Source organism: Corella eumyota, chromosome 3 (assembly GCF_963082875.1).
Source record: "Corella eumyota chromosome 3, kaCorEumy4.1, whole genome shotgun sequence".
Lineage (NCBI taxonomy): Eukaryota > Metazoa > Chordata > Ascidiacea > Phlebobranchia > Corellidae > Corella > Corella eumyota.
Window position 1 is genome coordinate 5,363,554 of NC_137492.1, and position 134,945 is coordinate 5,498,498.

General features: G+C 28.6%; 20 protein-coding genes across 23 annotated transcripts; 12 read left to right on the forward strand and 8 right to left on the reverse strand.

The window, feature by feature from the left end:
• Positions 1-757: 757 nt before the first annotated feature.
• LOC145744801 (ephrin type-B receptor 1-B-like) lies at positions 758-12,318 on the reverse strand. The gene is made up of 21 exons (XM_082562750.1): positions 12,078-12,318; positions 11,573-11,670; positions 10,769-10,895; positions 10,337-10,512; positions 9,603-9,845; positions 8,843-9,033; positions 8,135-8,331; positions 7,749-7,847; positions 7,021-7,298; positions 6,774-6,938; positions 6,425-6,566; positions 5,950-6,068; positions 5,215-5,338; positions 4,407-4,556; positions 4,059-4,135; positions 3,731-3,860; positions 3,365-3,485; positions 2,882-3,071; positions 2,210-2,341; positions 1,928-2,079; positions 758-1,503 (listed from the first exon to the last, which is right to left on the reverse strand). Exons 1-21 carry the CDS (start codon positions 12,223-12,225, stop codon positions 1,176-1,178), a joined length of 3,387 nt encoding a protein of 1,128 aa, XP_082418876.1. The 5' UTR covers positions 12,226-12,318; the 3' UTR covers positions 758-1,175.
• Positions 12,319-12,993: 675 nt separating this feature from the next.
• On the reverse strand, positions 12,994-17,425 carry LOC145744771 (spliceosome-associated protein CWC27 homolog). Its single transcript, XM_082562712.1, has 14 exons — positions 17,261-17,425; positions 16,857-16,969; positions 16,392-16,535; positions 16,014-16,112; positions 15,547-15,650; positions 15,336-15,405; positions 14,969-15,079; positions 14,718-14,792; positions 14,601-14,638; positions 14,386-14,492; positions 14,095-14,198; positions 13,875-14,002; positions 13,645-13,800; positions 12,994-13,219 (listed from the first exon to the last, which is right to left on the reverse strand). Exons 1-14 carry the CDS (start codon positions 17,397-17,399, stop codon positions 13,177-13,179), a joined length of 1,431 nt encoding a protein of 476 aa, XP_082418838.1. The 5' UTR covers positions 17,400-17,425; the 3' UTR covers positions 12,994-13,176.
• Positions 17,426-17,713: 288 nt separating this feature from the next.
• LOC145745390 (isopentenyl-diphosphate Delta-isomerase 1-like) lies at positions 17,714-20,107 on the forward strand. Its single transcript, XM_082563450.1, has 5 exons — positions 17,714-17,867; positions 18,051-18,240; positions 18,706-18,836; positions 19,237-19,380; positions 19,752-20,107. The coding sequence occupies exons 1-5, from the start codon at positions 17,760-17,762 to the stop codon at positions 19,923-19,925; spliced, it is 747 nt and encodes a 248-aa protein (XP_082419576.1). The 5' UTR covers positions 17,714-17,759; the 3' UTR covers positions 19,926-20,107.
• Positions 20,108-21,178: 1,071 nt separating this feature from the next.
• LOC145745783 (caspase-7-like) lies at positions 21,179-23,360 on the forward strand. Its single transcript, XM_082563944.1, has 6 exons — positions 21,179-21,344; positions 21,576-21,753; positions 21,819-21,991; positions 22,071-22,227; positions 22,457-22,554; positions 22,759-23,360. The coding sequence occupies exons 1-6, from the start codon at positions 21,276-21,278 to the stop codon at positions 22,987-22,989; spliced, it is 906 nt and encodes a 301-aa protein (XP_082420070.1). The 5' UTR covers positions 21,179-21,275; the 3' UTR covers positions 22,990-23,360.
• Positions 23,361-24,753: 1,393 nt separating this feature from the next.
• LOC145745807 (caspase-3-like) lies at positions 24,754-26,938 on the forward strand. The gene is made up of 6 exons (XM_082563965.1): positions 24,754-24,911; positions 25,101-25,281; positions 25,346-25,518; positions 25,614-25,773; positions 25,994-26,091; positions 26,230-26,938. The coding sequence occupies exons 1-6, from the start codon at positions 24,846-24,848 to the stop codon at positions 26,476-26,478; spliced, it is 927 nt and encodes a 308-aa protein (XP_082420091.1). The 5' UTR covers positions 24,754-24,845; the 3' UTR covers positions 26,479-26,938.
• Positions 26,939-28,180: 1,242 nt separating this feature from the next.
• LOC145745253 (caspase-7-like) lies at positions 28,181-32,214 on the forward strand. The gene is made up of 6 exons (XM_082563268.1): positions 28,181-29,758; positions 29,905-30,082; positions 30,148-30,320; positions 30,776-30,932; positions 31,098-31,195; positions 31,614-32,214. The coding sequence occupies exons 1-6, from the start codon at positions 29,693-29,695 to the stop codon at positions 31,863-31,865; spliced, it is 924 nt and encodes a 307-aa protein (XP_082419394.1). The 5' UTR covers positions 28,181-29,692; the 3' UTR covers positions 31,866-32,214.
• A 1,693-nt stretch (positions 32,215-33,907) lies between these two features.
• Positions 33,908-36,574, forward strand: LOC145745810 (transmembrane protein 45B-like). Its single transcript, XM_082563970.1, has 8 exons — positions 33,908-33,999; positions 34,380-34,551; positions 34,770-34,893; positions 35,086-35,262; positions 35,349-35,480; positions 35,601-35,777; positions 36,193-36,299; positions 36,475-36,574. The coding sequence occupies exons 2-8, from the start codon at positions 34,397-34,399 to the stop codon at positions 36,536-36,538; spliced, it is 936 nt and encodes a 311-aa protein (XP_082420096.1). The 5' UTR covers positions 33,908-33,999; positions 34,380-34,396; the 3' UTR covers positions 36,539-36,574.
• A 1,179-nt stretch (positions 36,575-37,753) lies between these two features.
• LOC145745215 (transmembrane protein 45B-like) lies at positions 37,754-40,250 on the forward strand. The gene is made up of 7 exons (XM_082563220.1): positions 37,754-37,908; positions 38,375-38,498; positions 38,769-38,945; positions 39,236-39,367; positions 39,593-39,769; positions 39,956-40,062; positions 40,193-40,250. Exons 1-7 carry the CDS (start codon positions 37,754-37,756, stop codon positions 40,248-40,250), a joined length of 930 nt encoding a protein of 309 aa, XP_082419346.1.
• A 4,970-nt stretch (positions 40,251-45,220) lies between these two features.
• LOC145746359 (ubiquitin carboxyl-terminal hydrolase 39-like) lies at positions 45,221-50,202 on the forward strand. Its single transcript, XM_082564627.1, has 12 exons — positions 45,221-45,568; positions 46,208-46,301; positions 46,646-46,783; positions 47,093-47,245; positions 47,568-47,671; positions 47,766-47,811; positions 47,916-48,069; positions 48,348-48,415; positions 48,532-48,720; positions 48,989-49,131; positions 49,371-49,506; positions 49,999-50,202. The coding sequence occupies exons 1-12, from the start codon at positions 45,402-45,404 to the stop codon at positions 50,119-50,121; spliced, it is 1,515 nt and encodes a 504-aa protein (XP_082420753.1). The 5' UTR covers positions 45,221-45,401; the 3' UTR covers positions 50,122-50,202.
• LOC145746358 (putative helicase mov-10-B.1) lies at positions 49,844-59,109 on the reverse strand. Its single transcript, XM_082564626.1, has 20 exons — positions 58,810-59,109; positions 58,511-58,594; positions 58,152-58,251; positions 57,624-57,783; positions 57,166-57,415; positions 56,631-56,768; positions 56,123-56,276; positions 55,450-55,607; positions 55,128-55,304; positions 54,648-54,834; positions 54,339-54,506; positions 53,718-53,821; positions 53,412-53,517; positions 53,222-53,309; positions 52,992-53,105; positions 52,403-52,611; positions 52,246-52,335; positions 51,909-52,118; positions 51,424-51,586; positions 49,844-51,215 (listed from the first exon to the last, which is right to left on the reverse strand). The coding sequence occupies exons 1-20, from the start codon at positions 59,079-59,081 to the stop codon at positions 51,088-51,090; spliced, it is 3,060 nt and encodes a 1,019-aa protein (XP_082420752.1). The 5' UTR covers positions 59,082-59,109; the 3' UTR covers positions 49,844-51,087.
• An 8,040-nt stretch (positions 59,110-67,149) lies between these two features.
• LOC145745053 (uncharacterized) lies at positions 67,150-72,684 on the reverse strand. 4 transcript variants are annotated; one of them, XM_082563038.1, is made up of 15 exons: positions 72,321-72,684; positions 72,087-72,167; positions 71,593-71,664; positions 71,243-71,395; positions 70,972-71,157; positions 70,666-70,878; positions 70,494-70,598; positions 70,281-70,394; positions 70,106-70,189; positions 69,505-69,588; positions 69,344-69,427; positions 69,184-69,267; positions 69,061-69,123; positions 68,824-69,005; positions 67,150-68,722 (listed from the first exon to the last, which is right to left on the reverse strand). In XM_082563038.1, the coding sequence occupies exons 1-15, from the start codon at positions 72,363-72,365 to the stop codon at positions 67,864-67,866; spliced, it is 2,409 nt and encodes an 802-aa protein (XP_082419164.1). In that variant the 5' UTR covers positions 72,366-72,684; the 3' UTR covers positions 67,150-67,863. The 4 variants fall into 4 exon arrangements, with proteins under 4 accessions (XP_082419164.1, XP_082419168.1, XP_082419166.1 ...); XM_082563039.1 differs by having other exon boundaries at positions 67,151-68,722; positions 71,243-71,380; XM_082563042.1 differs by lacking the exon at positions 69,344-69,427.
• A 1,202-nt stretch (positions 72,685-73,886) lies between these two features.
• Positions 73,887-75,932, forward strand: LOC145745418 (UPF0669 protein v1g209471-like). The gene has a single exon (XM_082563491.1). It carries the CDS (start codon positions 74,892-74,894, stop codon positions 75,438-75,440), a length of 549 nt encoding a protein of 182 aa, XP_082419617.1. The 5' UTR covers positions 73,887-74,891; the 3' UTR covers positions 75,441-75,932.
• A 381-nt stretch (positions 75,933-76,313) lies between these two features.
• Positions 76,314-85,060, forward strand: LOC145745342 (FAS-associated factor 1-like). The gene is made up of 14 exons (XM_082563391.1): positions 76,314-76,574; positions 76,996-77,123; positions 77,736-77,833; positions 78,233-78,461; positions 78,666-78,849; positions 79,623-79,845; positions 80,130-80,285; positions 81,401-81,542; positions 82,152-82,288; positions 82,769-82,857; positions 83,360-83,440; positions 83,589-83,729; positions 84,005-84,157; positions 84,491-85,060. The coding sequence occupies exons 1-14, from the start codon at positions 76,542-76,544 to the stop codon at positions 84,584-84,586; spliced, it is 1,890 nt and encodes a 629-aa protein (XP_082419517.1). The 5' UTR covers positions 76,314-76,541; the 3' UTR covers positions 84,587-85,060.
• Positions 85,061-85,916: 856 nt separating this feature from the next.
• LOC145744622 (TBC1 domain family member 15-like) lies at positions 85,917-88,625 on the forward strand. Its single transcript, XM_082562517.1, has one exon. The coding sequence runs from the start codon at positions 85,976-85,978 to the stop codon at positions 87,929-87,931; it is 1,956 nt and encodes a 651-aa protein (XP_082418643.1). The 5' UTR covers positions 85,917-85,975; the 3' UTR covers positions 87,932-88,625.
• Positions 88,626-91,672: 3,047 nt separating this feature from the next.
• LOC145745635 (sonic hedgehog protein-like) lies at positions 91,673-97,227 on the reverse strand. The gene is made up of 4 exons (XM_082563766.1): positions 96,727-97,227; positions 93,520-93,649; positions 93,292-93,426; positions 91,673-92,514 (listed from the first exon to the last, which is right to left on the reverse strand). Exons 1-4 carry the CDS (start codon positions 97,018-97,020, stop codon positions 91,841-91,843), a joined length of 1,233 nt encoding a protein of 410 aa, XP_082419892.1. The 5' UTR covers positions 97,021-97,227; the 3' UTR covers positions 91,673-91,840.
• A 462-nt stretch (positions 97,228-97,689) lies between these two features.
• Positions 97,690-99,580, forward strand: LOC145744624 (small ribosomal subunit protein eS17-like). Its single transcript, XM_082562521.1, has 5 exons — positions 97,690-97,745; positions 97,877-98,028; positions 98,907-99,078; positions 99,335-99,424; positions 99,496-99,580. Exons 1-4 carry the CDS (start codon positions 97,743-97,745, stop codon positions 99,422-99,424), a joined length of 417 nt encoding a protein of 138 aa, XP_082418647.1. The 5' UTR covers positions 97,690-97,742; the 3' UTR covers positions 99,496-99,580.
• A 183-nt stretch (positions 99,581-99,763) lies between these two features.
• On the reverse strand, positions 99,764-104,102 carry LOC145745218 (uncharacterized). Its single transcript, XM_082563224.1, has 6 exons — positions 103,879-104,102; positions 103,543-103,708; positions 102,381-103,379; positions 101,383-101,861; positions 101,168-101,330; positions 99,764-101,074 (listed from the first exon to the last, which is right to left on the reverse strand). Exons 1-6 carry the CDS (start codon positions 104,100-104,102, stop codon positions 100,079-100,081), a joined length of 3,027 nt encoding a protein of 1,008 aa, XP_082419350.1. The 3' UTR covers positions 99,764-100,078.
• A 1,033-nt stretch (positions 104,103-105,135) lies between these two features.
• Positions 105,136-107,039, reverse strand: LOC145746067 (uncharacterized). The gene is made up of 4 exons (XM_082564251.1): positions 106,805-107,039; positions 106,283-106,416; positions 105,997-106,194; positions 105,136-105,580 (listed from the first exon to the last, which is right to left on the reverse strand). Exons 1-4 carry the CDS (start codon positions 106,930-106,932, stop codon positions 105,348-105,350), a joined length of 693 nt encoding a protein of 230 aa, XP_082420377.1. The 5' UTR covers positions 106,933-107,039; the 3' UTR covers positions 105,136-105,347.
• Positions 107,040-107,916: 877 nt separating this feature from the next.
• Positions 107,917-108,937, reverse strand: LOC145745219 (uncharacterized). Its single transcript, XM_082563225.1, has 4 exons — positions 108,806-108,937; positions 108,521-108,654; positions 108,198-108,395; positions 107,917-108,134 (listed from the first exon to the last, which is right to left on the reverse strand). The coding sequence occupies exons 1-4, from the start codon at positions 108,931-108,933 to the stop codon at positions 107,917-107,919; spliced, it is 678 nt and encodes a 225-aa protein (XP_082419351.1). The 5' UTR covers positions 108,934-108,937.
• Positions 108,938-110,490: 1,553 nt separating this feature from the next.
• On the forward strand, positions 110,491-119,058 carry LOC145745233 (uncharacterized). The gene is made up of 14 exons (XM_082563243.1): positions 110,491-110,581; positions 110,973-111,060; positions 111,290-111,400; positions 111,660-112,043; positions 112,289-112,482; positions 112,770-112,962; positions 113,950-114,103; positions 114,379-114,583; positions 115,898-116,029; positions 116,369-116,497; positions 116,740-116,931; positions 117,293-117,433; positions 117,799-117,963; positions 118,244-119,058. The coding sequence occupies exons 1-14, from the start codon at positions 110,507-110,509 to the stop codon at positions 118,463-118,465; spliced, it is 2,385 nt and encodes a 794-aa protein (XP_082419369.1). The 5' UTR covers positions 110,491-110,506; the 3' UTR covers positions 118,466-119,058.
• The last annotated feature ends 15,887 nt before the right edge of the window (positions 119,059-134,945 follow it).

The following is a 134,945-nucleotide window of genomic DNA, read 5'->3' on the forward strand; positions in this document are numbered from 1 at the left end:
ATTATTTCAAGTAGGAATTTTAACTGATTTACAAATCTTTTTTTTAAACAAAGTTAAGTTTATTTAGGTTAATAGGAAGATGAGTTATAGCATCTTTAATTACAAAAAAGTAAAGTGCGTTCGGAAGAGTAGTTCATATAAAAAAAGTAGAAGTATATTGTGCAAGAAACGACCTGAGTTTTAATAATGTGGGAATCGACTCTTAATAAAAAGACATTTGTTTTGTAAGGGTAATACACTATAGCAAAATATAAAATTGGTTATAGGCTAATATTATATGAATTAAAATAGGTTATCGGGATATTTTAAGTGTTTTAAAATAATATAAGTACCATTAAGTACAACAGCACCTGTTTGAATAATTATTAAATGCAATTTGATAAAAAATTAAGAATAAACATTAACAAAGACATTTAACTGTTATCAATAAACAAAATTATAAGAAGACCAAATACACACTAAAATTAGGACAAAAAAATAAAAGTAATATAACTGAACAAAATAGCACCAAATTTTGTGTTACTATGTATTTAGAATTATATTTTAAGCACTATTATGAATGACAAAAGTTAAGTTAAACAATTCTACTTGCAAAAAATACAAAAATTTGCTAACTAAATCGATATAAAATGTGTTTATGCTGTTTTAGAGATGCCTAAAAATGAAAAAAAAAATGGAAAACACCTTTTGAAGTAATTGTAGGAAGTAGAAATAAAAATATGAAAGTAAAAAAAACATTGAGGAATAGTTACCAGGTACTATTTGGTGAAATAGTTTACTAAAAACTAATAAAAAGTTAAAAAAATGATTTATGTTAAGAAAATTTAACAAAAAAAAATGTCTGATTTTAAAATTTTTAAAAACTATAAATTTAAGTGAATAAAAAAACATACAACATATTTAAAATTAATTAGCTTTAAAAATAACATGCTAATCAGATGTGAGAATGATTTTAAGGGCAAGAGTACAACAGAAAATTAATATAATATGTTTGAAAATTTGTCTTACCATTAATATTAGTGGGGTAACAACATTAAAATAATGTAAAATAAAAAATTCGATTTTTGATATCTAAAAATTCATAAAATTAACCGTTATTTATAAGTTATTACTTTGTCTAAGTGCAAAAAAAGGTTCAAAAAAAGACTGACAATTTATAATCAATCTACCCACATTTAAACCTTTTTAACTTTGAGTTGACTTTTCGAAATTGAACCATTCTGACATGAATTATTATTATTGGATATAGTTGAAGAATTTGGCTCAGATTCAGTTAATAAAAAACTGCTGGATAAATCATTAGAACTATCACTTAAGGAAGTCTCTTTTATTAGGGAGTCAGCTAATAAAGTAGTACATTCATGAATATCAGTATCTTGGTTTAATGATTGATCTTGTACGATACGACATGTTGCGTAGTCGTGATGAGATTGGCCCTCGGTTACAGTGGGAATGGGTAACGGGGTGTGAGGGGGTGACTCGGTAAAAAACATGTGATCGGCGCTGAAAATATTAGAAAAAATATATGTTAAAGTAAATCAAGTTAATCTACATTGCAGATTCAGTTTATTGCAATAGATATCTAAATTATATAGCAATAACATATATTGAATCACATGTATTTGAAGATTTAGAAAAATTTAGGCCGTGCAGTATAAGAGAGAATAAGCTAGAATACTAGAAAAATTTAGCTAGGACCATAAATGACAAAAGAGAATCAGCTAGGGCTGCAAGGTTTAAGAAAAAAAAAGCTAGGAGCATCAATTTTGAGGGAGAATTAGGTAAAAATATATAATCTGCAAAAGAGAGTTAGCGACCGTGATGTACCAGAGTTTTTCTGATAACCATAAGTATAAGTGAACCGATATTTCAATCTTTTAAAGCTATGATTAAAATTAAGCCACTTTAACAAAAAATTTATATTTACCCAGTACTTGCAGGACTAGCTAAAATCTCCAAACTTTCCGAATTGTTTAACATTTGATTAAGCTTGTTGACAATTTGTACAAAAGTAGGCCTTGACTGGCGATCTCTTAACCAACATTGAAGCATAAGTTGGTGGATAACTGAAGGACAATCCTTTAAAAATTTAACAATTTTTTTAAATTTAAGTGAGAATAAAAATTTAACAAATTTTTTAAAGGTTTTCTTGAGATACACTTAACATTTAATCAATCAAAAAACATTTAGATCTAAAATTTTTTTTTACCTCTGGGGCAGGTAACCTAAACCCTTCATTAACAGCTTGTAATACTTGCTGGTTAGTTAAATTCCAATATGGTTTCTCACCATATGTGACAACCTCCCATGCAAATACACCAAAACTCCAGATATCAGATGCCTAAAAAAATAACATTCAAATATTGGGGGGGGGGGGGGAAATTTTCTAAAATTTTGAGTGCGATATTATCATAATTTTTGTTTTAATTTTTTGTTTCTAAAAACAGGTAGAATACATTTGATCACTGACTAATTATCAAAAAACATTCTATTAAATAGACTTTTAATAGAATACCACATGCCAAAAAAAAAAGTTTTTTACAATGCAACATTTCGCATTATAACCTTCTACCTATAAATTTCCCCTTTGGAAAATCTTTAGTTCTTAAGTTAAATTTCCCCTTTGGAAAAATTTCCCCTTTTGGAAAAATTTAGTTAAATTTCCCCTTTTGAAAATCCCTTTGAAAATCTTTACTTTGGAAAAAAATCTTTATAATTCATCAACCTTTTAGGTTTTTAAAAATATGTTTATTTCTAAAAATGTAAACATTACACTTAATACTTAATCAAAATGCTAGAGACTGGATTAGAAAAATATAAATTTTCCAAAACCATTATTTAAAAAAACACGAAAAATCAGACCAAATTACAAAACAGTTACCTGTGAATAGAATTGGTAAGCTACAGACTCAGGTGCTGTCCATCTTATTGCTATTTTTCCACCCTGAGTGGTATAGGAGGGACATAATTCTTTCTCCTTGTTTGTTTTACTTAAATTTCTTGTCAAACCAAAGTCAGAAACTTTACATACCAACGAACTGTTGATGAGCACATTTCTAGCGGCCAAATCTCTATTGAAAAAGTTTAATTTGGTAATGTTTAAGTTTAAACGCAAGGAATATGTGTTTACACATTTGGGGGGTTTTAAAATATTAAAAACTCCAAAAAAAAACTTTAAAAGCTAAAACTTTAACCCTTATAATTGCTGTAATTTAATTAAGCATTAATCTTATTAGTGTAAAATTGCTAATATTACTATATGGTATATAAGATATAAAGAAACAATAATTGTATAAATGTAGTATCTTCTAAGTTAGTATTGCTACCATAATAAACTATAACAACATTTTTATTTTATTTTTACCTGTGCACGTAATTAAGTCGACTTAGATAAGCCATTCCATTTGCAACACCCAACATCATACCAACTAGAACATTTGCATCAAAAATCATTTCTTTCTCTCTGTGCTGTCGGAGAAATGCACCTAAATCAAAATTAATTGCTGATAAAAATCTGTAAAACCATTTTAAAATCTGTTATTAAAAAAGTATAAGTATTGTTTAAAAAATACTGAAAAAAATGCATAACAAATACTCTACAAAAAGCTTATAGAATAAGTTACAAAACAGCACACTAAATAAAGTACAAAAAAAGTATATTAAAAAAATAAAATTATAAACTTAAAATAGTCAGTTTTACAATTTTTGACATAAATTTAAAAAGTTTTACCTAGACAGCCATGATCCATAAGCTCAGTACAAATCATAAAAGGACGAGTCGAGGTCACAACAGCTTCAAGTTTAACAATGTTTGGATGTTTAAACCTTTCTAATGCCATTGCCTCTCTTAGAAAATCAATCTAAAATATTAATAAAAAAAACTTTACTATAACCTTTTTGGTAATTTTTTGGTAGTAGGTGTTTCATTTTTAAATGCTTTTTTAAAAATATGTGATTTAATATATATTTGTCTTGGATATATTTTTTTGACCAAATAAGATTTGATAATTTTTGGCACACTTTTTTAAATTGCATATTTTTCCAAGTTTTAAACCTACTTGTTCATTGGGTGTACACTGAGCATGAAGTCTTTTAACTGCAACATCGACAACTATTTCTGGTCCTTCTTCACAATCTATAATAAATTACATAAAATACTATCATTTTAATAAGGGCAGTCTTTCATTATATAAAAAAACCTTACAAAACTAATGATATATATACTATATAAAAAATATATTGTATAGCTTATACAAGTTAACTACCTGTCCTATGGTTGGCATTTTAGTTGTTAAATATAATCGGAAATCTTAGCTAGTATTTGCCTGAGATAATTTACCCACGCACCACAATTAGCAGTTTTATTTATTTGGAAGCCTTTAAATTAAACATACAAAAGTTGTTACCTTGTTGTGTTAAGGTTCCTTGATATACTTCCCCAAATTCACCACATCCAATCACATTAAGAACTGAGATAAGATTTGGGCTTGTCTCACAAATAAAATTATGGTGGTTCACTGCACCAAGTAGAAACGGGTCAACATACGTTCGCTGTTCTATAAAATAAATCATAAAATTCACAAAGTAGTACAATTTTGATGGTAATTTTTTGAAAAACTGTTTTGTAAAATATAATCTTATTACATAATATAGGATTTTAAATGCTATATTATATATTTTGAAAAAAAATGGTCTATCGGTTTCAAAATTGGTTACCATACTATCTATTATGGTAATTATTTTAAAACGACAACATGAAAAGGGTTTAAATGCAGACCATAGAGCTTAAGTTAACAAATATTGGACAAATTTTAAATAGTTTTTATTTCAAAAAAATAAAAAGCATATGCCAAAATATTCTTTAAATATATTTTTAAACCAATATTATGAATATTTAATATTCATATAATCAAAAATAAAATTTATTATTATATCTCTTTTTAATTTTGTAAAAGTGCTTAGCTTAAATAATCCTATTTTCCACTGCCAGTTGCTTTATGTAGCAAAGGATTAGGGGGAAAATAGGAAATCTGAGATTGATTTCAAAAACTAATCCTCTTACCATAAAATATTTAAATGAAAATACAAAAGAACATACATAAAAAATAAAATTTGTTTGGTACAAAAAAGTCAAAAATTTTTTTTTATTCGGTTACTAAAAAAAGGTTAAGATCTTAAAATTATTTTAAAAAATTAAAATTTAATTTTTTTTACCTGTTAGATCAGTCAGAGATGAAAAATGTGTCCCCTCAGTATAATGAGCAATGTTGTTTCCATTTTCATTTGCTGCATGTTTATTGGGATTACATTTAAACCAAGCAATACTGAAGATTAAAACCTAAAAATCATATTAATAAAAAAATATCAATTTACATTTTGATAATAAAATTTTAAAATAAAAGCTATTTTTAAAATCAATGTATATATTTTTTTTATATATCTTTATCGTCAATGCGGGACTGTTAACTTTACAAACTAATCATGGAGTAACAACGGTAACCCGGACCTAGTCTCGAGTTACCTTTGGCAGTTAATTAAACTGCTGATTAAGTGCTGGCTGCAGGTTTTGTACCGTTAATAGCGCCTTACTCAAGAGCGTTACAGCATGAGAGCAATGGGGATCGAACCTACGATCTCATGTAGTGGAGCAAGTGTTCCGACTATAACACCACGGTGCTAGTCAATATATATAAGGGAGTTTAATAGACAATATTTATAAATGTCTAGTTTATAGACCTACAAAATAAATAAAACTGCTGTTTGTAGTAAGCCGGTAAACTATCATAGGCAAATTTAAGTTAAGAGTTGTGACCACTTTAAGACAATTAAAGTCCCAACCGTAGGATGGGATGTTACTGAGTGTAGAGTAAATTATTTGTAATTGTATATTTTTTATGATTTTTATTAATTTTAATTTTTCTATGAAGTTAAATTAATGATTTCACTTACTAGTACACAAATTAAGGATATAGCAGCGATAAGATAAATATAATTTGAGTTTTGGTCAACTGGATTTATAGGAGCTGGTGATGTTCTGATCATTAACATTTCACTGTATTGTCCATTACCTAACATGGCACAAAAAAATTGAATTTTTCAAAAAAAAAAAAATATTTAGATTTTAAAAAACTAAATGGAAAAAAATGATATTTATAACTTGATTTATACAACGTTTAACTTGAATTTTTACGTATATATAACAATGTTTCAAAATCTAAAAAAAAAATTTATACTAGTATTAATGTACAAAATAAATTCTGTTTATTATAGATAAATGATGTAGAATTACTAATAAGGCGTAAAACCTTAATTTTGCTTAAACCAAGTTTTGCGTGCATTAATTTAAGTAAATTTACTTTATGTTTTAGATAAATATATAAATACCACACAATCGAAAAATGTATTTAAAAATAGTTACGCCTACCAATAATGTTTTTAGCTCTAACAAGTACTTTATAAGTGACACCAGCTCTTAAACCACTTAGCACAGCAGATGTTGAGTTGACCAACATTCGAGATAAATCTCCCGTCGACCTTCCTGATCTATCAACAGACATCCATTTAACCTTCAAAAAATAAAAAATTTTATTTTTTAAAAGTAATTAAAATAAATTTTAAAATATTTTTACAGGGAATTTAGTAAAGTACATTTTTTAAATTGTTAATTTAATTTTTATTTGTGTCTAAATCTATTAGGTATCATAATACCAAACTTTTTTTTATATTTTACCTAAATCATAAACAGTACTAAAAAAATAATTTAACAATCTTACCTGGTAAGTGATTTCATTTTTTCCAGTGTATTTTGGTTTGGACCATTTTATAAAACAAGAACTTTCGTTTTGGTTTAAAACAATTAAACCAGTTACGATTGATGGGGTTGTTATATTCGTGTGAAATTCAATGACTGAACTGCTTGATTTTAAAATTTTTGAAATCTAAATAAAAAAAAAATTAAATTTTATTTATCTTAAATTTTTACCTTTTAAAATTTTTTTTTAGGTGAACACTTTAACATACCTGCAATGAATCCAAAGTTAATTCGTCGCTAAAATTCATCTGTTTATTACTTAAATAATTAAATTCTCTTGAGTACTGCTGCTTTGTTACACCAGTTATTGATAACACGACAAACTGATAACAAGATTCTGCCTTTAAGTTTTGAAAAACGACGGAGTTTTGCACGATTTGGCAATTTCTGTTGGCCAAACTTTTATTGTTTCTGTCGTATGGGTTACATTCAGTTTGTGTGAGTGAGTTATTCTTTGCGTGCTTGTTTAATGAGGTAGTAAAATCATCTAAAAAATAAGAAATAACAATTTTTTTTGTAATAAATTAACTAAACGTATGAAAAACAGTTATTTGTTTATCAAAGTAATTAATTAAATAAAAAAGTTTTTATTAATTTGCGTAACCATAACCAATTGTTACTTACTAAATAATCAAAAAATGACAAAATTTTTCATACTTACATTAGGATATGAATTTAATTTTAATGCATGCATGCAATGTCTAATAGTATTGCAAGAGCATTACATGCTATACTTAATTAACTACTTAATTGCTGGGAACAAAATAATACCACATACTTTAACCTAAGCAATTAATTTCAATCTTAAATTTTATGAGAAATGTTACTCAATGCAAAAAATAATTTCATAACGCTAAACTCATTTTTTGTGTTGGTATAAAATTACCAAAATATAAAAATTTTGATGGTTTATTTGCTAAAAAACATTGACCCTTACCCATATTAGGAGCCGAGCAAGACTGGCAGAATACGCAGTAATAAAGTTTATGACAGCCCCCAGTTGTTTGAGGGGGTTTCCATTTTAGTTCAACAACCCCTAAAAAATTGCTAAGTTTTAATACATAGTAACACTTAAAAAACAGCAAAAACTGATTTTAGTTATCACATAGTCTCCAAACATATTTATATATAGTTTTTTTTGTATTAATGGTTAAAAAAATTAGGTAAATGTTGTTTTTATTAGAATTTTAAAAGTACTTCTTTTACCAAATATCATACTATTTGTCAAAACCCATTACCTTTAGTAAGAGTAATTATTTTATAATTACGATTATCATAAAAACACCTAATTTCATAGTATTTTCATTTCTTTACAGAAGTCACCTGTGCTTTTCTTTGGTCCAGGAACCAATTTTAAACTAAGAGGAACCGAAGGCAATTTTGAACATGTATCACATTTCACGTTATTGGTCGAGTTAAATTGAATATGATCACTTGAACACATGCAATAAAAGGAGGCTTGTTTGTTTGTGTATGAGTTAGGTGGGCAAGGGGTACATAGGTTGTTGCTTGTGGAAGACCTGTAAAAAGTAAAAAAGTTAAAATATTGTTGAAAAAATGGCCTTTATTCAAGTGTCTTATTAGGTATACTATGATTAGTGCTTAAAGAATGTTAAATCAAGCAATTCAGATAACACAGTAGCATTGAAAATTGCTGCCAATGCCTTTAGTTTCGCATCAAATCACTTGACTCATTAAAAATACAGACAGACTAAAAACATAATGGCAATTGAAGCAGAAAAAAAATATTAGGATAAAAAAAAATGGATATGCAAAGTTTTTTATAAAAATACGCAAATTAACTTAAATTATAGTTATTCTACATTTTTTAGTTTATAACTTAAAAATAAAGTTTTAAAACAAATTAATTCTGAAAAAAAAAATGCTTATAAAATAAAAATAAAAGTGAGTTGACATTATTCAACATATTTATAACATGGTAATAATAATTCAACCCAAGTAACACAAATTTGAAAAAAAAATAATTCTATTTTATTATATTATGTTTAATTTAATATTTTATAATCTTACTTGTAGAAATTAGGCGAACATGGAATGCATTTAAACCGTAAAGAATCAGGTTCATATCCTTTCTTGCACTGACACGTCCCCTTTGTTACTTGCCATATACCAGAACTGGTACAATGGTATAAGGGGAGAGATGGCGCGTTTAGGTCGTCATTTAAAGCTGGCATTGAGTTTGGCACACATTTTCCTGTCACCTGTCAATTACAAGTGTCATGATAAGCAATGTTTAACAGCTGGTTTAAAGGCCTACATTAATTTGTGTACAGGTCCTAAAAATTAACAGACTCTTTAAATATAACATTGTTTAGATAGGAACTATATCTCCAACGAAATATTTTTTCCTTTTTTAAATACATTTTTCAAGTTTACACAAATGGTTAATTACTGTAGTACCAATATGTCAGTAAAAATATTTAATATGTATTCCAACCTAAATGCACTAAATAATTAAAGACAACAACATTTTTATACAAAATAATGCAAGATCGGAATTAAAATTTAATGTAGCATTGTCTAATAGCATTTTGTGAGTATTATGTGCCATAGTTCTACTGAATCATAATGTTCTTAACTTTTCAGAAGGTCCAAAACCAAAAATAAAAAAAACATTTTTAAGTTTTAGTAAAAAATATAAAATCTACTAATGCATGCTACATAGAAAAAACGAAGTATCCTGTATGCCATTGCATTTTGTTATAGCTTACAAGAAAGACAGAAGTAATTTTATAAGAACACCAAACTGGTACTTATACTTAATACTAACCTCAACTAATGAAGTATCAAACTGGCCAGTATGGGTTTTAGGAAATTCAGCCAACTTTGCTATTTTCTTTGGGCACATTTTGTAATAAACTCGCAGGGATTTAAGTGACATACATGCTCCCTCATCCACCACAGCAACATAAATCCCGTCATTTGATTTTTGGCCCTCCAACGAGATTTGAACACTGACAGTTTCTTTGTTTACCTCAAAACCGCTGTGATCGCTGTTTGGTAAAAAGCGCTCCTAAAATATAAAACAAATTGTTGTTTGTGTCAAGGTCTATCAAATAAGTCTTTTAGGTAAATACTGATTAAAAGACAACAACAATCTTACGAAATAAATTGTTCACAATCAAAACTTATGTACTTTAAAAGTTAGCATTAGTTTCACTCTAAAACAAAACTAACAGCACTTTTATAAACAAACAAATAAGAATAAAGACCACATGTTAAAATAACAAATTTAAGTTGAAATATGTGTTTGTATAATATAAATTTATATTTAAAAATTATTAAAAAAGTATTTATCTATATTTAACTAAGCTTAATGGACACAAAAAATGTAGCCCAAGTTGTAGACTTTTAATATAAAAAACTAAGGTTTGTGGTGCATGGGCAAATATTTGTTGCAACTATTATAATACTCTAGTAACTAGAAGTGTGCACTTAAATTTTCGTAAAAATTTCATTTTTTAACAAACAAAATCAGCACTTGTTGATAAAATGTTCTATTACCTCTGCAGCCACTGTATCTATAGTTGTGTAGTTGTCATCCAATAAATTGTCAGCGTTAGAATTACTTTCGTTGGCAAATTTGTAAGAAACCTTGAATGTTTCTCGACAAATTGTATCATCCAAATCAAAACATTCCCGCATCCAGAATTGAAGATCAATGTACAGTCGAGAGACATCTAAATCAGATTCAAAAAATCAATTAGTAAACAATGCAGTACTCTAAAAATATAAAGTTTAATTTAACAAAATCAAAAAAAGATGATAAAATTGCTAATATAGGTAAAAAATTGATTAGTTTAAAATAGTAAATACTTTTCGCTAAGAAAATCACCAATTATTAACAAGACGCTTAAGAATGTTTTTAATAGTGTAGTACAGATTTAACAAAAACATCATTATTATCCTAATAATAATATAAACCCTATCACTCACCTTTTACTTTCATTAATGGTGACCGAAGCCAGCTCTGAACCTTTTTAAGTTGAAAGTTGTTGTTGTGGGGAGGAGGACATATCTGGAATATTCTCCATCCAATTGCTGGGATACTAACTTGGGCCCACTGCAATATAATATAATTTAATTACAACATTGGTACAATAATATTAAAAATTATTTTCCTTTTTTAAATTTAAAAACTAGAAGCCAAAATGTTAGAAGGCCAACCTCTGGATTAACATAAGATAACATTTGTTAGCCAGACTCAGATATAAGGTGACTGAGGCAGTTTGAGATAACTTTTAATACAATTTTCAAATAAAGTAACCAGCTAATTATGTTTTGGCTTATTTTTTTCGGTGGAGTTCATACCATTATAACATATATAGATTGTAAAAAGTCAGTTCAAATTTGTCATGCATAAGCTATCTGAACAAACAAATGTATATTATGATGATTGACAAAAGAACAGCATTACCAATTAGCATTTTAAGTCATAAATCATAAAAATATCAACTTCTAATTAAATAAATTAACACCTTTTTTCCAAAATTTATTAAGCAATAAAATAAAAAATTCAATAGTTAGCAAATTTTATTTATATACATTTATAAATAAAGTTCTCTTTTTTTTAATTTTGGCTTTAGGCATATATATATTTTTAACCATAAATATTTAATAAAAAAAACTACTTTTCAAAACCATATAGCGACATATTGACATACAGACTGACCCAAATACACTTTAGGTTATTTAGTAATTAAAGTAAAATAATATTTAAGATAAAAAAACAAAACTTGCCCCCATGGTTGAATTAGGTTCCTCGAGACCGTCGACATATCTCTTTGTGAGCCAACCACGAATTTGTGAGGTTTGATTTGCAGTGTTCAAAACAGTTACTAAAAAAAAATTAAGTTTTGTTTTTTACCATTATATATATTATGTTTTATTCTAGATGTAAGAACACATACTTTACAACCTAAAAATAAAAATAAGGACACTACAGCACTACAACATAGGAGCTGTGGCGCTACAGCATGGGCGCCATGGGGATTAAACCCACAACCTCACGTAGTTAACATTTTTTACAAAAAAAATTATAAAATGATAGCAGTAGGGTTTAAACCTTAACTCCTGACATGGTGTTTGTACCTTACTGCACAATACCACTTCGCAATTTTTAAAAACTAAGTCGAAAAATTAACTAAGTCGAAAAATTAAATTTTTCTATATATATATATAAAGTAAAACGTAAATACATTTAACTTTGTTAAATAACAATTCAGAAAAAAAATTAAAAACTTACCTTCATATGATTGAACAGTGGTACAACAACAGAACAAAAAATAAACAATACAATATATCGCCAGGTAAAAATTACAAGGAAAAGCGTAATTTTGTTTTGAACGTACATGAAAAGACTGCCTTTGGGCAGCCCTACCCCACAACTTCATCACGTTATATTAACAAAAACATGTTAAGATTACGAATATAATTCATTTTATTAAAAATTGTATGTTTATTTATTCTAAAACATACTATTTCATTCATAAATAACTTTCTCCCAGTAAAAATGTCAACAATGGTATGCGAGTATTTTTAACGTGATTAATTTTTGTAATTCAGTGATGCGTTAAAATTTTGTATCGACACACCATTCATTTTATTTTACATACACTTATCCTCGATGTAAAAAGACTAACATCTCAGTTTTAACCTAAGGTATCGTTTTTAAGCTTTTCCGGTCTTATAATGCCTTTGGTGGTTTAAATCTTATTGATAACATTGCCTATTTATTACTTTGTCCACCTAACAATTGTAGCTTGGCTTGAGCAAAGCTCTATAAACGGTTTTGGGATAAGGTAAATCTCGTAGTCTGTAATACCCTTTCTAAGAGCACAAGAAATAAAAGCAAAGAAATTAGAACAAAGGTAGTTAAGTCAAATGTTCTAACTCCGTATTAAGCCCTTGTAATTTTAACTTTTTAACAAAAAAATAAAGTCAAAAGAAGGTTAGTAATTAATTGTCCCGAAAAATAACTATTAAAATTTTACGTATAACTATTAAAAAATCGTAGAATACAATAGAAAAAAACTTAACTTGGATGTTTTATTTTTATTGTGCAAAACCCGCACAAGCTTGCAAATTACAAAACAGTTTAATCACATAATTAATTATGGCACAAATTTTAAAAAAAATATTAAAATGTAACCTAAATTAGTTACCGTTTTTTCATATAAGTATACTTTTTTATAATTTATAATAAAAAATATATTTTTTTTAAATACAATTTTTTAACTACAATGTTGTATGTTTAAGTTTATTATGCATTTCGCCGCTTTACATTTGATGCTCTTGGTTTAAAACCAAAAAATTCATTTCGTTTTTTCTTGGCTTTTAAAATTTCATCTTCTTTGTTTTTGCCTTTTTCTGTCATTCTCTTCATGACTTAAATCAAAAAAAGAATTATAAGAAAAGCAACCAATGCATAATTGCTTTACTACAAAAATCGCGAGTTGTTGCAAAATAAACAAAGGACCACAAATGGCAGTTTTATTTTTAAAGTCATGACGTAAAAACGGACACTGGGGAAATTACCAAAGTCATACTATTCGCCAATTTTGTGAGACCATAATTACTTGGTCTTTATAGATTATATAACAAAGAATAATTTATTAATTAGCCTAAAAAAGGGTAAAAAGGAGAATTAAAAATGTTTTATTAGCAGAAAAAATGGGAGTTTTTAAGTAAATGATATCCAGATGAAAGTCTTTTCGATGGTTTATGACATAACCCATTTGCAATAAATGGCACTACGAAAACCTAGCTTTAATTTTTATACGAATTAACCTAATTTATACGCAGACAATCACCTAGATTTATCTTTTGATGATTTCGAGTCTTTGTCTCTTCTTCTTTTATTTAAAGGATTTCGAGGGTCGTTAATATCAAACCGATCTTCTGTTACCTCGCGATTCATATCTTTTGCATCCCGGAGTTCATTCCTATTACCCAGTTTGTGTAAAATCCTGCAATAAAAATATCAAAAATAGTATTATTAAATTTCTTGAAAAAATAAAAATTTTTTGGATATTTTTTCTACCATCCAGCATCATCATCTCCTTCTTCTTCTTCTTGCTCTTCTTCTGGATCCTCCTCATCACTTTTCCATCCTGCATCTTTACGAGCGTCAAACATCTTTGTCTTAAATCCTTCAAGAAGAGCTAAAGTCTAAGACGTCGCAAAAAAAAGTGAAATGTTTGATTAAAAAAAAACTCTGATGAAAATAATTAAAATACATTTTTTAACAAACTTAAACTTACCATTTTTTCTCGATCGCTTCCCTTGCTTTTGTTTTTGATTTTCTTGTATTTCTTTTGTTGATTTTTGTACTCATCAAACATTGGATTCGAACTTTTTTCTTCATCTAAATAAAATTATTATAAAACCAATCAATCTAAGCACAATAAAAAAAAATTCCAACTTCTTTGAGCATTTATTTACAATAATTTATATTTAACAAAATCTTAGATCTTTAGAAACCAAACAGTATTATTATACAAACATTAAGTTTAAATTAAAAAATATAAAAAAATTTATAAAGTTTAATTTACCAGAACTTTCTTTTTCATCATCCTTTTCTTTTGGTTCCTCATTTTTTCTTTTTCGTGCTTGAATAATTTCTCTCGCCAATCTTCTAGATTCACTTTTAAGTTCATCACTTGAAAAAAAATATCATAATTAAAAAACTACACAATTTTTTTTTATTAGAATTAAATTTGGCCTATTACAACAAGCTGTGAAAAAATAAATTTCGAATTTTAAATACCTCTTTGATTTAGATTCTTTTTTGCTTTCCGAATCCCCCTAAAGTAAAATAAAAATTTGTAATTTACAAATATTATTGCTTTCTTTCAAAATCAAAAATAGAAAAGTAAGTTTATACCTTATTTGAGTTGTCATTTACTTTTGATTTTTGAAGTTTATTTTTTATCATGTCCACTGTTTTGGGTTTAGGAACCTAAAATTAAAGAATAAAAAAATATTAAATTACACCTAACTTTGTTAACAATAAATTGTATTAATAACGAACAAGTATTAATCCAACAAAAATAAAAAACTAAATATTTCTAAAATAAAAACATAGCAGTTTTCAAATATTAAAAAGATAAAGAAATTAATGTTTATTTTTCAAACCTCTGTTTCATCTAAGTTTATTTCTTCCTCAATAATTTCCACAGCTGGCAAGGAACTTAATTTTGGATCATTTGTCAAATCGTGACTGCTTTTACTTTTTATAGTTCGATTCTGAACAAAGTTAAAATTAGATTTAATTAAGGGTCAATGAATTAAAAAAACAAATTTTATTTTTTAATATGTGAAATTAAATGCAATAATTCTTTTTCCTATTGATCTTACTAACAGTTAATTTTGATGGTAATAAAACTTTAATACAATTTCCAATTATAATTTTGCATTAGCTGTAAAAGTTTTGTAATATATATACTGCTTGATTGCCTTAGTACTGTATAGGCTTAGTTACAGGAATAAGAAAAAAACAAACTTGTTCAAATTGGGTGTTATCTTTTTCTTCTTCTTCTGCCTCTTCACCAAATGACAACAACTTAAAATCTCTAGAATACAAAAATATAATTGTTGCAGAAAACACAGATTACACTTAAAGTTTTAAAATACGAATGGGTTATGCACTTTAGTTTAATTAATCCAAAAAGGAAAAGTATTTTAATACATTTAAAGAAAAGCATTTATTTTACTTTGTTGCTTTCATTTTACTCTTCTTGGGTTTTTTCTGTTCAGCGTCTTTCTGTTTGTTCTTTGAAACTCGGGGTTCAATGTCATCAAAGGGGTTTGCAAGAACCTGGTTAAATAAACAAATCTGCAAATTATCAATAAAAAAAGCTTTCAACACTTTATTGACTTAAATGTTTTCATAACAATATTAACATTTCTTAAAATTTAATTTAAAGTTTACCAACTCCAGAACCCTAGTTCTAAGTTGCTTTGGTTTCACTACACAGGGTCCCAAGTTTAATTCCTACTGAATTTAGGCTACAGTACCTTTAAGTAATGCCCTTTTTTACAATATTTACAAATAACAAGCTAAAACCAACCAGCTATTTTGGTAAAATGGTCAATAATATCCAAAACAGCAAACTGATTTTCAAGATTGGGCCAGGAAAATAAATGTACGCAATGTTTGGTTTATGTTATATAAGCAAACCTTAGTCCACTTAATAAAAGGTGGGTTAATAGGTTGGTCATCATTTTCAACTTCAACTTCTCCTAATCTGACAAGGTTGTATACTGTATCTCCAGTAACCTAAAAATAATAAGTCGAAAATATTTGTTGGGTCAAATAATTTTCAGGTGAGCTACTTTATTTTTAAAATAAAATTAAGGTTTGTAGAATTGTAGTTATAGTTATAATTATATATTTAAAAAAAATTGAACTAAAATAAATTTAGAAAAAAAATTAAATTATAGCCTATGCATAACATTAATATAAGATGTAAAAATAAAACATAAATATACAACTTTAAAAATGTAATAAGCCTATTACATTTCAAATAAATAAGGCCTTAACAAAAAAATTAAATACTTTGCCGAAAATTGTATGTTTCTTATTTAAGTCATTACAGGGACCAAGGGTGAAAAAAAATTGACTTCCATTATCATCTGGACCTGCATTTGCCATAGCAACCAATCCCCTTCTTACAAATCTTAATCGCTGGTGAAATTCATCCTTAAACAATTATATTTATTTTTTAACCAGTTTAATTTAATTTTCACCAGTTTAATTAGTCATATATACAAAAGGGTTTAAAAAAAAACTAAAACTTATATATTTAAATTAGATGTATATATACATTGTTTTTTAAATAAATAAATAAGATTTAAAATTGAACTTAGTCTTAAGTTTTTTTTTAATATATTGCATTATAAAAATGGAATTTTTTTTACCGTGCATATAGCTTAAATAAAACAAGAAAAAAAAACTAATACATTAAGCAAAAGTATATATTTAACATAAGCTTCTAGTAGGCTATAGGAACAAAACACAAACTTTAAATGGTTTTCCGAAAATTGATTCTCCCCCCTCTCCAGTTCCAGTTGGATCCCCTCCTTGAACAATAAATTTTGGAACAATCCGATGGAAAACAACATTGTTGTAATATTCTATCAATAACAAACAGAAAAAAATTTACATTTTACCAATTTATAATCAGTGTTTTAATGCATAAAAATATAAACTTTTTTTTATTAAAATAATTGAAAGATTACACAATGTGCTAAATTTTACATGATCTTTCATAAAGTAATAAATAAATTTACTTACAGCTAATGCTACTACACATATAAGCTATTTGTTTTATGGTAGACTGCAAAATTTAAATTCAAATGCAGGAAATTATTTAAGGAATGTATGTGCCAGCTTAAAGCATAGAAAAAAAAACAAAATCTACCAACCTTCCATGCATAGTTGCACGAAGTTACGACAAGCCAATGGCGCTTCTTTGGAAAATAATTCCACGTCGATATCGCCCATAGACGTGTGTAGTAAAACTTTACCAAATGTGGATGGTTCTTTAATGTAAATGTTGCTCATTTTTGCCTTATTATATTCGTTTTCAATTGATGCTGTTTAAATTTTAGTTGTCATTAAGTTGTAGAGAACAATAATGCTTTAAAATTGGGAAATACCCTAACCAAGTACTAGTCAAAGTTTAGTATCTTTAGTTTAAAGCCTTATTAACTATACTAAAAGTTGAATTAATTATTAAATATACGAAATTAACTTTTTTAATGTTTCTTAGGTTGAAACAACTTAAACACTACATTAACAAAAACTTCCTAAACAACTACCACAACAATATGTCAACTCGATTTGGCTCAATAATTTAAGAAGGTTCGTTTTCGGAAATGTTGTTTACAAACAAAATTTTGTTTCACTCGTTTGTACATAAGCATGAATTTAGTTTATAATTTGAGTAGAACGTTTTGTACTCGTTCAATTTCTACAAAGATTCGCTATTTTTCTTCTCAGTTTAATTTGAATGATTACGATGATGAACAAGTAAGAAAAAAAAATAAAGATTTAACTTTGGACAAATTGTCTGTGTTAAATTCCGATGGTTGTTATTAGTTATTGGGAATAACTTCACATATTGATAGCATATGCGTCTAATAAAAATATGTTAATGGCATTTAAAACAAATGTCAAATATACTGAGTTAAAGAAAAAAAAAACAATTTTTAGGTTAAATTAATGAAAGAAGAATGTATTGAGGTTGATGAAAATGATAAAGTCATCGGACCAAGATCCAAGTTGGATTGTCATTTATTAAGCAAGGGTCCTCCTTTACACAGAGCTTTTAGCCTTTTTTTGTTTAACTCCAAAAATGAGCTTTTATTACAACAAAGGGCATCAACCAAAATTACATTTCCTGGTAATTGAATATTAATTATTGTTTCTGTAATTGATTTTTAACAGCGACAAATATTTTTCTACACTACATGAGGTCCTGGGTTTGATGCTAAAGGAACTCATGCTGTAGCGACCTTGAGTAAGGCACTTTAAACGGTATGTATTCCTGCTGAGGCAGCACCTAATCAGTAGCTTAATCATTGGGCAATTTTTATTTATAACATTCAAAACTGCTAAAGGCAACTCAAGACTGGGTCAGGGTTAATGTTGTTACACTATGTTTAGGTCGCGCATTTAACCTTCCCACAACGAGGATAAAGATATATACAAAAAATATATATATAACTTTAACAGTATTATTTTTTTTATACTAAAAAAACTTCTATGAATATTGTTTTGCTTTAATAGTTTTATATCTGCTGCCCATGTAATTAAAACATAAATGCTTATCTCTTCATTTTTAACCCATACAACATTATTTTATTAGACCACTTCACCAACACATGTTGTAGCCATCCTTTATTTTATGACAAAGAATTAAATGAAAATGAAGCATTGGGAGTCAAATATGCTGCACAGCGAAGAATGAAATGTGAACTTGGTGTTGATGCCGAACAGGTAAACATTTTTTTTAATCAAATTTGCTTAAACTTGCAATTTTTATTTGTTTATCATGAAATATTAAAGGGGCATGTTGTGTAATTTGTAAAATTAAATTTAACCAAAAAAAATCCAAATTTATTTAAAAATGTATTTATTTAAAAATGTTTTAGTAAATGTTTTAGTAAAAATGTTTTTTAAAAAATGTTTTAAACAAATACCTCATAAAAACTATTGAGTTTAAAAGTATTCATAACTGTAAAAAAAATGCAAATAATTAAAGTCACATACATTCAAATATTTTTTTTATTTAAGTATATCTGTCCTGTATACACTTTTTAACATAATGATTTAAAAAAAAACTTTTTAATAAATACATAATGTTATTTATATTTAATACCATAACTTTTATTTTTAGCTTCCAATTTCCAGTATAAAATATTTAACTCGCATATCATACCAAGCTTCATCAAGCGAACTGTGGGGTGAAAAAGAAATTGATTATGTGTTGTTTGCAAAACAGGATGTTGATTTGAACATTAACCCTAACGAAGTTTCAGAGGTAATCAAAATATCCAATTCAAATTTAAATAATATGTTATGGTGTATAAAGAAATTATATAAAGCAAAAGGTCTATAAAAAAAAAAAAACATTTACTTTTCCTTTTAACTCTTTTTTGATACATATTTAGGACATTTATATGGCATAAGATTTATTCATGTTGTGTTAAAACATTAATAAATAATTTTTGTTGATGATGCCAATATAGAAATGTTAAATAAAGCAAAGCTAAAAACAACTTGCATAGATAAGTGTTCAAAATAATTTTTTTTTAACACTTAACATTGCTTTGCTAAGCACAAATTTAATGTAAAATTTTTTTTCTATTTTTTTTGTAGTTTTCTATGTTTAAAAAAGTTTTTTATTTTTAGGTGAAGTATGTTAGTCAAGACCAACTTAAAGATTTCCTAAACTGGGTTCCAAACACAAATACTTTAATAACTCCATGGTTCAAACTTATTTGTAAATCTCACTTATTTAAATGGTGGGACAACATTGATAACTTAGACTCATTTTGTGATCATAAAACAATACATAAATATTAAACTGTTACCAGTTTTGGTACTAGTTGTTAATGTATTTTTCTTTATATAATGTTTTTTTTTATTTTCAAATAATTTTAGGTTTTGTTTCCATAGTGCTTTGCAAAACAATATTGCTATTATGTTTTAGATTATGATGTAAAAAAATATGTTTATTAAATGTCTTGTATTAAAAAAAAAGGTTTTAATACTCGTCAATTATTTTTTTACAATATATTGTAAATATAAACTTTGTTATTTTTATGAGAATTATATGAATAAAATTTTTGTTGATTAAGAATTAAATTTTTTTTAACTAAATTTGCATCACGCAGAAAAACTCTACTGGTAGGAAATATCTTTCGAACTAGGGACTTTTCAATGACGTACAAAAAGCAAGGAAAAAGGGGTTATTTATTTTAGGTATTGTATTGTTTCCTTACAACCTTTATTTTAACAGGCAACTTAAAAATTGTAGTCTGCCGCTCTGGTAAAAAAAATTGAAACTATACTTTCTTTAGACATTTGTTGTTTTACCTTGACAACACGCAGTTAAATAAACAGCAATATCAAAATGTTAATAATTAATAAACGAATATGAGAAAAGTTTTGGAGCTTACCTTGTACAACTTATTGTTTGCTTTGTATAGCAACACCATACTGTTTAGCCAATGGGGTTAATAAATTACAGACTTACACCGCGTAAAGATAAAAATTAGTATCTTTTTACTTTAATAATAAACAAGAAGTTTTAATAAACCCGGAATTGTTTTAGTTTAATGCGCTTAGAAGCAGTTTATAGTGTGTTTAATATACCTTTGAATTTCCATGATAGGTTAAATGCAACTTCCGTTTTAACCAAATGTTTAGCTTTACTCATAAGGAGGCAATTTAGTTATTTAATTTAATTTAATATACGTAGGATCAGGCAATATACATAAATAAATCCGAAAGAATAATGAGTCTATTATGTTACACCTAGGTTAATTATCTTATTATCATTGGCTTGTATTCATGTTGTTGCTAGTCCGTAGTTATGGATTTATACTTATCGAGGCATATAGCCAAAACTTTACCAAGAAAAGCAAACCGCAAAACAGTATGGATACCATATGTCAAACCTACTCTTTGCATTGATAATCTGCGTAGGTATAAGAACAAGAGGATAGCATATAAATAGAAAAGCTGTTTGATTTTACGCCCAGCAAATGCAATTAACAAGGGTAGTTTATTAATCTTCTGACATTAATAATTTCTATATAATTTGTTATAGCAAGGTGTAATAAAAATCACATTAGTTTAGGCAAAAAGTTAAATTAAAGCAATTACTAACAAATCGAAGCATTATAATTTGTTCTTAACATTGAAGTTAATATGTCGGACGAATTTAAATACTTCAATGACTACGAAAATATTGGAGAATTTTACATTTTTAATCACGAAGTAAGTAAACGTAAACTACTTAGTTTTTACAGTAAACATGCTCGTTTACCTTAATGACGTAGTATCGTTTCCTTAATAAAGTATTGTTAAATAGATTTCAAAAACGTATTACACTTTGTAGGTGAAAATTTTTTATTAAATATATAAAAAAATAAAAGCTGCTAGTAGTTAAATATCTAAAAAGTTGATTTATTGATTAACTCAATACATGTTATGTTTTTATTTACACAGGATTTTACAGAAAAAAACGAACTGTCTCTAAGCAAAGAAAAAGTAAAATCCAGAGAAGGATCAAAACATGATGTTGCCAGTCTTAAAAAAGCTGCACTTTTTCTGGGATTTAAATGCGATGAAAATACCATACACAAAAACTTCACGAGGAATCGAATACGACATAAACTCATAGAACGTGTGTTGTTAAATTCAAATAATTGTAAATTTTTGATGGTATAAAATTACTTTTTATTAATATAGTGTCAAAACACGATTTTTCGAATTCCTACTGCTTTGCTTGTGCCATTTTAACCCACGGAGGAACAAAGGGAAAGCTGGCAACTTCAGATGACGTCATGTATTTAGCAGATTTTGAAAAGGCAATCAAGAAAAATAAGTCACTAATTGGAAAACCAAAGTTGTTTTTTATCCAGGTAGACCAAACTACAAAAAAATGTGATTTCAATTTTTACAGCGTTTGATAAAATTTAAACAACAATTTTCACATAACAGGCTTGTCGCGGACCCTTGAAAGATGAAGGAGTAAACGTCAGTAGCGAAGATGGGCATACCGATGACAGCGTTGCAAGTCCGACTGGTGATCAGGATAACGAAGATATTTGTATACCAACTGGATCAGACTTTCTTATTTATCATAGCACAATGGATGGTAAATTCAAAAACTTATACTTTTTAAAGGCCTATACTTTACACAATGTACAAAATCGCTAGAATACAAAATTAAAGAACTAAGAAAAACGAAAAGTGTAACAACTCAACATTTGATATCACAATTCGGCCCTAAAGTATTAAACACTGTTATATTCTATTATTGAATGTTGACGGATAAGATTTTCGCACCATTAATAAAGTACATTTCAACTGTTGTGTTTTTATAGATTATAGCGCTTCGCTAAATTGCAATCAAGGTTCCATTTTCATTCAGAAGTTAAGTGAAAATCTCGAAAAGTATGGCCGCCAATGGGACCTGCTGAGGGTTTGTTATTATATTGTTATAGTACATTAATTCCAGGGGTAGTTAGATATAAGAGGAATATATTCAAAATCAACGATAAATTTTGTCATTTGGTTTGTACTTACTTTCTAGTTAGTCATTTACTGTTAGGCGTTAAACCAACTACACTTAAAACATTTTTATATTTGAAAAAAAATAAAGTATGTTGTGTTTATTTTTGATTAGATTTTAACCAAGGTAAATCACGACGTATCAGTTGACAGTAAAGAAGGCAGAAAGCAGACTCCGGTACTTAGTAGCAGGCTGCGAAAAGAAGTTTATTTCAGCATTCTTAAAGAATCGACCGAACTTTATCCACCCCGAATGATTCCTGAAAACTTAGTTCACGATACAGAGGCAGGGAGTAGCTGTACCGAGCCTTTGATCGAAACCCTAAGTTCAGAAAAAAATCCATAATTAAACTGTGCTAATATTTTGTTTAGTTAATTTTTAACCATTTGTTTAGTTGCATAATCGCTTTACTTAGACTGTTAATGCACTTTTACTATTACCGCACTTGCTTTTTAGAATATTTGTATGATTTAAAAAGTAATCTTCAAAAGTTTAAAGTTTTGTTAAAGTTTAAACACATTTTGTTATTTAAAATTTTAAATTTTAAAGTTTTAGTACGTTGTTTATCATCAGATTGTGTTCTAAACCTTATATTTGTTTTTAAATATTAATTAATAGGTGTTTGTTTATTCAAATTAAAAAGTCAGTATAAAGTTTTCAAACTTTGATTAATTGCATATCATTATATAAATAATTTAAAAAAATTTTTTTTTGTTTGTTCACCATAGTTAGAGGCTTGTTTGATTATTGAAAATTAAAGATCGATATCAAGCTTTTTAATTTTGACGAATTAGATATAATAATATCAATAACACAAAAACGGATTAAAAAAAATTTTGTTTGTTTTTTATATATATAATTGCTTGTTTGTTTATTAAAAATTTAACATTGATGAATGACATTTAAAATTTTATTTAATGTTTATCACAATATCAATGAATTGAAAGCAAGTTAAAAATAAATTTTTGTTTAATTATTATAATTAAATTCTTGTTTGTTTATACAAAAAATAATTTTAAGCATTAAAAGTTTCATGTAAAGTGTTGCCCCATTATGAGTCAGACGGTGTAAAGGGGGGCAAAGCCCACCGTTTAGTTTACAAATTTTATATTCATCTTATTAGTTAATCAACTGTTCTTAATTAAGTAATGTTTTGTGCATAACTTTCCTTATTTAGATTTTTGTTTTAAAATGATCAAACGAATTCAAAACATATTTTATTTATAAAATAAATTATTTTTTTATTAGTAATAATACAGAGTTAAAATGTTTAGGCTATATTTTATCATCACACTAATGTTAAGCCAAAAGTGACCCCAAATTAAATAAAACACTGTCGTTTGGTAGGCCTTTTAATTTAGTTACCTTAACGTAAAAAAAGGTAGGCTTATTAAAACTACGTTAAAAGCAAACAAAAAAATTATCTATCTTAAGTTTGTAATGTATAGTTACTTTTACCAAAGGAAAGTTTAATAAAGAAGCAGTTTTTTTTCCGAAGGGAAGATAACAACTAACAGAGAAAAACAAAAAGGTAGTTCTGAAACGGATTTCTACTGTGAAAACACACTTGTTTTATATTTATGTTTCACCTAGCCTCCACAAAACAAGCCCAATATATTACTGTAAACATTGGCATATACAATATAGCTGATGAATTACTAATAAAATAATATGACAAAGATAAGGTTGCTCACCTTGTTATTATTACTCTGCTTACGTTTATAATGTAATGTCTTATTTTTCTATTTAAATAAAAACAATGAGTAGTAATTCCACGCTATATTAGTTTGTTGTGTATGAGAGCACTTTATTTGCCAAATAAATTTAGCTGTTCTGGCTTTTACACACATAAATTTCTTGCGTGTTAAATTAGAAGGAAGGTTAAACTGTAATGAACGTTGTGGTGCTTTAAAAATTTCAAGTGTTAAAACTATCAGCCTAGCTCTAAAGATTTTTTAGATAGTTTTATTATAAAAATAGAAAAAAATATATATTATTCGTTAAGGTAGTTTATACAAATAAGGACTTATTTTGTCGCATACAGGCCTACACCTAAAACGTAAATCTTTAATATTAAGTTTTCCAATTGTGTAATGCAGATATATTTTTGTGGCAATTTTGCCCCTCAAAGTTTATTCTAAAAACTGATAATAAGAGAAAGGCAGCAATATTATATGTTATTATAGATATTAGAATATATAATGTCCGACGATTTTAAATACAAAGAGTACAAAAACATTGGAGAATTCCACATTTTTAACCAGGAGGTAAGTAAATTTAACTTATCATATTGGTTTATCTTTGTATCTTGACGTAATATCATTTCCTGTTAAAATTATTTTTATACTGTGTATCAATTAGTCTTATACTTGCGTGGTATCAAAAACCCACTTAAATATAAATAACAATATACAATGCAAAATACTTTAATATGGGTCATGTTTATATTTGCACAGGATTTTTCCAAAAAAAATCAACTTTCCCCCAAAGACTCCCCAGCAAGATTTCGAGAAGGCTCAAAACACGATGTTGCTAAACTTAAAAGTGCAGCACAACTTTTAGGATTTGAATGCAATGAAAAAACTACAATTCACACTAATTTTAATAAAGAAGAAATCCAGAGAAAACTTATTAAACGTTTGTACAATTAAATTATTTTTTTTATGACAAATAGTATTAAACATATTTTTTATTGTTATAGTATCTGAACAAGATTTTTCGGATTCCTATTGCTTTGCATGTGCTATTTTAACCCATGGTGGAACAAAAGGGAGGCTAGCAACTTCGGATGACGAAATTAATATATCAAAATTCGAGAAAGAAATTAGGGAAAATAAGTTTCTAATTGGGAAACCGAAGTTGTTTTTTATTCAGGTTAACATAAAAATATAGAAATTTTAACTTAAATATAATATAAAAAAAGTTTTTGTTAAGAAGTTAATAAATTAATAAAAGATTGACGTGTACAGGCCTGCCGGGGCATCAGAAAAGATCCAGGAATAAAGTTAAATGACGTTGAAGATGAACATACAGATGACTATATTGAAAGCCCAACTGGTGACCAGGATAACGAGGATATTTGCATACCAACTGGATCAGATTTTCTTTTTTATCACAGTACAATGGATGGTAAAAATGGCGTTTTACATGTAATAGTTTAATTTTAAAAAGAAGAACAACTTTATAGTGTAATAATCATGACCATGTGATATTGCCCTAAATTAACTTAAGCTATAAAGGCAACGCTACGACAGTCGTATTTTAGTTGTGTACAAATTCTGCTAATATAACATTATGAGATTTTAGAACACAACCAATATCTTATATGTTAAAACCTAATTACTTTTAGACTATAGCGCTTCTTTAAATCCCAAAAAAGGTTCCATTTTTATTCAAAAGCTGAGTAAAAATCTAGTAAAGTATGGACGCGAATGGGACCTGCTAAAGGTTTAATATGTTACTATTTGGTTTGTGCGTATATAGATTTTTTGATTTTTTACACTGATTTGATGTTTGATACCCAATGTTATATATAATATTATTACACTTTAATTTAATTGCCTTATGTTTGTATTTTGTTAATAGATTCTAACAAGAGTAAATCACGATGTAGCAGTTGAAAGTAAAGAAGGCAGAAAACAAATTCCTGTCATAAGTAGTAGGTTAAGAAAAGAGGTTTATTTTCGCACACGCATAGAGACGACCCCGGTTTGTCCAACCGAAGGCCCAGAGGTTTATCAGGATGTAAAAATTCACCCAGACAGTGGGACAGAATGTGCAAATGTTAGTAAATCTTTTGTTGAGAATCCGAATCAAGAAGAAAATCAAAAATAAACGATATTGAAATTTATTTTAGTAAATTTAGAATAAATAGATATGTTTGATATTTTTATTATTTCGATTTCAAATACTATACATTTTTGATTTTATTAAAAGTTTTACTTTTATTATAGATACAGTTTAAAGTTTTTTCAATATCAAAAAGAGTTCTTATACTTATCAAATAAAAACTTTGCAAGTTGCATTGCCTACCTGTCAATGCACTTCTTATTATTATCTCACTATTAGATTCATTAATGTATATATATGTTTTTGTGTAACACATTTATAGTTAAAAAAAATATATCACATTTGTATGCCTGTGTGCTGTTGTGTAAAATCCTACCCAGACAACTTTGCTCAATTAATCTTGTGATAAATACGTAAATTACAGAATTCGATTTCAATGTTACTTGTTTGCAAAAAGATTTAAATATTCCTTCCCTTTTCTTTTATTTACATATATTGGTTCTAATATAATAGATTGATCATACATAATGTTGTTTTTAATTAATATAGGTATTTAAACCCAATAAGGCATAATAAAGTAGAGAAATATATGACTGACAACGCGTGGTACAAGCTAGTCAGGATTAGCAAGCAATATCTATAGAAAAACGAATTTGCGCCTCATACCAATATAGCTACAAAATTTTAAAAAAAATTTACTTTTAAAGTATGTTTTAAAAGTATTGTTAAATATATTGCATTCTTAACAAATAATAACGGCAATGTTTTTGTTTAAGATGTAAATAATAATATATTTCTTTTTTATAGAAATCATGTAAATAGAATCTTTTTGTAATATAATTTTTAAACAGGGTTTGCATCACGTCTAAAATCCCCACCAGAAATATAAATGTTCTCATAAAGGGGCTTATTGAGTGACGCAATATTCAAACAAAACATTACCTATTTTAACTTTCGTTGCCTTAGGTTACTTTGGCTGTATAAAACCGCTATGAACAAATAAAAAAATCTCAACTAGTTAATATTTAATAAACAAACAGGACAAAAGTTTCACCTTGTAAAAACTTGGCATTTTTGTTTTTGTGAGGCTACCATCTACCGTTTGTTTGTTTAGTCTGGCACTTGAATAAAAAACACACAAAGAAAAATTTCGAAAAAAAATTTCGCACATAGAAAAATTTCGCACATAGAAAAATTTCGACAAAGAACACTGTAAACTAACCCCATATCAGTTAGTTGCACTTGGTATCAGTTGTGTTTAATTTAACTTCAAAATTACGTGGCGGTTACAATTTCGGTATTACCGAGATCGTTATAGCTTTGAAAGAAAAACGCGGTTAGCTAATTAAGTATTAAAAGGCTAAATAGGCAAACTCACTCGCATGTTGCTAAGCAAATACCATTTAATTTAAAATTAAGTATACCGAATAAAATTTATAAAGCGGAACTATTGTAAAAACTTAAATAAAAAGTTTTGTAACACTCATCAAACACTATTGCCTTAGTTTTTTTTACAATATATTGTAAATATGAACTTCGGTATTTTTTATGAGAATTATGTGAATAAAATTTTTGTTGTTCAAGATAGGATTTTTTGACTGAGTTTGCTTCACACAGGGAAACACGACTGGTAGGAAAAATTTTTCGAACTAAGGACTTTTCAATGACGTCAAAGTAAGAAAAGAGGGTTATTTATTTGTTTTTACCTTTAATAAAAGGGGCAACTTAAAAACTGTAGTCCAAAGCTTTGGTAAAAAAACAAAACTAGCGATCGTCGTTTTCATTTGTAACTATACTTTCTTTAGACATTTGTGGTTCTACCTTAACAATACGCAGTTAAATAAACAGAAATATCAAAATGTTAATAATTAATAAACGAACATGACAAAAGTTTTAAAGCTCACCTTGTAAAACTTGGTTATTGTTCGCTTTGTAAAGTTTTTTTGTTCGCTTTGTAAAGCTACACCACACTGTTTAGCCAAAAGAGTTAATTTACAGACTATTTTATTATCATTGGCTTGTATTCATGTTGTTGCTAGTCTGTAGTTAAGTGATTTAGACTTATTGAGACATACCCGAAACTTTACCGAGAAAAACGAACCGCAAAATAGTATGGTCACGGTTAGACAGTATGGTTAAACCTTTGCCAAACCCACTTTCGCAATGATAAATAGCATTGGTCTAAGACCCAACAAACTGCATAAAACTAAAAAGGATATTATTTATTAGGCTTAGGCCATACTTTTAACAAAGGTGCTTAATAAACCCTTTAGCATTAATAAAAACAGTTTATGGTGGGCCATATAGAAAGTCACATAAGCTCACACAAAAAGTTAAACTAAAAAAAGTACTAATAGATAACAGAAATATACTTTGTTTTCAGGATTGAAGGTAATACGTCCGACAAATTTAAATACTTTAATAACTATAAAAACATTGGAAAATTTTACATTTTTAATCACGAAGTAAGTGAATGTAGACCACTTAGTGTTTACAGTGGGCCTTCTCGTTTACCTTAGACTATTTTATAATAGTATATAATGGCGTATTATTGTTTCCTTAAAGTAAGTTGTAAAAGTATTGTTAAATGTATTGCATTCTTAACAAATAATAACGGCAATATTTTTGTTTAAGATATAAATAATAATATATTTATTTTTTATAGAAATCATGCAAAAAGAATCTTTTTGTAATATAATTTTTAAACAGGGTTTGCATCACGTCTAAAATCCCCACCAGAAATATAAATTTTCTCATAAAGGGGCTTATTTAAATGACGCAATATTTAAACAAAACATTACCTATTTTAACTTTCGTTGCCTTAGGTTACTTTGGCTGTATAAAACCGCTATGAACAAATAAAAAAATAACAACTAGTTAATATTTAATAAACAAACAGGACAAAAGTTTCACCTTGTAAAAACTTGGCATTTTTGTTTTTGTGAGGCTACCGTCTACCGTTTGTTTGTTTAGTCTGGCATTTGAATAAAACCCCCAACACACAAAGAACACTGTATGCTAACCCCATATCAGTTAGTTGCGTTTTTTTCAAAATTACGTGGCGGTTACAATTTCGGTATTACCGAGATCGTTATAGTTTTAAAGGGAAAACGTAGTTAGCTAATCTTTTGTAAACAGCTTTACAAAGAACTGGTAAATGCAAAATAATTTGTATTAGGAACAGATTTTGTGTTTATTTAACTAAAATAATATTCAAAGCAAAAACAAAAAAAGGCATCGTTTAGCTATACAAGTTATAATGTCCGACGAATATAGATACAATACCTACAAAGAAATTGGAGAATTTCATATTTTCAACCAGCAAGTAAGAAAAGTTTTATTTAACAAACAGTGTATTCGTTTACCTCGAAGGAACGTAGTAGTTCTTTTAACAAGTTATATAAAAATTTTAAAATTAACTACAGTTTGTTTTGACATTAATGTTAGTTAAAATTTTATTTAAACATGCAGGACTTTACAATAAAAAACGAACTTTCTCCAAAAGACCCTCCAGTTAAGTTTAGAGAGGGTTCAAAACATGATGTTGCTAGCCTTCAAAAAGCTGCACTTTTCCTAGGATTTAAATGCGATGAAGAAACAATTCACACTGACCTTAAAAGAGAAGAAATTCAGAGAAAACTTATTAAATGTTTGTATAATTTAATACTTTTATTATGACAAACAGTATTAAATATATTTTTTTTATTGTAATAGTTTCAAAACAAGATTTTTCGGATTCCTACTGCTTTGCTTGTGCTATTCTAACCCATGGTGGAACAAAGGGGAGGCTAGCAACTTCAGATGATGAAATTTATATTTCGAAATTCGAAAAAGAAATTAAAGAAAATGAGTTCCTATTTGGGAAACCTAAAATGATTTTTATACAGGTTGTTTAAAACTAACATATACTATACGCCAATCTTTTTAATTTTTTATGTAATAGATTTTTTTAACCGGTAAAATCAAATGAAAAAAAATAAAATAAAAAAATAAATAAAAATTTTTTTTTTTCTTTACCGGTAAAATCAAATGAAAATTTATTTTTATCCCTTAAGGTATCCGCTCATAATGCCAAAAACTTTTTAACCGAATGCACTTATCCTCAAAACTCCCATATTTAAAAACGTCATTTTAACAAACTTTGGGTCAAAATTTTTTTAGTAATAAAGGGCAATAATATATATATATATTTTTTTTTTCCAAAAAAGGGTTTGGGGTAGAATAAGTTTAACGAAAATATTTCATTTTTTTATTAATGGCGTTTTTGGCATATGGATTTTAGTCGAATGTTTTGTCCATAAAATTTTTTTTGTTGATATGACATAACATGTCCTTTATATAGGCGTGTCGCGGACCTATTCAAGATAAAGGAAAAAAGATTATCAGCAAAGATGGACATACAGATGACATCGTTGGAAGCCCAACTGGTGATCAGGATAACGAGGAAGTTTGTATACCAACCGGATCAGACTTTCTTATTTATCATAGTACAATGGATGGTAAAAATAACATTATAAATTTATATGTGATTTATATTTAAAATATGAAGACTAACGTTATTATCATTTAAATTTTAATCAAATTTTGTTTGTTCACAAATTTATTTTTTAAATAACCCAGTGATATTTAAGTTCGTATGTTAAGCCACCGCTGTTGTGTTTTAGACCATAGCGCTTCTTTACATCCTAAAACTGGTTCCATATTTATTCAAACGTTAAGTGCAAATCTAAAAAAGTATGGACGCGAAATGGACCTGCTAAAGGTTTGGTATAATATTATTGGGTTTGTGTAAGAAGTGTTTGTTTTATTTATACTAATCTATTAAAAAAAATAATTAAACGGATCTAAATAAAAAGAAAAGATAAATAAAACAGAAACAAACAAAACATATAAAAATACAGAAACAATTAAGACCTGAATCATAAAATATGTTTAACAAATATATTTTCAAAGCGGATTTTTTTACATATAAAAATAAATCAAATGGATTTCATAAAGCGGATTTTTAACAAATATATTTTTAAATATAAAAAAAAAACATATTATTCAAAGGTGGCTTTGTAACGGATTTGTTATTTCTTTTTTTCATTTTATCTCGTTTAACTAAAATACGTCTTTTTCGTCGTAAATCTAATAATTATAAGATTAATCAGCTTTGTATCTAATTTTTTTGTTTATAGATTCTAACTAGAGTAAATCACGACGTAGCGGTTGAAAGTAAAAAAGACAGAAAACAAACCCCTGTCATAAGTAGCAGGTTAAGGAAAGATGTTTATTTCTGCACACGCGAAGAGTCGACTGCAGAATACATACCCGAGAGTGAAGAGCCAAAACCTAAAGATGTATTAATAAATTCTGATCAAACAACAGGTCGCGTTAGCTTGACCAAGTCCTTTCTCGAATCCTCGACTAAAGAAAGTAAATTGAAATAAACTATAACAAATTTCGTCCAATTGTACAAAATGATTTGAAGGTTATAAATCTAAAATAAAATATGTGTAATTTATTAATATTGTAGTTAATTTTCTTGTAATCTTCCCATTAATCCTGTGTGTAAAATTGCTTTTGTGATTTTTTTTTTATATTATTCTTCATTGATACATCTTTTAACCTGGAGATGGAATAAATATTTTTTTGTTCCGCAAATTGCTGAAAAAATATATTTTTTAATTTTTAACTCAAATATAAATTACACTGAATTTCCTTTAAAAGTCACACAATTGGCGTTTTATTACAATCTTTTCCTCACTTGTTTTGGTTTTATTTCATTTAAAAAAATATATATAAACAAAGGTTTTAATAATTACTGTTTTATATACATGTTTCTTTCAGAAGTCACCATAGGGTTTTATGTTTAAATGTTAATAATAATATGTTTTTTTAAGATGTTAAAGGCTTTAAAGCAAACGAGTTCGAATGAAAAGAGTTTGGACGTATAGTGTATAAATATTAAGAATTTTTGATAAAGGGGTTTAATGTAAATTTTTAAAAACTGCTCTAAAAAAAATATCAAATTTAAAAAAAAACTTTGATAAATTACAAACTCTATGTTTTTTAACTACGCAAATTTAATTTAAAAAATTGTAAAGCCAAACAAAAAGTGACAAACACCGATAAAAATGTGATCATAATTACCGATATTACTAATCGGTTATTAATCAGGTCGTAGCGAAACAATAATAAAACTATAATGAAAAAAACTTATGTTCTAAAATGAGTAACAAAATTACAGGATGTTGTTATTTTAACGCAATAAAAAACAAGCAAAAGAAAAAACTCCTATAGCTTAGGATTAATCCAAAATAGCGGGTTGTTTAAAAATATTTCTAAGCTAAGCGAATAGGTTTACATAATGACTAAAAGGTAAACATTAGGTTCTTAAACTATTAATCGTTGTATCAAATCGATCTCAAAAAATCATAAGTAGGTGACAGTGTCTTTTTTGGGCGAAGATATTTATATTAGGAATGGAGAATGTAGCTTTATTGTTTAATTTTCCACTGACCTATGGGTTTGCCTTAGTTCGTTATTGTGAAGCTGTCAACGTTAGTCCAGTTGATGTCTTTTCAAAAAAAGTATCTATTATATGATCTGTTATGTAGTGACGCAGTGTTAAAATATCGTTTTTACTTTTAATTTAATATTTCAATGAAATCGTACTTTAAAAAGAAAATATCTATAGACTATATTTTTAGAAAGATAAAATTCGTTGGTACAACCACACTTAAGCCTAGTTTTATTCGTCGTTTTAATTTTTATGGTAATTAAAGCGCATTTAATTGTACTTTAACCCTGTAGTTGGACTAAATGAAATCATACCTGTAAGACAAGAACATTTTTAGTTAACATATGCAGGTATAATTATAACTAAAGCTAAAATTAGACTTTGTATTTGCGCTATTAATTTAGACTCGTCGGTTTTAGGCGCCAAGGTTTTAAACAAAAAAAAAGTAAAAAAGTATTTAAACAACTTTATCGCCATTAACGCGATTGTTTGTTGGTTTTAAAGCGGTAGTGTTAATAAAAAACTTTGTGTTTGTTAGTATACCCATTATTAATCAGGAAAATACCATTTCTGATGTATTGAATAGACCGGTATATAAATATAGATGTGTTTATCGTCCGCTTAAAGTTGCCAGCCGTTTAACCTGCCACATACTATAACCTAGACAGGCATTTTGGTGTATTTCAAATGGGGTTCTCTTTAACTTGTGCGTAGGTTACGTTTCATTTATAATGTACAGTGTAATATAGGGTTTAAATAAAATAAAAATTCATACAAGCTACGGCGCTTACCTTTCACCTAGTTTATCCGCGAATTGTCAAAAAATGAGCTCGCAGTCATTTGGAATTGCAAATATTTCAAATGGCTTTTAATAGATTGCAGTGGACTGTGAGTTAATGCTTCTTTGCAAAACAATAACAAAATAGTTCGGCCGTAAAAGAGGTTCGCTCAATTTTTAAGGCGTGTAAAGTTCGCTATTCCCCAGTGAGGTAAAAGGAAATGCATGTTACAGGTTTTATGTAAACAGCAACAAAACCGCAAAAAATGATAAATTTATTTGGGTAAATAACAAAAATTATGTCGTATAAAAAAATAAATAAAAAAGTTTGTGTAAAATTAATATAAATATTTTAACGCTGCATTTTATAAACTAATACGCATATAAAATTAATAGTTAAGTTATAAATAAACTTATAAACAAATTAATATGATCGAGCGAATACATGCAGATATTGATGATTAATTATTACATCCAGGATTTTGGTGAATGTATAAAATGCTGCGTCATTTGTATTCGTCGGCGCGATAAAATGTTATAATTTGCAGCGACAAGATGGAATGTAGCCTTTATATGTTAAAAAATTAAAAAAGAAATTAAATTATTTGTTTTTTACACACCCATATTTTTTAGTTTAAGTTGTCATTATATTATTTCGGTTAGATTAAAATTTTAAAAAAATGGGATCTTGGGAAGGCCACATTTCCCCCGGAGTTGCTTTTTACTTCTTTGCTGTAATGTATTGTACCCAGTATTCTATTGAGCATCTGATATTCAAAACTCACGAGATTTCAAAACAACAAAAAATTGTCCGGCTTGGAAAATATTTTGACAAGTAAGTTGTATAGTTTTAAAAAATTGGAAAAAGTATCTTCAAAAGTACCTAAACGATTTTCTTTTGTCATAATAATTAAACCAACAAACTAACAAAACATTTAAAAAAATTTAATAACAAAGATATTTACAATAAAAACAAAAAAAGTGGGGTTTTCTAACTTTAACCCCTATTCTATTTTTTAAAAATGAAAGATAATGTTCCACAAAAATATTTAGGATACAAAGGTTTCCGTTCCTTGCGTTCATGAAAATGTTATTTGGGTTTGGTGCCGCAATGGCCGAGTTGTTTTACCCACCTGGGGCAAATAATCTTATTTTGACTTATCCGAATGGGTCATGGGTAGGTTAAATCTATTAAGTTTTTTTTTGCTTTTATTCTAAATGATTTTATTTGTAAATTAAGACATTATTCAATTTCTTTATGGTTTACGTTTAATACACAAATTTCCAAATTAATTTATAATTGGAAATGGAATCATTTTTGGGATAAAAATTTTAAATTTTAAATTTTAATGGATTTTATATTTTTCAGGCCCATATGCCGAATTGGCAACACTTTACGATGTACATGTCGTTTTTTATCAGCGGAATAGTTGATGTTATAAGCGAAAAATGTTTGAAAAACAGGAATGTTCCTTTTGAAAGAGCTGCAGTTGCAGGCGCTATTTTTATAACGGGGTTGCTACTGTTTTACCACAAAGAAGGAAATGTAAGTGAAAACAGTTAGTTAAATTGTTTTTATATATTATCAAAATGACAATTGATTAATCTGCGTTTAATGTTATAATATAATAGGCCGAACTAATGAATGATGCTCATGGTTTACTGCTATATACAAACATGGGATTGTTTCTTATCGTTGCCATTGAAGTATGGAATCCTTGCGATCCACGTTTATTATGGAGTCATACTTTATTGTTATTTCAGGTAGATTTATCATTTGTCAAGTTTTATATACTACTTTAACCGTTTTTTCGTTCTTCAGTAAAAATGAAATTTTTAGGTTGTGTAAATGGTAAGTTTAGCCTTTTTATTAATTGGGTTTAGATGGGAAGCTGGCTGCTATGCATGGCGTTTATATTGTTTGATCACAACGACCATAAAAAGTGGGACCCAAAGGATAATTACAACAGCGAAGCATTGACTTTGTTTTTCTGTTGGAATATTTTCATGAATGCATTCGTGATGACGATTATTTTCACATCTGTCTACGTCTTTAGAAAGGTAAAGTTTCCAATTTGTATGTTAACCTTAATTTGGTTTATTTTTCGATTTTTCCTATTTATAAGGTTTAGCCCCACTCCCAGCCAAATCAATGTAAGTGCCGAACTCCAAACAGGTTAAAAATTTAAAATTTAAAAAATCTGTTTGTGCCAAAATTCGTTATTGACATTGAAAAGAATGTTTTCTTGTTAGTTCAACCACACCAGAAAAGATCGTTACACTGCTACGTGCTTTTTAATATTTCTCCTTGTTACGTAACAGCCACATGATAATGACCACATCGTGTTTACTTTTATTTTATCTAAATACATTGACTATATAGTTCGCTTAAAACTAAAACTGAAGTTTCTTTTTTAACATTATTTTATTAACATAAAACTAAGCATTTCAAGTTATTATCTGTTTTTTTATTTAGTGTTTTCTAAAAAAGGAATATCACAAATTTGGCGGTAACGATTTAGAATGCAGTAACTTCACTTCAAGCTCTCTACTACAACCTAACGGTTGTTGTAAAAGCCAAAGGTAATTAAATCGTATTTACCAATTAAAAATATTTAAAAATTATGTAAAATGTATATTAAACTACATAAATATTTGTGTATTTAATTACAAATATGTAAAATTATTAAATTATGAGGTATTGTTTTTTTTAGAAAACCTTTTCGCAAAAGGTTTAGTATTTGTATTTTACTTTTAGTTCTTCATTAGGGGATAGCGACGAAACGTCACCATTTCTATCTGACCAGGAAACTTACGCTTAAATTATTTAATTGCATTTACTTTAAATTTTTCGGCCCAATAAAAATTTATTTTAATAGAAAAAATAAACTAAATTTGGGTTACATTATTCAATAAATATTTCAATGGCTTAAAATATTAATTAGGTCATATTTTATTTCAAGTCTTAACAAAAATTTTAAATGTGCTTACAACAAACATATATAATAATTTTTCAAATGTAATATAATTTTTTTCTTCTGCACAGGGTAAATTATTCGTAACTGCACAACAAAATACAATTTGTGAATAATGATAACATGCCGTGTATATTTGTATGTAAATTGTAAATATTCGCCAATTTATTCCAAATTCTTGTTTTCTAATAAAAACTAATGTGCGTATAAATTACTGTGGGTGACCAGTTTGCCTTTGGTATTGCATTTTAGAAAAAAAAAATTGGGATGACTTCATTTCAAAGCATATCTAAGCAAAAGTGGGCACACGCCATCATTTAGTTAATAGTCATTTAACGATGTTTACTTTTAAGTTAAATTTAAACTTTAAAGTTAAATTTAAAATTAATTATTTAGCCTTTTAACTTTTGTTAACCGTGCTTTAAATAGTATAATTTCATAAAAGTTTATTGGGTTTAAACGTTGCCATTTTAACAGCGCATGCAACTGCCATTTAACCGTCGTCATCCGGCCACTATGCCAGCTTTTCAAACATCTTTAAATTAATTTCTGTTTAGTTAAAATACTAACTAAGATAAAAAAAAACATTGTTATTGTAAAAATAAAGTAAAGTTCCTTCGTTTGTTAAACAAAATTGTAAAGTTAACGGTTATCGATAACTTTTGTTATATTTATGTTGCCTTAACGAAACAACGTCAACCAGGCTACATTTATGGTTGTAATGGCGCCCCCTATTTCTAAATGTCATAATAAAGAAAAAACACATTTTATTGTTTAAAATAGATAAAATAGATCATTTTATTTTGTTTTTGTTTACACGTTTTGTTGGTTATATTAGGTTTATCCATTTCCTAAGTGTTTTGTTACTTTTTTCTAGCGGAAATATTTTGTTACTCTATTAACAATAATTTTAATATGATCATGTAAAATAATTATATAACAAAATGCTACTATAAAATATGAATCTATGAATTATTGCTAGTAAATATAAAAAGTATTTAACTTTAGACTTTTTTTAGATAAGTTAACATTATATTATTTAAATTAAAATTGTTGCACAAAATGGCAACTTGGAAAGGCCACTTTTATTCCGGAGTTGGTTTTTACTTTATTGCTGTAATGTATTGCACCCAGTATTCTATTGAACATCTGATATTCAAAACTCACAAAATTTCAAATGCACGAAAAAATATTCGATTTGGAAAATATTTGGAAAGGTTAGTGGTAATGTTTTCGTAAAATTGTAAAATCTCAAACAAAAAAAAAACAAGTATTTAATAATTTAGCTATAAATTAAGAACAAACTTATAACTGTAAATGAACCTAATAGCAAAGTTACTGCATGATTAGTAATGTAAAAAAAACTAACATATTTATATCATTAAATCCAATGCATAAAACGTTACTTTAGATTTAATTTTAAAATGCTGCTTTTTTATTTAATTTCTTTCGATATGGAGTTCAGTAAGCCTGTTTATTATTTTAAAGACAACTTTAATCAGATATTTTCCACATGGGCTTCCGTAATGGGCAAAAAATGCACATTTCAAACTTTTAGTATACTCCAACGTTTTTTGTTAATAAATATTAAAATACGAGATTTCAGTAAAAATGATTATCTTTTAACACTTTTTCCAATTCGTTTTTAATACAATTAAAATTAATTTTTCAAAAAATATTCAGAGTACAGAAATTTCCATTTCTTGCTGTTACAAAAATGTTTATTGGTTTTGGAGCTTCAATGAGTGAATTATTTTACCCTCCTGGAACAAATAATCTGAATTTGACCTATCCAAACGGATCTTGGGTAGAATATATTTACAATTTTTCTTTTTTTTCAAGTATTTTTAATTTTAATTTTGGTTTTGCATTTCTTTAAATAACTATCCCAACAGTTAAATTAAAACTTAGACCAAAGCAATATTTGTGAGCCTTTGTCACAAAGTTATCTTGTAATTTAATAAATGTTAATGAATTAAACTTTTAAACCTCTTGTATTAGATAAACCTCTTGTATTAACAATTTAATGAATTTTCATACTTTTAATTTCTTCGGGCAAACTCATATTATTTTTTAGGCCCACATGCCGAAATGGCAACACTTTACGATGTACATGTCGTTTTTTATCAGTGGAATAGTTAATGTTATTAGCGAAAAATGTTTAAAAAACAGAAATGTTTCTCTTGAAAAAGCTGTAATGGCGAGCGCTATTTTTATAACGGGGTTGCTACTGTTTTACCACAAAGTTTGCTATGTAAGTAAAAACAGTTAGTTAAATTATTCCTGTAGATGTCTTAATTCTTAATCGGAAAATTTTTACTATTTAAGATAGGTTCTGGATCCTGGTGACTAGTTCAGGTATATTGTAATATTCTCAAGTTTTAAACAAACTATATTTTGCTTAACCCAGAAAGTACCTGATTATTGTACTTAAAATAACAATACATCAATAACCTGACATTTTCAACGAAAATCTAACAATAATCACTAGAATATATATTGTCCAAGTGAAAAATAGTTATTTTACATTAAATGTTGTAATAGGCCGAACTAATGAATGAGGCACATGGTTTACTGCTATATACAAACATGGGATTGTTTCTTATCATTGCCATGGAGGTTTGGAATCCTTACAATCCAAGTTTATTATGGGGTCATACTTTATTGTTATTTCAGGTATGTTTTACTTTTTTAAGCGCATTTTCGGTATAAAATAAAAAAGTCATTTTAAGGCTATACTTTCATATTTAATTATTCTTCCAAGTAGGTTTATGATTAATCGAGTTTTTCACCTTCTTTAAGCGCATTACTTGTTAAGTGTAAAAAGCATTTTGAGGCTGATTGTTTTTGTTCAGCAAAATAATTAGGCTAGGTTTAATCCTTTTTACTAATTAGGTTTAGATGGGAAGCTGGCTGCTATGCATGGCGTTTATACTGTTTGATCACAACGGCCATAAAAAGTGGGACCCGAAGGATAATTACAACAGCGAAGCATTAACTTTGTTTTTCTGTTGGAATATTTTTTTAAATGCATTCGTGATGACGATTATTTTTACATTTGTTTACACTTTTGGAAGAGTAAATTTATGCTTCTCTAATAATTTAACTTCAATTTCTTTTTATTCACACCTAAAAAGTATTTAAATAATCACGTGTTTTATGTTTTTGCTGGTTTAAATTATTTATCGTCGGCTTCTTACAAAAAAATCAGACCCAAAATGTTATGCTCAAGATTTTAACGTTATCGATGTTTTCCTAATCTAGTTTTTCCTTAAAAAAGAATTTTACAAAGTACGCGACGGCAATTCAAAGTGCGGCATTTTTAATTCTTACTCTCATCTACAAACTAACGGTTGTGATAAAAGCAAAAAGTAAATCTAGATTTTATCTTACATTTCATTTTTCACAAACATAAAATTTTAGAAAATATATTTTAATCTAAAAAAGTGCATTTGGTTACTTTACATTTAAACTTGATTAATAACAAAATTTAATTTTTAGTTCTTTGTTAGAAGATAGCGCCGAAAAATTCTTATCTGATGAAGAAACTTACGCTTAAAATAGTTATTTGCATTTATGCTTTAAACTTCGTTTTTAAATATGTTTGGACACATTTAATATACTCTTTTCAATAGATTTCAGTAATACAAGTTTAAAAAAACAACAGTTGTAATGATAAAACCTATAATTACGTTATATTTTAACTAAGTCTTAACAAAAATGTTAAAGTCTGTTTATAAGATTTAAACAAAAATCATAAAAAAGGACTTTTGTTACTGCACAATTATACTTAAAATTTATATAGTCAAATTGTATATAGATTTACGTGTATAGCGTATATTTACCATCTATTTAGAACGTTTGTTTTAATATAAAAATATATTTGCCGCTACCAGTTGTTTAATTTTTTTTTTTAACAGCATTTATCATTTGTTTATAATTCAATAGGCTTTAGCCGGCAATGTTTAAAACATAATGACTAATTATTGTTTACTGTCAACAAAAAATGACAATTAAACCCAATTCATGGTCTGTTATTAAAACTATTTTTGTTTTAAATGTTTTGCGACAATGACTTAATCTAAAACAAAAAGTTTATTGACAAAACAATACGCTTCCGTTGCCTTTTCTATAAAAAGTCAAATCAAGGTAACTTTGTTTTAGTTTATTTAATTTAAAGCTAGTTCTAAACATGAAGATATTACTTTTAACGTTGTTAGCTGTCTGTAAACTCGGTAGGTATCAGTCATTATAAAGTGTTAAAAACCGAATGCTACACCAGTAAATAAAAATCAGCAATTTTTAACAAATGTTTATTTTGCAGGCTGTGTGGATGGCCAGGTGGATAGCCAGGTGGATGCACTATACCTTCCAATAGGTAAGAATCCATTTTATACTTTACGTTTTGCTCTGAAATTTATTGATTTATAAACAAAACGACTTTCGTTATTCGGCAGCTGAGAATGAGTTAAGTCTCAACAAAAGAGTTATCAGAAGAAACTTAGCGCAAAATATATTTTAATCTAAAAAAGTGCATTTGGTTACTTTACATTTAAACTTGATTAATAACAAAATTTAATTTTTAGTTCTTTGTTAGAAGATAGCGCCGAAAAATTCTTATCTGATGAAGAAACTTACGCTTAAAATAGTTATTTGCATTTATGCTTTAAACTTCGTTTTTAAATATGTTTGGACACATTTAATATACTCTTTTCAAAAGATTTCAGTAATACAAGTTTAAAAAAAACAACAGTTGTAATGATAAAACCTATAATTACGTTATATTTTAACTAAGTCTTAACAAAAATGTTAAAGTCTGTTTATAAGATTTAAACAAAAATCATAAAAAAGGACTTTTGTTACTGCACAATTATACTTAAAATTTATATAGTCAAATTGTATATAGATTTACGTGTATAGCGTATATTTACCATCTATTTAGAACGTTTGTTTTAATATAAAAATATATTTGCCGCTACCAGTTGTTTAATTTTTTTTTTTAACAGCATTTATCATTTGTTTATAATTCAATAGGCTTTAGCCGGCAATGTTTAAAACATAATGACTAATTATTGTTTACTGTCAACAAAAAATGACAATTAAACCCAATTCATGGTCTGTTATTAAAACTATTTTTGTTTTAAATGTTTTGCGACAATGACTTAATCTAAAACAAAAAGTTTATTGACAAAACAATACGCTTCCGTTGCCTTTTCTATAAAAAGTCAAATCAAGGTAACTTTGTTTTAGTTTATTTAATTTAAAGCTAGTTCTAAACATGAAGATATTACTTTTAACGTTGTTAGCTGTCTGTAAACTCGGTAGGTATCAGTCATTATAAAGTGTTAAAAACCGAATGCTACACCAGTAAATAAAAATCAGCAATTTCTAACAAATGTTTATTTTGCAGGCTGTGTGGATGGCCAGGTGGATAGCCAGGTGGATGCACTATACCTTCCAATAGGTAAGAATCCATTTTATACTTTACGTTTTGCTCTGAAATTTATTGATTTATAAACAAAACGACTTTCGTTATTCGGCAGCTGAGAATGAGTTAAGTCTCAACAAAAGAGTTATCAGAAGAAACTTAACGCAATCCATTTCCATGACGTGCCCCTCCCCAACAAAAATATTCGTTGAGGATTTGGATGATAATAGAGACACCACTACACTGAAGTAATTTTTTAACATTTCGTTATAATGTCACTGAAGTAATTTTTTAACAAGGCGCATTTTGCAGTAAGCATTGTGTTTAAAAGACTTTAGCCTAGGCGTCTTAAATAAGAAAATGTTTTAATTAAAATATCACATCAGTTGTACTCCACCACATCTTAAGACCCGGGTTGCAGCAAGTTGCAACAACGCAGCCTCTTGTAGCCCTACCGTCGCTATTATAAGTCCAGATCCACACGATACATGTGTTCAAAATGACCCAATGCAAGTCTACAGTTGGGTTTTGACTTATTTTTGTGTATCGAGAGGTATATTAGTTTATTTCTATTTAAACTTACCCTGTTTAAAGTACCCTTGTCTTGTCACATAGCCTAAAAAAAATTACCAATTTGCAGTAACTTTGACGCACATATGGCCTCTCCAAAATCTGTATGCTGGTGCAACAGCAGAAGTAAGTATTTACGACAACACTCGGAACAAACTTTGTATGGTTCGTTTCTCCAAAGCACCCACCTTCTTTTATGTAAGTAATTTTTCAGCAATCAAACATGGTTTTTATTCACCGGTTTCAATAGTTGCCTTTTCAGTTTAAAACAGTGCCTTCTTCAGTAACATTGTAAAATTAATGTGCTCATTTAGGGGGAAGATTTTGATGCACTTAAGAGGCGCAATGCTACAACTTATTTAATTGGTTTAAATCAGCCTTGGCAGCGTCAGAGCGTTTCACATTTTATTTTAAACTGGGCATCAAACACGGCGATTAGCACAGGCCCTTCAAGTTGGTTTTATTGTGTTAACACAGTTCTGACAAGTAAGATTTAAATAACGTTCAAAAAGGTCCGATCAAATACTAAAATTCATGTCTAAAAGTTATTAGTTTTTTATAGCTTTTATGCGTATGTTTCCGTTTCACGCTGAAGACACCAACGACATAACGATTAAAGTTACCAGCAGAGAACTTACAACTGAAAATTTTCTATATATTGTATTTCCTATGCCGGTTGCAGCGTTTTCTGTAAGATAGGATTGGTCTTTAAAGTACATATTACCAACCACTATTTTTATTAATTTTTTTTTAAATTCTATTATATAACAGATCGAATCCCAAAATCATCTCGAGGACGAAAACGGAATGACAGACTTTAAAATAGGAAGCTTTTATGGAGCTGAAACAGAGGTAAACATAAAGTAAAAATGTGTTATTTTGGATTTAGGTAGTGGCGTCCAAACCTAAAAACCACCCGGATCCTAGGTTATTCACGAGCTATTGATGTAAAAAAAATTTAAATAAGAAATTTCAGGTAATAATCTTTCTAATTTTTTTAAAGGTTACTTTCCATTTTACATATGATCCACAAAATTTGTTCACCGTTTGGGATGTTGAATTCGGTGTTGGGGCCTAAAGCTATAATATATTGAAATATTGTGGAGTCGTTTAAAATGTTTGTCGGATAACAATATCATATAATCATGTAATACTTTTGTTTTTGTGGTTTTAATACACCCCTTTAATACACCTTTAAACTTGAATAAAAGACTTTCAACTTTTATTGAGAGATAAATAGTAAAACCGGCAGCATGGTGTAGTGGTCAGGAACCACCCCCACCATAAACAAGGTCCTGGGTTCGATCCCCAGTGATCTCATGCTGTAGCGCCCTTGAGTAAGGCGTTATAAACGGAACAAAATCCTGCTGAGCCAGCCTTAATCAGCAGCTTAATTATCGGGCACTTATAATCTATAATCTCCCAAACTGCCACAGGCAACTCGAGATTGGGTCGGGGTAACTGATGTTACCCTATTTTTAGGTCGTGCATTTGACCTTCTCACATTGGGGATAAAAATATACACAAAAAAATAAAATAAAACTCCAAATAAATCGAAAATTTTGATATTCTATGCAAAAATGATTATGTTAGGAATATCACAGATAAAAAAAATATCATAAAGCTACACCATAGGTACATGTGTAATGTCATTATTAACTTTATAATAGTTTTAATATAAAAAATAATAAGGGTAGTGTTAACTTACCAGGTGTAACAAAAATTTAAAAAACAACAAAAAGGAATAACAGTAAACTAAAAAGTTATTAAGTTTTGACCCTTACCTTTAAGTTAGTTTTTTTTACCAGATTCCTTCTCCATCTTCTTTCCAATATGTTTTTTGTGGGGGCATTCTAAGAAACGTCTTTTGTGTCATGTTTTTACTAATAATTATTTTAAACCTAAAATGTAAAAAAAATTTCATATAAAGAAAAATATCAAATTCTACAAATTAAATAACATCAACAGCATACATTGGTAAGTATTTAGTGCTTAAAAACCTTATGGAACTAGGGTATCAAACACAAGACCTCATCTATTTGCATCTTAGAAATGATAACCACTTTACCATGCCACTAGTCATATGCCTAAACGAGAAATTTGCGGTCTAAAATAAAATTTACAATAAATTAAGCAACAGGTAAAATATAAGTCCTAAAATTAACAATTAAGAAAATTATATTTACGATTTCGCTTTCAAAAATTTATGATTTTGCTTTCAAAATGCTTGCGAGAAAATGCTCACGGTCAGACGGTATTATAGTCTTATTCAACGGGCCTGTCTACCCGTGAAATCAAAAACTCTTAAAAGGTTCAGGTTTAAAAAATGTTTATGCATTAAAATGTTTACCAAAAAATTGTAATTAATATATTTTACTTACATTTCTAAATCGAAAAATTTCAAATTCTTCCCAGCAACGTATAAAAATTAAACACGTGAAGAGCGGTAAGAAAGGCGCCATCCGCTGATTTATCTTACAATTTAAAATATTAAAAGCATTTAAAGTTATCCTCACCGGTTTTACAAAATAAAAAGCATCAAATTTTTGTGTAGTACAAAAAACCTTCAATTGCTTCGTCTTAATCAACAAAACCTTGTGTGAACCAAAAGTAAAGTTATTGTATGTTTACAGAATTCCAGTCGTGGGACATATAAAAACGACAAGAAAAAAAGTATAGCGTTGTTCAATTAATAATATTCCACTAGTTTAAATGGAGAAGCGTAAAAATCCTGCAGAAAATAATGTTGTTGAACATGCTAATAAAAGACTAGCAGTTGAATTGGTCGGGGATTATTCCTCTGAAGATGAATATGTTTACAACAATGAACCGAAAGTAGACAGAAGCAGAAGCTGTCCTTATTTGGATACAATTAATAGGCAATACACTTTGTTATTTATTTTTTTATCTTGGATGTTAAAAAGCTGACTTCACAGTCTAAACATGAAGTAGTATTTGTTACCTTGTCCCAGTTTTAAGTTGATTTTGCATTTTGGAATATTATCCCAGCAGTTAAACCGATGGTTGTTTTTGGCTTTCTAGCACTGTACTTAAAGGGCAACAGCTTGGACGCAGTGAGGATCAAACCAAAGACTTTATGTATTGAATTCTGGTGTTCTTTTATCACTACACCAGACAGCTGGGATTAGTTAAAAATTCCAATTTTGTTTGGTAAAGCTAAGACAAGAAAAAGTACTATGTATATAAACCGGCAGCGAGGTGTAGTGGTAAGAACACTTGCTCCACCACACATGAGGTCGTGGGTTCAATCCCCACTGATCTCATGCTGTAGCGCTCTTGGTCAATTATAATCCCTTGGGAAATTATAATCTATAATATCCCAAACTGCCACAGGCAACTCGAGACTGGGTCGGAGTAACTGATGTTACTCTATGTTAAAGTCGCGCATTCGACTTTCCTACATCGAGGATAAAGATATACAAAAAAAAAATCTAATTGCTATAAATTATATTTTATTTATAATCTTGAACCATGTCTTATCAATTTTTTTGTTGTAGGAGCTTGTTGGATTTCGATTTTGAAAAACTTTGTTCAGTTTCCCTTTCACATCTTAATGTTTATGCTTGCTTAATATGTGGAAAATACTTTCAGGTAAATTCTGTGACTTTTTAAAGTTTTTTTTTCTTATTACGAAAAGCAGATCGTTTACAGAAGCACATAATAATAAAAACAAAGCTGTTATAGAGGGAGCTAAAGTAGATTTAAATGTTAATTATTTCCTGATGCTTTTAAAAGTATTTTCCTTATACATTGGCCGTGTTTTGTTACAACTTAATTTTGTTTTTTTTATGTGAAATTCAAAATGCCTGTGATTTTTTAACATTTTTTTACAATTTTGGAAAATGAAAAATTATGCAAATGATTGTTGGTGTTAATATTGGTATTGCTCAAAAATTGGGTTACAATAAATTTTATTCTCATTGTGTTTTTTACAGGGCCGAGGAATTAAGTCATTTGCCCATACCCACAGTGTGGAAGTGAATCATCATGTATTTCTTAATCTCTACACTCTAAAATTTTACTGTTTGCCTGATAATTATGAAATTATCGACTCTTCTCTGGATGACATTACTGTAAGTTTTAACTCATCGACAGTGTGGTATAGTAGTAAGAACACTTGCTACACCATCATTAGGTCATGGGTTCAACCCCACTGCTCTCATGCTGTAAATGGTATGAACTCTTGCTGAGCCAGCACTTAATCAAACTTGGTCAGAGTAACTGATGTTACTCCATGTTTAGGTCACGCATTCGACCTTCCCACATCGAGGATAAATTTACGTACAAAAAAAACTTATCTGCTAAATAATAATAAAATTAGAATAAAAATGTTTAAGCAACTAAAAATTTTGGACTTTTGTTTATCTTTGTGTTTGTTGCAGTATGTTCTTAATCCAAAGTTTACACAAACTCTAATCAAACAATTGCAATCGGAATCCAAACTTTCCCGAGCTTATGATGGAACCACTTATCTACCTGGCATAGTAGGTTTAAACAACATTAAGGAAAATGATTACTGCAATGTATTTCTGCAGGTAAATTATTTGTTTTTAAAAACTAAAAAGGATCACTTGTAATTTACGATTCTTAAATAAACTTTACTTTTGTCGAAATAATTTTTATTTAACTGTCTTTGCTAAATTTTTTATTTTTTTCATGTTCCTTGCCAATTTTTTTATACTTTACAGTTCTTGCCAAATGTGTCTAAATATTATACAGACCTTTAAGGTACTAGATTTATAACTGGCCTTTGCCTACAAGTGATCCTTTAATTTTAACTCACCTGTTAAATATCGAATTAATCAAACATCTCCTTGAAATTTTACATCATTTTTTTAACTTTCTCTTATTATTTAGGCATTATCACATGTTCCACCACTGCGGAATTACTTTTTGAGAGAAGAAAATTATTTACATTTGAAACGTCCGCCTGGTGATATTATGATTTTGTTATCACAAAGGTATTTATATATCAGTAGGAAACACTTAAATTGTAAAAATCAAAAATTACTTGCATGTATATAGATACTAAGTATTCTGTATTAATTGTTGCAGATTTGGAGAGTTGATTCGAAAGTTGTGGAACCCACAGAATTTCAAGGTAAAAAAACTCAAGATATAAGATAGTTTTTGCAAAAAATAAATTCCAGATAGTTTGTGCAAATCAAAAAATTTAACTTTGAAAAGTTTTTTTCATTTTTCTAGGCTCATGTTTCTCCTCACGAAATGTTACAAAGCATCGTATTGTGCTCGAGAAAACGATTTCAGATCACAAAACAGGGGGATCCCCTCGATTTGATGGCTTGGTTTCTCAACTCACTCCACACTGCCCTTAATGGAACCAAAAAAAGAAATAGCAGTATGTATTACTAAGCTCGATCTTATATGGAAACATTTTTTTGTGTTGTGTTTTACTTAACAACTATTGTGTCCTAATCTGTAACTAATATACTAGTCGATGTCCCGCCCCACAGTCATTGCAATTAATATTTGCCTGTTATAATTTATTTGTGACCACAAATGTCAGTTTTCTTTATTTTGTATGCCTGTAAGTTTGTGTATGCTTTATTAGGTTTAGATTATAGCTAGTTAATTTAATTATTAATTATACCAGTTTAACAGAGATTAATTATTAAGGTATAATAGCGAAGACATTCCAAGGAGACATGAAGGTTTATTCTCGGAAAATTCCTAACCCAGAATTGGTATAGCCAATTTGATAATATTCATAATAATCGTTTTTTATAGAAGTTGTATATATATATTAAATTAAAAACAATTTATTTGGTTAATTCTTTTTTTAAAATTTATACCATTAAAGAGTGATGACCAAAAAAACAAACTCCTAAAACTGGAGGAATATCAGGAAAAGATGACGAAAACTCCCTTTCTCTTTCTATCCCTCGATCTTCCCTCTGCTCCTCTCTACAAGGATGAACTGGAACATAATATTATCCCTCAAGTTCCCTTGGCAACGCTGCTCGCTAAATTTAACGGAATCACTGAAAAAGTGGGAAAGTTATTAAAAAAAATTGGATCACTTGTACTTTACAATTCTCAGAAAAACTTTTGTACCTTGCGGTTCTACCTAATTCTTTCTCGTATTTTGTAAACCAAATTCTCTTTAGTACTTTATGGCCCTAAGTTTTTTCCTGAGAACTATAAAGTACAAGTAATCCAAATGTTTTTTCATGTACTTTACACTTGATTAAAAAAAATTTTATTATTCTTTAAGAGTATTCTATTGAATTCTGTTAACAAAAAATAAATTGTTTAAGGAATACAAAGGAAAGAGAGATTCGACAATGAAAAGATTTGAGATCACTCGCTTACCCCCCTACCTGATTTTCTCCATTAAACGATTTACGAAAAATCTTTTCTTCACCGAAAAGAATCCAACCATTGTTAACTTCCCTGTCAAGTAAGTCAAATATACATTATTGTGCAGAATAACCCCCCTAAATAAGTATAACCCACTGATTTTATTAAAACAACAGACTCTTTTTTTAAAAAGTTATTTATTGTGCTGATGTTTTCCCATGAAAATAAATAATATATTGTGGGGCTGATTTTGAAGTAAGTATATTTTTTTGACTTTTTTATTTATTTAAAAAAAATTTGTGATTTTTGGAGGGTAATCAAGTAAAAATATAAATTTAGGAACCTGGACCTGGAAGAGTTGATTGCAGCAGATGCAAACGTGCCAAACACATGTTACGATTTGATCGCCAATATTGTGCACGAAGGAGATCCAAATGAGGGAAAAGGGTCTTACAGAGTCCATATATTACATCAGGCAAGTAACTGTTACCAACTGGTTCCTTTAATTTTTTTTATATGGCAGTGTGTTAATTGGGCTATTGGTTATGTACATGGCAATTCTAGGTGCAATTATTTTTGGTAGAGTACAGATATTTTGAGTTCATCTTATTCTTAAAAACAAGTTAGTTGGTTTTTGACATAAACATGAAAAACCAGCATTTTAATATTTATCTTTCATAAATATTTATGTTATAAACTTCTGCTGAGTTGAAAACCATCAAAAAGTTAATTCGCAGACAATTATGATTAATAATATCCCAAACTGCTAAAATAACTTTAGCCTGGATCGAGATTACAAATGTTATCGTGTATGTTCGGGCTGTCAAGTCAGCCTTTTAACATTAAGGATAAATAAATACATATAACAAAATTAAAAAAAAATAGTAATTTTTTAATGTAATAGAAATCTAAAGTATACACTAGCACGTGTAAGTTACATTTTTGTTACAATATATTATGAATTTAGGGTTCTAACCAATGGTATGAAATGCAAGATCTGCACGTTATCGACATTCTGCCACAAATGATAACACTCTCAGAAGCATACATTCAAATATGGGCTTTAAGAAAAGACGACAAAAAAAATTAAATCATTGAAGTGAATTTTTAAGCACTCTACAAACATTAGCTGCTTAATAATCATAATGTTTTACAAATAAATAAATATAAAAACTGATTTTTTTTGATTTTTTGGTTGTATGATACTTATTTTAAAAATCTACAAACTAACTAGTACCATTTCATAACATACATTATAGGTTGGATTTGGTACTTCAAATTTGACCTAATAATGCCTTTTTTATTTTTAACAATAGTTGCATTTTTATGGGGCCTACAGTTTTATTTTATGAAGAAAATTTAGAAAATGCACACCTATAGTCAACATAAGCACACAGCTAAATATCAAAATAAACACCTCGGGAAAGATTAAATTATAGATGTAAGCAAACTTGTAAAATGTAAATTAAACTAAATCTGGGCATATATATTTGCTAGTTAACTGCGGAAAAGCATTTTGTTACAGGCATGATTGAACACTATTCAATGCATAATTGACAAATATTGAATTTTGGAGAAAGGCATTGTAACACATATACTAACATTACAAATCTCATTGAAAAGTAATCAACACTACACTAAAATAATAAGTATGTACAAATCAAGTTGTAAAAATATAGAAAAATAAAGGATATATTACAAAATATCGAATAATAGCTTACAGTTTACATTTAAATTGAGATCCCTTTACATATTAGTTTAACTTGTAGTTTAAGGTATTCCAAATAATTACGATGTTATAAGTAGCAAGTATAAAATGCATAAGTTATTATGGTTTATTATTAGATATTAAGTAATTAAGGATAAATATATATTTCAAATAACTGTGATTCCATAATTTTAGTTAATGAAAAATTCCATAAATATTCAAGTTGTATTTGTTTAAAATTCTTAAGGATTTTAGACAACCCAAAAAATAACAAACCTTTTACTTGGAACTCTATTTTTTGTTTTAAATGACAAAGTATTATCTGTAAGTTTTACCTTGGTAAAAAAATTAATGTTCATTTCTCCAAGGAGGGTCAATGGATTGTTGCACTTCACTAATTTCCAATTGTTCCATTGCCTCTTCTATACCCAAAGCATTAGCTCTTCGCGTACACTCTTCAACAGGATCATCTTCATCTTAAAAAAACACAAAAAACAATCAAATGATTTTTATACAATATTCATAGGAAAAATTCTACACAGGAAAATATAAACAAAAATACCAAAATTAAATGGTATCTAGCACAAGTATTTACTTGTAGCTCTGACCCATGGCATTTAAAAAATAACCATTCAAGTCAAATATTTAGTTGAAATTTAAGTTACAAATAAAAACAAAACTAACCATCACTTGATGTGTCTGGAATATCGATTGAAATACCGGTATAACCTCCATTATCCTTTATGTGTTTAATAAATTGTTTCCAGTGGTAATCATGGCACAGAATATGGGGGTTGCCAATCACAATTAAAAGAGCTTTGGCACGTGTAACAGCAACATTAAATCTCTGCCAAAAAAATAAAGTTTTAAAAAACTTTTTTTTAAAAGGTACCGTGGAGATGTATAAAACACTGGGTAAAGTAATTTTAATAAATTACTTCTGTGAACACACACTTAAATTAAATGCATTTAAAAATGAGAAACATTGTTTAAAAGTATGTTTGTTACAGAAGATGGATTTTTAAAAGTTGTGTTTTTTCCTCTTTATTCATTTACTACACTAGTTTGCAATACTTGGTTTTAACATGTTTTTAAACATATATTGGCTATTTTGTGTTTTATAAGACAATTTTTTTTTTCAACAAAGAGAAATTTATACATTTGCTTACCTTATGGTTTCTTAAAAATCCCAGTTTGAATTTTTCGTCCTGTGGCAAATGTTCAGCTCTGCTTCTTACAGTGCTTATGATGATCACTTTTCGTTCTTGTCCTTGAAATTCTTCTACGCTGCCGACTTTTATTTGACGTATGTCAACATTTTGCAAAGCAAATGCATTTTTCTTTTTCATTTCTAACAACAACTGGCGAATTTTTTGAACCTAAACAAGAATATTTGTAATATATTTTCAGACGATTAACAATTTATTTTTAAATAAATAAGAAATTATATATATAACAAAGAAATAATATATATACCAACTAAATAAACTTATAAAAGTTATTTACCTGTTTTCTGTATGGTGCTATTATCCCTATTTCACTTGGTAGAATTTTATTTCTTTTTGTGTTCAGAAGTTTCAACAAATAGTCATAAACCTAAATAACAAAGTTTGTTAAAATACCTTTCTCTAATATAATTAATTCTTTAAAATCCTATACATACAAGTGATGCCTCGGCTGGGTTGAAATACGAAGGACTGTTTGCTTCTCTTTTATCTTCGCCCTCCACCCCATGGAAAATTAAGGGGAACTCATTTTCTATTGCACCAAGTGGCAGATGTTCCCAATCGCAATAAGCTTTGCAGGATATTGGATCAGCACACTCAATTAATTCGTTCTCGTAGAATAATTCATTTGGAACATCAAGTATAGCTAAAATTTTGTGGTAATGCAGAATTTTGATTTATATTTGTGAATTTTCTTTTAAAAAAATCAAGAACCATGTAGGGTTTCATAGGGTAAACTTAAAACTAAATAATAAAATGAAACAAGACATATTTGCATTGAAACCGCAATTCAATATTGTAAAAATAGGTTTTAGCAAAAGTGGGCTACCATAATAATAGATGTAGCTAGGTACATTAAAAAATTTTAAAGCAAAGCCCTCAACACAGCAGGAAAAAATTTAATGACAAAGGCTTTATTTTTACAACTTGCTGTACTTAAGATTGCTTTTAAATATTACAGTATTTCCAATCTCAAAAAAACTTAGATTTTTTGCAATTAAGATACAAAAATATAATTTTACTAACCTTTGTGGGATCTGTAGTTGTTAATTAACTTTGTAATAACTGAACTGTTGTAATAAAGCCGATGATCAGGCTTATAAACATCCAAATCCATTAAACGTTCAAGGTAAGACACAACTAAACAAATATATAAACAATTTTACAAAAAAAATAAAAAATTTTTAAAGAATCTAAGTTATTAGGCTATCACATTTTAATTTTATATATTTATTTAGTGCAAGTAGTAAATTTACCAAGGCCACAAGTTTGAGAGATTTTAGATCTCAAGATCGGGCCAAGTTGTTTTGGATCTCCCGCTAACACAACATTGCCAGTTTGGCTCTAAAAATTGTGATTTAATTTAAATTTACTTCATTCAAATATTTTGTACATTTTAAATACTTAAGATTTCAATATATGAAAAGAAATTAATTGAATGCAAACCAATAATCCTTCGATTGCAATCAAACATTCAGGTTCAACAGCATGTCCTGCTTCATCAATAAAAATGTAATCAAAATGATTTCGATCGAATTCGGCAGAGGCCAATCTGAATAAGAAGTTACCATAAAAGTTGTTTAAAGTTGTACAAAACACATGCTTTACATATTCTTATTTTTTTTAGCTACCAATAAAAACAACGTTTTTTCTCAACTGTTCGTTTGCACTTTAAAGTTTATATATAATTTAGTTTTATGGTTGTAGTGTAATTTACTATAAAATATCAATAAGTAATTTTTTATCCCCTACCTGCCAGCTGTTATAAGGGTTGTAGCAATAATATTGTACCCACACAGTTTGGATTTTGAAGGGTAATAGTAATCGCCGGTAAGTCTGTTATAATTTGCCACATCCTGGTTAAAAAAACGTAACAAATGATGTTTGTGTATCATATAAGTGTATCATTCTGTCCAATAAATACTTTTAAAGCAAATACATTAAGCACCGTTAGGGTTTAAAAATGCAACCACTCATGACAGACACAATATTACCCAAACCCACATCTTATTTTGTACACAAATATTAAATTGGTACATATTTTTAAAAATCTTGGCAGGCTAAAAAAGTGAAACAGATCTTAGTTAACTTGTTGTAATTTATTTAAACCTCAAACAAGAAAAATGCATGGATAGCTTTTTTAATATCTATATTCTAAGTGTGGGAAGGGTGACTTTATGGGTTACCTGCTGTTTATTATAGACTACCTAACTTAAAGGCGCTACAACATTGAAGCAATGAGGAATAAACCAAAAACCTTTATGTAGTAAAGCCAAGTGTTCTTAATTTAACATGGTGCCAATAGTATAAACAAATTTAAAAAGTGGTTAAATATGCCAATTTTTGAAAGAAATAAAAATTTATGGTATCTACCTTGTCTCTTATTTTTTCTGGACAGTCTCTGTAGTTGTGTGACATGGCATACATTCTAAAAATCTTTTTAGCATCCACATGATTAAGTAAGCGTTCTACTAACAAGTCACAAGCGCTATTTGATGGGGCACAAACCAGTATGTGATAGCCAGGGTTCAACTTTAAAACCTGTAAAAATTTTTAATTAAAAGATATCTTATTTAATATAAAAGGCTATATCTAAACACAATAAGTCTTTATTTAAACGTAACTTAATGGATAATGTTGTCAATTTTGCATTTATTTTCTATGTAAGTGTGTTTAATTGACCTGTTTAATCGATTCCACCATTGTGATGGTTTTTCCTGTGCCGGGAGGTCCATAAATAATATAAGGTGATGTGTTGTTGGATTTAAATACAATCGATTTAACAGGTGATGTGTTGTTGGATTTAAATACAATCGATTTAACAGCTTGAAGTTGTTGTTCATTTTTCTCAACATGGCGATCATAAATTCTGTAAAATTGTTTTATATTTATTTATCCTCGGTGTGAGGGAAATTAATGCACGGCTAAAACATAGAGTAGCATTTGTTTTCCTAACTCAGTTTATATTAACTTTGACAGTTTATTAATTTTGGCCCAATAATTAACATGACATTTCGTTTTAGCTAAGGCAAACCTCATGTAGTAAAACTAAATGTTTAAATTGATACAACACACTGCCAGTAAAAAAACTACCACTGGAACAAGGTCATATTTGGTTCAAATTAGCATAAACAAATTTTGTGCTAATGTAATTTTAAATACCTCAAAATTTGCTGTGGTAGCGTTATACTATCATATCTATGTGCTGTTGGGAATAATTTATTTCCCAATATATTCATGTTTAACTCAGTAATAGCCCTGTATTGTAGTTTTAATGGCAACCGGTTAAATGTAAAGGAAACATTAAACTTTTTTCCTGGTAGGTAAATTGCATGAAAGCTGTAATAAAAAATAATCTAATTATTAATTTTACAAAATATGTTATTTTCTAAGCAAGCTATTTTAAGTACCGTATCTAATTAAAAATTAGAACTATTTAAAATGGGTTTGTTTGAAAAAAATATATTTTAAAACACAATCTTACCTTCTATGAAAACTTAACTTAACATGCTCTAGCTCTACACCAGTTACTCTTCCTTCATACTTCAAATTGCCCTGCGGAAGATCACCAGCAGCTAAGGGCCGTAAAAATATACTGTCCCCCCTTAAAACTGAAGGTCTTTTTTCTGCCAGCCCCGGAACCTAAAATAATAAAAATTTTTATTTTTTCTTACTGTAAAAAGATTGACTTTCCTCCATTAACATAAGGCAAGTTACATTATCTATACAGCCTTAAAATATAGTTAGTTTTTTGCCTCTATTACAGCCCAGCCACTAACTACATTTGCTAGTTTTCAAGACAAAATAAATTTGTATATTTCCTACTCTTTAATCTTTGGATTGGTTTTTGATTAGCAGGATAAAGTATTATTCATATTACTTTTACTCAAATATACAACAACAAAAAAATGGGAATCAAATAAAGGACCACATGCGGTGATACCCACTTTTAACCAGTGTGTACGATTTAAACCTTGTGGTGTAATAATCTGATTCACAACACGTTTATGTAAAAAAAACTAAAGCTAAAGCACCGGCTTTTGACTAAAACGGTATTTTTTTAAATTCTTCAAAAACTAATATTAATAATTAACAAATGCTATAAAAAAATAAATAGTAAATAAAATTTTAGACATGTTAAACATTTGCAAATATACTTGTAATAGATAGTGGTTTCCTTGTTTTATTACAGTAATTCCTAATAAGTCATAATGTTGAATATCAATTTTTGCTTGCAATTCTTCACATTGTAGCAAAAGCAAAAATTTTTTGATATAGTTTTCCTTTGTTAATTCAGCCTCAATTAGCTCTCTGTAATAAAAAAAGGTTTTACATTCATTATTTTACTTTGTCTTCACAACATGGGATCATTTGTTTGATTTTCACTAGTTCTATGCACTATTGTATTTAAGTGAGGCGCTATAAACTGTAAACTGTATAAGCTCTTACTAAGCCAAAAATTTTTTGGGATTAATAATCAAGCAGTTAAAATCAAAAAGCATCCCAAACTGCCAAAGTTAACTTGATACTGGGTTAGGGTAACTAATATTATTCCAAATTAGGCAGTAAAATTGGTCTTTTCACATTAAAAATAAATATAAACAAATCATGCATTTTATTAATCGAAAAAATCTATAAATTTTTGATTTTAAATTATTTTTTTACTTCATCTCGTAATCTCCAGACTTTACAATATGTGTAGTGCCCCCCAATAAAATCCCCCTGCTGACAACACTGCCAACGCCGGATGGTACATTTGCTTTTGGCAGTGGTCTGCTCATCACTAAATCATTACCCTCCTTTCTGTAATATAAAATATAATAAATTTTAAAATTAACAATTTTTGCAAAAATATTGTATTTGCAATAACAATGTTATCCAATTTTGATTATCTTCCATATGACCCTAAGAGATAGGTTCTATATTATTTGGTAAAAAATGAAGTGCTGTTGTAACCTATTTCGATCCATTCGTAAATGTCATGCTCAAGGGTGAATAGCATTGGTTGTATTGGTGCAACTTAAACCTTAACAGGTTGGCTCATAATCTAATGTCATGTCCGGTATACCCAGATTAACAAACTGATTTCTGTTGTTTTTTAATTTTAATACCTACGTTTTTTTTCACACATAAATTTAACGATGGTTAAATTAAGGTACTATCTCATAGTACTTAGGAAATATTTTAAATTCTAACTCACACATCAATTTTGTCGCTGAAGACCACTTCTAAATTTTCTGTGTAATCCCTCTTGACCCGCACTCTCTTAAATGGAGCCACAGGCTGCAACATTTTGACGATGTCGTTTGATCGCACACATCTTAAATGACGCAGCACAATGAAATGTTGATTCGGATAAATTGGGTTTTGAAATCGAAAAAACACGTCACCGAAATACGAGCCTACTTGGTTTAAAACTTTGCACATGACGGTAATAGAATAAGTCGCTTCTATAAAAATTAATTTTAAGTCATAGTTTTGTGAATATAACTTAGCTTTTATAGGCTTTTTTTCATAAGAAACCTTATAATAAAACAACAACTTTGTATAAAAAAAATACATATTTGATTAAAAAAATTATAACTAGATAAAAAATAATAAAAATCCTTTTTTAATTAATTTTTGAAGTCTTGTCTAAATTTACAACAAGCAACTTACTTGATTTAATAATCACGGGTGTCGGCTTATGTGTTAATGTACATCCAAACTCATCTGAAAGAGCCATAGCTGGACTGTTTCTTAAAAACAAGCATGACTCCAATGTAAGATCGTAGGGACCCTTATTTTGTACAGCCATCGTATAATCTTCTTCAGTATCCTTGTTTAAACATAGAAAATATATAAAAAAATAAAATTAAGGTAAAAAAGTTATATTATTTTTGATCTTTTAAGCATATTGTCATTTAATTTAAATAATTTTTGTTTAATTTTTGTAAGTATGTACTATAAGTGGCTATATATACATATTCTACATGTTTATAATTAATATTAGGAAAATGATGCTGATGCATGAATGACTGATAAACATATGGCCTATATAACAATGGTATTAAAGTAACCAATATTTCTATTTCAGAAAATAATTAAATATAACAATACAGCAATGTCATTTCCTCTAAATTTAATGATATATTCTCTACAAAAGTGGGGTTACTATAAGATCGTGTATTTTAAAATAATATGTACCTCCATTTCACAAACATAACAACCAAATCCATTTTCATGTTCTATCGGATAACATGTAATCTCCAAGCCGTAAATATCACCCTTTTTTAATAATGTCTCTCTACATTTGAAACGAACAAAATAATGTTTCGTTAAAGGGAAGTTATTTAAATTTAAAGTTCAAAGTTCTAACAAAAAAGAAAAACTGTAAAAAGGTTTTATTTGATCTATAAAACAGGATTCATAATATAAAGCTGATATTTACTTTCTTTTAATAAATAAACGGGCTTTCTTTCACTTTAAAATATATGTCATATTCAGACCAAACTAATATAGTTAATAATATTTAAAATTAAATAAAAATCAAAGTTTAAACATACTTTGATGGAGTCTGTAAAAGTTCTTCTCGAATTGCAGTTTTTATATTAAAAACTTCCTCCGATAAATTTTCAAAATCTGGTTTACTAAAATAAAAAAATTTAAAGTATTATTATTTTTTTAACAATCAAATACAAATTAAGTTTTTGTTATTTTTTGTTAAAAGTATGTCAGGACAAAGTTATTGAACTGGTGAATACCACAGTTGTACACAATCACAATAACATTTTGTGTCTAACAAAAATGTTACAACTTTTTTTAAATTTCAATTTTCCTATCTTACACAGTTCAAAAAACTTACAAGACGCTTTTCCGGTAATCAGGAGTGCCTTTAAAAATTATATGTCCTGCATGGACCCTTAGTTGTTTAGGTGGGAACCTCGCCAGTTGAAACAAAACAGTACTAAACCCCGCTTTCATTCCAATATATGTTACCATAAATTTGTCAAACTCGGTCTTAAGCTGAGGTCTGGACCAAGTTCTAAGCATTTTTCTCTCCTCGAGGTAGTCAACAAAATGGTCTCCAACTGTACGAGCATGTTGCACTTTCCTTGTACCTCTACCTCTTGGCATTTTATTAGCACCCTAGTCGTTTTTAAAATTAAACTTCTAAATAAATATAAAAAAAAAATTTTGTATGGATAATATTAATATATAATTTTTTTTTTTAGTTTTTTCTTTTTAGTTTAATTAGTACTATTTATTAACTTAATTGATTTCCTAAATGCCTTGAAATAAGAATACAGAGTGGGTGGACTTTTAGATTTTAAATAGCATCGCCCAGCTGTTGTTTGTGTTATACTTAATATATAAAGTTTTATTTATTTAAACATCACATAATACTGATAAATTTGTCCTATATATTTGTAAACTATGTAGGTGGTACAAGTAATAACTTCCCTGTGTTTGTATACAGAAAAATACAACAACAAAAAAATCATATACAAAAATCTAATGCATATAATTTCTGAGTAATATATTACTAAATCATTTGCCTTGTGGTTAGAAAATTAAAATTCCAATAAATATATGTTTATCTTTATATATCATTGCAACACAAAACATAAAATTAATTACTGTTTAGCTTAAAACTTTAAGAAGCAATTTTTGTGCAACCTTAAATATATTTCCCATTATAATTATGGTTATACAATAGTAATGTTCTCAGGTCAATTTAATCAAAGACTTAATCAAAACTCTACATTATACAATATATAGACACATTCTTAATAAGTTGATGGCAAACCATGGGTAAAGTTGTCTTTGAGTTATTTAGCCTGATTACCTAGGACCACGCCAAGTTTAACTAACATTGGATAAAAAACCTAACTTATTTTTGTATACTGTCAGACTGTTGGCTGTGTAAGTAGTTTACAAAATAAGTTTCGTTACAACAAACTTAAAAAAAACAGACCGAAAAAAAAACAGATTCACACTTACAAAAGTATCAATATTTCGTGTTAAAATATACAAAGTCAAGTCTGCAAGTAGGTACACACAATAAAACTTTTCCCTTACAACAACTAAACCAACAGCAACGGATACTTAAACTAAAGAAAAGTTGTCCTAACAAATAATACTTTTTGCGCACTTTAGGGAAAACACCTGATGGGATATTTTTTTTTAATTTTTCGTGGTCCGTATTTATATCACCACCTTTCTGCCAGAGAGCTGGCAGAGAGTAGCAGAGAATTTTGCTTGGGCGGATAATTATAAAAAATAGTGATTCCAAATATTTTATAATCGTACAATACAAAAAATAACGGGGTAAAATAGCCCCTTTAAAGGGAACAAACTAAAACCAAACCTAATATAGAATAAGTTGGCAAGGTTCTTTACACTTTAAAATTAAAATTAAATTAAACAAAACATTGAAAAATTGTTAAAAGCAGGAGTAAACTTTTGTACTGAACTGAAATACGTGTTATTACTGACGTCACAAATCGGGGGTTTTGACAACTTACCTATCATGTCGCTCCAATTTATTTTTGATATTTTGTGGAGGACAACGTACCCAACCACGATATATCTTCAAAAAAGTGAACAAAATATTAGAAAGTGGTCAAATGCAGGTGTAAACTTTGTATTTTTGTAATATACGCTATATAAGTGACGTCACAAATCGGGGGTTTTGACAACTTACCTATCATGTCGCTCCAATTTATTTTTGATATTTTGTGGAGGACAACGTACCCAACCACGATATATCTTCAAAAAAGTGAACAAAATATTAGAAAATGGTCAAATGCAGGTGTAAACTTTGTATTTTCGTAATATACGCTATATAAGTGACGTCACAAATCGGGGGTTTTGAAAACTTACCTATCATGTCGCTCCAATTTATTTTTGATATTTTGTGGAAGACAACGTACCCAACCACGATATATCTTCAAAAAAGTGAACAAAATATTAGAAAGTGGTCAAATGCAGGTGTAAACTTTGTATTTTTGTAATATACGCTATAGAAGTGACGTCACAAATCGGGGATTTTGACAACTTACCTATCATGTCGCTCCAATTTATTTTTGATATTTTGTGGAGGACAACGTACCCAACCACGATATATCTTCAAAAAAGTGAACAAAATATTAGAAAATGGTCAAATGCAGGTGTAAACTTTGTATTTTCGTAATATACGCTATATAAGTGACGTCACAAATCGGGGGTTTTGACAACTTACCTATCATGTCGCTCCAATTTATTTTTGATATTTTGTGGAGGACAACGTACCCAACCACGACATGTCTTCAAAAAAGTGAACAAAATATTAGAAAGTGGTTAAATGCAGGTGTAAACTTTGTATTTTTGTAATATACGCTATATAAGTGACGTCACAAATCGGGGGTTTTGACAACTTACCTATCATGTCGTTCCAATTTATTTTTGATATTTTGTGGAGGACAACGTACCCAACCACGACATATCTTCAAAAAAGTGAACAAAATATTAGAAAGTGGTCAAATGCAGGTGTAAACTTTGTATTTTTGTAATATACGCTATAGAAGTGACGTCACAAATCGGGGGTTTTGACAACTTACCTATCATGTCGCTCCAATTTATTTTTGATATTTTGTGGAGGACAACGTACCCAACCACGATATATCTTCAAAAAAGTGAACAAAATATTAGAAAGTGGTTAAATGCAGGTGTAAACTTTGTATTTTTGTAATATACGCTATAGAAGTGACGTCACAAATCGGGGGTTTTGACAACTTACCTATCATGTCGCTCCAATTTATTTTTGATATTTTGTAGAGGACAACGTACCCAACCACGACATATCTTCAAAAAAGTGAACAAAATATTAGAAAGTGGTTAAATGCAGGTGTAAACTTTGTATTTTTGTAATATACGCTATATAAGTGACGTCACAAATCGGGAGTTTTGACAACTTACCTATCATGTCGCTCCAATTTATTTTTGATATTTTGTGGAGGACAACGTACCCAACCACGACATATCTTCAAAAAAGTGAACAAAATATTAGAAAGTGGTCAAATACAGGTGTAAACTTTGTATTTTTGTAATATACGCTATAGAAGTGACGTCACAAATCGGGGGTTTTGACAACTTACCTATCATGTCGCTCCAATTTATTTTTGATATTTTGTGGAGGACAACGTACCCAACCACGATATATCTTCAAAAAAGTGAACAAAATATTAGAAAATGGTCAAATGCAGGTGTAAACTTTGTATTTTCGTAATATACGCTATATAAGTGACGTCACAAATCGGGGGTTTTGAAAACTTACCTATCATGTCGCTCCAATTTATTTTTGATATTTTGTGGAGGACAACGTACCCAACCACGACATATCTTCAAAAAAGTGAACAAAATATTAGAAAGTGGTCAAATACAGGTGTAAACTTTGTATTTTTGTAATATACGCTATAGAAGTGACGTCACAAATCGGGGGTTTTGACAACTTACCTATCATGTCGCTCCAATTTATTTTTGATATTTTGTGGAGGACAACGTACCCAACCACGATATATCTTCAAAAAAGTGAACAAAATATTAGAAAATGGTCAAATGCAGGTGTAAACTTTGTATTTTCGTAATATACGCTATATAAGTGACGTCACAAATCGGGGGTTTTGAAAACTTACCTATCATGTCGCTCCAATTTATTTTTGATATTTTGTGGAAGACAACGTACCCAACCACAATATATCTTCAAAAAAGTGAACAAAATATTAGAAAGTGGTCAAATGCAGGTGTAAACTTTGTATTTTCGTAATATACGCTATATAAGTGACGTCACAAATCGGGGGTTTTGACAACTTACCTAGCATGTCGCTCCAATTCTTTTTTTATATTTGGTGGAGGACAACGTACCTAACCACGACATATCTTCAAAAAAGTGAACAAAATATTAGAAAGTGGTCAAATACAGGCGTAAACTTTGTATTTTTGTAATATACGCTATATAAGTGACGTCACAAATCGGGGGTTTTAACAACTTACCTATCATGTCGCTCCAATTTATTTTTGATATTTTGTAAAGAACAACGCACTTAATTACGACATATCTTTAAAAAAGTGAACAAAATATTAAAAAGTGGTCAAATACAGGTGTAAACTTTGTATTTTCGTAATATACGCTATAGAGGTGACGCCACAAATCGGGGGTTTTAACAACTTACCTATCATGTCGCTCCAATTTATTTTTGATATTTTGTGGAGGACAACGTACCCAACCACGACATGTTTTCAAAAAAATGAACAAAATATTAGAAAGTGGTCAAATACAGGTGTAAGCTTTGTATTTTCGTAATATACGCTATAGAAGTGACGTCACAAATCGGGGGTTTTGACAAGTTTTTGACAAATCGTGAGTTTTGACAACTATCATATTAATTGTTTTATTTTTAATTGGTTTATGGAGTGTTTTTGTAATAAATTTTGTTAATCTACCGATGGTAAAGCGGTGAATTTGATGACGTATTTTCAAATTTTAGCCTTTTCGCTGATTCGTGTAAAATCCCTTAACCACCAACGGCGTCATTTTAAATGGCAACTTCTTTTTTGCTTTAAAGGTTGTGTTTTTGCTTGCGTTTTATCTTCCATAATAAGATTCCTACCCATTTTTAAATTATTGCATTCGCTTGAAAACTGTTTTCGGTTTCAATAATTTCTTTATGATATTGCTTTACGAAATGGTCCAAACCAGAGCTACGTTTACAATAAAGATATGTTTATTTAAGTTCCCTAAAATCTTGTTTTATTATACTTCGCGTAAGGTTGTTGGTTAAAACCGATTGTAAAAAACAGTCCAGCATACTTTAAACAAATGTAATTATCAAAATTGGAGAGACATATTAGGAAAGTTGTCAACACCCCCGATTTGTGACGTCACTTCTATAGCGTATATTACGAAAATACAAAGTTTACACCTGCATTTGACCACTTTCTAATATTTTGTTCACTTTTTTGAAAATATGTCGTAATTAAGTGCGTTGTTCTTTACAAAATATCAAAAATAAATTGGAGCGACATGATAGGTAAGTTGTCAAAACCCCCGATTTGTGACGTCACTTATATAGCGTATATTACAAAAATACAAAGTTTACACCTGCATTTAACCACTTTCTAATATTTTGTTCGCTTTTTTGAAGATATGTCGTGGTTAGGTACGTTGTCCTCCACAAAATATCAAAAATAAATTGGAGCGACATGATAGGTAAGTTGTCAAAACCCCCGATTGGTGACGTCACTTCTATAGCGTATATTACGAAAATACAAAGTTTACACCTGCATTTAACCACTTTCTAATATTTTGTTCACTTTTTTGAAGATATATCGTGGTTGGGTACGTTGTTCTTTACAAAATATCAAAAATAAATTGGAGCGACATGATAGGTAAGTTGTCAAAACCCCCGATTTGTGACGTCAGTAATAACACGTATTTCAGTTCAGTACAAAAGTTTACTCCTGCTTTTAACAATTTTTCAATGTTTTGTTTAATTTAATTTTAATTTTAAAGTGTTAAGAACCTTGCCAACTTATTCTATATTAGGTTTGGTTTTAATTTGTTCCCTTTAAAGGGGCTATTTTACCCCGTTATTTTTTGTATTGTACGATTATAAAATATTTGGAATCACTATTTTTTTTAAATTATCCGCCCAAGCAAAATTCTCTGCTACTCTCTGCCAGCTCTCTGGCAGAAAGGTGGTGGTGTATTTATGGTTCGAAATCTTAGATTTCGAAACATATTGTTATTGTCCGTATATTTATTTTTATTCTTACTAATCCGAATTTTGAAATCGAATAACTTTTGATTTTGTGTATATAAATCTCTAAAATTTTAGTATGTTGTTTATTATCATATTGTGTTTCAATCCTCCTATTTTGATGATTTAAATATCACTAATTACTAATTAATAGGTGTTTATTTATTAAAATTTAAAGTTCGTTATTGGGTTTTCAAAGTTTGGTCAGTTATATATCATAATATTAATAAGTCAAAAATGGATTAAAAATTAAAGTTTAATATTAAGCAATTAAAATTTAGTATAATGTATTTTATAATATTACTAATTAAAATAAATATTAAAAAAAATAATTTTTGTTTGTTTATTATATTTAAATGCTTGTTTATTAATTAAAAATCAATTTTAGGCATTTAAAACTTGTCTAATGTATATTCTGATATCAACAACTTAAAACTGGGTTAAAAAAATAATTTTTGTTTGTGGAGTATATTTAATTACTTTTGTTAATTAAAAAATTAAATATTGATATTTTAAAACTTAAAATAATTTTGTTCCGAAATTTTCTTATCCACGTTTTTAGTCTAATAATTGAATATGTAATATTAAATTTATTTATTTAGTTAATATTTATAATTAAGTAATGTTTATGCATAATTTTATTTATTAATAAAGATTAATTTTAAAAATAATCAAATGATTTCGAACCATATTTTATTTATCAAATAAATCTAGTTTTTATTAATATACTTTGTTTAAATTTTTAAACTATTAAATTTTATAAATAAAATATTGGGTTTTATTATCGTAGAAAGTGTTGGATAGGAAATGAATTGCTGGTAAAATGGTTTTGATCTTATGTAAGTAATCCAAGATAGTATATTATGGTGGCATTGTCACCAAACCCAGCATACACAAGGGTAAAATGTTATCGTAAAGGGGTTAAGTTTGTCATAAAGAAGATTAATTTACTCTATCAATTTATTATGGTTCGAAATCTTAGATTTTGAAACATATTGTTATTGTCAGTGTATTTATTATTGTTTTTATTCTCTCTAGTCAGAATTTTGAAAGACGATAACTTCTGTTCTTTAAAATTAAAAGTTCTAAATTTTCACTATGGATGTTGTCGCAAACCTTCTATTAACGTCATTTAATCAGTTAGTGTATGTTAAAATGTTTTAGAAGAGACGACGCTCCCGTATAACTGAACTTCACTAAGCCGAAAAATGTTTTGTTTAAATGTCGATTGGAAAAAAACAAAATTGTTCCGTTATAAAAACTACGCTAATTACGGACTTAAGTTTCAGACTTTTGTAAAATTGCTACAAATTAAAAAAAGTCTTTTTACAGGGAAAAATATAATGTTACTTAAACAGAGATCAACAATTGTTGAGCATGAGTTCGCTTAAAAATATTTGTCAAATTCGTGCGTTAGAACAAAATTTAAATGTTTTAAAATATCCTTTATGATTAAACTTAGTTTAGATTTCTAATAAAGGTTATAGAGGCAAAATGTACATAGAACGCGATAGGAAACGCGTGAATTTACAAATCTATATTAATCGCCACTGCCATCTAGCGGGAAGGAAAACTGATAAATTTTAGTGACTACCATCCATCAATTCGTTTTATTTGAACACATTAGCAGAACTTAGACTAAAAATAGTTGTATTAAATATATTTTAAAACAGCAAATAGTTGTATTAAATATATTTAAAGGGCAAATTTGAAATACAAAATGACAAAACATAGAATAAATCCTGTTTTTAGCACTATTAGTTTTAATTTGCTATTTGTTTGTTGAAAAAAACTTCTAAACCCCAACCATTTCTACAACTAAAAAGAAATAAAAAATACCTAAAATAAAGAAATCATAATATAAACAAATAAATAAATAAAATAGGGTGTTAATTTAAGTGGCTATGTTATGATACTTAGTAAATTTAAGTGTAAAAAATGTGTACATTTATTATTTTTAAATTTTAAAATAGATATCTACAGATTAAACAACTATATACCTTTAACAAATACATAAAAACAAAATTTGTTTATATAGCTTTATTATTGCATTTTTTTTATGTAAAACTTAGCTTGGCATGTTAAATAAATTTTAAACCCAATGATATAATTATATTTACACAGTTCATTAAGGAGTCTTTTTTAAATTTTTGACCACATTTTGTTAAACATATCACTACTTGTTCTTTTTTAAATTTTTTCACTACTTGTTCTTTTTTTAAGTTTTTAAATTTTTGGTCTAATAATTAATAAAGGTTCTAGTCTAAAAATTAAATACGAAGTATTCAACTAATTAGTTTTGTAATATTTTTAATTAAGTAATGTTTATGCATAAATTTATTACAATAAAAATTTATTTTAAAAATAATCAAATAATTTCGAACCATATTTTATTTATCAAACAAATCTAGTTTAATAGATTATTATACCTAAATAATTGATAGATTTGCCCAAATCATAAAGAAAAATTTTGCTAAAACTAAAAACAGTATTATTTGTAATCTTTAATTGCCTATTGTAATACGTTTAATAAGTAAAAATTTTGCAAAAAGAAAATTAAAAAAAAACTTTTTAAGATTTTTGTTTTAATTAAGGTACAAACAAATTGTAAATATAAAATTTATGTAAAAACACTTTTGAGGCACTTTTACAGAAACTTTTGGTACTATTTTAACAGAAAAACAATCAACATTTTTCATACAAAACCAATACAATAGGACAGCGTACTATTAGCATTCCTAAAATGTAATAGATTTGAAAGTGCAGTGCACGCCAAAACAAATAACAAAAAATGGATCCCTGTCAATTCAACTCGAGAAGACTTAACCCAATGACAATTATGCCTTAAACAAACTAACTCAATCACACCTTTTTATTTTAATAAAATAAATTTATGGATTGATTGTCACAGAGTAGCTTTTATCGGGTAAAATTGGCTGGTCACCGAAAAATTGCATATTAAAATAAAACAAAGATAAATATACTTGTAACTAGTTAAGCACCATGAAAAAGGAAAATTGTTATATGGAAATAAAGACATTAATAAAATCCTTACAAAACTGTATATTCTGATTCCAATCACACAATAAAATCAGAAAATGTTTTACTCAAAATTCAAACTATTCTGTAAATTGAAAGTGTGGTGGGGAAAATTTATCGATCTGATGACAGTTAAAATAATTCTGGCATGGATTCTTAAATTTAAGTTTTCTAACAATTTTACAAACATATTCTTGAATTGTACACAGATCTATTGTAAAAAGTTTTTTTTGAAGGCAATCTCTAATGTCAATGATTAATGGTCGTTCATTGGGACTATGTTCCCAACAATTTTCCATTACTGTTTGTAGAAGATTAATAATTTCAATGTCATCCTCATCATTTAGCGTATCTTTTAAATCTTTTATCGCCTCTACACTAGGCCTTTTACCTAATTTAATATACTCTAAATAAGTATTTATTTGGAAATTCTCATAAGGAGTTTTTCGAGTTAATATCATGTAAACTATCATCGAAAAACTATACACGTCCGTTGATTTACAAAACTTTAGATGGGGATTTTGTAATGCTTCTGGAGCTAAAAATACTTGTGTGTTAATTATTTTATGAGAACTTGGACTTGCAGAAGTTTCAGCAGTACATGTCCCAAAATGTGCCCCGCCAAAATCTGATATTTTACACGTTAAATCATCAGTAACAAGAATATTATGAACTTTCAAGTCACCATGGGTAACTCTTTGAGATGCGAATAAATTGTGCATAAATGCCAATCCACTGGAAATGTTGGATACAAATCGTAAACGAATGGCAGGAGGAATAATTTGAACTTCTGTTCGATGTAATAGAAGAGAGCTTAGATTTCCCCCTAACATATATTCCATAAGTATCCCTGCGGATTTTGGCCATGTTGTATAACCAATAACTCTTACAACATTGATGTGGTTTGATAGTTGTAACATCTGACATTCATTCCTTATTCTAATGGTATCACATAAACACAATCATATTTATAATAACGGCTGAGGTGTAAAAAATACATATTAAGTAGCTTAAAATGTTATTTATAAATATATACTAACTGTTTATGAATTTCATCTGTTTCCAATTTTGATCCAGTTGTTACAATACATTTAATGGCAACAGCGCCCCATGCTTTGGTAAAAGCAAGACGAACACAACCATATGCCCCACTACCTAATGAACCTTCAGTACCGGACGCACAAAAAATTGTTTTTGGGTTGTGATATGTTATAGGCTTTTCCTGTAAAATATTTTATTAAAAAAAATAAATAATTTTAAATAAATTAGGTTGATACCGCTATGCTATCATTTATCTTCTTTTGGAGCCTTTCATTCTCCTCTTTTAAATCTGCATTTTCCTTCAATAATAAAATCATTTTTAGGTAAGAAAACCATTACATAATGTTTAGGTAGTTTACCTTTTTTTTTATATCCATATCGTTTTTAAAAGTCTGATTTTTGGTTTCCAAAATCAAATTTTGTTTTAACAAATCCTTTTGTTTCTAAAAAGTAAAACAATAAATAAGACATATTGTTATTAAAAATAACAAATTTAAATATACACATGCTGGAGATTACTTTTTCTTTTATATTTAAACTTGATTCAAGCATTATTTTTTTTGTGTGTAAATTTGCATTCTTAGTTAAAACTTCCTCCAATTCCTTAAAAAATTAAGTAAACAATTAGCATTTTATACTGAAAATGTTTTTTTAACTATTATGCAAAGTTTGATAGTTACTCTTTTCTTGATACCCATATTCTTTTTAAAACTTTCGTTCGTACAAGTTAGAACCCAATTTTGGTTTATCAAATCCAATCGTTTCTAAAAAGTAATACAATAAATATTGTTAATAAAAGGCTAAATATAAATAACTAATAATAATATACACAAATTGTCATTTACCTTTTTTTCTAAATTCAAACTAGATTTAAGCATTACATTTTTTGTGTGTAAATATTGATTTTGAGTTAAAAATTCCTTTATATGAAAAGTGTTTTTTTAGAAACAATTATGCAAGGTTAGGTAGTTGAATGTTTAAAAAAATTAGCCAGAAAAAAGTTAGCTAGAACGGGCAGCAGAGTCATGTGGTAAGAACACTTGCTACATCACATGAAGTCATGAGTTCGATACCCAACGTTTTCATGCTGTAGCGCCCTAGTAAGGACAACTATAATATCCCAAACTGCCACAGGCAACTCGAGAATGGGTTAAAGTAACTGATGTTATTCTTTGTTTAGGTTGCGCATTCGACCTTCCTACATTGAGAACTTAAATATTATTACCATTTTTCAAAATTTAGTTTTAAGCGCATTATTAAAAGTATACAGTTATAGTTCACCTTTTTCATTGAACCCATAAGATTTTCACTATTATTAAGTTTGGTTTGTAGAATAGAATTTTGTTTAGATATCTCCCAACATTCCTAAAAATATTTGGACAAGTCAAACATATTGTATGCAAATACATTTTTACATTTATTTAAAAACCCATTTGGTAAAATATTATACTAGTACCTGAATATCACATGGTGGAAAAGCATTTTCCCCTTTTTCTTTCTCAAAATCTTCATGTATTTTAGCAATGGTCTTAGGTCTTTGAAATTTTATTTCCTTTAGAACCCATTTATTCTTAAAAGACAAAAGTAGAAAGTAGATACAAATAAAAATGTTTATATTTACAAAGAGTCTATAACACATAACATGCACAAAAAGTCTTAAAATACTCACAGCTCGTAAATCAATAACATCTTGAATCAAAAATCGAACTCTAGATGAAGTATTTTTTTCTTTGACTATTTTATCCAAGTCGAAAAAATATTGTTCCATTTGAATCTATATTATTTAAAAAATTTATTAAAATTTAAGATAAAACAAAATTAATTGGGTATAATTTGTTCACATTTTCTTGTTGGTGGTCCAAATCCTTTCCAATTCCAGTCAATAGGTAGCACAAACCCCTTAATGAATTTTCATCATTGCATCCAAACAGTGACACAATACATTCATGCATAACTTTTTCATTCAGCATTTTTAACTTAAAAAGCTCACCGATAAACCGAATATTGCCTAAAATACGCTGCAGTGCACTTGGCCTTTCTTTCTCCTCCAAATGCTAAAAAAGTTGCTTTACAGTAAATTTATAGCTCATTTGGAGATTTAAAGCCAACAATAATATCAATTTACAAAAAGTTTACAAATACAATACCATTTTAGGTTGTTTTGATTGAAGTTGTAAATCTTTATTTTTTGTTATTTCCTTTTTGAACCCAATCTCACATTTAAAAATCAAAACTTTGTAAAGTTTTAAACCCAACGGACTATTACCCCACAATTGAAACATACCTCTGCACAAATTCGCATAAGCTTCACTATAAAGAGGCTCTCTAACTGCCTTTATTATTTAAAAATATTGTTTTAAAATAACAAAGTGCAAATGTTGACTTATTTATATTATTTCTTACTTAAAATTTATTTACCTTTTTATATATAAGGTCAACAACACCATGTATTCTTTCTTCAGTATTAATTTCCAAATTTTTCACTTTTTGCATTAAGGGAATAAATTTTTCAGGAGTCAACTTGTTTAATATTGATCGCATATTTTGAAATGTTTCCTTTAAAAAAACTTGCTTTACAAATGAAGTATGCAATGTAAAAAAAAGGTTGTATTAATATATTAAAACCTAACAACAAACCAGAAAAAAATTATTTTTGCATATTTTAAAGTTAATAAAAAGAATTTATTTTTAATTGGTAAAGATGTTTTGTTGTTTTTAACACTACAACGAAGAGTCAGTTTATGCCCATAAAAAGAAAAATTTCTTACAACAGTGTTTTTTTCTTCAAGAACCCATGACCGGGTTTGGTTAAAACGACTTGGTTTCCAAATTTTAATCGACTTTAAAACAAAAAAAGTTTTAAGAATTTAAAAGGTTTTAAGCTAAATTAAGTATTTCAAGATTTTTTTGTACATATCTTCATCCTTGATGTGGAAGGTCGAATGTGTGACCCAAACATAGAGTAACAACTGTTACCCTGACCCAATCTCGAGTTGCCTGTGGCAGTTTGGAATATAATAAATTATAATTTGACGATAATTATGCTGCTGATTAAATGCTGGCTCAGCACAAGCTCATACCGGTTATAGCGCCTCATCAAGGGCACTACAGCATGAGAGCAGTTGGGATTGAACCAACGACCTTATGTGGTGTAGCAAGTGTTTCTACCACAACACCACGCTGCTGGTCAAAACAAAATTTTAATTAATATATAAACTAAAGTTATTTTTAACACACCAATTTATTCGTTTTACAACATTACCTCAAGTTCATCACAGTCTGAAAAATCAGAACATTCATAAGATGTTGCAGATGATAATGAACTTGAACATGAATTCTCATCCTGAAAAGAAATGTGGTTTTAACAAATTTTTCCTAGTTGTGGAATGAAATAAAATACCATTTTTAGTTTATATCTAAAGCTTAAGTAGGCCTTAAAATATTTTGTCAATAAAAAAGCAAAAAAATACAAAAGCTGTACAAAAACAGGTTTTACTTGAAATTGAAAATCAGTGATGTCAGAATCTGAACTGGAATACATCGATACCAAATCAGTTGAAGATCTTTAATTTGGATTTAATATACTTAGCTTACTTAAACTTTGTGCATTGTTCAATTTTTGTTGTAAAATTTACTCTACAATATATTGTTTAAGGTCAAGTTGGTTTCCCACGTAAAAAAGTAATTGCATATAAGGAAGGATACCACTACCCCTGTTGTCCACCCCGATAGAATAACCCGTAGGTTTAGCCAAAAATATCAGGCATAAATTACTCCAAAATTGCCGCACGATTTTGTAAAGTTTACTTTAGTTGGAAAGTTATGGGAAATTAAGATCTTTAAATTGACACACATTTCTATAAATTTTACTGGCGTCCCTTTTGCGCACTTAAGGGGAAAGTACCCTATGGGATATTTTGGGCATAGAGATACTAATATATACACTATTATTAGTATCTCTATGATTTTAGTATCTCTATGAGTTATTAGGGGGAAGCGGAATTTGAGGGAATGGAAAATGAAGGAACGGAAATTGAAGGAACGGAAAATGAAGGAACCGAAAAATGAAGGAACGGAAAATGAAGGAACCGGAAAATGAAGGAACGGAAAAAGAAGGAACCGGAAAATGAAGGAACGGAAAATGAAGGAATCGGAAAATGAAGGAACGGAAATTGAAGGAAAGTGAAAAAAGGAGAGGCGGAATTATAAAAAAATAAAACGCGGAAATTCCGTTGACTGTTTATTTGTATTTAAGTCAATATTATTTAAGAAATAAATGGGAATTTTACATAAGAGGGTTTGGGTATGCTGGGGTAATAAAAATTAACTCATTATTGCTTATCAGTTCTCGAATAAATGACAGTAATCCTAAATAAACAGTCAACGGTATTTCCGCGTTTTAGTATTTAAGATTCCGCCCTCTCCTTTTTTGCTTTCCTTCATTTTCCGGTTCCTTCAATTTCCGTTCCTTCATTTTCCGGTTCCTTCATTTTCCGTTCCTTCATTTTCCGGTTCCTTCATTTTCCGTTCCTTCATTTTCCGGTTCCTTCATTTTCCGTTCCTTCATTTTCCGTTCCTTCAATTTCCATTCCCTCATTTTCAGTCGACCCGTTATTAGTATCTCTATGATTTTGGGGTTGTAAGATATACACTGTATATATTAGTATCTCTTTAATTTTGGGGTTGTAAGAAGTAATTTTAAATCAAAACACATAAATAAAATTTTTAATATAAATATTATAAAAAACGTTTTAACAACATTTTAATACAGAATTTAATGTTAAAAGATTTTATTTATTTAGAAAGCCGAAGTCATAAATCTTCACTGAATATTTTTTGACTTAATTTTAATCATCATGGTAAAATTTTATATTTTAACATAAAAGTACATTTTTTTTTAAAAAAAGCATTTTTTTTTGTTTTAAATAGAAAAAATTTCTAAAGCCACCGCAGTTTGATTTGAGGGTAAAATTTCTATCACGAGTGGGAGCAAGAGAATTCGTTTGTGAAACAAGTCGAAAAACATAAGTCTCAGAAAGTTATTAGTGACAGCAAACAAATAACCAAAATGAAAACTAGCAAATATAAGCATACCGCGCAAAACAAATTGACGGTGGTAGGTGGTATCTTAATTTTGAATATAAACAAAATATTTATTTAAGGGATTACTTATTGCTTACACGAGATTTTGTTAATTAAACATTCTGAATGTCACTTAGTTAAAAGCGTAGTACTAAAGTACGGGATGTGGAAAGTTGCGGGGCACTGGAAATACCGAGGCCGTATGTAAACGTTAACAAAAAATTGCTGAATGCGAAAAGGACGTAATTTTTATACCCGCCCCAAACTTTCCTTGTGCTTTATATTCGATTTTGCATCATTTCTTGGCCCTTAAAGTCAATCCCGCATCACCCCTTAGCCCTTTAAATAAATACAGCAATCATCCTGCAAAAAAGTACAAAAATTTCGTTCCGTCCTGCATTCTACGAATTTAGTATTGTCCCGTTTACATACGGTCTCACACTATCCCGCATTCCGTATTTTAGTATTGTTCGTTAAATAAAATACTGTAACAGTCTAATTATGTTTAAATAGTAAATAGCAACTTTTAAATAGTTAAACTGTGTTTTATGTTTCTATCGATCTAAGATACTTCATGGTCATAATTAGGGTAATAATACTAAAGTAAGGGATGCGGAAAGGGGAGGCCATACAGCCTGTAGTACAGCCATATGTAATTGTTTACCAAAAGTTGCAGAATGCAGTTAGGGGCAAAATGTTTATACTTCTTACAAAAATTTTAGATCACTCAACATTCTGGGACATTTTTGTTAAGGTTATCATATAGTTCTGCATTGGGTACTTCAGTATTATTTCTTTGTTTACACTTTGATATGAGCATCTGGCTAAATTTGATAGTTTTACATTATCCAGAACAATTTTTAATACTACAACATTAATAAAACCAAGTAACTCTAATAACCACGCCAGGTGAATATTTAATACAGTATTTTCAACTCAAACTTTTTTGTAACAAAGTTTTAATTGTTAATTCGTTGATGGAATTATGGTTTCGGTGAAACAATTTATAGATTACACATTATTGGGATTGTTGTTTTATGCATTAAAAATAGTCAGTGGAACAGAGGATTCTGACTTTTCTTCTTATCTAAGACTTTTTCAAACATTTAATGGCAGAGTTGGTGCCGAGAATTTTACATACTACCAGTTGAAATTGAAAGGTCATGTGATCATAAAATTGGAGTCAGTAGAAGGCGATGCTGACCTATACGCATCCTCAAGCACTTTGCTTCCAACGTGGGAAAACTACAGTATGAAATCTGACACTTGTTCCATTGACTACATTGTTGTTGAAAAAGTTGAAAAACGACCAATCGGTATTGGTGTTTACGGCCATATACATTGGCCAATGAGCACATTTCGTCTCTCGATTTATGTTGACGATCATGCAGTTGATTATTCATCAGAGAAAGAAAGTAATGATCATAAAGAAGAGTCAACTTTTTCTAATGTCAATGAAGAAAAAGAAGAGGGATCCATATTGTGGGACATTTTTTGGACAATTTTAAGAGTTATTTTGGATGGTTTACTTTAGTCAAAAATTACCCTCTCACATGCAGTAGAGTTAAACATTAAATTATTTCAAAGTATTACTTGGTTACAAATCTTGATTATTTTTTATATTAATTTCGAGCGTTTTCTGTGCAATGTTAAATTTGGTAAATAAATATTGTTTTAATTTTTTGTTTCGATTAAATTATGCTAGGTTTTACTATTTTAATTAAACATAGTCTATGCAAGTATTTCAAGCCTAATTTCAATATTTGTTTGACACTTAAACAGATACTTAAAAGCATGTGGTAACCTTTGTTCTGCTTTAGTCTTCCTGTGGTTTATTTTATGTTAGGCCTATATTTATATGTGTATACATGTTTCAAATTTATTTTTTTCATTAAAAATGGTATAATTTTTTTCTGTTTTGTGTAAATTAAAAAATGTTAAATTTTTGGTTTGTATTTTAAAAATACATAGTTATTAATGTTACATAATGTATAATTTTTAAATTATGTTTAATAAATTAACGCTAAATATAGTGTTTAGTTTAGGCAGAAATAAAATATATTAATTGCCTGAAATAAAATATATTAATTGCCTGAAATACTCTTGTTTAACCAAAAGTGTTTGTTAGTTTTTAGGGTCAGCAAAGTACTTTATTAAATTATTTTAAATATCCAAGTTAAAAAGTTTTAATATTAAACAAAATATCTTTCACTTACTGAGCTGTATACAATTACAGTATCGTTAAGTGAAAAAATTTTAACATAAAAAAAAGTTTTATTTTTTAGTATGTCGATTTCACTATTTTATGTTAAAATTGATTTTTGTATGGTCGAAGTAATAAATTCGGTAATCTCTTTTATTCAGGCGAGAGTTTTTCGAGAAAATTTTATAACGTATAATGGCGATGACTTCGTATTATTGAACATTTTAAAAGAGAAGTATTTACGTCATTTACTTTTTTAAAAGTGTTTTGTTTGTAGTCGTATTATTGTTCCTATAAAAGCTTGTGTGACAAACCCTTGAAACTATAGGATAGAACCAAGTTAAAATAGAAACAGAATTTTTCGAATTTTTAAAGTCGGTCCGGAAGTAAAAAAGTAAACAAGCGAAGTCTGAAAGTAAAGACAAAGAAAATATGGAAAGAGAGGAAATTCTTGCCAATTTTCAGGTATTTTTATGATAACAAAATTAGGTTCATGTAATAACACTAATTATTCACAATAAGTGATAAGAGAATAAAACTATTTAATAACCGTTAAATGATATATTTTGGTTTTACGTTTGTAAGTTTTGTATTTTATTTTAATAATTTTGTTTGGAAATGGAAAATATATATATATACCCACTTTATATAAAACATATATATACCTCACTTATATATATACCCCACACTAAAAAAACAACATATATATACCCCACACTAAAAAAAGATAAAGCTGATATTATATAAACCTTTGCAATTTTTCTGACTTAGTTGGAGAAGATTTAATTTATGACTTATAGTAACACCAACATTAAATTTAATTACTCACAATTAATCTACTTAAATTTTTGTTTTTTGTTTAAAAAGTTTTTGTTTAATTTTTTAGGCTTGTTCTGGCACTGAGGATATAGCAGAAGCAATGGCAATTTTAGAACAATTTGATTGGAATTTACAAGGTGCTCTTAATGCTTTTTTAGGAGAACCTCACTTTCAACCAACTACAAATGGCTCAAAGTAAGTTTCTTTTCATTGTTTTACATAACAAGAAAACACTTTTTTAACAGTCAGTGTGTTTGACCATTGCAAATTAAAAGTTAACACCTATTTGAGATATCTAGTAGAAACATCTGGTCACAACAAAAACAGCTTTTTTTATAATAGTTTACATGGAGTTTACAATTATACCTTCTTTATTCTTGTTATTTAAAAATAAGGTGTAAAGATTTAATAATACAAAATTTTGCCGAAGTAAATAAGTTTTGTTATGATGTTGTTGTTATTTACTTATGTCTCTACGAGAGACTTGTTTGTGTAAATAAATACTATTTGTTTATTCACTCACATTTAAACGTTATTTTACTAAGACTAAGTCTTTTTTTAATGGTTTATCATGTATTTATGTAATATAATATTATAAAAGTGTTTTTTTATTTTGTGTCTTAGTTTTTTCCTGTTATTTTTAAGTTTTTATTTATGTTTTAATGGTATTTAGTTTGTTAAGTTTAAATAATGTTTTTTTTACATTCTCTGGTTTACAGAATACAACCCAATTTGTTTTGTTTATACAAAGTTTTTAAATTCAAAATGTTGAGGTAATAGTAATTTTTTTTATTTATTTGTATTTAGTTTTGTAGCTCATAACAGACAACCCAGGATGCTTACTTTCTCTTGTAAACTTGGTGAAACTGTAAAAGACATTACCTTAGATGATGCAAGTTCAGTTGGTAAGCACAGCTTATATAATACCCATTTTTACAGTTTAAAGATAATTTGCATTCTCGGAATATAACCTAGTTCCTAATTGTTTTAGTAATTTTATAGCCTTGCCTTGTTATTATTGTTGATTTAGAAAATGTTATTTAAACTTAAAAATGATGCCTTAGTTTTTACCTTAACACTCTGCAAAAGGTGAGTGGCAGATATAGCTTTATTAGTAATACTTGTAGATAGCCCAGTCTTCAGACAGGATTTTAATTGTTGTAATAAGGTCGAAACTCTCACCTAATATTTGCTTGCGATAATTAACTTACACCTTACTAGATTATTTATAGATGTAGCTGTGTAAAGTTTCCCCTTTTTATTTGGTACTTTATTTAACACTATGATTGAACATTTTTGTACAGCTGATTTAAAAGAAATGGCTTCCATAGAGTTAGGCATAACTCCCTCCGAAACACAATTTGAGAAGTGGCCAACTGGTAGCGGTCAACCCTCTGACAATACCATATTATCTAGTCTTAATTTACCACACTTGGTGTCGCTAACAGTCAGGCAACAAAGTCAAGTGCCAGCCGGAGTTTTATTTGGTATTGATGATCCGGATTCCTTCACAATGCCATGCACTGCTTTAAAGTAATTTAAAAATTATTTTTATTAGAGTATAAAAAATTTGTTAAAATAAATTTTAAAATTTTCAGTTAGCTTACTTTTAATAGTTGAAAAAAATAAAATAGGCCTATAGTACTAAATTAAAATAAACGTTTAGTTACTTTTGATCAGATCCATTTAAGATTAAGATTACTGCTTTTATAATTTTATTTTATGTTTTTTTTTCAGCATTTTAACGAAAACTTACAAACTTAAAATTTACAATGAAGACACAGATGACATTTTTATACAATCCTGCCAAGGTTCAATGACATTTGGAGAACTTAAAATGGATGTTGCAAACAGAACTAATATTCAACCGAAAAATCAAAAATGGAAGGGATTTGCTGTAAAAAATCCACCAGATGAAGATGTGAGTATTTAAGTTTTTGTATTAAGGCAAAGGGGGCTTTTTTTTTTGAGTTTTTATTTGGGTTCAGTTAATAGATATATTACAATGATACAAATGCATATATAAGGTAATATTGACTTTTGGCATTTATACTTTAGAATCAAACAAGTGTATTGTACTGGTAGCAGTGGGAATTAAATTTATAACCGTTAAGATCTGTAAAAGTATTAATTGTAATTTAATAATGGTTCCAAGCCAATTTTGTGCAAAAAAAAATTTCTTGATTAATACAAATATTAGGTACAAATTTGTAACACTATGACATCATAATCATTCTAAATAATTACTGTGATAAACATAAAAGGCCAATTTCACATTGCATAAATAATTTAAAAATCAAAAAAATTTTGCCATGGATAAGAAAAATTTAAAGCGTTTAAGCTGCCAATCAATTGTTAACCAGCCTAAAAAAGTTAAAAAGGGAAAATTTTTAAATGCAAATGAATCAAAAAAGCTGTTGGATTATGAAATATCTGGGCGTAGATTTAGTAAAAGGGTTGAGTTAAAGAACCGTACAGGATTTTGTAAGTCTACACTTAAAAAAAAATAGCTTAAAGTTTTGGGGTTTGGTGGATTTGGTATATAAAATTTATACGAAAAACAAGATTTTGGGAACTTATAAAACTTCACAACTTATGAAATTTGGCCTAAAATATACAAAAATTCAACAACCCCAACTTTAAGCACTTTTTCTTTATTTTTAATCTAATTATTTAAATTTTATCTAAAAATAGCAAACCATTGCAAGTCTCCAACTTACTGAGCCGTTGCATGATGTAACTGTAAGCTCTTTAAATAAACCAATGAGACCTCGTGCCAATGGGCCTGTTACAAGCTCTGTTGCGGCACAAGCTATTTTATTGAGCAGTGATGAGAGTGAAAATGGTGAAACTGCGGATAATTTTGAAGAATTTTTTGCGTCTGGTTCTACTTATAATTCCTCACATTCTCCTTTGAGTGAGTTGTGTTGTGTCATGAATATTTTCAATTTTTTATGTGTTCAATTGTAATTTTATGAACAATGTTCGTGAATGATAATTATATCTGCATTTTTTCTAAATTGTTTGTAACAAATCGTTTCAAGAACATTTTTTTTAAATCTACAACTTTAAGTTCGTTACATTTATTGTGAGAAAAGTGTGTTTGGGAAATATTACCAAAAATAATGTACATTTTGCTAGGTCGTAACCACCATTAGTCATTTTAGTTTTTACCAAATTAATTATTTATTATTTTTGTAGTGCCACCACAAGCTGATGATGTAAAAGCAGCCCAAGCCCAGTTTTGTGAAAAGTTTTTTAACCGATATGGTATGGGTCCCATATTCAATGGTGATACACTTCAAGGTGCTATACAAGAAGCCTTTGGCAAAGAAGCTAGACAAAGAAAATTAGTCGGTATGTAGTATATTCTAACTCGGAATATTTTTAAACTTTGATATTGAAATTATTATAGTGTTAGGCCAATTTTTTTACAATAACATTGTTAAGTTTCACTAATGTGTAAGGTTTGCACTTGAATTGTTATTAAAGACAATAGGCTATAATGTAGTGGTTAAAACACTTGGTGCAGCATGAGATCAATGGTTCGATTTCCTTTGCTTCCATGTTGTTGCACCCCTTGGGCTTAAAAAATGGTATAAATTTCAAGCACAAAACAAATTAGTGGGTTATTTATTCGTCTATATGTTAAAAATTAAGATTAAAAACTGCAAAAAAACAACTTAAGACTTACACAGGGTAACAAAAGTTACCATATTATTATGTCCCTAGACCAACCCTCCTACAACGAGAATATAAATATAAAAAAATTTATATGTATTTAAAGCTTTAAAATAGTTTTATTATTTAAATTTCATATTTTAGGCAAAGTTTATGTGATTTATTTGTTAAATATACTTTAAATGTTGCAACACTTCAGTAAACAAATAAATTATAAAAATCCCCTAAAAGTAAATTATTCTTTGCCATATTGTTAAGCTTTGTATTGAACCTGGGTGTATTTTCTGGTGCTTACCCTGTTATTCTACAAAGCGTTTAGTTTTGTATTGTTAAATTAAAAATGAGGAACTAATAAAGTTTGTAAATATTCTTTTTTTAAAAACGCTTTCCTGATTTTTTTTTTGAACTTTAATTCTTTTTGTGGGGAATTTTAAAACATAAAACTTAGCTTATATTTCTGTTATTAAGTTTTTGAATAACCCTAAATTGGGTATTCAAAATGCTAATATGTAAAGTTATTTTACCAAAAAAAAAATATATAAAACCAAATGATTGATCCAGTTATAAAAAGTTTAATCACAAAAAAGGTTTATTTTTTTATGTGGGACAAAGTCAATACCTAAACACAAAAAATAAAAAGTAATTTTATAGCAAAGAAATAGAACTATAAAACCAACCAGTTAAACCCTTTTTAAAACATCTAACCACGAAAAACATTTACTTTTTTCAAGCCATGGTCTATCTTTAACACAAAAGTTGCTATATTAAATCTAAAATTTACATTTTTTTAGCGGTGTATGTTCATCATGACAGAAGCATTCAAAGTAATGTTTTCTGTAGTCAAATGTTGTGTGATGAAAGTATCTTAACTTTTCTGAACCAACATTTTATTTGCTGGGGTTGGGACGTTACTTCGGGTTACAATAAAGAAAAGTAAGTTCCTGTTTCATTTTTAGTATCTTAATTATGTTTAAAAAAGAAAAATTATATTTTTTTGCTTAAGTTTATGTGATTTCTTAATAAAAAATATATTATTTAGCCGAAAATTTAGTATTATTTGGTACATAAATATGTTTAATTTTTGAATATTTGTATTTATAAAATAAAAATGTTGGTGCTGTTTAAATGGTTATGCAACGTTAGACATTGTATGTTTGGTATTACTTAATACCTGTAATAGACATATACGTATAAACATACTTATAAATTACATAATTTAATTTGTAAATATATTTCTTAAAATTATGTAACTCTGTAAAATGTTTCCCTGAAAATTTACATGCTTACAGCTTACAGTATTTTAGTAAATTTGTTGTATAAAGTTTAACACCATTTTTACATGTCCAATACGTAATGTTGTTATGTAACTATGGTTTATTATGTTTATTTTGTGAGTATGATATAACATGTTTATTTTTAATACTAGTATAGAGCGAACTATTTTTTATATTTTGTATAGAGACATATAAATTATAAATACAATTTGCCACTTAAATAAAAGTTTCTGTCTGCTTTGGTATTTAAAATAAACCTATTTTTTAGATTTTTAGAAGAATGCAGGCAACACATGGGATCAGCGTTCGCCGACACAATAAAAAGGATAAAAACCGATGATTATCCAATTTTAATACTTGCACAGGGTAAAGGGAGAGCTTGTGATGTCACTGCAATTATTCAAGGTTTGTAATAAACAGTCTTAGTTGAATTTATTTTACAATGCAATTAAATATTAACGTTTTTTTCTACCTTAACAAAATTCTTTATTTGAATTAATAATAGATTTAAAAAATATTTTCGATATTTTAAAGGCCTGTTGGTTTTTTTTAGATCCATGTTATCTATAAAATATAAATAAATATTGATTTAAAAGCACTTAGCGGACAATCTATTTAGTGTTTTAAAACCCGTAAATCAGTGCCTCTTTTCACTTTATTAAAATTAGACCTAAGTTTTAAGTTAATAAATACATAGTGCCAAAAATTAAAACTTTTTTGTTAAATTAATAAATACAAAATGTAAAAAAAATTTAGTTTTTATGCTATGTGTAAAATTATTACCTTAAATATTTTTAGAACTTTTTTTAGGCACCATTTAGGCATTTATTAAAAGTTGGGTTATTAATTATTATTAAAATTTGGATTATTAATTTTTTGTTTTAGCTAATATAGATGTCAATGAATTAATGGTAAAGTTAATGAAAGCAGTTGATGATGGTGAAGTACAAAGAGATTTAGATATTAAAGATGAGGTAACTTTTTCAAGTTTTTTATTTTATTTCTAGATTTTCATATACCCCTGTTCATTATAATAAATGGAAAATTTAACCATATTGTGTCATGATATTTTGCTTCACTTTTATTACACAACAATTCAAAAAACTAAATAGTCTATTGAAGTTTAGTTTCGTAATACAGTTAAATAGAAATTCTGTTATGTAATAAAACCAAATACGTAACTCTTTTAACCATATTGTGTCATGATATTTTGCTTTACTTCTATTACACAACAATTCAAAAAACTAAATAGTCTATTGAAGTTTAGTTTCGTAATACAGTTAAATAGAAATTCTATTATGTAATAAAACCAAATACGTAACTCTTTTAAGAAAATTATTAAGATTTCCTGTTATGTAATACAGATACCCACAGACTTAATAGCTTTTGTAATTTTCTGCATTATCGCAATGTTTTTGTTATTGTATTTTAATTTTTGTTTTTGAAGCATTTTTATATGTTTTTTTCATATAACAGGATTATAGAAATGCGCGAGAACGAATTAAATTTGAACAAGAAGAAGCATATAGACAATCACTTGAGGCCGATAGAGCAAAGGTAAAAGTTACACAAAAAAAACACTTATTTGTAAATATCCCATTAAATAATAAATAGTTTTATAACGTATCAAAATATCAAAAATATATTCAAAAAAATATAGTTTTTTTAATAATTAAAAAATTTGGTGTAAAAAAATTTTTTATAGCTCCTGGCCGAACAAGAGTCTGTTCGTCTTCAAGAAGAGGAAGAAGCGCAAAAAAGAGAACAGGAGAAGAAAGAGATCGAAGATATTGATCGGTTGAAATTGTTAGTTCCTGATGAACCAAGTCCTGACTGTAAAGAACCAGTAAGTTTAACATTAAAAAAAATAAAAAATTTTAAGTTATAGTAAAAATTTGTCATTTGTTATTCTTTCTGTATCTACAATCATAATCTGGTTTAGTCAAATAAAAGACAACTCAGCACTTGAAGTTTTTTTTTATTAAAATATTTGAACTAGAAGATGATATTACATTGGGTGTCCAGGGCTGAGCTGGTTTGAGTTTAATGAATATCAAACCATAAATGTTATTTTTTTGTATTTCATATAATTTCTACATTAATTTAGCTTGTTTGTTGTAGGTAAGTAAAGTAAGGTTTCGAGCACCCGATGGAAGTACTTTTATGAGATCCTTCTTGGCTTCTGCTACGCTTCAAACCTTGGCAAACTATGTTGGCTCAATGGGTTATAGATCAAATCAGTACAGAATTCTTAAACCATGGCCTAAAACTAATGTAAGTATTACAAATTAGTGTTATTTTTTTACTAGACATGTGCCGAAACACAATTTTGTTAAAACTTAGTCATTTTCTATCACCTTTCTACCCTAACCTTTCTTAATTTTTTAAAATTTTAACTTAAATTAAGGCTTTTATTTCTTGAAATCTTGACTTAAATTTTCGAAAATATCTTTAAAATTCTTGTTTTAAGAAATTTGTCTATTAGGTATAATAGTTTTTGAGAATACAGGAGAATACCAAGTATTTATTCTTGGTAATGGTAATGGCTGTATAGATGAATGAAAAATATCAACTATAGATCAAAAAATATTATTTTTATGTTTTTAGCTTCTTGATCTTGATCAAAATTCTTCGTTGCAATCTAATAAAATTTACCCACAAGAAAGTCTAATAATAGAAGAGTTACCAGACTACGAAGAGTAGCAAATTACTTTGTTTATTTATATTTCTTTTTGTCAGTTTTCATTTTAAAATAAACAGGAACATATATTCCAAATTCTTCATTAGCAATTTAAATAAAAGTTTTGGTTGTTTAACTGTAAAGTTTTAACTATAAATTTTTTTCCAAATTTGGTCAAAGTTATGCTATTGTATCGTTTGAGTAATGGTGTTACATTTTTCTTTGTCATTTCGTCTTTTTTGTTTTTTGATTCTATTTTTAGGCAATTTTCCTATCTTGGCTGCACTAAAAGTTCAGGAATTTACTGTATATTTGAAATAGTTCACTTAGAAAATACAATATAATAATTTTTAATTGTTTACAGCTTTAAAATTTACAATGTTTTTATACACCTAATAATAAACATTGTTTTCTAACAAATACCTACAATTTTATTATTATCCCCAAATATTTAATTTTATTACATAAAAACTTCTGGTGACATTTGTAGCTACTATGTTTTTTTAGTATAAAATGAATTTGTTTTCTAGTTGTACATTTACCTTGGTCACTGTGTGATAAATTTGTCACAAAATGTAATTATAAAATTTTGTTACTTGGTTGATTAGATAAGTATTATTTTTTTTCCATGTGTTTATCCCCGACATGGAAAGGTCCACTTTACAACCTAAACAGGGTAACAAGTAACAACCGTTACCCCGACCCAGTCTTCGAGTTACCTTTTGCGGTTAGGGATATTATAGATTATAATACCCCCGATAAATAAGCTGCTAATAGGTGCTGGCTCAGCAGGAGTTCATTCCGTTTTTGGTGCTTTATTTAGGGGCGCTACAACATAAGACCAGCGGTGATCGAAACCACGACCTCATGTAGTGTAGCAAGTTTCCTGACCACTACACCACGTTGCCAGTTTTTTTATATTATTGTCTATATTAGTTAAAAAAATTTAAGAAAAAACAAACAATTGAAATAAAAAACGGAATCGAAAGTCTTAACAAACGAATGGAAAATAATTTACAAAACAAAGTCACGTGACAAATTGTCACAACCATTGTTTGACGCATGACGTGACATCAATTGATTGTCACGTGACTTTGTTTTGTTATTCATCGCTAGCAAGTCAGGTGATCGAACGTCACTTTTCTTAACTATTGCAAGTTTTACTGCCATAAACCCATATAACCAGTCAGTTTTATGTTGTTACAGTTATATATATTTATCTGACATTGTACTGGAATAAAATAATTTTTTTTTGTGTTTAACGTAGTTAGCTGACTTAAAAGTAAGACTTAGTTTTATTATAAAAAAGGAACCATAAAATTCTAAATTTGCCTAATTTTGTTTTGCAGTTTTTTAAAAATTATGGTCAAGACCATATACTGATAACAGTTAATAAAACGATCTGATTTAAAATGGATGTGGATGTGTTGGATAAGGATTGGGATGCCAACCCACAGGACCAACTTAACACAGTTTTTGAGAAGAAAGGAGTGTTTGTACATGCTTTATTACCGAGTGAAGGAACAGATGAGATTATTGCTGGCACACTTCGCATCGTCGAGACAAATCGCACAAGGTTTGTAAGGTGGAATCCAAATCAAGACGAAGTGCTCGTAAAAAATAATTCTGTAAGTCCTGCAGATGCTCAAGTTTTGGATAAAGAAACCAGCTCGGTTGTGGGTGGTAATGCTTCTGTCACTGGACAAGAAATGTCGATAGAAATAAGAAACAGCGGTGTACCATACACAAGAAATACAAGCGATCCTGAGTGGACACTTGTTGATGAAAGTAACAGAGTTAACAGTGAAACTGAAGAATCTGACTCTGTTATGGAAGAACTTGCAGCTACTCCTTTAAAGTTTGACTTTATTGTTGCAATGCAGGAGTTAAAGAGAATTAGAAAATCTAGTAAAGGGGGGTCATGGCAATATCTTAGTATTGAATTGGTTGATGGTACACAACTTCCTGCCTTACATTTCCACCAAGGAGGATCCAAGAAATTTCTTAAAGTTCTCGAGCAGTATGTGTTTCTCACAAATGTGCCAAAGGATCCTCGAACCTATGATGTTTCATTTCATGATCACGAAGCTTTGACTCAATCTTTTGACGAGCTAAACCTTTTCGGGGACAACCAAAAGCAAGAAAATCCTGCTGCTAAATTCTTAGAAAACCCAGTCACTTCAGCATTTAGTGGCTTCTCCAAAGTCACAAACTTCTTGCAAGATATGTTAAATCCAGCAGAAGTAGCAGCGACCACATCACGTCCACAGAGTAAGCGTGTAACAATGGACTTTACACCTGAATCAGTTAACGCTAAGCGAATACAGACTAAGACTGTTGAAGAAACTGCTGGTGGATTTGAAGTGATAACTTGTGCGCAGCTAGGACCCCGATTAAACCCACCAAGAAGCCTACCAATCACAATAGAAATCTGGAATAGTTTTCAGAACGACAAGGGTTGCTTTACGGAGGTTGACAAACTGAAATCGGCAATCTTTAAAAGTGGAATTGAAAGTAACCTTAGAAAAGAGGCATGGAAATATTTACTTGATTACTATAAGTGGGATATGCCAACATCTGATTTGGTGGAATACCGTCGTGTAAAAGAAGAGGATTACTACAAGATGAAATTACAGTGGAAGTCAGTAAGTGCTGATCAGGAAACAAGATTTACAGTGTTGCGAGAAAACAAAAGTTTGATCGACAAAGATGTTAACAGAACAGATCGAACACGAATCTTCTATGAAGGCCAAGAAAATCTCAGCCTTAAGCTTTTAAATGATGTCTTAATGACATATTGTATGTATAACTTTGATCTTGGTTATGTTCAAGGAATGAGTGACCTACTCTCTCCTATCCTAGAAATAATGGGCAACGAGGTTGATGCGTTTTGGTGCTTCGTTGGCTACATGAACTCGGTAAAGAACAACTTTAGCGTCAGTCAGCATGGCATGAAACAACAACTTCAACAGCTGCGCCAACTTATTCAGTATCTTGATCCTGAGCTTTTTGAGCATCTGGAAGCAAAGGAATCCTCCAATTTGTATTTCTGCTTCCGCTGGCTATTGGTTAGGTTTAAGAGAGAATTCAATTTTGAGGATATCCAAACACTCTGGGAAGTAACCTGGACCGAGCTGCCATGCAAAAATTTCCATCTTGTCATTTGCCTTGCTTTGTTGGACACAGAAAAAGCAAGTCTGTTGAGCCCCGAATGTGGTTTTACTGAGATTCTGAAGCATATCAACGAACTGTCTCTGAAAATCAACCTCGAATCGACTCTAAGGAAGGCAGAAGGCATTTACCTGCAGCTGAATGACTGCAAAAATGATTTGCCTGGACATGTACGAGAAATACTTGGACTATTTTAAATGTTTGTACATTCCCTGAAAAGCCTTGTTAAAGGAGGAACTAACTACATTCTGCAGAATTGAATTACAACTAAATATATTCAATAAAGATGTTAGTTAATGTAAAAATGACGAAAATAAAATTGTCTTTTTAAATAAAAGTGTTATATTTTTTCAAGTTCTATCATGTTAATAAAGAAATGTTATTTATGTTAAAAGGGTCTGAAACTTAAAAAGACATTAATAAATTTTGTTTATGAATATTACTTGTTATTATTTTAATGTATGTTACCTTTTGTTTTCGATGTATTATACCATTTGTACATAAACCTTAATTGCACTTTTTGCTGTAACTTTTCTTGCTTTTTGGTTACACCCAATTTAAAAAAAAGCAAAGCCACTGTTATCTTTATAATAAAAATGTTTACATTTAAATTAATTTTGCTGGGTTCGTGGGTTAATTTATTACTAATGATATTGGAATGTTATATTTAATATTTCTTTTTAATTATAGCTTAAATGAATTAAAAAAATAATATTTTGTTAAATAATTACTAATCTAGTTTTCAAGCTTTCAAAAATGCTATAGCTCTTTGTAAATAACACTTTTGTTGTTATTTTTGCGGAAATCTACATTCTAAGTTTCATTTTCTGTCAGTGTCCTTTACTTAATAATTTACATTTGTTAAAATTGTAAATTGCAATAAAACATGACGTAATTGGTGGAAGAGTATAGTTTTGTAGTAGAACGCAATTTTTGTTGAGTAGAAAACGGAAAATGCAACGTAACTTTGGTTCGATTACACGCAATAGTAAAAAGACTGTTTTTTTTTTTGTATATATCTTTATCCTCGATGTGGGAAAGTCGAATGCGCGACTTAAACATAGAGTAACATAAGTTACTTCGACCCAGTCTCGAGTTGCCTGTGGCAGTTTGGGATATTATAGAGACTATAATTGCCCGGTAATTATGCTGCTGATTAAGTGCTGGCTCAGCAGGAGTTCATACCGTTTATAGCGCCTTACTCAAGAGCACTACAGCATGAGATCAGTGGGTATTGACCCACGACCTCATGTGTGGTGTAGCAAGAGTTCTTACCACTACACCACTCTGCCGGTCCATTTTTAAAATTTATAAATGTTTTTTTACCTGTTAGTTAGTGTGAACAAAAAATTATAAATTGTATTTAAACCTTTATGCAAGTTGCTTTTAAATGTTATACGCAAATAACAAAATTAATAAGGTTTTTGACAAATTAATAAGGTTCTTAGGATGGTTTAAAGCTTCGATTACGTTGTTATATAGGCATTTAAATGGTGGGTTACTCTTACTGTCTTGGCATTCATGTTAAATTAATAGTATTCCGTTAGTTCTTGAATGAATATGGCAATATTTATTGAATTTTAGCTGTGTTTATTATGTTCAAATGCGCTAGCTTGAGTTTCTATTTTAGACAATTGCATCATTCAAAAGATAATAGTGCAAGCAAAGAAAATATGTCTATTATATCATTTTTTATTATTATTTGTTTAAGCAAATTTAGCCATTTAAGAGTGATTAATTAACTTCTATATTTTTTAAAAATTTTACGTCGTTTAGAGACCTTGAGTAATTGCTCGTTTGACCAATAATGCGTAAAAATAATCCATACCTATTGATTTTACAGCATGTTGTACAATAGCTAGCTGCAGAATCATAAATGTTAGAGTAGCATTAACGTCTAAATGCCAACATTAAGGCAAAAATATTAAAGGCAAAGTTCTCATCCCTTTTAAATTCTAGTAAGCCTATGCCAATGTAAGTTAGAAAAGTGTTTTTTGAAAATTACAATGATTGCAAGAAATATTGTTGAAAAACATGGATCCGATGCATCGAAATGTAAAACTCACGTAATGTTTTCAAACCAACACGTACTTGAAACTAATACAGCCGTATATCAAAGTAATAGAAGAACAGTTTTACTTCAGGTAAAAATAAACATTTTAAGCGAAAAAAAAATAAAAAACAAAAGCCAAACGTAACCATAAAATAAAAAAACAAGCAATTAAGTTTGAATTACAAACTGGCAATTTTTAAACATAAATTTGTTAACTAAATACTTATATATACTACAAAATATCACAAAGTTTTTTATTAATTAGAAATGACATCTATTTAGATTCAAAATTTTAAGCTGTAAATCGATTAATATTGACATTCAGCTAAGATCAGTTACTCAAGCTAAGGATATAATGATTTAGATCGAATTTTCGCCCGTAAAATGTTTTTAATTTAGTCAGTGTTTTCTTATTAAAAAAAAGCGTTACTTAATATTAAGCCGCTAGATGCTGCAACAGATACAAGTCATGCGTGTTAATAAGTCATAATTTATAATTATTTCGAATATTTTTGTTAATTTTCAAAATTTAAGCCCCTTAATTGGTTTTAAAGTAAAAGAGATTGTATAAGTTTATTAACTTTTATTAACAGTTTAATTTAGATGAATTTACAATGTTTTAGCCCGTGGCAATACCCATGTGGGTTAAAATAAAACATTTGCTAACTGATTATTTTTATTAACGACGTATTGATCCAAAGACTTAAGGCAAACCCAGGTCATTTTAGTACGTTTACTCTGAACGTATAATATATTTATCGTATATATTAATATACATTTAGTATTTTTATAATATTATATACAATTTAGTTTTATAAAATAACTAAAAAAAATTTGTATATTTGAAAAAGGCAACTTTTTATGTTTACAATAGTTAAATTAATTCTTCTAACAAAACTCTTTTTACAGACAAACATATTTGAGGAAAACCCACAACTTCGACCTACAATTTGCAGCCTTATAATTTCCATTATCATCCTAATACTTGGGTTTGGGATGATCTTGTCATACATGCACGAACTCAGTTCTCCCATATTTATTACTGGAGCTGTGCTTTTATGTGGCGCGTGGTTTTCACTGGTCATTACAATCGTGTGTTGCATAAAAAAACATAATTTTCGAAGCTCTAAAACACAGTCTAACGTCCCGTCTATTATACTCACAACAATGCCCCTCTATAAACATATTCTTGAGCCTGATCCCATATTATGGCGTGCTATAGTACATGTCAATTACAAGGCCTGTGAAGATACATGTTTTAGAGACGGCCGACCGATCAGTAAGCCTGGTTCGAGGCTAGTAACGCCCGTGAAACGATGTGAATATATGGTTGTTACTTCAAGCGATGGAAAGCTTACAAGATGATATACGTTGGTTTGAATATTTGTTAATAATTATATTGTTTATGTTGGTATAAAATTGCTGTTAAACTGCTAGCTTAAACAACTAATATGTCATAGGCCTAATATTTCTTTAATCACGCCTACCTTTTATTCGATATACTCCCCTTTTATTGCTATTAATATATATTAATAAAAAACAAAAACTATATTTATAAAGTTTTATCAAGTCGTGTTTGTTAAAATTAAACTGCAAATATTATGATGCGGCATAATAGCTTGCGTAATATGCTACTTTGTACTTTACCATGTCTTAATAATAGATGTCTAATTTTGAATAGCAAATATATTGTACAGTCTTGTGCAATAATATATTGTGTCGTCACACAACCACAATAGGCATCTAACTTTTTGACCTAGTTTATATCAAACCGAGTACACAAAGGTAAAATAATATTTACTTTTTAATAAACAAATCATATATTTTCTGTTTATACAAAAAACAAACATTAAAAAAGTATGTATAACAAAATTGAAGACAAAAATATTCATAAAAATAAATCTACTCGGATACATAATTTATAGTAGACGATTTAAAACTATTGCATGATAAAAAGGTGAAGAAGAAAGGTTGGGTTTGAACCGAAAATAAACAACGTTAAAGATAAAAGCTCTGATGTCTTGACAACTGTGCAAATATCAGCTTATTTTGTTCATAGAATTCGGAACATTGATTGGGGAAGAATATAAAATGCAAAAGAAGCTAAGGCCTTTGCGTACCAGTGAATGCCGGTTGTTAAGGTGTGCGCTCTTGGCATTAAAAAACTAAAATATCTTACAGGCCCAAATACAACGTGGGCCAGCGGTTCATTGTTTAGTACCCCGTAGCAGGACGCTACAACGCCATCGACCTGTAGTGTGCCGTGTGACGTCAGCGGAGCCACGACGCCGCGCCTACGGACCGAGTGCGATGACGTCACGCGAACCGGCAACAAAGTTTCGTTGTGATTTGACAGTGCGTAAACATAGTCTCCGACGCCCACGTCGCTTGCAAATACAGCGCGCGAACGCCAGTGTAAATTGTTTGCCGACTCCGAGGATTTATAAAAGTTTTGCGGGCTTTCGGCAACAAATATTAGGTGGTTTGGCGTTAAGGTTATCGTTCTGTGATTTATTGTTGAAATTTCGATAAAAGTTTCGTAAACGTCGATGCTTCTGTCCATCAACATTATGACCTCACTGTACGTCGGGCGGCCCGTCTGTCTGTCGACGGACAATACCTGCTGTCCGACTGTTAAGTCTTCCATTTGAACCTGTCCGACTCCTTCGACGGTCACCAAGGCGTCGTTAGGAAAACACCCTCCGTAGGTTGTGGCTGGGGAGTTTTCTGCGAAATAAATACAAATTATTAAAAATGCGGCCCTTGAAACGATGATTTCATTTTGTGAATTGTTTTGTAAAAATCACAACTTTTCCATACGTGTTTTCGGAGTCATACCCTAAGCACCCAATTTATAAAGTTTGTACGTATGACATTACTTCTTACAAAATGATCAAAGCTCTAAAATTTTGAAAGTTTTTTTGTAGTGGATTGTGAAGTTTTTTCAGCTCTTTGTAATTGAATTTTAATCCTATTAAAAAAGGTGCCCGGCTGAAAATGTTCGTCTCAGTACCCCTAATCCCATATTTGTTGTACATGTAAAGTGTTTTGTTGCGACGGTAAATATGCAACGTGTTGTACCGCTACTCAAAAAAAAATAAAACCTAAAAGAGTTTTTATTCATCAAAAAGGAGAAATAAAAACAAAAATGGGAAAGCTAAATCCGAAGTGATTTTTTGTAGAGGATCTCCTAACCGAAAAATATCTCACGCGTCGGTTTTTGAATTTTATGTCGTTTAGGCTATGACTGGATTTAATAAAAATCACGCAGATACTAATTCCACAGACAAACAACTTGTTTAGCGAAATTTGTAGCCGCTGAAATATTCGAATCAAACAACTGTTTTTATAGTGCTTATAAGTCGCCATTTTAAATTTGATAAAACGACATAAATGTTAGAAGTTATAAAGTAAAGCATTGGGAGCTGTTATAATTAGTAACCTTGTATTCTACAGCTACTGTTTTAAATTGCATGTAATTGTACATAACTGAGGATAACCTACCTGAACGAACGCTAGCATGGATATGAGTTGGTGAATCATAGAATACCCAGTCGAAACCGGCCTCGACTGCCAATCTTGCTAACCTTCCTAACTTCTTATGGTCAAGATCACTAGTCGTAAAATCAACTGCTCGACCTTAAAAAATACAATATACTCTTTGTTAATTTAAATACCTATTTAAAAATGCTGCCTTAATGACGTTGTGTGAGCTTAAATTTAAATTTTTACCTTCATAATGTAGATTTCCTTCTGAAAAAATTGAATTTAAGGCCTCCCAACCTTTTGTTACCCGTAATCGAACGTCCGGCCACGTGTGTATAACATAAAGAGCCAGTGTATCTAGTTTATCTTTACATCTCTAAAAACAAAGGTTTACAATTTAAAATAGAAAATAACTTCCACAAAGTGATGCAAAAGAGCTTGTTTATATTTAGGTAACCTATACTGATTTTTTTTCATTTGATTTCGAGTTTTTTGTAGTTTTAAGTTGGGCATAAAATAAAAAAGGTAAGAAATATAAAAAAAATGTGTTTGTTTAATAATTTTAATTATACAAAAAGCGATTAACAAAATTTATTTAACAGAAGTTTAAAAAAATTTTAGATAATAAAAGAAAAATACAAAAACAAAATATTTTAAAATCGCATGTAATTTTCGGGAATTAAAAATAATAAATCAACCGTTATTTTTTTTTGTTTCGGTAAAAGCAAAGCGACGTCAGGACTATAAAACCAACCCAAAAACATTTATTTACGGCGCAAATATTGAATGACGGAATTCGAGCAATAACAAATATTGCAAAAACATTCTCCACTTCTAAGGAAATCAGGTATGCTGATTTTGTTTAAATTTCATGGAAATCACTTTTTATTTATATTTATTTTTAGGATAGGCGTTAATGGGTTATTATGTAGCAAGTCTATAACACATTAAGAAAGTGACAATCAAAATTTTAAAAGCCTGTCACGCGTGAGTGCCCGTCAAATAATAACAAACAAACGAAAAAAAACATTAAAATGGCGGTTTCGCTCAAAATCACAGTTAATACTTAAATAGGTATTTCATTAACGAAAACACATAATTTTAAGTGGAATTTGGTGGTTTATATATTAGTAAATTTTGGGCTATTTTTAAACGTTTAGCAACAAGGTAAACTTATTTTAAATAAACGTTTTTAAAGTCTCACTTTAGCCTGTATAGCCTAACACGTCCGACGGCATTTGGCAGAAATTTTCGAGCACTCTTTGTCACTTTTCAGGCATTGTCCAAAACACTCTCTAAGTACTATGGTTGGATAGAGGCTTTGAAAATCACAATATTGTGATTTCTTTGGTTCAACAAAACCACGCCTAAAGAGAAGTAAAAAGAACCTAAACTTAAAGTCTCAGGTCAAGAGTTTCAGCAATATAACAATTAGCATTTTAAACTGAATCAATTCTGTGTTGTTATTTTTAAAAACAAGCCCGACAAAGGCAACCGAGAAAATGTCGAGCCATGCTGTCCTCAACCTCGCGAGGAATAACAAAGTAAATCTGGCCTTGTTTTCGCTTAGCCTAAAACCAGTTAACGAATATTTTTGGCATATTTTCGGTAAGTGATTTAGAGTGTCTAGCTTTCGGACGTAAAACGACAAATGTATCGCTTTGTTTTGTTTAAACGCGGGCAGGTATTTTTTTCGTTGTGATTTTTGAGACTACACCCAAATCCGGATCGTTCATGTTCAAGCCTATTTTTATTATTTTTCCATTTAAATCCCTTATTACGTCATCGGAAGTGGGCGTTAAGTACCGTTAATGACGCTTATTACGTCACAAATCAAAGAAACCAATTCTCTTCAGATGTTTAAAAAAATCACACAGTCATTTCGAACTCGAAAAGAAAACTTGAAACGTTAAAAGTGTGATTTCAGCTTTCAATAAAAACTTCGCGTCTGTAATATCAATATTTAAACACTCTAGTGATAATTATAACTTGTGCTAAAATGTCGGTACACATTAAGCTCAAGAGTCTGGCGGTTATTTGGCATCCTGTGTGTGCTACTTTGGGCATAGTAAAGCAAGCAAACTTTGTTTGCAAACCTGATAACTGCATCTTAAGAACAAAGGCCCGTAATTGTGATATCATAACTGTCCTAACGCAGCGTTTGCGTCTAATAAAACACTGCTGTGTTTATTGGAGGGCGTGATGTTTTGGATTGTGTAAGAACGCCTTATCTTGATTATAATGACCGTTTTGTGTGGAAAAACAAAGATCAGAACAGTTCAACAGCGGTTGAATAAATACATTTTTTCACTGTTTTTAATCTTTGTCATGTTTTTAATCAAGCCTAAGTTTTACTGTTAACTAATTTACTTGCGTATGCATAATTACTTGAAATCACACAAGACTTAAATGCTTACGCGAAAATTCTTGCTTCGAAGTTTAAGGCAGTTGATAATCCTAATTGTAAGTGAATCACTATATTTGAGGGCAATGTGTGCACAACGACATTGTAAAGTCTGATAAACAAACCACAAATTCGACGACTCGACATAATATACGAGATAGTATTTTGAACTACATTACCACATCAACGATTAAACGTTATGCACACCGGCAACATAAAGGTCCCGTTTTTAACAATGTATATAATCAAATAAATCAAGTCTCATAAAGGTCTATTTTGTGTGCCAATGTTGACATGTTTGGCGAGCAATATACATAATAAGGATTGCCCAATATGGCATTGTAAATTTGTCAAAGCTGGTTTATAATATAGTATCGCTAGACCTAGATTCATTTAAGAAAAGGCTTAGTGGAAACGACCTGCTATATATAGGTGAATGACTTGTTAAATGCCATGTTAAAGATTAACCAACCATCGATGAAATAAAACTAAGTCAAAAAAATCGCTGGAGTGACGCAAGTTTAATCCAAATTAAACACATTTCAGTTGGGACATGTCAATATGCCATTAGGCAGGCCCAAATAAAAGCCTATTAGTGGATTAAAACCGCATATATTGCACGTTAGGTATATAGAAGCTAAGTGGTAATGCGTGCTAGACCAGGGCGGGGATAGAGAATCGTTAAAGTTTTAATGAGGGCCGACCCCACGGTTTGTTAGCTAATATTGTCAATTTTGGAGTGGCTACACTTTAAATCAACACGCGCCATGTTCAAAGGAAAATTGATTGCACACAGCCCTTTGAATGTTAAAGAAATACAGAATTACCTTGCGCAACTCGAATTTTCCCTCTCAAAAACTGACTTTTAGGTGAATTTTGAGTGTACACTGTATTTACCTGTTACCTGTGTAACCACTACACATGTAACACCGTTTTGGTGACAGTTGTAACAGTTTTAACTTACCTTGTCACATAATGCTATACGTAGTTGCAAAACTTCCAACGTTTATTTTACTTTTACGAATTAAATATATTTTTAAAAAACTCACCGGAGTCATTAGGCGATCATTTCCATTTTCTTCTCTGTCAATAAAAATGATCTTGTCACTGTAATTTGGAACAAGGGTGTCAAATCTTGGGCTATCCCTTGTTATTCGTCCCGTTGCGGGGCCGCTGGCTCCGATCATGTTTTCCGAGACGTTCGGTACATGCTGTTTCCTGAGAAACGGTACCTGTTTTTTTGGGAGCGGTCGGTGCCCATACCCAGTACCGGGGCCACAGGCTTCAGAAATCTCGTACCAAAGCAAGAAAAGAACTACAACTTGTACTTTACGAGCTTTCATTGACTATCGCTTAAACTACCATGACTTAAAAACTGGTGTAACAGGTAAGCAGATTTTTTGTCCGACGTATTTAAAATGATTCTTTATGTAAATTCTGAAGAAAAATCAGTCTTTTCCAATTAAATATCAAGCTTGAGCCTTTCCCGACTAAGTAGATTGAATGACAAAGGTTCGTACACGTTCTATAAATCGGCGAGCAAACAAACTAGCAACTATAATATTGGCACACTTCAGTGTTTGGCATTCGTTTAACAAAGTAAAAAAAGTTTTCTGTATCGACTCGAAAACACATCGTCGGCTCACTATCACTATCTTACGGCCCACTATCACTATCTTACGATCTGGCGTAAAACTTTATGGTTTGGCAAATTTAAAAAAAATTGCTGTTTATTAAAGTCCTTTTTTATGTTAAAGTTGTTGCTGCGTTTACATTTTTTACGCAATTAATTTCCAAACATTGCACTTATCTAACCAATTCTTTGATGATCGAAAACATAGAATTATCTGTTATGAGATTATTATAAAATTACTATGTTAAATAATTGTTAAATTATCAAAATGAAACAAATTTAAATTACAAATTTTGTCAACCTATTGCTATTTGTGAGCGCAGAATCTGTCATACATTTTTTTATAAATTAAACGTGCGCCATCTAGTGTAAGAAAAAATACGTATTCATTGTTTTGCTGGGAAAAATCTCTCTTTTTAGTTGCATTTCATCATGGTTAGTTGTTTTTGTATCTGTTTTAATCAATGTTTTTTAATAAAAACCCATAATTTTGAGATTTTTTAATGATTGTAAAATTAAATGGGTATACAAGGAAGAAAAAGAAATAACTTATAGTGTAATTTCAGGGTCGCGTCAGAACGAAAACTGTCAAGAAGGCAGCTCGAGTGATTATTGAGAAGTATTACATGAAACTTACTCTTGATTTTCACACAAACAAACGAGTATGTGAGGAAATCGCAATTATTCCCAGCAAGAAACTCCGCAACCAAATTGCTGGGTAAGTTTTGTTTGATTTTTTTTAAAGTAAGATAACAGTCTGACGGCAGAACGGTAAGAGAGACTTCGGCAAAAACATAGAACGTAAACAATTTTGAAATTTTATTATTTTTCTTTTTATAAAACTTAACACAACTGACTGCAGAAACCGTGTGAACAAATTACTAAAAGTTAATGCAATTTTTACTAAAATTGGAAGTGGATATCTACAGTCACAGATCAATATATTAATTTGAGTTGGTTCAAATTTAACAGAATTTCTGACTGTCATAAATTACTGTAGGTTATTTAGGGTTGCAGTTTGCTTGCAAATATTGCATTCGTAAATCACCTATGTAAACATTTGCATTGTTGCTATATACATGCAGTCAGGCACTTTCAGACTTTTGCAATTAGTTACATTTAGGTCTGAGCATTAGGTCAATTACAAATATATAAAATCCGGCAGAAGATTACAATGGTTATAGAAACTTTTCTAATAATGTACTGTTCAATAGACTAGTTTATGGCTGTTATTTTAGGATTTTTTTGGATTATAACAGCACAATTTTTTGTTTAACCCATACACTCTTATGGTGGGACAAGTTAAACCACTAGATTAAAATATGATTAATAGTCTTTGTTATATTACAACTAGGCTTACTTACTCTTACACACAGTATTAAAATATAGTCATTTTTCATATATACACTATTAATGAAATAGAAACTATTTAAAAAAATTTCAGTTTTTAACTTCATAATTTTTAACATAAATTTGTCTGTGGACAAATCAAAATTTTGTTGTAATTTTAATTGGTTAGACTATAATAACATCAAACTTAAAAATTTTGTTTTAAAAAAATTCTTTAAAAACTGTTTCAAAAATGTTTTTAATCAGATTCGTTACGCATTTAATGAAGAGGATTCGAGTTGGACCAGTAAGAGGAATCTCGATCAAACTCCAGGAGGAAGAGCGAGAGAGAAGGGACAACTATGTTCCAGACATGTCGGCTCTGGATCAGGACATCATCGAAGTTGATCCCACCACAAAGGAGATGCTTAAAGTTCTTGTAAGTTTTCATTTTTTGTAAATCATTTTTATTAAGTTTATGTTAAAAAATGTCAAATTTATTATAACATTTGGCAATAAAAAAGGAAAATGTTACTGTTTTGGTGTTTATTATTGTTTTAAGTAAAAAGCTTATATTATATTTTATATTTTTGCAAGAACAAATTATGTTTGTTAAACACATTTTTTGAATTATATAGATTTTTGCGTAACTGCTTTGTTAGTTTTTTTGTTGAACATTTTGTATTTTTTTAAAGGATTTTGGAAATATTCCTGGTCTTCAATTAATGCAATCTGGTAACAACTTTAATCAAGGCAGAAATACCCAAGGTTACGGCAATCGATAGGTAAGCACTTTTTTAATATATTTGTTAGCAAATGTATGTATATAATTTCTAAATAATAATTTTAAATTTAGATTTTTTCGATTTTGAAGAAGAAAATTTGTGCTTAACATCTTGCAAATAAAATAAAAATGGCAGAGTTATAACCTGCAGCTTACATTAATGTGTTTATTTGATTATTGTAAAGTTTTCAGTCCTTATTACGTACTATATATTATACTGTTTACATGAAAGGAATGCAACTGGAATTGATAAGGGTTAAGTTTTAATCAATTTAATTAAGTATATTTTATAGGCACTCTTTTGTATGTAATTTTAAACACTATACCCAATCAATGGAAATTGATTTTTATTGACAGAAGATAAGGATTAAAAAAATTTAACAGTAATCTACAGCTATTATGACATGGTTGTGTACAAAAAGCAAAGTTTATATAAAGTTTTAGAGTTTTAAAATTGTGCTTGTTTTTCTTATTTCGAGGATAAATAATCAAAAAAATATTTTAACTTTGTAATTTAAATGCTGAACGAAGTTGCAGGAAGGCGTAATAAGGGGACCTAAGTCATAAAAAATAAATACTGCCTTCGTTTTATGTGGTTATAATTAAACAAATGCATTTTAAGAAATGAGCACACCTTTCACCAGTTGCGATAAAATCACTTGGCATTCAATAGTCTTTTCCTTATTTCCTCGTAAGTTAAGTACAGAATGGGAATTTGCTGTTTTTTGATTGTCCTGCCTGACTTTAGCGTTGAAGTGTAAAAAGGTAAGATGTTACTGCTCCACGTAGATTGATCTGAATAAAAAAACACCTCGCTGTTTTTCATAACCTCCATTTCAACCATAGACACTATATCGCCAATGTTGTGCCAATTCCCATCCCAACATTTGGCATACGTTTCTTTTAAATACATTTCCAAGTTGATTAAAGGCTGACGAAAGTTGGGTTTTTTGGTCCAAAGACGAAATATCTCTTTTTTAAAGGAAAACAGAACGGGTGGCGTTGCTATATACAAATACAATAACTTATCACTGGTCGCTATCTTACGGTTTGTCAAAGTTTTTGCTAGTCCGTTAAAAACATCGTTCGCTGTCGCCCTTTTCATAACGGTGCAGGTCATTTTAGAAAGTCCATTCTCTTCTTTACACTTTGAACTCCAATCATAGGGATCGTATCTCCAATGAACTGCTACATATGATGACCCTTTGAATGATTGTTCTATATAGCCCTTTGCAGCTTCGATAATGCATAGGGGATGCCTTACCGAATCTACGATAGCGGAATACAACACATCATTTTTAACTTTTTTATAATTCATATTTTTAACTAATGGTAAAGCTATACCACCATTAGGTTTAATATTAATAGATCCAAACGGGGCTATATAAGCTGCACAGGGAAGGGAGGAGTTATAAATTTGTCGCAAAGTTTTAGAGTTAGGTTCTAATTTGTAAAGGTCGGCCAGTTTTTGCCTTTGATTCGGATAAGATGGTATAGTAGCATCAATAGGTCGTCCTTTAAATCGACTAGGAAACAACCTTAATTTGCTTGAACCTTCGACGTTTTTCCATACCTGTTTTCCACCTTTTAAAAGTTTCATGTTCGTATCAACTTCTATATTTTTTATCATAAACGGTGTAGGTATTCTAGCCTACAATAAAAGTACATTGAGATGTTCATAAAATAGTAATTTCTCTCTCTATCTACTTAAATGTTTTATTCATTTAAAAGTGTATTAATTTACTTGAAATGCAACATCAAAATTTCCATGGCATTTGTTTTGAAATTGTTCTATAGTTATCGTAGAAACAAAGCTTCTCAAATAGTCAACGTCGATTTTTGTCGAGGCATTCTGAGGGGCTCCCCCTAAAGTAAAATGAGCTCGAAATTTCGGAATCACTAATGTCCTGAAAAAAATGGTAATATAGTTTTGAATTTCACACATTTTTAGTGTCCTACCTGTTTAATTTAATAGCGAGGTAGATCGACTTTTTTAGACCGATTATTTGGTTATTTGGACCCCAAATTAAACCCGGATATAAAAACTTGTTTGGATCGAGAACTATTTTTGGTGATGATGCCATGGGATGATCTTCTAAATTTATCTTCCACAAATTACATTTGTCTGTTAAGGACGTAATAGGGAGTGGCGTTGGTTTTGATGTGTTTGTAGTCTGTAGCGGTAATGTAACATGTAAAAATGTGGTTTTGTTAAACCCAAAATTAAAAGTTAAATTACTGCCTTCCTCTGTTTCGGCTGTTTTACTACCACGTGCTTCTTGGAAGTTAATGACGTCATATTTAAAGTCGAAGCTAAAAATCCACAGAATAAAATAAGCAAAACTTGCAACTAGCACTAATTTTATCAAACTAGTATGCAGATTTTTGCGACGCATTGCAATTCTAGTATTTAAAATTATTACAAAAATAATACCAAAGTTTTGTTAGCTATAGCTATTCTACAATTTTTTTTAGCTTACTTATAAAGTGCTTTAATAGGCATTGTATAACAATATAATCTTATTTGGTTTTCCATATGCTTAAGATTCTATTTATTAAACTATTTGAATGGGAAGCGTTGTATAGAAATTCGAAAACAATTGTTTTAAGTATTACGCATTCTTACGTAATGCATATAAAAAATTCACAATAAAACTAAATTTTACATAAACTGTGACGTTGAAATATTTAGAAAAAAATAAAAATTGCAAAATAATATGTTCCTAAATATAGTGTTTGCATAATCGTTTAATGTTAATTTACAAAACTTTTATATTTTCTTAAACCATAAAAGGTTTTTACAGTAAGATTAAAACCTAACAATTCAGTAATTAACACTTATTGCAATACATAATAAAAAAGCAGTGAACCATTTATAAAAGTAAACACAATTTTTTTTAAATTATCTGCATATAAATTAATTTTAATACTTAAGATTCAAAATCGTAGCCCTATTTTAGAGATTGAGTTTCAGAATTATTATGGTTAGCCAGTCTTTTTTCAACAGCTGTTCGAACTGTATTTAAAATAGAAACAGAATATTTTTGCTGGTATAAACCGTTTTCATCGGTTTTTGTTCTTTTTGGCAAAATGTTACTCGACCACGTGGATCCAGGTGAATGAAAAAAAATTTCGCTTTTTTTCATAATTTCCATTTCGACGAGAGAAAAAATTTCGTCAAAATTTTCCCAGTTTTTATCCCAGCAGTTTTTATAATTTTTAGTCAAAACATTTGTTAAGTCTAAATTTGTTTGCAGTAAGTTAGTTTTGTTTAAAAATAACAAAATATTTTCTTTGTATGTCTTTAAAGAGGAAGGAACGGCAATGTAAAGGTAAAGAGTGTTGTTAAAATATATATTTTTGCTAATTAGTGTGTTTATTATGCCGTTTAAAAAATCTTCTGGAGTCATTGTTGTAATAAGACCGCACGTCGACTTTTTCCAGTCTTCGTTTTTGCCCTTGCACCTTTGACCCCAATCCGAAGGGTCGTATCGCCAATGTACTGCAACATACTGCTTTCCTCTAAAAGCTTGCTTAAGAAAATCCTTTGCTGCTTCAACGATGCACACCGGGTGTTTAATCGAATCAACAACGGCCGAATACAGAACGTCGTTGGTTAGATAAGTGATATTAGTAACATTTGGTAACGGAGACGCAACCCTGTTATGCATTCCTAATCTAATTGTGTAGAAAGGTGCAATGTAGGCAGCGCAAGGCAAAGATGAGTTGTAAGCCTTGCGTAAATCGTTTGCATTGCCAGATAACCAGGGGCTGTATGTTGGTGTGTACTTTGCGTTGGGGAAAGTTGGTATGGTAAGTAGACCTTTGTATTTAGCAAAAAGTCTTAGTTTAAATGCTCCTTCAATGTCGGTCCAGTTCTGTTTACCCCCTTGAAATACTTTTAGTTTGGTGTCTTCTTCAATTTGGTAAATCGCATTTGGGTTAACTATTTGTGCCTGTACGTTAAAGTAAGGTTAAAGAGACTGTGTTAACATTACTGAAAAGTGCTTGTTTAGATATACAAATAACTTAAAAATACTCTCTTTAAAATAGTGAAGCGTTATGGCAAATTTATATAAGACAGGTTTGATTCAAATTGTCATGTTTTTACATTCTTACCTGAAATGCTACATCAAAGCTTCCATTACATTTATTTTGAAGCTGATCTATTGATATAGTAGAAATAAAACTTCTTAAATAATCGACATCAATTCTGGTACCGGCTTTTTGTACTTTATTTCCTTTTGATGTAAAATGAGCACGAAATTTAGGAATAACCAAGGTTCTAAAAAACAGTACTTTTCTTTATTTTCAATTTATGCATGGATCTTCCAAATTAATGCATGGATCTTCCTTTTCAATTTATGCATGGATGATTTTGTTTTAGATTAAATCAATATTTATTTTTTTATAAGGTAATATATATTAAAACAACAGTATAAAAATGTTACTTACCTATTTAGTTTAATAGCAAGGTAAATAGACTGCAACAGGCCAACTATTTGGTTGTTTGGACCCCAAATTAATCCCGGATATAGAAACTTGTTTGGGTCAAGAATAATTCTTGGCGATAATGTCATTGGGTGATCCTCCAAAACTATTTTCCACAATTTACAATTGTCTGATGATAAAGTCTTTATAATTGAACCATATGTTGTATTTTTAAGCAGAGTAGTCATATTGCTAGCTTCCCAGGTTATTAGATTGTTAATATGATTTTGAAAGTTCAATATGTCAAAATATTTATACATTATAATAAATGACACGGTAAAGCATATGACAAATACAGGAAAGGATTTTGAATCCAATTTATGTAACATTTTGATAAACCTATAAGATAAAACTTGAGTTTTATTCGGTGTTTGTTAATTTAAAATAAGTATTTTGCACTATATTTATAACAGAATATTAACAAAGGGCATTATCAAATTTGTCCTAGCATAATATTACTTTTTTGTTTATTCTTAAAGCAGCTTTTTAATGAAATTAATTGTTTCTTGTTATATAGTAACAATACAGCTTTGCTTTTCAAGTCTTTTATTTTAATTTTAGTAAACTAAGTCCCTTTACCTCAAAAGAAATTTTTTAGGTTAATAAGCTTTTTTTTTAAAAAAACCTAACAACAAGTTAACTACACTCTTTTATTGCTACTTTATAGGGTTCAAGTACAGTTTTTCATGTTGGTTAGTTGGTTTAGCTGATAAACAGCAGGCCTAGACTAACCTTCTTATCTAAAACAAACATATTTTATGGTTATTTGCTTGATGAACAAAAACGTTGCTGAAGTCTTTATCTCGTAATACATATTTTTCAAATACAAACTTCGATTTGCCTAAAGCGGTTTTCAACTATTTTAGTAGCTCAGACTACACAAATTTAACCACTTTTTATATTAACAACAAACAGGCTGGTTAAGTAAGGAAACTGGTTATTGTTTTCAAAAATTCCAAAAATGCAATTAATTACAAAATATGCCATAACCTGTCCTATTAAAATGTAGACACTTTTTATAAACTGTTTTATAAGCCTAATTTGTTATAATGAATAAGCGGTAATAAAACATCCGTTTATTGCATGGGCTTAGGGCTAAAACTTTTTGCCTTAGCCACCAGTCCTACGCCTACACTAAACTTTAATAATTATATAAAAATGAATTGACACGGAAATATAATCAATCTATTAAAAAAGATATAGTATTTCTATTGACAGCACTGGTTTAAATTGCTATGCCATTAGTAAAAATTTTGGAAAAAAAATTACATTAGGCTACAACTTACCATAAAAATACGTTACAATGTAAAAAATATTAAATGGGAAGAAAATAAATAAAAAAATATGAAATTTAATTAAATCCCTTTTTATAACAGTTTTTCTATTTCTGGTGAACCTTGTTCCTCGAAAACTAAGTTTTGATTTCACTTTGTTCAAACTACTTCTTTTCCATCTCTCTCGCTTAAATCGATCAACGTATTTCTTCGTTTTTTCTCCTCGTGCTTGCACTCCTTATGCCTGGAATGCTGCCACGATATTATTCCTTGTACGTAGCTCAATATGCCGGCAACGAGTAAGATATAAAAGCTAAATCCCAAATGCAATAGCTGAAAATTTTCGGCAGCAGTAAAGTAAAATAGAACAAGCACAACAAAGGTACTCATGCCTAAAAAATTGGTTTTAACGTTAATTAGATGTTATTTAAATTTAAAAATTAAAGATCACCGGCAGCGTGGTGTAGTGGTCAGAACACTTGGCTTTACTACATAAGGTCCTTGGTTCAATCTTCACTACTCCGATGCTGTAGCGCCCTAAGTAAGGCGATATAAAGGGTAAAAACTCCTGCTAAGCCAATGCTTAATCAGCAGCTTAATTAGTTGGAAAATAATTTATAATACCCCAAACTGTTAAAGGCAACTCAAAACTGGGTCAGGGTAACTGATGTAACTTTACGTTTAAGTCGTGAAGTCGACCTTTCCACATCAAAAATAAATGAATATATTTAAAAAATTTAAATTATTTTAAAATAGTAGATTTTACTATGTAAATTAAGATAAAATAAAAAAGTTTGATTTTACTAGCCCGTGGAAAAGTTTTTGTTAGCGTGTGTTTTTTCAGATTCTCCTTTATTCTTTATTTTAATCGTCTTATACTTTTTGTTGTATCTTTTGAAGCAAAGATGGTGTCGCCAATTTGGGTAGATAATAGGAATACTGTTTACAATGCTTCCAAATGAATGTATTATAGATAAAATTAGAAAACCGAGCATAGGTTTAAAACCTGTATCATATAATACCATCATTTTTTATAACAAAGTACGTTTTAATTTTCATTAAAAAAAATATCGGTAAGCTGCAAAATTACATACCTTCTCTGTTTTCATTTTGTACAACTCCATTTACAACAGTTTGAAATATTCCAATCTCAGCATGAATGTGTGTTCCCAAGCTCATGTTGAATTTCAGTGTGTTTATTGAGTTAGCGAATTTTTCCACTGTTTCACTGTGAATTTTTTAAACTTTTATTCTATCCCGTTTTATTTAATACAATTAAACCGGCAGCGTGGTGTGGTGGTCAGAACACTTCTTTCACTACATAAGATCCTTGGTTCGATCCCCGGTGATCTCATGCTGTAGCGCCCTGGAGTAAAGCGCTGTAAACGGTATGAACTTCTGCTTAGCCAGCATCTAGTTAGCAGCTCAATACTCAGGCAGTTATATTTTATAATATCCCAAACTGCCACAGGCAACTCGAAACTGGGTCGGGGTAACTTTTGTTACTCTATGTTTAGGTCGCTCATTGGACCTTTCAACATCGAGGATAAAAATATATACAAAAAAACACTTGTTTTTAGTTTTGTAAATGATGCCATTAGTTTAAATGAACTTACACTGTAAATTCTCCGACTATAAAGTGCGGTGTACCAAGAGCAGCACAACTTAATACAAATTGAGCCATGCCTCCAAAAAAGTACAAGCAGGCAAAGTAATTTATATCCGCACTTTTGTGCCAAGTCATTTTTTATCAAGTTTGTTTTAGATCTGCGACGCAACTGTTAGCTGTATTTAACTATAAATTTTGGAAGCTCTTTTAGCGTCGTTATCCAAGTTTATAAATGCGAAAAAGGCGGAATTTTTATAACCTTACCCTGATCTTTCCTGTGAATTCCTTCTCGCATTTACTTTAGTACTACTCATTTAATCCGGCGGACGACGCTAATAGAGCTCTAAATTTTGTTAACATATTTTTGGCAAACTGAAAACTGGTTTAAAACAATCTCAAACAATTAACTTTAAATCAGTGTCAGTTTACGGTCCTGGAACGACTCTTTACTTAAATAGGTACAGTACTTTTTAGGGTTACATTTACAGTACTTAAATTATATAACTTATGCACTAAACCCTAACTTTTTAATCACTCTATACATATAATGATTGGTAGTTAAAAAGCAAGTATTTATTTCTATTTTCTACATTAAATGGTAAGGCTGTAAAATACCAAATGTGCTGTAGGTTACTTACTAAATAACTAGCAACTATAAGCATTTCGTTTATATGCCGTTATTTTGTAGTTAAGCGATTGGTTTAATCCACTAAATAAAAATTGTAATGTCATGCTTTGATTAATTATCTACAATATCATAAATTCGGCTAAATGTTTACCTGACTCACAGTGACGCAGTCTATTTTGTTTTAGTATTTTACAAACTATCAGGCTGGGAAGTGCTAACGCAGTTTATTTTTAGATTGATTGTTACACGCACAATGCTGTGCTAGTTGTAAATTAAAACACGTTTATTGTGCAATGTGTCAAATGTAATGTTGAAATTTAAAGATTAATCACCAACGGAAATAAAGTTGTATGTTTTATAGGCTATATATTTTCTACCTTGTTAGACTATATTTTAAACCAGGTATTTCGTAATGCAATTACTTTATTAAATTACTATAACAAAACTAACTAACAACTTTTTAATAATTTTTAACAACAAATTTGAATATTTTAACTTTGAACTTCTTCTACTTTCATCGTGGATTTGTTTTTTTGTTTGTCATACAAGCTTTTATAGTGCTTTGAATGCTCCCACGATATAACGCCTTGAACAAAACTCCATATGCCGACTACCAGCAATATGTAAAAGCTAAACCCAAGGTCCACAAGGCGAAAATTTTCTTGAGCGGTGAAGTAAAACAGGGCAAGTACAACAAATGTATTCAAACCTAAGAAGTAAAGAAACATTTTAAATGTTTAAAAAGTTGGTATAGGATGTTAAATTAACTTACAAGAGGCAAAGTTTTTTTGGGCGTGTGACTTTTCAGATTTTCCTTTATTCTTAAGAGTGACTTTGCTAAAGTTTTTGTTGTATTTTTTACAGCAAAACAGTTGTCGCCAATTTGGGTAAATAAGAGGAATGCTGGTTACAATGCTTTGAAATGCATGCACTATTGACACAATTAGAAACCCAAGCATGGGTTTAAATCCTGAATTAAAAACAAGTACTGATAAGTTGACTGCTGGCTTACTGTTAAATATAGGGTTTCAGATGAAAAAAAACTTAATGTTTTAAATTTTTTTAAATAATAGCTACTAGATTTTAAAGTTTTACCTTCTCTGTTTTCGTTAAACACTACTCCATTTATAACAGTCTGAAATATTCCAATTTCAGCATGAACAAGAGTTCCAAGGCTCTCATTAAATGTCAATGTGTTTATTGAATTAGCAAACCCCTCCACAGTTTCACTGTTAATACATGTTAAACAAAAAAGTAGTTATATATTTAGTTATAAATATAGTTTATTTTGTTAAATATAAATGTTTATTTTTGTTAATACCAAATCAAACAGTTTTTCATTATAAAGTGCGCACTTAATAAGCGGTATTTTTGACTTACAGTGTAAATTCTCCAACAAAAAAATGAGGTGTTCCAAGAGCAGCACAACTGAAAACGAATTGTATCGAACCCCCGACCAAATACAAAAACCCAAAGTAATTAACGGCAGAATTTCTTGAGCAAGCCATGATTTTTTAATGGCTGTATTTTCTTTTTTATTTAGGCTACGTACAATTCTAAAAAAGCTGTAGTCAAACACAAGTTTTATTAAAACACTAATCAGTTTACAAGTTTACGGTAATTAAAAACGGGAAGTATTAAATTATAGTTAGTTTATTAATCGTAAACAAAAAAGTATGTTTTGTATTCGTTAACAAGTGGCCTAGCATAATTTGTCATGTAACCTAGCGTAACTCTAAATTATTTAAAAAAGTGGCTTGTTTACAAATACTAATTAACACTAACAAATTTTTAGGAGTATTTTAGCTTTTTGAAGTACAATATCTTTTTCAAGGCCCCTTTCCCATTATATGTCTTTTTATGATTATGGTAGTTAAAAGTAAATTTTTTTTTTTTAATTAAAATTGATAAAAAGCTAAGTTTAAATAATGATTCAGTTTGTTTATTATATCTGAACATCTTTTTCATGACAAAATAATAAAAATGTTGTTAAAAGTTAAATGCTTAAATCTTTGTTTAGATATATAATAATTATAAAGCTTAAGGTAATGTATAAAAATATTTATATTAAAGAATGGTATAAGTACGTAAAAATTTTGAAAACCTTAAACTATTTAGGATTTTAATGTTTTATACATCCTGATTTTTTTTTTTGTATATATGTTTATCCTCGACATGGGAAAGTCGAATGCGCGACTTAAAGATAGAGTAACATCAGTTACTCCGACCTAGTCCCGAGTTAACTTTGACAATTTAGAAATCTAAGATTTTGAAACTTATTGTTATTGCCACTATAATGTAATTTTTCTCTTTTTTTAGAAACATAAATTAACATCATTTGGTATAAATTGTCCCGCTTTTATTTAGTAAATAACTGCTTCTGCAATTGTTACCTATTTGACAGCCTGCAATTAATTTAATGCTGTTTAGGCATATCTTTATTTATTTACAAAGATTTATACTAAAAATGATCAAAAAGAGGATAACTTTTTTCTTTTTTTTTAACTTAATTAATTATGCGTGATATAGTGGAAATCCCCTAATGTATTACAAGTAAATCAATAATAAATTTTAACCTCGTTTTTTCTGCAATTTTGCTTGCAGTTCCTTTACTGTTTGAACAAAAGTTTAATAATCGATTGCTCAAATAATGTAATTTATGTGTAAACTTGCTGGGAATTCTAAATTGTGTATATAATAGCAATAGCGATAAAATACTCTTCTAGAAACAGTTTTAGCGTAAAAGTAAAAAGTCTAATAATAACATAAAAAATTAAGTGTATTTTAGTTAGGGTATTTTTCGGTGCTTTATTAGCGTCGTCCGCCAGGTTTAAAGATGTTGTCTGGTAGAACTAAAATGAAGGCGGAAAAAGACTTTTTTATGCCTTTTCCTAATCTTCCATTGGACTAAAAAAAAAGCGTGGACTATAAAAATTAACTATAAAGCGCAAGTGAAGATTAGGCTAAGGTATAAAAATTTTATCTTCTTCGCATTTTTAAAACGGGCGGACGACGCTATAAGAGCTCCTTTTTTTCAATTTAAATGATACTGATAAATTATTTTCTTTATATTTTAGCATTATGCTTAGTCTTTTAAAATCGCCCAATTATGTTTTCTCCCAAGCTACTAAGAATTGGAGACATATGTTTTCTGGTGTAAGTTTTTATATTAATATTTTTTGGAATTGTTTATAAGCAAAAAAAAGTAACATTTTTCTTTTAAATAGTATAAATACAAGCAAAATTGGACACAAAACAGTTAATGTGCTAATCCTTAATTGCAAAAGTTAATATTTGCCTTAAAATTTAACTTTTAAGTTAACATTAAAAATTATTATCTGACTTATTAACTATCATTGCTTAAGTTATTGTATCGTATAATAAATTATTGTTTTAGGAATTTTTTTATTTAACTGTGCCCATCTATGTATATAGGCTATTATTTTCAAAATTTACATGGAATCAGTAGGAATTAATTAACTGGTTTAAAATAAAGGGTATTATTATGAGGTCATTGTGAGATACTAAAAATCTTCTTTATTTTAAGGTGTTCTGCTGTACTAGACCTGATCCATTATTGAGTCCAAAAAGAAATTTAAGTTATGAAACATTTTCCCAAAATAAAGATACTGATGGTAAAAAATTACTGATCAATTTATTCTTCCTTACTTTATTTTTATAATTTATTTTACAACTAAAAGTATTGCTATACTCTTTAAGTTACACACTTTTGCCTTCTAATTAACTTAAAATTTGAAATTGCTAAACCTTTGAACAATTATTTTTTTAATTGGCCTATAGAAAAATTTTAACTCGGAATTTATAATCATATAATTCTGGGTTTGATTAATTTTTTTTAATTAGAACAAGAAGGTTTAGTTTGTGACGAAGAAAGACGAGAAGGCTCGATCACCCGACCTTCATCTCTGCATGTTGTTGAAAGTATCGTCCAACAACAACCCGATGTTAAAAGAGGTTTTGAATGATTTCAGATCTGTTTTAAAATAATAAAAACCTTAAAATGTTAATAGACCCATTGTAACCATCCAAATAAGATAAAATTTTAAGTTTTTTAGTGAAAAATGTGGGTTATATATAAACTATAACCTAGTTGAAATTTTTTTAGGTACAATGTATTGACAATAGAGTTTTTTACTTACGTAATTGTGATCAAGCCTAATTTATTATAAAAACCAATTTTTTAGAAGTATTTTAAGAAAAAAAATTTTTACAGTTTGCCAAAAAGACACCAGTGTTTCCCCAACAAAATCTTCAAAACCCACAACCCCTCATTGTACCCCAAAGTTACTTTCCCCCACTCTTTTATCCCCTATTTCAACTCCAAAAACATTTCTAAACCCTGAAATCACCCCACCTAACCCACAAGTGTCGCCCTTGGCTCCCCAAAAATCCCCTCTTCACACTTCTGCAGTTTCTGCTGCAATAGAAAACGAATTCACAAAGTTCTCGATTGGAAGAACAAACCAAAAAAATGAGGTTAAAAAGGAGGATAAAGTTTTGTCTCCCCAGTTTGACGACTGTTCCACGAGTGGTATATCAAGTGGAATGTCCCAACCTTCGTCAATGGAATTCGAAAATGAGGGGAATCAATTTTTGGGTTTGTTATTTTTCTTCAAAGTTTTAAATATTTTATTTGAAAAAATTATTTTTATACATTACCACATTTCCTTTTTGTTTATTTTCTCATAATGTATTTACAAATATATGTTTTATTATAGGCTATTATCAAAATCTAATTTAAATTGGCAAAATTAAGAAAATGAAAAAAAATTGTAGAATTGAATCTTTTTAACATTTCGTTGGATTTGAAATTAAAAAAACTGTATATAAATTTCGTTGTAGATTTCACCTTGAAATTGGAAAACCAAACGGAGCTAAACTCGGCGATTAATCGTTGCAACACCTCTCCCGAGATTTTACTTTGTTTGAAAAACTTCACAGGAGAGATGGACACCCTTCTTGCAATCTCTTCGATTCATAATATTTATTTGAGAGCACTTAACGAACACCAAAGAAATTCTCCTGAATACAATAAGGTAAAACTTACTGTTTATTACATTCGTTTTTTATTTCCTTTGTTTATCCTTTATGTGGAAAGATCAATTTTATGACTTAAACATAAGTTCACATTCGCAATTGTGATAGGCAAAAACTATGCTATTTTTTTGCCTTCAAAAAGTTGATGAATTATAGATAAGGCTAAATATTATTTTTGAAAATTATTTGTACTTAATATGTAAGCATTAGTTAAAATTGTTTTAATGGGTCTATTAAATTAGCAACTTTTTGTCATTTAAATGTAGTAAATTCTTGTGATTTTTAGTTGTGCGGTCGCATTTTAACGAACCCACATTTTCGGAACTTGATCGTTCTTATTCAACAAAACATGAAAACTTTAAATAACTTTGCTTTGCTGACCACCGCATCTGATCTCCTCTACTTGAGATTAACTTTAAAAAATTCCACAATTCCATCCTTGTTGTCACATGTTAACTATGAAACATTAGACCTGGACGGTAAGCAGAGAGCATTAAATCAATTTTTTTATATTTATTCACCTTTGATGTGGGAAGGTCGACTTCACGACCTAAACATAGAGTAACTTCAGTTACCCTGACCCAGTCTCGAGTTGCCTGTGGCAGTTTGAAATATCATAGATTATATTTGGCCGACAGTTAAGCTTCTGATTAAGTATTGGCTTAGCAGGAGTTTATACCATTTAAAACACCTTACTTAAAAGCGCTACAGCATGAGAGTAGTGGGGATCAAACCTAGGACCTTATGTAGTAAAGCCAAGTGTTCCAACCAATACACCACTCTACCGTTTCAATTAAATATTTAATACTTTTGAAATTTACAATGCGAAATGGATTCCAATTGGGTTAGAGTTTAATTAATTCAATCCAGTATATTTTTTAGGTTCCATTAAATATTTTCTTACAAAAAAACTATTTTAGTTAACAAAATAACTATACATTTAATACAAATGTATAACCAATATTGTGATCTAAAGCTTGTTACAACTAAAACTTGTTATTAAGACTTTAACAATCAGTAAATTTTTTGATGATGACAATTTTTAATATTATCAAAAACCAATTTTACATATAGTTGTATGTAAAGTTTATGCTAGATTATATTAACTATTTAGCTTTTTTTGTTGTCTTTCAATATAGTTTTAGGTTTAAGATTAAGGTTGATTTCTTTAATTTAACTTTTCTTTTAGGTGATTTTTTTAAGTGTATTGAATTATTTATTAGATTCTTGTGAGTCATTTTAAAAACTTGACTGTTTTATCTTATATAACACAATTGTGTATTGCATGTAATATATATATTCATTCTATTCAATATAAAAATTTTAAGTATATATTTCTAACTTATCACACAGGTTATATTGGTTGTGAGTTGCTATCATATTAGAACAAATAAAACGTAGTTCGTCTATTAATAATAAATGCAATGGGGTGTCTTACTTAATGCAATAATATTTTTCTTTTTCAGAGTTGCGCCTTCTAGCAATGTGCCTTCACACGCCTAATATTCCTTTACTAAACTCTGAATATTTATTCAATGTATCTGCTGCCAGGGCAATGAAGTATCTTAATGATATGACAGATCTTTACACCATTTTGTTAATTATGAAATCTTTTGGAAGGTTACATATTCTCTTTAAATTTTTTAGTTTGTAATGATATAATTTTATATGTATCTGTTTGTTTATTTATTTTAAACTTAAATTTACTTAAATCATTTATTTTTCAATCAAAGTTTCAACATTATTTGTATTGATTTTTTAGACAGGTAATTGCTTTTGTTTTTTTCTAAATTCAAGCAACTTTAACAAAAATTTAGTAATCAAAAATAATTTAAAAATGATGTCAGTTCACAAAAAAATTTTGTTTTTTTATTTAATTGTTTTTTTTTAAACAGATATTTTACCGTATCAGCAAAACGCAGATGTGAATCATGTGTGCAGAGATATTCGCACGAACTAACATCAGTTTATCCTGACGGGCGCTCAATGGCTGCTCACATGTTTGATGCTTTCTACAGAATGGAATATTCTCCTTCTTTGAAGTTGTTGCAAATGGCAAGTGAAGCAATCACAAGCAAAAAAGTTCCAATACAACCACAGGTATATTATTTAACCTGATTATGGGTTTGATTTTTTTTTAATAATTGATTTATTTCCAATGATTTAAAGACCAACTTTGTGATTTTAATAAAGGTTAGTATTGTGTTGAGTTTGTGTTAAGAGGCCCTGGACCCCACAACTTCCATAGATTCTCATTTAAACCACTATCACATTAAACCACTATGCTATTTGCCCAGTGTAAAAATTTTAAAAAATAAAAAGAAGTGTTAAAGAAGTGTTATTGATATAAAAAATATGTTGTCAAAAAACTGTTAGACAGCTCAAGGGTTAAATTTTTGATCTTATTGCTTTAACATAATAATTATAATTATATCTTATTGAAGTATAAGTTATTAGATTATAAATAAAATTATTTAATTTTTTTGTTTATTTGAATTTGACCTAATTTTTTTACAATTTTAACATAAGGACAGTAATTAACTTTGGGTCCAGTACAATATATTGATTGTATTACAAAGGACTTCTCATCAATTAATATTGATTACATTATGTAGTTACTTAAATAATTAACATCAGTTTTTTTATAACAAAATCACTTTTAGGATATTCAGTTCTAAGTTAATTTCAAAAAATACATATTTGCTGTAATAACCATAATAAATAATATCAAAGTATAATTTTATTGTTTGAAAATTGTTTTTAAAAATTATTTCTGAAATAATTGAAGTATTGTTACTTAAATTTCATTTCTGTAAAGCAACAAATTTAAATAAAAAATACCAGTTTAAATCCTAAAAAAAATGTATAGCTTAACTTGAAAAATACGATATCGATCTTCCTAAAGTTATTTTCAAGCACTTTAGGTTTTGCCTGCCAGCTGCAGAATAAATAATGAAACTTTCATTAATTATTTAGTATTTGTTTCAGACTAATTTCTTTTGGCTAGGCTGTGCATATTTAAACAGTATTATATGCAACGGTAGTTTACTCCCTTTTTGTAAAAATTTAATACATGTAAACTAAAAAACATAATGAATATATTTTGTAGAAAAATTGTTTTTGTTAGTTTGTTTTTGATATTTTACAGTTTTTGGTATAAAGCCATGCCTAAATTAAAACCAAGAACTTTTTTAAAATTTTTTTATAGATAAATAAAAAATATATGTTTTGAAAATAATCTGTTTATATAATACTTTGATTTATTAAAAAAAAACTACAAAAAACTTTATAAAATCTTTTTTTTTAAACCCAGAAGTATGTTAAAAAAGGTGTCATAAAATTCTAATAATTGTTTTTAACTGGCTAAATTTAAATAAAGTTAAATTAATTCTGAATTTATATTTTTTTTGCAAGGATATTTCTGCTGCTCTGCGATATTTTGTTAAATTTGGTTACAACATTCAAGGTCGTAAGATGTTAATGACATTTTGTGAAGACATCAAATCAAGATTGCCACATTATCATGTGAACAACTTTATCACTCAGGTTAATATTTTGTAATTGTTTTTTTCATTTATTTATTTTCAATGTAGAAGTAACGATTCCAAAGGTTAAACATAGATTAACATTTGTTTTCCTGACCCAAAAGTTGGCTTTGGCAGTTTTAGACGGTATTAACCATATTATATAACTTTTTTTCCAATCTGCTAATGTTTTTGTGGCTACGCAGTAGTATGTTACGGTCGCATCTTACTTATAGATGCCATGACATGGAAGCAGTGGTGATCAAACCAAGGACCTCGTGTACTAAGCCAAAGGTTTTAAGCACCATGCCATGTTACTCAATTTAGCAAATTTTAATTAAAACATTTTTTTATACTTCAGATAAAATGGCTTACTGTGTTTTATCATTATGATCGTGAGTTGATGCAAATGTTTGTGAACAGCGTGATCACTCACATGAAAGATCTTGATTTTGTGGCTCTCAGTGATGTCGTTGATGCCATGGCACAGGTTTGGGTTGCCAATTTTTTTAAATTTAATTTATGTTTTAATATATTCCTGAAGTAAATTTTTTTTATTACTTTAAGCTTGGGCAGTTTATTGTATTTTTATAAACCTTTTTGGTTAAATTTTGTTTTTTAATCGAAGTGCCAATGACATTGCAAAATAAAAATTGAAATAAAAAAAGAGTTTTTTAACAAATTTTTATACAAGAAATACCATTGTAGTTTTAAAACATTTACAATTTTCAGGTTTATTTTTTGCCTGAAAACGACGATTTGTTTTTTGAGCAACTTTACGAGGAGTTGCTTCATAAATTAACAACTTTGTCCACAAGCCATGTCAAAAATGTGCAACGAAAACTTATCCTAACAGCATTCCACTTTGCAGTTTTTGGACGATATCCAACTAAAATCATTCGTTTGGCGATAACCCAGGAACAGGTACTGAGTGTTTATTGTATTTATTTATGCTCTATGTAGAAAGGTTAACTTTACTACCTGAACATAAAGTAGTATTAGTTAACCATTGCCAAGTTGATTTGGCAGATTTGGGATATTATAGATTATAATTGTCTGTTTAATAACTGCTGATTGTTTTTGGCTTAGCAGAAGTTCATTCTGTTTATAGTGCCCCACTTAAGGGTGCTACAGCATAAAAGCAGTGGGGATCAAACCTATAACCTCAAGTAGTAAAACTAAGTGTTGAAAGCTCTTAACTCTGTTCTCAATTTTAAAACGTGTTCACTAGTTATATTAATCATTTTAAAAAAATTGTTTTTTAAAAAGAGTTCTTTGTTTATAGATCATTGGGAATATACACAAAGGAAGTTATCTGGAGGATTTGTGTCGAACTTTAAGCATTGAAAGACCGGATTTACTTCCAAACTCTATTCCACAGCAATTATTAAGGCGACCTTCTGTCAAGTTATACAAATACGAACAGGTTAGTAAAAATTTATTTTATATGATCACAAAAAAATTTTTTTAGTCGTCTTATTAAAAATAGAACTTGTTTTAATTTTTTTATAAGTGTGACAATTAGCGTTAACACTTGACTTCACTACATGGGGTTCTTAGTTAGATTCCATGATGTGGTGCTCTTAAGTAATGTGATATAAACGGTAATAACTACTGCCTGGCCAAAAACCAACGGGCAGGCTAATTATGGTACTATTATATTCAGTGATATCCCAAACTGCCAAAGTCAACTCGAAAATAAACCAGTTAATATATTTTACTCTATTTTTAGTCCATAGAGTCAGCCTTCCCACATTGAGAATAAACAAAAAAATTTAATTCTTTTTTTAGGATGTGAACGATCGCTTATGTGATACAGTGAGTTATGAGAAGTTTAGTGTTGTTTCATCTCCTATTGGTAAATGTCCGGTGTTTTTGATCCATGCCAAGTTAGATGGAAGTTTATTAGAAGCCGAACCCTCCTCCAACTTTATACCAGCACACATGCACCAAACGGTATGTTGTGTAAATTATTTAAAAAAATTTTAAACTAGGATTTTGTCCAGTGTTTGCTATTTTTATGATTTGGTATAAAATTTTGGTAAAAACAATTTTTTTGAAACATTTTTTATTTACTATTTGTTTTTTTGCATTTTATTAAATGGTTGTTTTTTAAAGAATTTTTTTTGATAAAAAAATTCTTGAACAAAATTAAAATGGTAAAATTTAACTTTTTGATTTCAATTTACAAAAATCGCTATTTAAAAAATAAATAACCAAGGTGTTTTAATTTTAGGTTCAGAATATTGTCGTCGTTCCGTTACCGCGATTTCGCTTCTGCCGAGATTCTAAGCACGCCAACGGAAAAACCCGACTCGTTTTGCGGCTGTTGCGAGCCCAAGGTGCCCGGGTCGTTACAGTGCCGCATTTCGAGTGGGACGGAACGACTAACAAGCATAAATGCGGTTATTTGAAAAGGAAAATATTTGACCAAAAAACGGATGACGTTGTTGAATAGAAGAATTAAAGCTGTACAAAATTGTTGTATTTTTTGTTGGATTTTCGGCTAAATTTCAGATGACCTTGCAGACTTTTGCGTTTGCTGTCGTTGTTGCTCAGTGTGTTTGTTGTTGTCGTGAGAGACGTGGCAGCATGATGACGTCATTTGTAATTGATGACGTATGCAGTGTTGTGGCATTATTTGGGTTTATTAAAAAATAATACGGTGTAGCAAATTGACAATGGTTATTTTTTAATTTTGATAATGTAATCTTAAAATTGAAATTTTTTACTGATTTATGAACATTTTAACATGAATGATTTTGGTTTTCTTTTTTATTTTATTTTTTTTTATTTTTAACCTAAATTTAATGGTACTGTGAATTATGTGTAAGCTTAAAGCACGCATGCACCTTTAACCCCAGTCTGTATATCTTCTAAAAACCAAAAGTTGTACTTTTTGCAAATGAATTTAGATTTACTTACGTCAACTTAATGCTAATTCGCATGGTTACTAAAAAAATATCTGCTTTATAAACTTGTTTATTAATAAATATTGGGTTTAAATTAACGAATTTGCAGGTCGATTTCCAATAAAATCAATTAAATGTACATTTTTGGATGTTTTTTTACAAAAATAGACTTATGGCCAAATAGTATGGTATTTAAAAAATCTTTTGATATTTTTCACGCTGGTAAACGTTAATATTCAACATATACATCCGGTCATGACAGCGGTCTAGAAGTCGAAGGGTTTTGAGTTCGAACAGCACCAATGCCACACTATTCACTCCTAGGCATGACGTTTACAAAAAGCTTAAACACAAAAATAATTACACTCTGCTTTCTTGTACGCAGTAAAAGTGTTGTGGTTTATTATATCAAGTACAAATGTTTATTATAGGGCAGCGTGGTGTAGTGGTCTTGGCTTCACTATACGAGAAGACTTTGGTTTAATCCCCAATACTCTCATGCTGTAGCGCCCTTAAGTAAGGTGCTATAAACGGTAACTTTTGCTGAGTCAATTCTTAATCAGCAGTTTATTAATATCGGGCAATGATATTCAATAAAATTTTACACTGCCAAAGGCAACGCGCGAGACCGAGTCGAGGTAACTGTTTTTTTATGTTTATGTCATAAAGTCGACTTTCCCACATCGGGGGTAAATATAAAACGCATGAAATTTCAAGTTTAATTTATTTTAATGATAATCTTTTTCAAATAGAATTCTAAATACGTTTGTAAAAATTAAACAAGCAAAAGTTAGCTCTCCCAAACTTGAAGTAAACCAAATAATTTAGGACAAAGCGTACCCACGTGATTTGCTATTACAAAAAACAGTGGTCTACCATTGTTACAAGTTTAGCCAAATAACTAAAAAAATATATTAAATTGTTGCATTATTTTAATTGTAATATAAGATAAAAAACCAAGGTGTTTATTAAGAGTAAAAAGATTAGAATTTCTTTACCTAAAAAAATGGCGAATTAGGAACAATTATTTCAACAGTAACATCTGTTACAAAACGGTAAAATTTTCCATTAAGCGAGGCGCAAGAAATGTGACGTCATAATTAGTGCGCTTCCACGAGACATTCCTTTTACACCCCGGGTGTTGCATCACAAGGCGCTCTGTTAAAACAAGTGTTCGTTTTAAATTTTGATTGACAGTTGAAAAAGAACTTTTTTACTTCAAGACGCTGTGCATACACACACACACGCACATTACTGCACATGCGCAGTGACCAGTGACGTAGAGGTTAGATTTCAAAATCGGAATTCTAGTCATTCTAGATGGACTTTTAAGGTGAGTGCACGTATTTTTGTTAGTGTTTTGAAAATCGTATTTTTTTAAAGAATTATTAGTCATCGTAATGGCTTTTACAATATATTAGGGTATTATTTAGTACGTTATTACTTTTTATATAATATCATAATTTTTTATTTTATGTTGGTGTAAAATATTTTTACTTAACAAAATTCATTTTTTTTAGTTATTTTAAAAAGTGAGCAAAGTAGAAAATGAACGCGATATCTTGGGCCATTAATTCTCAAATATATTCCAGGTAAAATTTTGTTCGATTTTTTATATTTAAATATAAATTTAGAAAAAATAAAATTTAAAAAATCATATTATAATTTTTTTTAAATAATTTTTTTTTTTTATTATTAATTTTATTCCATTTTATTTTTAAATTTATTAAATGTTTTTAAACATTATTAAACCTGTGTTGATGCGCAGGTACTTTCTTTCAAAAGTAAAGCAAGGTATTTAATCTATACTTTTAATTCATAAACTTTGGCATGTCCAAGGGAAACTGAATACTAAAACATTAGCATTTTAAAAATTCTTTGATACATATAATGTAAAACATCGGCGTAATATAAATTAATTGGCATACACAAATTAAAAAAATTGGGATACCTTAAAACTTTTTGGCACAATTTTGGCATATCTTAGTTGATTTGGCTAGGGTTTAAGTGTCCATTATTTATTTAAAAAAATGTTTTTTGTGCAGCAAAATTGGATTATATTTGGATTATATCCTGTTATTGGAGGAAAAAGATAATAGCAGGAAATGGAGGACTGGAATATGGATGGAATCAATTTCAGTCTCCCTAGCAAAGGAGAAGTTAAGTTAAAAAAAAAACTCAGGACCCGAAGACAACTTTGGAATGGAATGGATTAATTAACAAACTCAAGAATACTTAAACATTGACCTTAACTCAGAACCTAGAAGACCTTAACTCAGGACCTTGGCCTTAACTCAGGACCAAGAAGAACTTGTAAGACAGAATATATATATAAATAATAATTGTTACCATTAATGAGAGGTCTGTAGGTTTTTACGTGCCTGATCTTTTACATGTACTGCATAATTAAGCGCATAAAATTTTTTCACGGGTAAAAGTTTATAGTATAACAGTCTATTTTTTATTTTGTGGCTAATCAATTCATTATTCCGCGCATATAAAGTAATATAGTTGACACAGTCCCAATGTGTTCAGTTTTTTTTGTTATGATAATTATATTAAACGGGGCTGTTTAATGTTTATAAAAATTTTTGCGCTGTAGAATAGAAAGTATATGAAATCTAGGCCTATGTGTGTGTTATATTTACTTATATGTGTATTTAATGCAAAAATTTACTGTATAATTATTTGCCCTTTGTAAATGTATGATATATCTATAGTTTAAGAGTATATAGTAGTATATTACAGGCCTATACTTTTTATTTTTTGACTGGTTAAAAACTTATCACAGAGAGTGTTTATAAATTTGTGTTTAAAAGTGTGTTTAAAAGTTTTTTAGAGTGTATAAAACTAGGCATAAGTGTGTGTTAGACGATGTGTACTTTAAGACTATGTAGTAGTATAGTAGTGCAGACCTATTCTTTTTTATTTTGTGTCTGGTTAAAAACTTATAATCAAGCGTGTTTAAAGATTTTAATGTGTTTAAAATTATACTTAAGTGTGGGTATATGTATTTTAGAGATAACAGTGGATATCGCGTGTCTAATCTAATTTTATTTTGTGGCTATTAAAAAACTCATAATTAAGCGCATAAACAATTTTTAAGTGTTTAAAACTAGGCCTAAGTGTGTGTTATTATATGTGTTACATAAATTTACTGTAACTTTTTTCGTCTAATATTATTATTATAATATACTTGTATGTATGGGTTGGAACCCCAAGTTAAATATTATTTATGTGTGGGTTGAAATCCAAAGTAAATATTAATTAGATGTTTTTGTGGGAGGCACCCTAACATTATTTGAACTAACATTAGCAGCAGTCATTTATTTAGAAATACAAAAATTAACACTGTAAAAACATATATACAAATTTTTTTCTAAAAACAATTTTATTATAGGCATTTCTAATTTTTTTCTGCATTCATAAACTCTAAATTGTTTTATTTATTACAGGCGTTTATAATTTTTTCTGCATTCTAGATTTTTTAAATTCTTTCATTTATTACAGGCGTTTTTTAAATTTTTTTCTACATTCCAAAATTGACATTTTATTTTATTTATTACAGGCGTTTTTAATTTTTTCTGCATTCCAAAAAGTTCCAAATTCTTTTATTTGTTACAGGCGTTTTTCTGATTTTTTCTACATTCCCAAATTCCTATTTTTTTTATTCAGGCGTTTTTTATTTTCTTCCAATATCTGAATTCCTTTATTTTTTGCAGGCGTTTCTTATTTTTTCTGCATTCTAAAATGTTTTAAATTATCTTTTTTATAACTGGCCATTTTTTTTTTATTCTTTTTAAATCACTTACCCTATATTTTTCCACAGGGGCCTTTATAACTAAAATTTTTTTCACAGGGGCCTTAATAACTAAAAATATTTTTACAGGGGCCTTAAAAACAAAAAGAATTTCCACAGGGGCCTTAATAACCCAACATTTTTTCCACAGGGGCCTTAATAACTAAAATTTTTTTCCACAGGGGCCTTAATAACTAAAAAAATTTCCACAGGGGCCTTAAGAACTAAAAAAATTTCCACAGGGGCCTTAATAACTAAAAATATTTTTCACAGGGCCCTTAATAACCCAACATTTTTTCCACAGGGGCCTTAATAACTAAAATTTTTTTCCACAGGGGCCTTAATAACTAAAAATTTTTCTCCACAGGGGCCTTAATAACTAAAAATTTTTCCACAGGGGCCTTAATAACTAAATTTTTTTTTCCACAGGGGCCTTGATAACTTAATTTTTTCCACAGGGGCCTTAAAAACTAAAATAACCCTTTTATTTTTATTTCTTTCAGGTTAGATTACCACAACAAAGTTTAACATTTTGTTTTTTATTTTTAGATTCTGGTTAAATATTTTGAAGACCCTAGCAATTTGTTTTTTGTTTAATTTTAATTTGTTCTTAATTTTTAGAGTTCCAGTTAAAAAGAAAACTTTAATTTAACCATTTTTTACAGCTTAATCAAATATTTTTTAATTTTTTCACAGGGTTTACCACAAACAAATACTAACTGTGTTTCTTATTTTTAGTATCTGGTTGAGGAGCTCTTTCTAGGTTCTTGTTGATGAAAAAAGATTTCAATTTTATATAAACTTCAAACATAGCTGTTTATTCAATAATAAATTGTTTTGCCAATTTAAAGTAATTTTTATTGTTTTTTTTACACTTTTATTATTATAATTTGTTTTATAACATGACATTAAATTGTTTTCTTAACCGCAATCATTCCTTTTTTTTTAAATTGTTCATTTTTCAGGAATTTATTCTATGTAAAATACAAGCCTTATTGACCAGTTATTTATTATAAATATTGATTTAAATATTGTTTAGTGATTGTTTGTAATACTATGCTCAAACACAACGCTAAGATTAAACAAGCTATAAAACAATACTATGACAAGATTCAATTTAATTTTTTTACAAACTACAAATTATACCGAAACTCTTGTATATTTATTTAAACAAAGTAAAAAATGCATAACTTATTGTTTTTAACGTAACAAATATTAAATTAATTTTAAAACCGATACTAAAAAATATTTATTATTTTGGTAATTGTTAATGTAGGAAGCGGTTTAAAATTGTCGCTATGGCATGATTACAACTTGGTAAATACATAAATAAAGCCAACTAAAAAGTATTTTTACCCAGTTGAACAATATCGAGCAAAAAGGGTATTTAAAAAAAATTAATGGACCTACCTATGACAATTAATATAAAGGAAGGTATGGCAATATTTAATCGGTGTAAAAAACAACAAAGAATCATTTACACGAAATACGGGTTAAGAAGACAATTATAATTATTTATTAAATAATAAATCGATTAAAAAAAAAATAATAAATCGATTAAAAAAGCATTTTTTTTGTTTTTAGTAAATACATTTAAAATATTGTAAACACTATTCAAAATAATTTTTTTAAATTTTAATTTAAAATAAATTTTTTTTACAGTAAAGTGTAACAAAATTTATCTGACAATTACTACTTTTAAACAAATATTACATATTTATTTTAAACAAATCCCGGTAAAAATTACCTTGTAATTTTCGAACGAGAAAAAAATGCTTAACATGTTAATCCATAAACTGAAATCGTACAGTATAAAAGTTAAATACTTTGGTGCGTCTTTGGGGAGAAAGAATGTTATTGCCACCATTGCCAAAACGATACTTAAGGTAAAAACTAAAGCACAAACAGCAGATCGTTTGATTACCTTTAACACTCTTTTTTCACTGTGCGTGTGTTTGGTTAGTCCTGCAGATGTTGAGCGGGTTTTTAACTTTAATGCAACATTATCGTTTAATGGTGTTTTGTTAGCTTTTAACGAATTTGAACAGTCAACAAGTGGACATTCTGTTGGAATTGTTTCGTTAATTGTGTTTAATGATGAAACTTTGTTTGAAGTTTCAACCACGAAGACTTTGGGCATTTTCTTCAACATGGTAACCTGAACTTTACGATGCATGACTAAAGGATAAATAAACAAACCGAAAAGAATAAGTTGGGCAATCAACAACAGTGCTCCCAAATATAGAATTAAATTAAGATTTATAGCTGTAGGGCGGGATATGCATCCAAAGTCTGATGTCTGAAAATTCAACGGATAAATAAACAAAACCGCAAACCCAACCGCTATTAATATAAAACAAAACAAACTACACCAGCTTAAAATTTTAACTTTTCTTGTATGTAGATGCTTTAGTGAAGGTTGCAAATAGAAAATACGTTGACGCAGCCATAAGAATAGGTACATCGAAAAAATGCTTACAGCAAAGAACCCAGCAGCGACATCCAAAACTACTTCACAGATGTAATTACCGGCTTCATATTTAAAGTAACCGATCAATAAAGTTGACTGGGTAAAAATCATACGAAAAGTAGTTAAAGGTGCTATGCAGGCTGCTGCCAACAAAATCTGGTTGCTAGTATATTCCTTTTTTTTTAACCGTTTTCCACTTTTGTTTATGTACACTGTCATCATGCATATTGAAAACCAAATGGTTGATGTGATTAACATTAAGATGACGAATTCGCTGATAATCCATTTAGAAGTTCGCACTGCTAGTTTAAGAGAATTCGTGATGTTTGTTGTTGATGGTAATTGAGTGGTGTTCATTTTCAAATTATTATGTTTTAAAAACACTTTTTAAATTATAATAAACTTAATAACTCGTATCAAATTATAAACCTACATATAAAAAAATTACCTGCTGAAGTTAAACCTTTTTACTTAGAACAAAAACGCATTTCCTGACACTAAATCTGACTAGTTTTATTAAAATATAAAACCCATTTTAAATCAATTTCAATGCGATGAAACTTTACCAAATTATAGTTAAAAGTAACTAAGTTTAGATTATATCTTATCTATAAAACAGTATATTGTTTAAGTTTTCCCAAAACTTTTCTTTGTTTTAATTGTAATGCTTGCAGATTTTTTTATTCGTAGTAAAAGGTATGAATCATAGGTTCTATAGACTGCTATGATACAAATATAAACACGTTGGAAGTTTAAAACCTCAATTTTAATGCGATAAACTTTTACCAAACTATAGTTAAAAGTAACTAAGTTTAGATTATATCTTATCTATAAAACAGTATATTGTTTAAGTTTTCCCAAAACTTTTCTTTGTTTTAATTGTAATGCTTGCAGATTTTTTTATTCGTAGTAAAAGGTATGAATCATAGGTTCTATAGACTGCTATGATACAAAAATAAACACGTTGGAAGTTTAAAACCTCAAATAAAATGTATGATGATCGATGACCTTCATACGTAATATCCCTTATACGGGCGGCATTTTTTAATTATGGGGTATAATAGTTTTTTATTATTGGATTTATTTTTTTATTATAAGTCTTTTTTAATAAGCTACTCTTCTTAAATTAAATGCATTTTATTACGCACAATAGGATATTGTGTATAATTAACAATGCAAAGAAAAAAATACGCTATTAAAAACATGCCCAAAATAACTTAAATATACTAATATTTAATATCTATAATAAAGAAAAAAGTCAAGTATTAACATTTTAATATTTAGAATAAATTATATTAAACAAATTTGCATTTAATTATAATAAACTAAAATTAACTTTCTAAACATTACAAATGATCCCATAAATATAATTAAAAGCAAAAACTTAAAGAAATTTGCAAAAATATTTAGTAGAACAAAAGTAAGAGATATTTTTTTATTTGTCTAAGTTGACCTCCTTTGAAGTATATTGATCCCAGACATCATTGGTTAGAATTTTTTTTTAAATTAAAATTTTTAAATTGATTTTCAATTATAACAATTAAAACGCATTGACCTATTAATAGCGTATTTATAAAAAAAATGATAATTTTAAATCGCAATTTTAAATCGAAAAATAATTGTTGTGTTAGAACTGCACAGGTCCAATTACCGTGATTTTCAGTAAAACAAAAGTTTGAGGTAATTTTTATTTTGGGTTTAATTAGGTCATGTGATATTTTTGGACAATAATATTGCATACAAATTTTTTTTTAAAAAATAAAAAATTTTAAATTGAAAAATAATTGTTGTGTTAGAACTGCACAGGTCCAATTACCGTGTTTACATAATATTTAAAAAAAATATTAATATTCATAAAAGTTATGACACTTTTATTAAAAATTTATGAAATCTCAAAACCTAAAATTTTATATTTAATTAGGCGCGCATTGGCCTAACTAACATTCAAGATAAAAAATTTTGCAAAAATTTTGAGTAGAACAAAACTTTGAGATAATTTTTATTTTGGGTTTAATTAGGTCACGTGATATTTTTGGCCAATGATATTGCATACAAATTTTTTGAAAAAAAATAAAACATTTTAAATCGAAAAATAATTGTTGTGTTAGAACCGCACAGGTCCAATTACCGTGTTTACATAATATTTTTCAAAAATATTAATATTCATAAAAGTTATAAAACTTTTATTAAAAATTTATGAAATCTCAAAATCTGAAATTTTGTATTTTATTAGACGCGAATTAGCCTAACTAACATTCAAGATAAAACATTTCGCGAAAATTTTCAGTAAAACAAAACTTTGACATAATTTTTATTTTGGGTTTAATTACGTCACGTGATATTTTTGGCCAATGATATTGCATACAAATTTTTTAAAAAAAAATAAAAAATTTTAAATCGAAAAATAATTGTTGTGTTAGAAACGCACAGGTTCAATTACCGTGTTTACATAATATTTTTCAAAAATATTAATATTCATAAAAGTTATGGAACTTTTATTAAAAATTTATGAAATCTCAAAACCTAAAATTTTGTATTTTATTAGACGCGCATTGGCCTAACTAACATTCAAGATAAAACATTTCGCAAAAATTTTTAGTAAAACAAAAGTTTGAGGTAATTTTTATTTTGGGTTTAATTAGGTCACGTGATATTTTTGGCCAATGATATTGCATACAAATTTTTTGAAAAAAAAAAAAATTTAAATCGAAAAATAATTGTTGTGTTAGAACTGCACAGGTCCAATTACCGTGTTTACAAAATATTTTTCGAAAATATTAATATTCATAAAAGTTATGAAACCTTTATTAAAAATTTATGAAATCTCAAAACCTAAAGTTTTGCATTTTATTAGACGCGCATTGGCCTAACTAACATTCAAGATAAAACATTTCGCGAAAATTTTCAGTAAAACAAAAGTTTGAGGTAATTTTTATTTTGGGTTTAATTAGGTCACGTGATATTTTTGGCCAATGATATTGCATACAAATTTTTTTTTAAAAAATTAAAAATTTTAAATCGAAAAATAATTGTTGTGTTAGAACTGCACAGGTCCAATTACCGTGTTTACAAAATATTTTTTGAAAATATTAATATTCATAAAAGTTATGAAACTTTTATTAAAAATTTATGAAATCTCAAAATCTGAAATTTTATATTTAATTAGGCGCGCATTGGCCTAACTAACATTAAAGATAAAACATTTTGCAAAAATTTTGAGTAGAACAAAAGTTTGAGATAATTTTATTTTGGGTTTAATTAGGTCACGTGATATTTTTGGCCAATGATATTGCATACAAATTTTTTTTTAAAAAATAAAAAATTTTAAATCGAAAAATAATTGTTGTGTTAGAACTGCACAGGTCCAATTACCGTGATTTTCAGTAAAACAAAAGTTTGAGGTAATTTTTATTTTGGGTTTAATTAGGGCATGTGATATTTTTGGACAATAATATTGCATACAAATTTTTTTTTAAAAAATAAAAAATTTTAAATCGAAAAATAATTGTTGTGTTAGAACTGCACAGGTCCAATTACCGTGTTTACATAATATTTTTCAAAAATATTAATATTCATAAAAGTTATGACACTTTTATTAAAAATTTATGAAATCTCAAAACCTAAAATTTTATATTTAATTAGGCGCGCATTGGCCTAACTAACATTCAAGATAAAAAAATTTGCAAAAATTTTGAGTAGAACAAAACTTTGAGATAATTTTATTTTGGATTTAATTAGGTCACGTGATATTTTTGGCCAATGATATTGCATACAAATTTTTTGAAAAAAAATAAAAAATTTAAATCGAAAAATAATTTTTCTGTTAGAACTGCAAAGGTCCAATTACTGTGATTACAAAATATTTTTTTTAAATATTAATATTCATAAAAGTTATGACACTTTTATTAAAAATTGATAAAATCTCAAAACCTAAAATTTTATATTTTATTAGACGCGCATTGCCCTAACTAACATTCAAGATAAAACATTTCGCAAAAATTTTAAGTAAAACAAGAGTTACAGCAAATTTTTATTCTGGGTTTAATTAGGTCACGTGATATTTTTGGCCAATGATTATTGCATTTAAATTTTTGGAAAAAAATAAAAAAAATTTAAATCGAAAAATAATTGTTCTGTTAGAACTGCAAAGGTCCAATTACTGTGATTACAAAATATTTTTTTTTAAATATTAATATTCATAAAAGTTATGACACTTTTATTAAAAATTTATGAAATCTCAAAACCTAAAATTTTGTATTTTATTAGACGCGCATTGGCCTAACTAACATTCAAGATAAAACATTTCGCAAAAATTTTTAGTAAAAAAAAAGTTTGAGGTAATTTTTATATTGGGTTTAATTAGGTCACGTGATATTTTTGGCCAATGATATTGCATACAAATTTTTTGAAAAAAAAAAAAATTTTAAATCGAAAAATAATTGTTGTGTTAGAACTGCACAGGTCCAATTACCGTGTTTACAAAATATTTTTCGAAAATATTAATATTCATAAAAGTTATGAAACCTTTATTAAAAATTTATGAAATCTCAAAACCTAAAATTTTGCATTTTATTAGACGCGCATTGGCCTAACTAACATTCAAGATGAAACATTTCGCGAAAATTTTCAGTAAAACAAAAGTTTGAGGTAATTTTTATTTTGGGTTTAATTAGGTCACGTGATATTTTTGGCCAATGATATTGCATACAAATTTTTTTTAAAAAAATTAAAAATTTTAAATCGAAAAATAATTGTTGTGTTAAAACTGCACAGGTCCAATTACCGTGTTTACAAAATATTTTTTGAAAATATTAATATTCATAAAAGTTATGAAACTTTTATTAAAAATTTATGAAATCTCAAAATCTAAAATTTTATATTTAATTAGGCGCGCATTGGCCTAACTAACATTCAAGATAAAAAATTTTGCAAAAATTTTGAGTAGAACAAAACTTTGAGATAATTTTTATTTTGGGTTTAAATAGGTCACGTGATATTTTTGGCCAATGATATTGCATACAAATTTTTTGAAAAAAAATAAAAAATTTTAAATCGAAAAATAATTGTTGTGTTAGAACCGCACAGGTCCAATTACCGTGTTTACATAATATTTTCCAAAAATATTAATGTTCATAAAAGTTATAAAACTTTTATTAAAAATTTATGAAATCTCAAAATCTGAAATTTTGTATTTTATTAGACGCGAATTAGCCTAACTAACATTCAAGATAAAACATTTCGCGAAAATTTTCAGTAAAACAAAACTTTGAGTTAATTTTTATTTTGGGTTTAATTAGGTCACGTGATATTTTTGGCCAATGATATTGCATACAAATTTTTTGAAAAAAAATAAAAAATTTTAAATCGAAAAATAATTGTTGTGTTAGAACCGCACAGGTCCAATTACCGTGTTTACATAATATTTTTTAAAAATATTAATATTCATAAAAGTTATGGAACTTTTATTAAAAATTTATGAAATCTCAAAACCTAAAATTTTGTATTTTATTAGACGCGCATTGGCCTAACTAACATTCAAGATAAAACATTTCGCAAAAATTTTTAGTAAAACAAAAGTTTGAGGTAATTTTTATTTTGGGTTTAATTAGGTCACGTGATATTTTTGGCCAATGATATTGCATACAAATTTTTTGAAAAAAAATAAAAAATTTTAAATCGAAAAATAATTGTTGTGTTAGAACCGCACAGGTCCAATTACCGTGTTTACATAATATTTTTTAAAAATATTAATATTCATAAAAGTTATGGAACTTTTATTAAAAATTTATGAAATCTCAAAACCTAAAATTTTGTATTTTATTAGACGCGCATTGGCCTAACTAACATTCAAGATAAAACATTTCGCAAAAATTTTTAGTAAAACAAAAGTTTGAGGTAATTTTTATTTTGGGTTTAATTAGGTCACGTGATATTTTTGGCCAATGATATTGCATACAAATTTTTTGAAAAAAAAAAAAATTTTAAATCGAAAAATAATTGTTGTGTTAGAACTGCACAGGTCCAATTACCGTGTTTACAAAATATTTTTTGAAAATATTAATATTCATAAAAGTTATGAAACTTTTATTAAAAATTTATGAAATCTCAAAATCTAAAATTTTATATTTAATTAGGCGCGCATTGGCCTAACTAACATTCAAGATAAAAAATTTTGCAAAAATTTTGAGTAGAACAAAACTTTGAGATAATTTTTATTTTGGGTTTAAATAGGTCACGTGATATTTTTGGCCAATGATATTGCATACAAATTTTTTGAAAAAAAATAAAAAATTTTAAATCGAAAAATAATTGTTGTGTTAGAACCGCACAGGTCCAATTACCGTGTTTACATAATATTTTTCAAAAATATTAATGTTCATAAAAGTTATAAAACTTTTATTAAAAATTTATGAAATCTCAAAATCTGAAATTTTGTATTTTATTAGACGCGAATTAGCCTAACTAACATTCAAGATAAAACATTTCGCGAAAATTTTCAGTAAAACAAAACTTTGAGTTAATTTTTATTTTGGGTTTAATTAGGTCACGTGATATTTTTGGCCAATGATATTGCATACAAATTTTTTGAAAAAAAATAAAAAATTTTAAATCGAAAAATAATTGTTGTGTTAGAACTGCACAGGTCCAATTACCGTGTTTACAAAATATTTTTTGAAAATATTAATATTCATAAAAGTTATGAAACCTTTATTAAAAATTTATGAAATCTCAAAACCTAAAATTTTGTATTTTATTAGACGCGCATTGGCCTAACTAACATTCAAGATAAAACATTTCGTGAAAATTTTTGGTAAAACACAAGTTTGAGGTAATTTTTATTTTGGGTTTAATTAGGTCACGTGATATTTTTGGCCAATGATATTGCATACAAATTTTTTGAAAAAAAATAAAAAATTTAAATCAAAAAATAATTGTTGTGTTAGAACTGCACAGGTCCAATTACCGTGTTTACAAAATATTTTTCGAAAATATTAATATTTATTAAAGTTATGAAACTTTAATTAAAAATTTATGAAATCTCAAAACCTGAAATTTTGTATTTTATTAGACGCGCATTGGCCTAAATAACATTCAAGATAAAACATTTCGCGAAAATTTTCAGTAAAACAAAAGTTTGAGGTAATTTTTATTTTGGGTTTAATTAGGTCACGTGATATTTTTGGCCAATGATATTGCATACAAATTTTTTGAAAAAAAATAAAAAATTTTAAATCGAAAAATAATTGTTGTGTTAGAACTGCACAGGTCCAATTACCGTTATTTGATGTGCATTCACCTAACTAACATACTAAATAAAGAAATTTGCAAAAAAATTAGTAGAACAAAAGTTAGAGATACTTTTTAATTGCTCAAGTTGACTTGACCTATATTGGTACCATATAACATTGTTCAATTTTTTTTTTTTAAATCGAAATTTTTGAAATAAATTTTAATTATACCAACTGACACGCATTGATCTTAATAGTTATAAAAAAATAATTTATAAAAATAGTATTTATAAAAAATAATTAAAAAATATTATTATTTTCAAAGTTTATGACACATTTACTTTTTTTGTAAAATGCCAAAACCCGAAATTAGGTGTTTTATTAGATGCACATTGACCTAACTAACATACTCAATAAAAAAATTTGGTATTTTAAGTAGAACAGAGTTTGGGATATTTTTTTTCGTTTAAGTTGACCAAAATGACCTGTATTAGTACCATGTGACACTGGCCTAATGCTATCTTTGTTTGTATTTCTCTAACATTTCTCGCAAAAAAAACTTTTAAATTGTCTTATAGGTCGTGTAAGCATTTTAAATATCAATAATGTTTTTATTAAAATTTAGTAACTATATTTTTTTAATTCGCGAGTTTTGCGATTTTTACAAGCTGTTTTTGTTTTTTAACCTTGCTGTTTTTTTCGATTTTTTTTTGCAAAAAAAACATTCGTTATGTGCTAAAAGTCATCTAAACGCCCTAAAAAAATAATATTTTTTTTGTATTTTATTTTGTTGTATGACGTATTGCCTTTTTGGCTTATTCTTATAAGAGTATATTAGTTGTATTAACACTTTAAAAATAATAAAAATTTTATTTTAATCGAATGACAGAAGCGAGATTCGAACTTGCAACTTTCGATTAGAATGCAAGCGCCTTAGCAAATACGCCACAATGACAGTACAACGACTGTTTCATTTTTGCATGTCTAATGAAAAGAAAAAACTAAGAAAACGTAAAAAAAATCACGAGTGTATTTTTAGTAAAATGAATTATAATAAAAATCAGTCAAAAAAACATTTTTTGTTGTAGTTCGTTAGAATTGTTTTAGTGTTGTTCCTTGTAATTTCTGTAACAAAACAACATTAGTCATGAACATAAAACTTCGGCACCGAATTTGATTATGTGCACATATAAAAAATGGCCCTAATTTTCAAAAAAATGTCTTATCTATTATTTAAGCTAGAGCAATGCTAATGTAATCAAACCATTGACTTTTAATATATACAATTCACAAAATTAAAAATATACTAACTTTCGGAAGTAGTTTTAACTTATTTTTTTGTAAATATGCTTATCGAGCTAATTGGGTTGTTTTAAAATAGTTAAATTTAAATTAAAAAAAAATTATTTTAGGTTTTTGACATAAATTCTATATAGCCTACAGCCTATAGGTCGAGGGCAGCCTTCAAAATGCCAACAAAAATCGCTAAAACTTATGTTTTATGTTTAATGTTATTCAGACTATTACGAATATAATAAACTCAATAAATTTTAATTTGGTGACTTCGCAAAATTGAACATATTTTTGGTCATAACTCTCATTTTTAACTTATTTTTGTAAATATGCTATAAGTTAAATTTAAAAATCTAAAAAAAAAATGGTTTTTACAGGTTTTGCATGCAATATCCTCTTGTATGGCGTTTTACGTTTGTTGTTTATAATAAATTGTGTTGTTGATATTAAATTCTTTGTTTACGCATTTACTTGAATACAAATAACTTTGAACCGATGCTTTATTCATGTCTAAACTATTTTTATTAAAAAAAAACAGTTAGCTTTAACGTCCATTGGCAAAAAATATCCATATTTTTGTTTTGCTTCCATTTTAGCAATCTACCCTATACATACCTATGTTGATCATTTCTCTTCTGGTAAAATCAAAATTTGGTTAACCAATATTTATATAACATTCCTCAAACAATAAAAAAGTAGCCTCACTTTGATTTTATAGCAGAATTTTTCAATTTGAACAATAACTCTGTTTAAACTTGTACTTTTGCCTCACGTAATACACCTTATTACGGTGTGCCATTGTTGCAAATTTTCTATATATGTATTAGACTGTACAAGTGGTTTATGAATTATAATCAAAGCATTGTGACCCATATGTAGTTAACCGTATACCAGCCTCCCAACAGCTGTTTACTTAATTCCTGATAAGGCAATCGAACACGCTTTAGGTAAGACAAGCGCATATTTAGTAATTAGCGTTTTTTTCTCTTGAAAATCAGTAAAAATGTCTGTCCAGCATATTTGTTGTTAATATAACATGAATTGAAATATTTCTTAATTTACAATTTAATTGTTTTTAAGTGTTTTACATCTAATGTTTCTTTGGAAAGATTTCAAATAATAAATATTAAAATAAAAAGCGTTCTTGTATTATTTAACAACCAAGACAGAGGTGTAGCTTAATAGGTTTTCTACACAACGAAACTACATTGTATTTTTAAGATTAGGTGTTTTTG

Bases quoted from the DNA above. Each gene is read 5' to 3' on its own strand.
- LOC145744801 (XM_082562750.1), bottom strand. From the start codon at position 12,225: ATGAAGTTGTGGGGTAGGGCTGCCCAAAGGCAGTCTTTTCATGTACGT. The intron at 7,299-7,748 runs GTAAGGGTCAAT...CTTATTTTTTAG, and splicing joins TTGCTCGGCTCCTAATATGG to ATGATTTTACTACCTCATTA. The intron at 6,939-7,020 runs GTATGTTAAAGT...TTTTTTATTTAG, and splicing joins TAACTTTGGATTCATTGCAG to ATTTCAAAAATTTTAAAATC.
- LOC145744771 (XM_082562712.1), bottom strand. From the start codon at position 17,399: ATGAGCAACATTTACATTAAAGAACCATCCACATTTGGTAAAGTTTTA. The intron at 16,970-17,260 runs GTTGGTAGATTT...TGTTATTGATAG, and splicing joins CGTGCAACTATGCATGGAAG to AATATTACAACAATGTTGTT. The intron at 15,080-15,335 runs GTTTGTTTTTTT...AACTTTGTTCAG, and splicing joins ATAACACCCAATTTGAACAA to AATCGAACTATAAAAAGTAA.
- LOC145745390 (XM_082563450.1), top strand. From the start codon at position 17,760: ATGAATTTAGTTTATAATTTGAGTAGAACGTTTTGTACTCGTTCAATT. The intron at 17,868-18,050 runs GTAAGAAAAAAA...AACAATTTTTAG, and splicing joins ATGATTACGATGATGAACAA to GTTAAATTAATGAAAGAAGA. The intron at 18,837-19,236 runs GTAAACATTTTT...TTTTATTTTTAG, and splicing joins TTGGTGTTGATGCCGAACAG to CTTCCAATTTCCAGTATAAA.
- LOC145745783 (XM_082563944.1), top strand. From the start codon at position 21,276: ATGTCGGACGAATTTAAATACTTCAATGACTACGAAAATATTGGAGAA. The intron at 21,992-22,070 runs GTAGACCAAACT...TTCACATAACAG, and splicing joins CAAAGTTGTTTTTTATCCAG to GCTTGTCGCGGACCCTTGAA. The intron at 22,555-22,758 runs GTTTGTTATTAT...ATTTTTGATTAG, and splicing joins GCCAATGGGACCTGCTGAGG to ATTTTAACCAAGGTAAATCA.
- LOC145745807 (XM_082563965.1), top strand. From the start codon at position 24,846: ATGTCCGACGATTTTAAATACAAAGAGTACAAAAACATTGGAGAATTC. The intron at 24,912-25,100 runs GTAAGTAAATTT...ATATTTGCACAG, and splicing joins TCCACATTTTTAACCAGGAG to GATTTTTCCAAAAAAAATCA. The intron at 25,519-25,613 runs GTTAACATAAAA...TGACGTGTACAG, and splicing joins CGAAGTTGTTTTTTATTCAG to GCCTGCCGGGGCATCAGAAA.
- LOC145745253 (XM_082563268.1), top strand. From the start codon at position 29,693: ATGTCCGACGAATATAGATACAATACCTACAAAGAAATTGGAGAATTT. The intron at 30,933-31,097 runs GTAAAAATAACA...GTTGTGTTTTAG, and splicing joins TTATCATAGTACAATGGATG to ACCATAGCGCTTCTTTACAT. The intron at 31,196-31,613 runs GTTTGGTATAAT...TTTTGTTTATAG, and splicing joins GCGAAATGGACCTGCTAAAG to ATTCTAACTAGAGTAAATCA.
- LOC145745810 (XM_082563970.1), top strand. From the start codon at position 34,397: ATGGGATCTTGGGAAGGCCACATTTCCCCCGGAGTTGCTTTTTACTTC. The intron at 35,263-35,348 runs GTAAGTGAAAAC...ATAATATAATAG, and splicing joins TTTACCACAAAGAAGGAAAT to GCCGAACTAATGAATGATGC. The intron at 36,300-36,474 runs GTAATTAAATCG...TTTTACTTTTAG, and splicing joins GGTTGTTGTAAAAGCCAAAG to TTCTTCATTAGGGGATAGCG.
- LOC145745215 (XM_082563220.1), top strand. From the start codon at position 37,754: ATGGCAACTTGGAAAGGCCACTTTTATTCCGGAGTTGGTTTTTACTTT. The intron at 39,368-39,592 runs GTATGTTTTACT...AATTAGGTTTAG, and splicing joins ATACTTTATTGTTATTTCAG to ATGGGAAGCTGGCTGCTATG. The intron at 40,063-40,192 runs GTAAATCTAGAT...TTTAATTTTTAG, and splicing joins GGTTGTGATAAAAGCAAAAA to TTCTTTGTTAGAAGATAGCG.
- LOC145746359 (XM_082564627.1), top strand. From the start codon at position 45,402: ATGGAGAAGCGTAAAAATCCTGCAGAAAATAATGTTGTTGAACATGCT. The intron at 46,784-47,092 runs GTAAGTTTTAAC...TGTTTGTTGCAG, and splicing joins CTTCTCTGGATGACATTACT to TATGTTCTTAATCCAAAGTT. The intron at 48,070-48,347 runs GTATGTATTACT...TTAATTATTAAG, and splicing joins AACCAAAAAAAGAAATAGCA to GTATAATAGCGAAGACATTC.
- LOC145746358 (XM_082564626.1), bottom strand. From the start codon at position 59,081: ATGCCAAGAGGTAGAGGTACAAGGAAAGTGCAACATGCTCGTACAGTT. The intron at 54,507-54,647 runs GTCAATTAAACA...AAATTTTTACAG, and splicing joins TGGTGGAATCGATTAAACAG to GTTTTAAAGTTGAACCCTGG. The intron at 53,822-54,338 runs GTAGATACCATA...TTTTTTAACCAG, and splicing joins CAGAAAAAATAAGAGACAAG to GATGTGGCAAATTATAACAG.
- LOC145745053 (XM_082563038.1), bottom strand. From the start codon at position 72,365: ATGTATTCCAGTTCAGATTCTGACATCACTGATTTTCAATTTCAA. The intron at 71,665-72,086 runs GTAATGTTGTAA...TTTGTTTTAAAG, and splicing joins CAGACTGTGATGAACTTGAG to TCGATTAAAATTTGGAAACC. The intron at 69,428-69,504 runs GTAACTATCAAA...TAATTTTTTAAG, and splicing joins ATATGGGTATCAAGAAAAGA to GAATTGGAGGAAGTTTTAAC.
- LOC145745418 (XM_082563491.1), top strand. From the start codon at position 74,892: ATGGTTTCGGTGAAACAATTTATAGATTACACATTATTGGGATTGTTG.
- LOC145745342 (XM_082563391.1), top strand. From the start codon at position 76,542: ATGGAAAGAGAGGAAATTCTTGCCAATTTTCAG. The intron at 77,124-77,735 runs GTAAGTTTCTTT...ATTTGTATTTAG, and splicing joins CCAACTACAAATGGCTCAAA to TTTTGTAGCTCATAACAGAC. The intron at 79,846-80,129 runs GTGAGTTGTGTT...TTATTTTTGTAG, and splicing joins TTCCTCACATTCTCCTTTGA to TGCCACCACAAGCTGATGAT.
- LOC145744622 (XM_082562517.1), top strand. From the start codon at position 85,976: ATGGATGTGGATGTGTTGGATAAGGATTGGGATGCCAACCCACAGGAC.
- LOC145745635 (XM_082563766.1), bottom strand. From the start codon at position 97,020: ATGAAAGCTCGTAAAGTACAAGTTGTAGTTCTTTTCTTGCTTTGGTAC. The intron at 93,650-96,726 runs GTGAGTTTTTTA...CTTTGTTTTTAG, and splicing joins ATGATCGCCTAATGACTCCG to AGATGTAAAGATAAACTAGA. The intron at 92,515-93,291 runs GTAGGTTATCCT...TTTATTTCGCAG, and splicing joins CCATGCTAGCGTTCGTTCAG to AAAACTCCCCAGCCACAACC.
- LOC145744624 (XM_082562521.1), top strand. The intron at 98,029-98,906 runs GTAAGTTTTGTT...GTTTTTAATCAG, and splicing joins CTCCGCAACCAAATTGCTGG to ATTCGTTACGCATTTAATGA. The intron at 99,079-99,334 runs GTAAGTTTTCAT...ATTTTTTTAAAG, and splicing joins AGGAGATGCTTAAAGTTCTT to GATTTTGGAAATATTCCTGG.
- LOC145745218 (XM_082563224.1), bottom strand. From the start codon at position 104,102: ATGACTACTCTGCTTAAAAATACAACATATGGTTCAATTATAAAGACT. The intron at 101,862-102,380 runs AAATAGGGCTAC...AGCTAACAAAAC, and splicing joins ATTCTGAAACTCAATCTCTA to TTTGGTATTATTTTTGTAAT. The intron at 101,331-101,382 runs GTAGGACACTAA...CATTTTTTTCAG, and splicing joins CTCGCTATTAAATTAAACAG to GACATTAGTGATTCCGAAAT.
- LOC145746067 (XM_082564251.1), bottom strand. From the start codon at position 106,932: ATGACTTGGCACAAAAGTGCGGATATAAATTACTTTGCCTGCTTGTAC. The intron at 106,195-106,282 runs GTATGTAATTTT...TATATGATACAG, and splicing joins ACAAAATGAAAACAGAGAAG to GTTTTAAACCTATGCTCGGT. The intron at 105,581-105,996 runs GCTAGTAAAATC...CCAATTTTTTAG, and splicing joins TAACAAAAACTTTTCCACGG to GCATGAGTACCTTTGTTGTG.
- LOC145745219 (XM_082563225.1), bottom strand. From the start codon at position 108,933: ATGGCTTGCTCAAGAAATTCTGCCGTTAATTACTTTGGGTTTTTGTAT. The intron at 108,396-108,520 runs GTAAAACTTTAA...TTTTTAATTCAG, and splicing joins GTTTAACGAAAACAGAGAAG to GATTTAAACCCATGCTTGGG. The intron at 108,135-108,197 runs GTAAGTTAATTT...TTTACTTCTTAG, and splicing joins CCAAAAAAACTTTGCCTCTT to GTTTGAATACATTTGTTGTA.
- LOC145745233 (XM_082563243.1), top strand. From the start codon at position 110,507: ATGCTTAGTCTTTTAAAATCGCCCAATTATGTTTTCTCCCAAGCTACT. The intron at 112,044-112,288 runs GTTTGTTATTTT...ATTTCGTTGTAG, and splicing joins TGAGGGGAATCAATTTTTGG to ATTTCACCTTGAAATTGGAA. The intron at 116,932-117,292 runs GTACTGAGTGTT...CTTTGTTTATAG, and splicing joins TGGCGATAACCCAGGAACAG to ATCATTGGGAATATACACAA.